This window comes from Watersipora subatra, chromosome 6 (genome assembly GCF_963576615.1).
Source record: "Watersipora subatra chromosome 6, tzWatSuba1.1, whole genome shotgun sequence".
Classification (NCBI taxonomy): domain Eukaryota; kingdom Metazoa; phylum Bryozoa; class Gymnolaemata; order Cheilostomatida; family Watersiporidae; genus Watersipora; species Watersipora subatra.
The window spans coordinates 14945347-15089525 of record NC_088713.1 but is presented as its reverse complement, the minus strand read 5'-3'; the positions used below and the strand labels follow the sequence as shown (position 1 = coordinate 15089525).

General features: G+C 34.3%; 3 protein-coding genes across 3 annotated transcripts; 2 read left to right on the top strand and 1 right to left on the bottom strand.

Moving 5' to 3' along the window:
* Positions 1 to 67386: 67386 nt before the first annotated feature.
* LOC137398066 (uncharacterized) lies at positions 67387 to 84672 on the top strand. The gene is made up of 8 exons (XM_068084169.1): positions 67387 to 67415; positions 69361 to 69501; positions 73275 to 73415; positions 76633 to 76773; positions 81577 to 81717; positions 82282 to 82377; positions 82956 to 83074; positions 84605 to 84672. The coding sequence occupies exons 1-8, from the start codon at positions 67387 to 67389 to the stop codon at positions 84670 to 84672; spliced, it is 876 nt and encodes a 291-aa protein (XP_067940270.1).
* Positions 84275 to 85420, bottom strand: LOC137398861 (uncharacterized). Its single transcript, XM_068085033.1, has 2 exons — positions 84591 to 85420; positions 84275 to 84464 (listed from the first exon to the last, which is right to left on the bottom strand). The coding sequence occupies exon 1, from the start codon at positions 85278 to 85280 to the stop codon at positions 84675 to 84677; it is 606 nt and encodes a 201-aa protein (XP_067941134.1). The 5' UTR covers positions 85281 to 85420; the 3' UTR covers positions 84275 to 84464; positions 84591 to 84674.
* An 8314-nt stretch (positions 85421 to 93734) lies between these two features.
* On the top strand, positions 93735 to 134686 carry LOC137398065 (leucine-rich repeat and death domain-containing protein 1-like). Its single transcript, XM_068084168.1, has 13 exons — positions 93735 to 93739; positions 96556 to 96696; positions 98386 to 98559; positions 101932 to 102072; positions 105598 to 105738; positions 108298 to 108438; positions 111085 to 111225; positions 116257 to 116397; positions 118546 to 118686; positions 122551 to 122691; positions 126263 to 126403; positions 132794 to 132934; positions 134536 to 134686. Exons 1-13 carry the CDS (start codon positions 93735 to 93737, stop codon positions 134684 to 134686), a joined length of 1740 nt encoding a protein of 579 aa, XP_067940269.1.
* Positions 134687 to 144179: the final 9493 nt, after the last annotated feature.

The following is a 144179-nucleotide window of genomic DNA, read 5'->3' as shown; positions in this document are numbered from 1 at the left end:
TAAACAAATCATGAAGTTTTTTTGCTACTCATCTTTTTATAAAACAGGCGTATCAAGAATGTAAGTTTAATTTTTCAGTTCTTCTTTAGTAATTTACACATATTATTTACTTTTATGTAATGACAGCGGTCTATCTAGTTTTTAATCAACTATGAAAAGTCGGTGTAAAATAGATTTGTTATTATATGAAAGTCTGGGGAAGATTGAGTCATTGAATGACTCACTGAATATTTAGGTTCATTAGTTGCTGCAGGAATCATCAGCACATGTATCCTTAGTTGTTGTCAAGCTCAAAATACTGTTCAAGAGTGGTTTAGTCTGAAAACAGCAGCTTAGTTGTTCTGCAGTCAAAACCACTTGGAACCAGTGTCTGGATTACAGCGTAGTATTTATCTTTTTTTTGGGATCAATGGTATTTATTGCTGCGTGTGTCTAAATTTACTATGAAGTGACTTTTACGTCAACATCTCATTTGTTTCAGCAACTTGCGAATCTAAATTTAAATTAAGATGTTTTAATGACATCTTAATGTATTTTTGATACATTTCTCTAAGTTTGCTATGAAATGACGTCAACATATCATGTTCAGCATTTGTATGTTTATATATGAAGACCTCAACAGAAGAATGATCAATGTCATTTTTCTTTAAATCCTAGAGTGATCTTCTTTTAAATAGTTCTGGCCACCAACTTTAGCCTCTGTGACAAACTTTCAACAAAAATTATTTAGGTTCAGATATATTCAAGCTTGAAATAAACTAGCTCTCTGTAAAAATGATCAATGTACAAGTGCTACAAAACAATAACGATCATTGTCTAGTTACGTGATTACTTACAGTCAATAGCGACGCTTGACTTTGGGAATTTCCAACATAAAAACGAACATTTTTGTGTATGATTTGTAAGTACTTCCCAAGTTAGAAAACAGTGAATTACTTATGATGATGACATGATAGCCTTTTTAGATTAATTTTTTTGTGATTAAACATATAATTGAAGTAGCAGCACTGACTTTGATGGTAATCAAAGTAATAGTTTTGTAAAAAAAGAAACATTGTGAAAGTTCATTTTAGCTTTATAGTGATCGTAACTTCACATAGCATTAGCAATGCACAACGTATAGAAACATTGGAGTTTTTGCATAGCTCTATTTTTAACATTTTGGAAAAATGATCTAAATAAAGGATGAAGTTGATAAAAATTGTATACATATGAAGCAAAATCGGCAATCTTTTAGCAAAATGGCTGGCAGTAGGCTGAGAGCTAAATTTTTAATTGGGTTAAAGGGTTAATAACTTGATTAAATGGACAGAGGAAAAGGGAATGAAAGGAAGTATCCCAACTGTACTAATAAGCCAAAATAAAAGTGTGTGCAAAAGCGTGCAGAGTAATGCAAAACAAAATATTGCAGTTTTTCTAGGACACTGTCAGAAAAGTTGTTGTTGCATTATTGTGACCTGTTCATTTTTGTTTGGTTGAAATGTAGATGCTAGAAACCTCACATTCTACCGCAGTACAGCTTTTTAAATCATAATATTATAACATTGTATCATTATCACCTAATAAAACATAATGCGTAGTGAGTTGTCAATGATTTCCAAAGTAAAACAATCAATTTATGTGTAGTTGTTTTAACTTAGGCCGTGTTATGCTACACTAAATTACGTCTACCACTTTTTGTTGGTGATATACACAGGTAACATCTTTAATTACTAAAATTTAAAAAGTTTCTTTTATATAAGTTGTGGTTCTTTCTAAAAGAGTTTGTAAACTTTAAAATGGTTATATCTCAAGTTTGAACAGTCGTGACATTGATAATTCTTCCTTTGAGGTCTTAATGCCTAAATTAATTGTTTGAATGACTTACAAGCCCCCAGTTGTTTTACATAATAATAGTCTCTAGACTTTGATATCCTTTGTGTAAGTGTATCATATGCAATGCCAATCATTGGCATAAATTTCCAAGATTTCTTTATTTCATAAATATTCCAATGGATATGCTTGCATAGTAGATGAAGTTTTGCCATTTATGCTACTGTAAGGCAGTTACTCAACCTATTAAACTCTGACGACCGATATTTGGGCATCGCATAGGATGCGTGAGAAACTCGAATGACCAAAACACCGGCATTCACACGAATCTTTTTATAACGAATATTTCGAAGTAACCAGTTAAACCAATCTAAGTGTTTTGTGCACAGGGCTTTTGACCCGCACATACACTGCCATTTTTACCATTTTCAATAATCCTAATCTACGTGTTTAATTATAATAACCTTTTTTTTAGAATGACATAAAAAAATGCTACAATTAATTTGTTGGAAGGTTATGGAAGATTGTGATTTAAACAAAGCATTATATGATACTTCCTATAGCTTTCCAGATTATTTTAAGTCATGAAACAATGATTAATGTTTGTTCCACGGATATAAAGGTATTGCAAAGGTTTTTACCAGCATTTAAAATTGTAGCTTGTTAAGAATGCTTTTGTGCGTTTTTTTCTCAAGCTATTGTCTAAGTATGGCCGGTTCCTGTCATGTTCCAACATTTAGGTTTATGAATCAGTATATCAAGCAAGTCTATGATTTTTACAATACAATGTCCTTAACTCTATCACTAATGTGCTAAATTTGTCATTCTGACCAAATTACTTCAAACAATTTTTCTAAAAATCAATATACCACTAGTATTCATGCAATATTTTGAGAACCCAATGTAGATGTTGTTTTATTGTAAAATGCATCCCATTCAGAAAGAATTTTTCCACAAAAGTTACATAAATTTGTTTAGTAAATCTCACTCTCACAAAATTCCTGATGTTTCCTTTGCATTGAGCAAACGCGATGCACTTCTTATTTCCATGACAAAAGCGATTTGGTTTTCCCGGTTTGAAAAATGATTATAAATAAATTTGCTTATCAAAATTATTTTTGATTAGTTGCGAGTGATTGGCAACAAGGTTGTTTTGTTGCAGACAAATTTCGATTGATCTAGCTAATGTGTAGGCTTTGTCATAAAAAGAAAAATTAAACCCTTTTGATTAGCCGATTCATCAGCTGTTGGTCTGTCCTTCTATCACCTCGATTGCCGACACATGGGCTCACTATAGTAAAAGAGTTAATCAAGCAGTGTTTTAAATGTAACTAACATATATTGTAGCAAATTTTATAAACATTGTTTTTGCTTGTGGTTGGTTGCTGATTTTGCAGTAATTGAATGCCATAATAAATAAGTAAGTTATAAATCTTGCTGGCTCCTACAAAGTTGGTGATAACAGTTATAATTATTATTTTTTCGTATTTGTTGTTCCTAAGATTTTTGTTCTGTCAACTGCAGGCGTATTTTACTGTATTTATGTGTTGTACTAATCATTGCTAGTGATGCTCATTTAGTTAGCTTCTGAGCTGTTTGCCATACAAAAGGTTTTTTACTTCATATATTATACTGTTAGCTTATGTATGTTCACAGTATGCTAATCGTGTTTTAACTTTGTGGTCAATAAAATATTTGTCAGTCATTAAGGATTTAAATTCTGTCTAATATAATCTAACAATTTCAAATACAAGTTAAAATCGATCAGGCGTGCAACATTCTAGTTATCTTAATAGCACGAATGATTCTTTAAAATTAATTATGCTTTGACAATGTTTGTGATATGTTGATACGCAAACGATAAAACAAGATGAACCTCCGCCAACTTTGCTTCTTATAAATTTTACTTCTTATACCTCTGTGTTTTGCCAGAAATTGCCTCTTTCCCCTAATGTTAAAACTAGAAGCTTGCAGCATGAGTGTTTTTGTGTTCAAAGCTGCTTTTAATTCTTCGAGGAACAAATTTATTCCTAAAATCAAAGTATGATAGTATCGGGGTGAATAGATGTAATATTTTTAACTTAATATTCTTATCTTCAAATTATATTTGAAATAAGTTACTTTGGCCATGATGCATAAGTGAAAAACTGTAAACATCGAAATAATGATGCGGTACAAAATATTAATGTAGTTGACTAATCTTCATTCTCACTTACTGAGCAAAAATATAATCAAAAAGCCATTATCACAATTATTCAGTCATCACCAAAATATTTAAATGGCAAAATACTGCCTATAATTGATAGCAAAAATATGACTGTAATATACTAAAATTTGAGAAAGTTCGCAAATTTTCAAAAAGCGCTAAATTCTATGAAAGAATTTGATTAAGAAAAGTGTACGTATGTTCGAAATATACCAAAAATATATTGAAAAAATGCTATAAAATTGTTCTCCCTTGTGGCTGATTTATGATTTTATGTAGATTGATTCTTGTAAAGGTACAGTAAGTTGTAAATTTCGTTGCATCATGCAACGCTGATGATAGTGATAGTAATTGTTCTTGCATTGTAATTATTGTTCGTAAAATGTTTGTTCTGATTACTGCAGAAGTATACTGTTATATTCATGTGTGGAGCTTGATTAAAATATACTATTCCAATTAATCTTTTTTTAGTTAGCTTTCGTGCTGTTTACTGTTCAAAACTTTGTTTCGCATCTCGGTCAGCCAACTTCTAAGCTTTGCGAATATCTGAGGTTCATTAGTTGACTTGCAAAAAAGATCGGCACTAGAAGTGTCATTTTTTTATGTATTTTTGAGTTTTGTTTGTTTTACACTATTCTGGTTAGTGTATGCTTCACTGCCATTAAAAAGTTTTTTATCTTTCGTTTGTCAGACAGCTCTTATGCTTGACTTTTGTGCTAGATTATTCTTCAATTTTCAAATACTCATTGCCATTTATATTTGATTCTGTTTGTTATTTGCCATGCTGGTAGTAACTGCTGGATTAGTGCACCACCATTTTTTCTGTAGTTTTAGTGGATCTCATGCATGACCAGATGCTCTATACCAAATATTTTAATAATATTTTATTCATCTTAAAGTTAAGCATCAGCTGATGCTATGAAAAATATCTCACACGTATTGCAGAACGAGAACAAAAACTTTTTCAGCTGTTTCCAAAACTATTGGGAGTATTTCTGGGTCGTATGATTTATCAAAATTGTTACAGTTGATGGCATTATTATTACTGATAAAATAAGAATGATAACTCTCAAACCATTACTGTACTTTCAAAGTTACCAAAAGTCTATAGAACAGTATTTAGTAAATATTTTGGGCTGCGTTGGGTGTAGCGTGACAGGTCATAGCCAACAATTAGTTGCAGCCAGGTAGTAGGTTGGACAGCAGTCGGTTGGGCCAGAGTTTTTATTGCCTAAATGCATGTAGGTAATTGTTGTATTTTTAAGTACAGAAGTTGATTGTGTAATTTAGTGTTACAAAGACTAAAGTGCAAAATGAGAAATAGAAGTACCTGAGTTTGATTCTGGTGTGAGACCACTTTATTTCTACACTTTTGCCGTAGTTTCAGACAAAAACCGCTTTCATAATATTATAGATTCTAAGAAGCACAATAGTTACTGCTAAACTTCACATAATATCCCACACTTTCATTAACTTCATGGATCTGACTTGAATCCAATCTAATTCAAATTAGTTTGCGATTTAAGTGATCTAACATACTAGAAATTTGATATTTGAGGAGACTGCTGACTAAGTTTTGGGCCTGATATACATGTACAAGGAAAGTTTTTAGGTATGATTACGCAAGACAATTTCTGATGTGGCAGCTAAGTGGCTGAAGATGCGTAAGGCTGTTGACAAGAAAACAGCATTGTTTTGTTCTTTTGGTCCAATCAAAAATAATTCAAAAAAGCTGGCCAAAACGAAAAGCAAATGTGAGTCATGTAGTGAGGCAAAAGCGTCTAAGCCAGAAGATAAGTAAAAAAAGGAAACTGGAAAACAATTTGAAATTAAGTTCACTATGAAATACCATTACAACTCAGTTTTGAATGTGTGTATAATAATCTCACCCTTTTCCTTGACTCACATAGTTGTAAACCGCTTCCACCTGTTTTAAAGGTGGAATCTGTAAGAACAGTAATAGTCATAATATAGCTACATTTTATTGTATATTGTAACCATTACATAGATATTTTTGCTATGTGTGCATATGTCTTAAATTATACCACTTGAAAACATGTTTCTTTTACCTTGACATTTTATTGTGATTTGTTTAGACAGTAAAACTAAATTATTTGTGTTCAGTTATTTTCTATAGGAAAAAAACTGATTTTAGTTACCGTCGTTTGACAGACAAAATCTCATCTAGAAAAAGAATTATGGTGGAATCTCAAGACATTCTTGTAGGGGGACCAGGGTATTGTTGAACTCCTGGTGGTTCTGGTTTTTCTGGCTACATGTCAATTTGTTTGGCTATTACACTTTATCTTTGTAATATTTTTTATAATTTTTCTTGAAAATTGTTTTTTGATCTGTATAGGTTATATTGTGATGGAGAAAGTTTAGGATTGGTGATGTTTCATCAGCCAAAATTAGTGCAAAATATTTTGAAGACACAAAACATTTGCAAACATAACGTCTATAAACATTGGTATTTGTTTCCATGATCCATGACAAATTATAGCAAGTAGTAATAGACCACATTTTGGTTATCTGCTTCTAACATTTTAATATAACATTGCTCATGGTTCAGTTTGTGACATTCATATACTACTATGGGGTGATCTCAGTGATTTAGCTATTATTTAATCATCTCACAGTAAGTGTTGAATTGTGGTTGCTGACTGTTCAATCATTAGCTTAGTGTATTATACCTAGAGTAATTTTATCATAGTTGCATAATGTGTTTACTCTTTGCCAGAATAATTATCTCACCTCATTGTTGTTCCAATAGAATAGTTAAGGGGTTGTAGAATCAATTAGGCTGATTACCATGTCTCTTTAGATCCTCATTCACTTTAGGGTTAGTATAAATCACTTCAAAGCCTTGTACTGCTGCGTTAGCTCTAATTGCATGCCACCATATACTGACAGACACTGACATACAAACTCAATGCTTTCAGTTTTGGGACAGAGCTCGTATTTTAATTCTCTGAAAACTTTATTATAATTTTCAATATAACCTAACTAATTGCAAAATATTATAATTCCATCTTGCGAAAAACTATTTTTTTAAAACAAGTCATTGCCAGTTAATATTGCCACTTAAGCTTAGCAAGTAACAAAGACTTTTGTAATCTATAAAAAGTTTTCTTTGCAAAAGAAATAAAAAGAAAAATGAGAACAATCTGCTACTGAGTATTGGTTAAGGCAAACGCTGATAGGTTTGTGATAGTGTGAACATGTTTACCCTTATTATTGTGGCATTGGAAGTATTGTGGCATCAGTGTCGAAATATGGCGAGATATTTGCTATTTCCATAATGATTGTCATGGAAAAATAGCAAATATTCACTTGTGCATTTAGAGGTCTTAAAGGTTTTTATACAATTGTATTGGTGAGGGAGATATGGTTATGTTAATTTTTGGTTCGACTTATGTTCTGAGTACTTTATTTTCTATGGGGTGTGGCAGCATAATTTTTCTGCCTTTTGTTTGTACTTCCTGTGGTTGTCAAATCCATGCAAGTAACTTCTTCTCAAGGGTTGCATACTTTGATGGGTGATGTCGCTGATAGAACTGTCTCATCAAGTGTTTGGGTGATCTACCATGTTGCACATTCGCTGGTAGTATTTGGTGCTACTTGCCTTTTTGCGTAGCTTTCAATGATGCTCCATTGTATTGAGAATGATCGCATTCTAAAATTTTAAACAAACAAAATATTCTTCATGTGCTTTCTCATGTGCCATATGCTGCTCAGTGCAATCCTTTTTGAAGTTCTCTCTTTTACTAAAAAGCAAATTGTTCTTTGTAATAATCACTTGTTATTATGTATAGCAGTATAACTTTATTGCAGTATACAGGAAGTAATCATATACTGAAATAGTGATAATCTACGAAACCATTGTTTACACAATAGTGAGCCTAACTGGATTTGAATAAGCAAATGGTATGCAGCATTGCATTTTATAATACAATAAGGTTGTTAAAGCTATGATATACTAATGCGGCACTAACACTCATAGAAAAGAATGTAGATCGAGCAATCTGCAATCAATGTATCTACTAATACCTTGATGATGTCATCGGTACTTGCTGCACATAGTCTCTGAATAATTCTCTATAAGACAACCCCGACATACTGTAATTAAGTGTGTACAAGCCTTTAGACATTGTCGACTTGAAAATCTGAGTGTACGACTGAGTGGCTGACGTTACATGAGTAGTTAAAAAGGCTTTTGCAAAGAAAATTTATTTTTGTTCCAAAAATTATCATTCATCTTTTAAATGAAGATGCTCAGTTTATTTTTATGTACTGTGTTTATGTCTGTGTAATTCATACTGTTCCAGTTGCTGTGCTTTTGATAGCTTTAAATTGATTGCAATAGTCCTGTTGGCCATGTCTTCTTAACCATTTTTTTCACGTACGGGCATGCATCCTTCTTCTGGTATGGCTAGCCAATTTTTTAGTTCGAGTGTTGGGCATGAAGCCATCAACGATTGGCAAGTATACTAAGTATACGTTAAATGCCAATTCCATCTTCGGTTAAGCCACTCAGACATTGCAGTGTAAAGTGGATTGTCAGAATACGATTTTGATCTGTTCAAGGTTTGGCATCATATGGCGAAAAATCATTTGTTTGAGTATAAAAACCATTGGGCCTACTAATTATATAATGCAAACATCTCCTGGTAAAAGATGTCAAAACTTAACATAAGTTAGGTAAATATTGAAAATACTTACGCAATAGTATGTTAACTTTAGTAACTATAGTTGCCTACAGTCACTTTATTATATTTACTGAGTTTATTGGTCATGATCTGCATTAAAATATCAGGCTACAATGTTTATGAGCAGTAGTACATACCATAGAAAGTTTTTACCGTCAAGACAGACATATACGTATAACAAAACTTTGAATTGATTTCAAATAAGTTTACTTTACTAAACACACAGTTAAAGCTAAGTTTTAGATTGTATTTTTAGGTGTTTTACTGAATCTCAACTCTTTGTCACAAAATTTTTAACAGGAGTTTCGGTCTGCGTTTTCACTATAATTTTAGTGCACCTATTTGAAACCTTTTCAAATTAATTAGGCAGAAAAACTCAAATGATAGGGTTTTCGTAATAAAGTGGTTGTTTTTAACGGGTTAAGGGACATTGCCCAACAACTAGACTTTCTGTATTAAAGGTTCGCAACTCCAACTTTGCCAACGGTTTTGAAAGAAAAATATTACTGTTTTACACACGAGAATCGCTGAACCGAAAAAAATCGGTCATTGCATCTTTATCAGGTTGTGTGAAAATATTGTCTGTGGACAGCATTTCAGTGTCTTTGCTATTTTGACGTACGTAATTAGCACAATGACCGCCAATTTTGAACTCAGGCAAAAATTTTGTTGAACTTGTATAATGAAAAAAAATTTGTAAGATGAGGTGAAAAAATTGTATATCAGGGTAACCATAGCCTAAGGGTGTACTGTATTGGATGAATGCCTATAAGCAGAAATGGAAGTTGTGAGTTCAAATTCAGTTTACAGCAGATTCCTCAAGCCTTAAACTTTATCGCTATAACTCGACAGATAGGAAGACAGACAAGCAAACATTGAAATTTAGATAAAGATTAGTAAAAAAATAGCTGGGCACTGGGCTGATGTCATACCTGACTGTTGTTATGTTAACTGACATAAACACTACTTATATTCAGGCTTCTTTGAGTGTATTGATGACTCTAAGTGCATTTCATTAACTCTTTCACTACTGCATAAATTCTGGCCAAATGAGTATTCTGCTCAAATTAATTCAAACAGATTTTTGAAAAATCGATATACTGTTTGTATTTAAGCAATATCTCGAGAATCAAAACAGATATCGTTTTACTGTGAAATGCATCTTATTCAACATTGAACTTTCTACAAGATAAGCATAAAATGGTTGAATGTTTCTTATTCAATGTTTTGCCTGGCTAAAAGCCTTTGCGTTCATCTTGCAGACAGTTTCTTTCAGGATTGCATATCTTGGAATAACCCATTCAGGACTGTTCCCGATCACTTCGGGAAGAGTTGTGCTCTCCAGGGCCCGTTCCCGAAGTTTTCGGGTTAAACTTTGATTTGCTCTATTGCTTAGCTGTTTAGGTACATCGGTTTTATTCATTCACCAAACGAAATTTAAGAGTCTGGGCATCATTTTGATACCAAATATGTGAATGGACAAGAAAGTTTTAACTAACAAATTATGTGATAGATATCAACTGTTTTGAAAATTTGTTGATCGCCATTTTGGAAAAGGTTTATCCGAACGATGGCAAAATTTTTAAGTGAATTAGATGTGGTAATCAGCTCAGGGGAAGAAAATAGCAACAAAGGTAATGTTCAAAAAGCAAATGAGAATTTTCTGATGGAAGAAGGTAAGTTTTATGTGGCTATTTATAGAATTTTACCGAAAAAAAAACGATAAAAAGCCGACATTTTTCTTGTGAATTTCTAACAAACTTTATTCTAACAGTGTAAGATATGGATTTTTTCATGATACACATGATTATAACATTTTCAATCCAATAAAATTTAGATCTTTTTGCACCATGAACTCATCACTCTATTACCCCATAATAAACAATAGTTTTATGATTTCCTTGTAGAACTACAAGATAATAAAAATTTCTTATTTCATTTATCTCCAATTGTTCAACCCTTAATTAGTCAAGCATATAGTTCTCAACCTCAACATCTACTATAAACTAGCCCCAACCACTAGGCTCTAATATTGGTTGATAGGGGACACTTACCACAGTAATCATCTTCATGACTTTCTGTGTTTATATCTACAGTATCAAAAATATTTGCAATTTGTATAACCAATTGTTAGCTGCAGTAGACTAATTATCTTCAATTTGTTATCAGGTATTTACCCTGAAAAGCTACTAAAGCACAATTTTTTTCTAGGCTGTACGAGAAGTTTGAAAGCAAATAGGTTGCTTACTACCGATCATATTTGCTACATGAAGGTGAAGACAGTCAAGGGCTTGTGAGTGATGATGCCGTTGATGATGAGCCTAGGGCTTCAACACCAATATCTGATGAATACTGCATCAACTAACTTATAATGGCAGCAAATATGCATGTGTAGTTGGCATCAAAGAACTCTCACCGTGCCATCATTTTTTTATGAACACACCCATATTATACATGTATATATTGTTTCGTTTTCATGCATATTCATTTTAACTGTATCTTTTACATTATATTTTACTGTATTTTTACACCTTTTTTTTGCTGGTGATTGATTGTCTGTTAGCTGGTAACTTGAGCATCTTTTTTATGCATAATATATTCATAATAACCTCTGCAATGCATTTCAATATAAATTAACAAATTGTTTGATTATATAATTGATAAAACTGTCAGTGACGTAGTGTTGGTTAGAAGCTAGTAACACCTGTTCTATTGCTCGGAAGTGAGAAATCTTTTTTTTTATTTGCTGCTGATAAAGTTTGCTATCAATCTAACATAGGTCCAACAATTTCATTACCAAAAAACTGCTTGTGAGCTGCTACGAAACATAAAAAACAAATTTGATCAAAAAAAAGTTCACAGAATTATTAAAAATTGTGGTTAGTAAAATTTGTAAACGTGCACAAAAATTTATATCAAATTGTAGCCTGGAATGTCTTTGTTAAGCTCAAAAAAACAAATCAAGAATATTTTGAAAAGAACTCTAGTTATATTCAACTTTGTGTACATGTAGCTCTATTTTAATTGTAAGGCTAGTGAAAAATTAATTAGGCTGGGGGAGCAGTCAACCAATAACTAATTAGTCCTGAATGGGATAAAGTCTAAACAATCTCTGAGCTTGGCGAATAATACTAAGTTTAACTTAGTAATTTGAATTGCAGACTGTTCTCTGAATAAGCGACATTTTTTATCTGCTTTCTTTCGCTCTTTATATAATGTTCTGTGCAACCATTTTTGCAGTGGTCTCTTGTTGGGGAGTTAGTTATGTTTTATACTCATCAAAATGTTTTCATAAATTTTGCCGTTTTGGTTTTTTGTATAGATTTTCTTGTGGTAGATGCCACGTTGCACTTTAAAGTTGTCTATCCTTATTTTTTATTGTGAATTGCCTTCTTTTGTTAGCTTCAGTTCTGTAGCTTTTGCATATCCCAGTTACTATTCCTTTTTCTTTTCCTGCCGTGCTATTTTGCTTTCTTGTAAAAATAGCCCTCTTTTTAAGGTATACTCCTTTTCGTATTTAATGCCTCTCTTCTCTCTGTAATGTTAGTTTAATTTCTAGCCAACTGTTGTGTGATATTAGAGGGCACTTTCATGATTGCCTCCTCTCTCATCCATTTTGATATAAAAGTTTCCCGAACAGTGTTCACCCTTTCTGTTCCTTATTTTTCTGCATATATAGCTTTCTTTCTTCATTAGAACTTTTTTTATTAATTATGATTAGCAGCTCGTTTGAAGATTTAAGAAAGCGTTTCTCCGCCTCTCTGTAGTCCTGTGGTCTTTCTCAGCTTTTGAAGTGTAGCTCGCCAAATTCTTTGTTGTTAAACGTCTCTGCATCGTAAACGGTGTTAGCTCATGGTTTTTAGCTTGTACATGTAGCTCCTTATTACTAACAGTATCATGAGTTAGTCTATATGATCAGTTATGGTGCTCGGCTGGCTTTTCCACTACATTCAAGGCTTTAGCACAGTTTTTTCTGTTTAAATGGCGGTGCTCGCATCGCTTGCTGTTTACTTTTCCATTTATTATGACTGGCTTCTCTTGTAGGCGCTTCTGCGCAAGGCACTACTGATACTGTCATTATGAAGGTCAAAGGATTTGGAGCGCTGCACTCATTTCAGTTTTTGCCTAAGCTATAAAACAACACTATTGCTGCTGACTATCATCTGCAACTTTGGTCTTCTGTATGTCTGGCAACTGGAAGTTCCATCTCACTTCAAATCATTTTTCCAATACATGCGCACTACCATGCGACTTTTCATTGCTTTAATTTTTTGCTGGCAGTAGCTGTTCCTCTTCTATCCATTTGCTGTAGTGAGTTTTCTGTAGCTGTACAGTGCACCTTGAGTTACATTTTCCCTGATAAACGGTTAATTTGCTATTTGATGTTAAACTTAATGTATTTCACCAGCAATACAACATTTGTTTTTGCTATATGACATAAACCAAAGTTTCATAAACCAAAGTTTCGAAAATTTAATTTCGGCAGTCATTGTGATGAATATGTCAAAATAACAAAAATGCTGTGAAGCTCTTTGCCCAAATGTCTCTCACAAAGAAAGAGATAGATGCCTCTCCCCTATTTTCTCTCTCCTCTTTTCGTCCTTTCACACCATTTCCTCCTCCCCTCCACTCCCTCCCCTCTTTCCCTCCTCTACCTCCCCCTCTTCTCCCTTCTCTCCTTTCTCCTTCCCCTCTTCCCCCTTCCCCCTCCTTCCTTCTTCCCCATCTTTCCCTCCTCCCCTTCCTCCCCCTCTTCTCCTTCCTCCACCCCCTCATTCCCCTTCCCACTCCTTCCTTCTTCTCCATTCCAATCTCCTCCTCCCTTCTCTCACATCCCTCCCTCTTCTCCTTTTTTCCACCTCCACCTCATCCCACCTCTTCCCCCATCCTACGACCTCCTCCCCTTCTTCTCGTCTTAGTAGACTAGTTACCAAATCTCAAGCCAAGTATTGACTCAGTACTAACTTCTGCCAGCCACTTATAGAGTTTCAGACATTTTTCCATTTTAAATGTTCATAAGTGTCACTCTCAGGTGAGTAACCAGGATTATTCTCATTTAATACTCAAACTAGTGGTCCGTGAAATAACTTATGTGTGTTTAAATTTATATCTTCTGCATGAAAATAGTGTAATACTACAGAGCATAGTATAATACCACATGACCTATTTGCGAGATAGAAAGCTTCACTTCTGTTGTCATACTGCTGTGCCACAGTTAGCTCAACTTTTGCCTTTGGCTTCATTGGCTTGGCACCATACTTACGACACCTTGGCAAACTAAGGAGCAGTGATGAGATAGTCAGCTTTCAGTAACTGGTTGGTATTTAATGCATCATCATTCATATCATTATTTGATCAGTTGTCAGAAATTTACTCGCGCTAAAGCAACCAATATATGTTGTAGCAACTGTTGCAGCTTGTCTTTGGTTGCTACGATTTTGTACAATCTGAAGGATAGTTCGACCTACACCAACATGAGTGTGTTCCTATCAAACATAACTACAAGGAATATCACTGAATTGCTAATGATATTCCTTGCAATTATGTTTGTCATTGCTCAAAAGTTGTACATACATTTACAGAAAACTGCTGTGTACAAGGGTGGATTTACACAGACCTTGGATAAGTTTTTATAGTTGTGTTTATATTATGTAGGGTGTAGCAAGCAGCAATAGTAAGATGTTTCACAATTACAAAGCTTTATATTTTAGAGTATTTGCTACATTTTGGCAGCAATGTGTGTAGGAATTACTAAATAAGGAAATGGTTAGACTGCTAGTTATAGATTTTATAGTGACATGGTTTTGAGAAACTTTTTCTCATCATTCCATGAAATATGTTTTTTTCTCAGCATAGTCACTCACCGTAACATTGGACAGTGTGTTAGCAATTTATTAAGGAGGGAGTTCTTGCTCAGCCAATGCTGTGAGAACTCTAAGTTTCAATATGTTTGGTGATGAAGTCCAGTTGTACCAAAAGCCAGCACAAGTTTATAATCATAGCTTACACATTTTTTTTCAAAATGTAAGCCAATTATGCATGTGGAGGTCTTGCAAAGCTCCTTTCTTTCAGCAAAATGTAGAAAAGTGGATGAATGCACAAGCGCTAAAACTACCGAATGTAACTGATCATATGTGTTACAATTCAAACGGTCCTATGATACAATAGACACAACTGCTAAAGATATAATTGTCTCTCCTGAGCTGAAGCAAATTTCCATTGGAGGATTATAATATTAAGCGTTAAACATATGCCAATAACGGACGCCCATTTGCCCACATTTGACATTTTTTTCAAAGCTGGCCTTCAGCCATGCTCCTTGAAGCTGCAAGTAATACAACTGGTGTGAGTGGTATGAGTGGTGTGAATGGTACTCGTGTGTGAGTGCGTGCATGTTGGTATTGATTTGGCCAGTGGTTGTTCAGTAGCTATGTTTGTTGTAGTGATAATTTATGCTTGCTGAATTATGCTTTTAATGGATTGGCTAGGCTTAACACAATAAATACTTCAAAAGGTGCCACATTTTGTGTTAGTTGACTAGTTTATGGTGGTATTCATTAGGAGAGAGTTCAGGTATCATGAGTTGCATGTCTTGTGCAGATGTATTGTGGGATTAAACTTTTGGAAGAAAATATTTTCTTTTTGGAAAAGGAAATCTTGTTATGATGGCTATTTCAAATTGCAAACAGCAGTTAGGTTTTTTTGTAAACTTCAGATGCTAGTTGCAATATGACAACTGTGGAAAATTTGAGGTGTGATACTCCGAATGGATCTGCTGTGACACTTTACTGATCAACTCCAAAATATTTTCTTGTTTTGAGTCAAAACACTATATTTGTGCTAATTTATTGATAATAGGTTGCACATATACACCACTGCTTGAATTGCGGTTTCTTTGTGCTATGCTTTGTTTGGCTTTAATTACCTCTATATACATGTACATATGTGTATATGGGAAAGCCACCCACTCGCGCTGCTAATGCCAGACCAATTGTTTTCTTCGCTGGGACAGTTCTATCTCCTATTTTCTAAGTGCAGCCCGGCCATTTCCTTTCAACTCGTTCGGGCTGAGCCAGCTCTTTGCCGGACGATTAGGCCAGATATAAACTAGGCTGGCAGGCATTCGGCTGAGCAGCGGACCAAGTAGGGTGCTAAACTGAAATTCTTCACACTATCATAAAAATTTAGGTGACATCAGTTCAACATAATGAAGACATTATGGATGCTGTTAAAGCTACCTATGTGAAGAGGGCTTTTGGCTTCTGGCTTCTTGTTTGTGACTCTTGCTTCATTGTTTTTGCTCCTTAGCTGGCTGGTTCTGGCTCGATGTCTTTCTGTTTTGATAAGAGGTGTGATTACCGCTTAGTACAGTGGTGGCTTTTGTAGTCTTTGAGATAAGACAGAGCATCGCGTGAGGCGAGCATAGAGCTTCAAAGAAAGTTTGGCTTTGTAGGACGAAAGTTTCATTCGAAAAATGTAAAATTAAGTTAAAGTTTTACTAGTGCTACCATCCTATACTGTTATAGATGAAGGCTCTTTATTAGTAGATTTAAGCAAAAAGGTATGCTCAAAGTGCATTTTTAGGCAATAAAAAGGTGTAGTAATTTGCCTTATCTGACTAGTTTGTTGCGGTAGCTGTTAGTTCGGAGTTTTTTTGTCAAATATGTGAGTCACATGTCTTGTGCAAAAATATTTAGGAATGAACCTCTAGTCTAATTTGGTAGCTGGGTCTTTTGCAAGAAGTTGAAGGTAATAGAAGGCTAGATAGATAAGACGATAACGGTTTAATGCTGTTTTGCCTTTTACATATTTATTTGCTAACCTTTTAGCGGGCAAGTTTATTTCTAGTTTCCTCTCCTGTTTGACAAATAATTTTAATTGAATGGTTATGTTTTGCACTTGCTATTTCACTCCTATCTTATAAAATGTCGGCTTGATCTTTATCAGTGATACATACAACAGTGTTTAGCTAGATAAACTATTATGTTGGCCAACATTTTTGGGACTTCATTGGCTGCATAGGAAATTATGGAGACTTATGCAAAATGTAGTTGAAATGGTTTTTTTGGCAAATGGCATTTATAGAAAAGGTTATTGCTGAAAAATACAACCATATTCTTTCTTAAAATATATCGTTTATTAGACTGTTTTACCTGGACATACTTACAAAAGTTGTGCAAACACATTCACATTTACAACTTCATTCAATGACAAAAAAGTTAATAGCTTAGTTATAAAACATGACGTACAACATCAGAATGAAACACGAACCAATTAACTATATACTTTTCTTCACTCAAGCGGGAGAAATTTGACCAAACTTGTCATTAGAAAAAAATTCTCGAAATATTAAGTTTTGCTCTATACATATCATGCAATATTGTGAGGTCAACTTACTGACTTCAGTTGTGGTAGAAACAATTTGTGTATACACTACGCGAAAGTATTTCTTTTGACATGAAGGGTAGCAATGAACTTTTTAAATTTGATTTGATGATGATGACATAGAGAAATGATTTTGAGAACAAAACACTAAATTTTCACTTAGATTTATAATTTTCCTCTTTTAAATGCTAATTTGTGAACAGAACTTCAAATTTTCATTGAAGTAATGCACTTGCTTTGTAGTTTAGTCTGGTGGCCACAGGGCATTTTTGTGTCGTTTTTTTGCCAAGGTGGCACGACAATGAGGTATAACGCATCTTATGTTTAATGGATAGAATAAAACATCTCCTAACCTTTTTACTATACCTACCGGAATTATTCTTGTCAAGCAGTGATTATTTGCCATTAAAAGATGGGTAGAAATACATAAATGAGATTTCCCTTGCGCCATGCGCAATTAGCCAAATCAGCCAATCAGCTAGGTAAACATAAATCTATGCATTTGTTTAATACGGGGCGTATTTGCTTTCACCGATAACATTTGTGCTCTTAGTCTGTTTCCGCTGTTCCGTGTTAGAAACTGCCGTATACGTCGGTTAGTAGTAGCGCAAATTTAGTATCTTCTATTTAAATGGATTACCACAGCTAGCTATTATCGGTTACATAATTCATTATAATCACGTTTTACATGCTAAGAAGCCAACAAAGTTTTACGAACGGAAAAAAGCGATAATCCAAAGTTTTTATGAGATGTAGAGCACCTTCTACAAACAGTCAGATCGCAGTGTTAGTCGTATGTAAATGCCACACTGAATGCTTGAGGAAAATTGCTAGTGAGTTGAAATAACAAAGAGCTTCTCAAGTTGCAAAGAATCTCAAACCCCTGAAAAAAAATAAGGTGAGATGATAGCAAACTCATTTACTTAATATTTATGAATAATTAATCAAAGATTAAATGCATTGCTTGATTGAAAATCTTGCGTTTCCTTCACTGTGTACTGTAGTCAGTTGGATCAATGAGTGATAGGTGTTGATTATAATGAATCAAACTCTCAAGTCAAACTTCTTAGTCCAGATTTTACATATTGGTTACAAACTATACAATAAACTACTCTCTGTCGTAGGTATTGTTGCTGTGTCTTTAGACACTCACTGTTTCATACACTCAACAGCTTAACTCAATTTGTTTAATTTTTAGGCTAAAATGGTAGCACTTCATAACATTATAAGCTACTTATATTATTGGACTTCATAAATAGAATACCTAGATTGGGTATTTTTTTAATAAACCAGTAATACCAGACTATTTGTAATATAGCATGCCTCTGCTGATTTTTATTAAGACTTAGCTCGCCTATTTACAAAATTGGAGACTGTATTGCTCTTTGAAACGTCAAACCAATATCAACACAAAGTGTAGTACCTTTATGCAAATGTATGATTGTTATTTGACTGATGGTTTGGTTAGTTTTAAGTTACTATATTGTGTCATGCAGAACTTATCAGTACTGTATTATTGTGTTATTACACTAAATTCTATTGTATTATAATAGCTGTATTATGTTGTATTGAACTGATTTGAATTGTGTTATAGGATTGATATGTTGCATTATGCTGTGTGATATTATATATATATTAATACATATTTTGTTGTATTTTAATCAATTGTATTATATTGTATTGTCATAGCGCTCACATATCAATTATTACCTTACAGAAGTATGCGATGTATGAGTTAACTACTTATTGTTGTGGTTAAAGCTAAAGGGGGTACATCTATTACTTTTATGTAGGGCTATGCACATTGCGTACTCATTCAAATCAGTATTGTAGCTCTTCCTATTTTCAAGTTTTAAATTTATTGCTACATGCTTTGATAGATCGTTTTTCGAGTAGGTTATGATCGATAAATATTGCACCATAAATGTATGTCAGCTCTTACATGTCTATATGATCATTTTGTATTTTGAACTCATTGTCTCTAATGGATGCGATTCTTTACATTGTAGTCGACCGCCAGGGACTTGATATGACAAACATTTCTCGCCATCACCTTAGCCACTGATCTGCCAGAAACCCTCTTCATACTCGCTACATTGATACCTGTACAACTACTGATTGACAGGCTATACTGTATACCTCATTGGGTACACTGGTTGTGACGCAGACTAACTAACAAATCTAATGTAAACTTAATCTTTAAAATGAAATTATTATTATTAAAATTATTTCTTTTTTATTTAACTGACATCAATATGCGAAATCTCTGGCTTAGCTTTAGATTTATGGTACTGGTAGCATGTTAAAACCATGCAGTATTTTGAAACCATGTATGGTTGAAATGTTGAATGTAACCAGTATGATGGAATGTGTGGTGCAGTATGTTCGACGACAACCAACTTTCTGGATGATTAATTAATATCATGTCTTTGTATGGGTATCTTAGTACTTATGATGACTAGTATGAAGACTATGAAGACTTATGAAGACTAGTATGATTATTAAATAGCACGTTTACCAAAGTACATAGTCTGTTTATCATGATACATCAAAAACTGTTAATTGATTCTAGAAAGCATATTGCAAAGTATTTAATAAAACTATTACATAATTATAATCTTAAAGCTCATCATCACCGTCTAATTGATTACTATCCTCAATCTCGTCAGTCATTTTATTACTGCACTCTACACAGCCGCATAGACTTGTACAAACTCTTTTTGCATGAGCAACTGGTCCATTGGACAAGCTGCCTAGGAATAGCTCTTTGCTCATCAGGAAAGCATTGCCCAGAAATCTCATCATCGTCTTTATTCCAGACATGATTTGTGGGATCTGGGGGCATCATTAATGGTTGAATTTTCCTCTCCTGTATTGCTGCTTAGTAATTGACCCTCATTAAATGCCGACGGAGAGAACCCTCTTGGTGGAAGGTTTTTTCATAAGATGTCCTTGATGAGCACAACCTGTATCCGGCGTCGGCTTCACTTGTAGAATCAGACTTGCCATAAAGATGCAGTGTTGAACGTGTTAGTGCGTTGAACAACCTTTTATCTATTAGAATGTGGTAGTTGATTATATTGAATTATGTAATCCATGACAGCTAGCTTTGGAAATCGGTATAATGTGATGGAACGTTAGGTTGCCATCCTTATGTATAAACTTTAGTGGGAGTTATATTCCCTTTTTGCTCTCTATGTAGCCACGCCCCTAAAGAAGGCTGGTCCTTGTACTTCATTTACATAATCTAATGTATTTAAGGCAGGGCCTCGGCTCTTATTAGTTGTTCAAATATATGCATTGCATTTGGAACCATACTTCTTCTGTTACCTTGAGCGATAGCAGAACCACACCAAGCATATAGCTAACTCCATAGACCTAGTCTATGGGCTGTGCTGGGGTGATAAATTCATAGAAGCATCGTCGACCCCGTCGACCTCCGGTCGACCTTGTCGACCTGGTACAAAACCCACTCTGGGAGCTATCCCTTGTGCAAGGTGGTTGATGTTGACCGGTGGTGTAAGTCGACCTAGTCACCCCCGCGTGTTGGTCACGGGCAACCCGCACACAGCCCCTGTGAAGGGTGAATGCAGACCGGTAGAATAAGCCGACCTAGTCGCCTCTACGTGTTGGTCGCAGGATCCAACACAATAATTAGTAAATTAAAGTTTTCGATCATTACTCCAAAGGCCGGCGGTCGCTCGATGAGACAGGAAACTGACTACAAACCTAATTAATATCGGGGTAATTTAATACCCCCGTACTACAACATGACGTAAATTTTGGTCTACGGCTCTGATTAGCTGGTCCGACTGACTGCGCACGGCGTAAGAAAAAATTTATTTTTGTATAACTACTCACCATTTAATGGCAAATTACTCTTAGCTTATCAACTAAAATAGCGGTAGGAAACTAAATTAATAATGTATAAATTAGAAACATGTTAAAAGTGTCAAGCTACCATAGACCCCATCTTCTGCCACCTGTTGACACGATAATGCCCTGTGGCCACCAGACTAGTTGATGATTCATTTCACCATTGAATGATGGAGTAAATTAGCTGAGTATTTTCTCACCTTAGCTCCTTTCCATTGTATGAGATTTCTTGCAGCTTGACAAACACTTGATTGATGTTTTGGCTCACTATTTGTATGAATCTACAATACGAGTTGTTGTGATGGCTTCAATTACCAAATATCCTTGCATATAGGCCGATTTTGCAAACTTTGAAAAAAGAAATACGAAATCAGGGAATTTATAGAAATTCACATGTAAGCCAATCCTATAAATCGTAACATGTCATGCGTACCTACCAATGCAACAATTTAGGTAAAAGAAGCGACATTTACAGGCTTAGTTTTAAAAGTTTCATATTGATGAGTAGTTTTATAGTTCGCCTATTGTGCCTCGATTTAATCAAAAAGAAACAATGGTCTGTTTGCTTTGAGCCAATAGAAAACATATTGGCTTATCCTACAGAGCTTAGTTTTGTTTTTAAAAGCTATTTTTTCTGCGCCATGATTAGACACTTTACATTTATTTAGATTTTACAAATAGTAGATCAATGAACATCTGATGAGTATCTATTGGGCATTAGTAGTAGTGACCATGAGTATTCATTTTTAAATCATTAAAACCTTGGTCGTCCTTGTCATGGTGTGCTATTTTCCCTCGGCGATTTGACCAACGGTGAGAAGTTTGGAAACTTTTAAATTAACATATCTAAATATGCTCATAATGTAATGGCAATTAGTAAAGCACAAGTAAAATGTTGAGCAACTCATAACTAATGCAAAAAAATTGAAAAAAAGTGTTTCTTAGTTCTACGGGCTCAAACTGTAATAACTTTTACAGATTTAGAAAAAACTAAAAATGTTAATAATAATATTGTACTCAACAAGCATACGTTCATCTTTGTTTTATGACACAAAACTATCTAAAAAATTATATTTAGTATCATATAATTCTTCATCGTCATCACAATTATTGTTGACATATCAACAATCATGTCACATCGAATTTGTTAGTGATATCGTCCTTCTTAAAATGTTGCTATGATAAAGGAAATACATAAAAATCTTTGAAAAGTGTTAAAAATGGAAGGAGAACGTCTGGTCTAACACCCTGTGCAAAAATTAATTTGATCAACTACTTGGAAAAAGAAGTTACAAACAGAGTCATGCGAATGGCCTGTTGTGGCAGTAAAAGTTTCTGACACACTGTAAGTGATGGCGTAATGCTGGATGTTAGGGTTCAAATGTCATCACAGTAATGTTATTGCCAAAGGCTACTAAACAGTCACAATAATATCGGTAACTCATGTTAGTCGAGACACACTCAACTTTTTGACCATGTTAGCAAACTTCAAAGTGGACAAAAAATGCTAACTCATTCTACAACATACATTTTACAAAATTTTATGTGAACTATTTTGTTCAAATGTTATGACAATATTTGCTCCAGTGTCAAGTATTAATCTTTATTAAACTCTTAATTAGCTCAGTAAAGAAAAATTACTGTTAGCAAACTAGATGGTGTTGGAGTCGACCATTATTAAAGAACAGTGTAAAACATTAGTTCTATGTAATGGATGAATCAAACATTTTTGTGGTAAAATCTTTCTAACGGCATGTGACATACACAAAATGCTAGCGATCATGCGTTTGACCAACCGTGACTGTGATTGCAGTCATAGTTAAGCTGGACAAAAAAGGCTAGATGCACCAGTTCTGTAGCATCCCCTATTAATGACTCTTCACATGTGACTTTTCTTCACGTATAGGCCATCACTACCATACAAAACAAACTGTTAGTAAAAAGCCACTACATGCATGCTAAGCGTTGTTCGAGTGGTACTTACTGAAAACGAAACAGCATAATGTCATTTTGTTTGCTTTTAATCAGAGTTATGCTTGTATAGGCCACACCCTTACATTTGGTAAACAAATTGCATTCAAGATACTGGTTATATGCTGAGAGGTTTGATAGTTTGCTATGGACCTCACAGGCACTTTATAAATAGTGCTCCATAACTCATGAAATCAAATTTTTTCATTTGTGAGGCCTTTAAGCCGGGAAACTCAGTAGAGATGAATTATGTAATGCCTGATAAAAACAGTGTTAGATGGGAGAATCAATTTAAGTGAAGACATGAAGTGTTCACTGTTACTACTAGTGTTAAAGACAGGTCCTTTCTGATTGATGCTAGAAACAGACTAAAGGTACAGCCACACATGCCAATTTTTTGTTGGTTCTAATGAGAATCACGAAATGAATGAAAGACATAATTTTTTGGCCAAAGTATACAGAATTATTAGAGCTGTGCATGTACACCAAAATGGTCAACAAAACCCTTTTAATTGACTAAGCAAACTATTAGCGAGCATGATTCTAGAAGATTTTGCAATTTATATAGTCTGAGGCGCTTAACGCGACACGCAAGAAAAGTGCTAACGCATTTTGCCATAGTAAATACAATGCAACTGACTTGATTGCGTTTAAGATAGCAACTATTTCTACAACAGAACTTTTGATGCAAAAAGAATGTTATTATTAAAAAAGAAACAATTTTTAGCCATAGTTTTTGAACAATAAAAAACCACCAATAGCGCAAGCTCAGCAGTTGCATCGTATGCACTATGTTGAACTGCACTAGTATTTTTGTTTTGTGCTATAATGTGTGTCTTGGACTATACCAATTGTGAAAGCTGCTAAAATCGTGTGCACTGATAATTTGTTTAGCCAAGGAAAAGCGTTTCACCGACGATTTCGGTGTGCATGAACAGCTCTGACAATACTGTGATATTTGGCCGAATAATTCTGTGTTTTTCACGCATTTCATGATTTAGGTTAGAATCTCTGACAATACTGTGATTTTTGGCCGACTAATTCTGTGTTTTTCAATCATTTCATGATTTAGGTTAGAATCAATGAAAAAATCAGCACCTAAAGAAGTTAACTGGTTTCGATGCAAGCAAATAACTTTATATTAAAATGTTCTAGATTTTTGGCTACAGATATGATTAGCTGATTCAGCAAATTGCTCATAAACATGAGTAAAATTACACACCAGAAAACAGTAGATGCTCCCACAATGAAAATAATTTGCTGTTGGAAAATTTACTTTATAGATAACTACGTTATACAAATTGTAAAATACAAGTAAATTGTGTAACCTGTCGTAAGATCTTACAAAACTCCCTTCTTTGGGCCTTTCCAGAAAAAAACTATTTGTAAAGGAATTTGTTTTTGTTCAAAGACTAAAAAGTAATTTTATTATTATTGGTTTGTATTGACAAGGTTTTACTTTTCTCAATTTTGACTCAGTTTATGGTTCATAATAACGATAATTTTACAATATGTCATAGGAACGCGCAATTCACTAGCAATTTTCATCAATTTTTTTCATTTTTTTAGACAGTTAGGTCTATTTTGCAGAAAAAAACATAATGTAAAATATTTGACATGTCTTAAAGTGAAACAAAAATATGGCTTAACTATACATAGTGGAGATGGTGTTTCTCTTACAGTCCTCCACGAGGGTTTGACGTTACGGTAAAATAGCTTTTGATGAAACTAAAACTTGTGACAGTAAACTCGGTATATCCGCACTCAGACACCTGCACAAATAGATCAATTTTAAGTGCTTTTAAATAATTGCATTGCTATTTATTTCCTGTGCCTTGCCAACTCACCTGACGATCTCTGAATATGAACTAGATAACCAGGGTACAATAGCGGCCTATGCGTATGCTGTTTGCTTTTTCCAGTGCAGCGAAAGATATCGATATTCTTAGGGTTACAGTAACTACGAGATTTTTGTTGTACTGAGCAAACTTGAGAGTTTGCACCAACTAAACCCTTTACGCTATATAGAGTTATTTATGTTGCACAAAGCAAAAACTTTACATAAATTTGTTATGTGCTATCTACGTAATTGGAGGTATATGTTATAGAGGTGCCTGATTACTGTTACAATTTTAGTTATCAAATAATATTTAGAGATTGTGCACAGCTCCATCCACAAAGCATAATAGTTAGTAATATTACATGAATAACAAAGTCAGCGAACTTACATATTCACCATGCTCCTTTGTGTGATTCTCAAAAAATATACGAGGAGCTCAGAACAGGAAAAAATTTGCTTAAAAGTGGCTACTCATAAAGATCTATTTGTGATGTCAACTATTGCATATCATATAACTGCAATAATATCACTGAGCACCTAAGTTACTTTGTTACCAACCTATCTATTATTATGCAACTTTTTTAAATGAAGTGTTTTATGTGTTTGGGGTGTATCTTGTATGCTTTAATCTTTAGTAGTTTTTTTAGAACATGGTTCTATGATTTAAGGTAAACTTGGATGTTGCTTATGTCACTCTTTCTATTATTTCATGTTGCTTTTACGCAAGGTCTATGTTTGTGCTGGTAGCAGGCTCATTTATACTCTGGGTAAAATGGTCCTGGTTAAATATAAATAATATTTCTGCAAGTTCATCTAGAGTAGTAGTAAAAAAATTTCTAATGATGAGCTGAGTTAATTTACCTAAAAATCTTGTGAATAGCCCACACTTGTTAGCCTGATTTTTTTGAATTTTAATGGTATGATATGCAAGTTATACATGCAGTTGTATAATGCTAGCTCTAAACCTCTCACTACATTCAACGTTAATGTACTGTCACACGGGAAGTCTAAGGTTACATACAATAAAACAATAAATATAATTAATACGTAATACAATTAATATAACTACAAAAAACTGCAAATCATTAAAAATTTAAATGAGATTTTAATAATATAAATTTACACAATTTAACTTAACTACGCAAATGTAATAAAGCTAAAATAGTTCATTCAACAAAAAAATTTGCTAAAACATGTCCAGTACTTGTACTGATTTAATGAGTTGGCTAACAATGGCTATTGTCAGGTGACATCTTCAGCAATGGATGTCATTAGTTGGTGGCTGTTCAGTAATATGAAAGCTGTGGTCACATTTCAGTTGATAGTTTCCAAAGCCAGTTTTTTAAAACCCATTTAAAAGCAGCGACAAATTTCACATTTCTCAATGACATACATTACACAATGTGCTTGCTTATTTGGAACAGTGCCCTTTCAGTATCCTATTAAACGCGATTTGATATGTCTAAAAGTTGCTAAAAACATTTTCAAACTACCTGAAGAAACACAATGATCAATTTTTTTAGTTCAGAAATTCTCAAATGAAAAAAGGTAATATTTTTCCTTTATACCAGTAGCAAAGTTAGAGTTGTGACTCATTTAAACATGAGGTCATTGATGAGGCATCTTCTCTTAAGCTGCTAACAAAAACCCACTTATTAAGAATTAACCAGAGCATTTTTGAAAACCACATCTTGTGGAGTTAGCATGAAAATAGTATTAATCAGGTTGGCTAAAGCGGCTAGTAAAAGCGGAGATATAAACTAACTGATACAGAAACTAGTTGATAAAAGTTCAGTAATAAAGAGTTGAAATTCTAAAACAGTTACAAATACATACTAAAACTTAGCTTTAAGTGTGTGAGTTTAGTAAGGTAAACTTACTTGAAGTGAATTCAAAGTTTATGTTACGCTTACATCTGTCTTGAAGGTAACCACTTTGTACGGTGCATTGTACTGCACATAAAACATTGTAACAATACATTTTAATGCAGATCGTAACCGATAAATACACTGAATATACTAAAGCTCCTGTGGGTAAGTGTGAATACTAAGGTTAACATATTATTTTGTTACTCATCTTTAATATGTACAGCACTTGTACAAAATTCAAATGAGTTTCACCAAGGGATTTACACATTATATAATTACTATAGTTTTTATAGCAACAGCATACAATTTTTTCTATATGATGCCAACCCTGAAGAGGATTAAAATCGTGTTTTGAGAGTGCCTTGTACTGGTTTATTGGGAAGTAATATGCTTAAGACAGATCATATTCCTCTAAATACAACCTTTAAAATTTGAGATGCAGTTTATAAAGAGTGGCAACATATAAATTATGACTTAAAGTTAATAATTATTGACACCATTAATGTACCTGATAAATGTGTTAAGCCTTTTCATAGATGAATAAATTGGCACACTTGAGCCAAGTTGTAGCTGATCCCATTTGTATGACCGTAATTTCAGTCTCATATCTGTCAAGTTCTTAATGCACAAACCACAAGCTTGTCACTGATTAACAGGCTATGACAACTCATGTCTATACAGCTCAACAAGTCATCTATTAAATATTTAATTTGATATATAAATTCACATTTGAGAACATCTGTAATTATGAGAATTGTGTGTGTGCTTTTTATTGGAGCTTTAGACTAATGTAGCTACATTATTATTTATAATCTTTTGTTTTCATCATAGCTGCCTCCTTACTATAGTTAAACAAAACCTAATAGACACTATTTCAAAATGTTGACAGAGTTCATTTGGTTCTAACTAGTTATTATAGTTATAATGAACTAAATTTAGCCGCACCACACAAAGCACCGTAGCATGGGACTCAATCTTGATTATGTGGTCTGTTACTGTACTCAATACAAATATATGTTGCATCATATTAAAATAACTTTTTAAAACATGCGTAAAAACCACCAAGGCTAAACTATGAACTTAATCAACTTTACTAAATACAATATTCCCTGCTCCCCAAAACCCTCAAAGTTTCATTATGCATATCCCAATTCACCAGCTGCGATAATACAGTGCTCATCATTCCGGAATGTTCTTCATCATTATTCAAGTTAAACTTACCAGCTGGTTGCAGCTCACCACTTTTGCCTACTTTCTTGGAAGTACTAAAAATAGAGCTTGGTTATCCCTTAGCCCACACATTCACAATCCATCAGCTTACTGTGCCATAAATTTTAAGTTTATGTGCTTAACTTATTGTGCCATAACTTGTGCCATAACACCTGCTGCATGTAGTTTAAACTGAGCCTTATACGCATGTCGCTTTACCAATGCTTTACTAATATTACGTTTCATTCGCCCCTACCTAGACAAATCAACCATGATCAATTTGTACTACAGTTTTTTCTATTCTCTTTTAATTTATGGAATCGAGTTTTGGGGCCACGGCAACAAAACTGATTTAAACAAACTTTTAATCATGCAAAAAAAGGCAATCAGAATAATACTCAATTTTAAACCAAATCAAACAGTTTCCAAATATTTTAAAATTTTAAAAATAATGCCAATTGAAATTTTATTCCAGTATCGCCTGCTAATGTTTTTAACAAATTCTTTCCCCATGGAAGAATTGCAAGATTTTATGATAGATCATTGTCAAGATACCCGTTTAAAAAGTAAAAATCAATTAAAGTTGAAAAAGTGTTTGTCTTCTAAGGGACAGAGATCGATATTTTTTAGTGCAATGAAATTATATAATAAATTTTTGAGTGATTGTGCGGGCTCTGCTCCGGGTCAGCTGAAGGCGAAGTTGGTAGAGCGCCTATGGGCGTCCTGGGACTGTCCTTCCTGACTCTGGTGCTCCGGAGTGTGCGCTTATCGCTGATTCTGTTTCTTTTCCTACTGCTTGCTGGGGCTGCCTTGACTCTAGCCTCTGGCTATCTGGCATGTCCTATTGCTACTCTGTGTATTTTTTTACTCATATTGTCATGTTATTATTACGCAATAAAAATCAAATCAAAATCAAATCAAAAAATGCTTTAGTTGTTTTTTAGAAACATAAAGAACAATTAGCAGCCCACCTCTGCTGCACAGTTAACAAGAGTTTTCTGGTTCTAGCAATCGTTTTCGCTTATCAAATTTTGGTAAAATAGTGCAATGTTTATCAACCATTTCTTTGGAAATATTTGCTCAGATTACAAAGAATTTATCATGAGCAGTTGGAGAAAGCCCTTCAGAGATGATCACTTTGCTTGTGGCAATTTATACAAATTTTAATTCCTGCCAAACCAATTAATACCGTAAATGTGATATGTTAGCTTTTTAGCTAAAGTTTAACATAACCTTTCACCTTATTCTAAATAGTTCTCCAAACAGAGTAACATAAAAGTATTTCTTTTATGATTTGTTTAGGTAATCATAAATTTAGAAACTCTATTAATATTGTGAACCTAAAAACAACTTTTCAATTTTTATCCCTCCTTTAGAGTTAGAGCTTTGTATATTGTTGTTCTCTTATCAAATTGGCGTGCCTAAAGGCCTGCATACACACCAGTGTTGGGCCGGTATTTGGTTATCTGCTCTTACCGATACCGAGAGATTCTCGGTATCCGAGGAAACCAATCATTTTCGGTGACAGCTAGTTATCCGCAGCCGGTTTGATATGATTGGTATTTATCCGTAAAAGCCTATTGGTAAATGGTTATATGGATATCCGGATAGGTTTTTAAAACGCCTCTTTGACGAACATGCTAATCTCAGCACGCATTTGAGAACAAATTCAACGAAAATTTCCACGCTTACTGTATCTACTATTATATTATGTTACATTGATAATGCCACCAGCCTCAAAGGTTTGGGAGTTCTTCTCCAAAGATGGAAGGATGTAGAAAGACTCTAACGGACTGGACTCTAATTGGACTGCGTATAATTATGTGATTACATTACCTGATTACAATATGTTATAGTAAGATTTCTGAAAACTGTTCCAGTATATTTAACAAAAAGAGCCCCTTGCCATTATCTATCTGTTCTCTATTATACATAACATTTGTATCAATAACTAAATTTTTCAATAGAATAAACAATAAAAACATCAATCGTGAAGCTTATATTTCCGTATTTCTTCTCTTTTTTGGCTTGCTAAAACGAGAAGTCTGCTTGCCGTAACAATATACTGCTGACTAAAGAATGTTTTTTGCACAAGCTACTTTTTGCACAACAATAAAAGTTGTTCGAGACAGTTATGGTTTAAAGTTTAAACCATTAAAATTTAAACTATTTAAGGCTTAAACACACACTGAAGACCATATACCAAATGATAATACCAAACTTTCTTAGTTGCCAAAGGATACCGAAGATGGTAAATATCGAGGATACCGATACCGGGAAATCAATGAAAAAGCGCAAGGATATCCGATCCGGCACTAAATTAGATACCGGCCCAACACTAACACACACAGTGCACTTATGTTTTTATGCTAGCACGATTAGTAGTTTCTCAGACCCATAAATAACAATTAGCAGCCCAACTCTGCTCATAGTTAACAAGGGGTTTCTGGTTTCAGCAATCATTTTCACTTATTAAGCTAGTTTTCCACAGCAAGCTTTTAAGTTACAGTTAGTAACTATATTTACTAAGATTAACATACTACTTTGTTACTAAGTTTTAATATGTGCAGTATTTGTATGAAAGTTAGATTATTTTTACCAGAATATGTTTTCATTATATAATTACTATGAGTTGTATGCGATTTTACCGATTTAATAACCTTTGTAAGATTTTTCACTACAAAATGCCAATCTAGGAATGGATTAAACACATATTCTATGGGTGCCCTGTAATCAAGTTTGTTTTATTTAGAAACTAGCTGCATGACCTGTGTTTGGGGACAGATTTACGCAAAGCAATAGTTTTATTGAGAGTTGTCTTTCATACTGTAAAACAACTCCAAATATGCAATCTATTGAAATTTTTGTGCTGATCTGACTGCATACACATATGCAGTTGTACATGTCAATAATGTTGGAGACCAATGGAAATATGCGATGTGTTTTACAGCTAGTTTACAATGCATCAGTCTCGAACCACTCAAATCGGAATTGTCCTAATTTTGTACAAATAACTGATAATGAAATTGACATTGCTAGGCAAACTGACGTTCTTCAAACTGGCAGTATTGGAAAGTTTTACATATTTTAAGAAATTCTAGAAAATATTTTCCTATTGCACTGCTTAGCTATCACCAGCATTTATTGAATTGAGACTTCTACATGCTTAAAACACTAATCATGACTCACCAGTTCTTTGTCTATAGCCTGTGTTTTGACATGGTATATACAAACTGTGCAGCAGTAATGTGGTCATGTTGATAAAATTTATTATCAATAAAATCTACTATAGAAACTACATATATGGCCTCTCACCTTTTCAATGTAAGGCATTACATCTGGAGCATTTTTGGACATTCGTTCCATAGAAAAATTCGGCCCTATACTATGTTGCTGGACTGTAGTCAAGTGCAAAGTTCTCTGTCCATACACAGTGCCTTGTAGCAACTGCTGTAGTTAGTGCATCTCGCTGTTGTCGCGGTTTCATCTGCTCAGAAAATTCAGCTCACCGAGCAGCTGTTGTAGCTAGTGCATCATGTTCTTGTCGCCGCTGCATCTGCTTGGAGGTTTCTGCACGTCTGGCCGATGTAGCGGCTGCTCTGAGCCGTTTGAGTTGCTGCTGGGTCGGTTCAGTAGTTTCTGCACTTCTAGTGGCTGCAGCATCTATTCTGGCCTGCTCTCAATGTACCTGTGTTTGTTCAGCAATTTCTGCTCTTTTAGCAGCTGTTATTCTGTTTCGCTGTAGGCGTAGCTGTGTTTACTTTGCAGTTTTTGCACTTCTAGCAGATGCAGAAGCAGTTCCGCTTCGTTGTGGGCGTAGCTGCGTTTGCTCTGCAGTTTCTGCACGTCTAGCTGCTGCTTTGCGAATTCGGTCCCTTTCTCTACGGGAATCAATCTGTTCTTGTGTTTGAGCAATAGGCTTTTTAGAAGGCATTGCACTGATTCAAGCATTTCTAAAATTGAATGAGCTTATGTGCTTTTTTTGTAATATACACTGCTCGCTTTCTTCTCACCGTCGCCTATCGCAACGCTCAAAGTGCCCGTTCAAGTTCTGTAGTAGCTTTAGATCTGTAGTACTTGTAGCTGGAAAAAAAAGTAAAAGTAACTCAGCTGCGGAAGGAAATGAACATGTTTACTATCACAAACAGTGGCAAATCCAACGTTTTTAACCCTTTCACCGAAGTAGACTCATTTATGCCTTTTCTATGGTCGACCGCCGTAGACGCTATATTTGCGACTTTCCCAGCAATTGCTAACAACTGAATTTTATTATTCGTTGATAACATAACCAACGATCTTTAAGACTTTTTTAGTAGTGAAAGTGTTGTCCAAAGAATTCTTTATAAAATTAGCCTAAAATTTAACTTTAAATCTTCGTTTGAGAATTTCCAACTTAAAAACGGAGATTTTTTGTGCGAGTTCATTAAATGCGTCCGAGTTGAAAAACAAATAACTACTTATGTTGATGAAATTATAGCCATATCAAATTTTTGTGATTACACAGATAATTAAAATGCACAAAGTATAGACACAACAAATTTTTTGTATAACAGTGCTTGTTAACATGTTGCCAAAATGAAGTATATAACTAAAACAACGTTCTAGATCGAGATTGAAATTGAAAAAATAACGTATACATATTAAGCATTATCGGCAAAATGGCTGGCAGTAGGCCGATAACTAAATTTGTACCCGGACGCGAGTGAAAGGGTTATGTAGTGGAAGTGTGGCAGTTCATATACAATACAACACTGATTAGGAAATACTTACCTTTTTTATGTAGAAACTTAGTAGGAGAGAACTGCGTTTTCCAGTGACCGCAAGAAACCATTGTTCGCGTGACCTTCTCGGTACACGTTGGCAGTAAAAATTATTCGCATGTAAATTACTACTCATTAATTTATTTTATTTAATGATTAGTACATTTGTATAGCTGTATAGGCAGCCAAACTCAAGATGGTGCTTTATAACACGACAGCAAAATTACTGTTTCAAACGCGCCAGTGCCGTTGGGCGCTGTAAAGAGGCACGCGCTAACCGAAGGTGACGTGATTTTGTGTAAAACCGATGAATAGGTAGGTTATGTATAGATGCATGTATTAACCGTCGATTCCCGTTAACGCGCCCTAGGTACCTAGTAGCGGGTAATAGTCCAAAAAGTACGGTACTTTGTAAGGTGGACAATCAATTACACACACACACACACACCAACACACAACGATTGCCGTTTATCTAGTAGATAATGGCTTTTTGTTTTTAATATTCTCTATAGCAATTTGAATACTGTAACTATGCTAAGTTTGATAAACTATGTATTTTAAGATCACTCCATCTAGCCAACAAAAATCTTACATCAAGCTTACTTTGATGAGCCAAGTCTATCTGTAGAGGTAAGTGTAGTCATATGCACAATAAGTAAAAAATTGGTTTGACATACTTTTAGACTGTGAATAAAACTCATGAACAGTGATATTGAATGAACTCTTTTCACAAGGTCATCCAGGCAAGGTAGTTGTTTTTTTGTTATTTTCTCAAGTCGATATTCATATACACGTATAACCTACACTGTTTATGTGCTAACCAATTCCTTGCGCTAATTTGTTAAGGAATGTGACTAGCAAATATTCAAAGTTACACTTGATCGATTAGAGGTGCTATCAGTGTATGTCACATAAATACAGTGGTTACCTAGCATACAAAACTGATCATGCATAACTTTTTATCTAGGCTTGTCATGGTCATCTAGACTCATGATAGTAAAAATGGTTTCTTTAAATTTAAGTGGGCTAATATCTTCTTTATTGTACCTAATAATTGTTCTACGTCATCCCATGGCTGAAGAGATTAATTTACTCAAGCCAAGTTGAGGCTAATCCTGCCTGTAAGGCTATAGGGACAGCTTGGACCTTTCTCGTTATTATTTATTTTGACTAGGACTTATGTACTGAAATTAAAGCTTGCTTTCTATCTCTAAAATTAGCTTAGGCATTTTCGTGGCAGACTCAAATACAGCATCTGGCTTCTCGGACCACAGTTTTGTTTAGCAAGAATGATGTTCTTGTCGATCAGATGACTGAGAAACGTGACCTCTCTTTGTTAAACGAACACTTATTCTTGTTAAATATGATTCAAGATTCATCTGGCCATTGATGCACGATTACCACTCTTTTGAAGTTGGAACCCAAACAATCTGTTTCTCAAAATATTAGCAATCATACAAGGTATGCGCAATACCTCTGAAAATATATTTTGCACTTCCTTCTCCAAAAACTTTGGTGCAGAACTTACTCCTAAGGAAATACATTTGCATATCTATTTTTCACTAGGTGTATAAAACTTGCTATCATTTAAGTCTGTGCCCTTAATTCCATTTGACGATATAGTTGATGCTCGCTATATGATTTCAATATTTTTTAGTGTTGGCATATTGAATCAAAAATTTTGAAGAGAAAAGTATAGAAACCCATAGCGAGTATTTAATTGAAATGCCTCTGGTGAAACACGTCCAATTTCAATATACATGAGGTACATATTGAAAATAGGTAACAAAACAGAATGTCAACTTTAGTAACTATAGTTGCCAAAAGTAACTTCAGGGTATTTAGAGGCTATGATCTACCATAGCAGGTAACAGAACAATATGCTATGTGCAGCATGTACCATAAGAAGTTCTTACCTTTGAGACAGATGTATAACATAGCGTTTAGCTCACAAAACACATCCTTAAAGCTGAGTTTCAGTGTGGAATTTACTAAACTAAACTTCAACTTTGTCATTGTCTTAATGTCTACTATCTCTATGTTACTAGTTTCTTTTTCACTCTACTTTGCAACGAAGGATGTTGGACTGAGAGAACCGGTATCGTGTCTCTTTCAAGCATTGTGAGAAAGATTTGGAAAAATAGCATGCTGCCGTCTTTGTTTTTTGTACAAATTCAGCACACCAAGTGTTACTTTTTGGTTTCAAGATAAATTTTTATTGATATCGTCTGGTTAAATAATGTCTTATGGTGGGAACGATGAAATTTCCTATGGTGAGAACCAATAAACCTGGTATTCTACATCACAAGGCGTAAAATTCATCCAATAGAGACATCGCAACCCGAGGGCGTACTGTATCTTCTATTGACATCTAACATAATGTAGTTGGTATAATTGTGAAAACCCATACGAGTTTAAAAACTTTTAAAAATAAATACAGGAGTATTATACCCATCAAGCACACGTTCATCATCATTTCATGACTCAAAATAGTCTTGAAAGTTATAGCAAGTATCACAAAGTTCTTCATGCGCCTCATAATTATCCTTGGCCTTCAAAAAACAAGTCATATTGATTTGTTTGTGATGTTCTTCTAATAAAATATTTTGTTATACCTAAGTAATTAGATAAAGATAATTGAAAACAGTTAAAATGGAGGTAAAAATTTCTGGTTAAAAGCTCTGTGCAAAAATTATTTTAATTGCCTTACACTGTTACTAATTTTACTACGGACAAAACTTGTTTTTTAATGCCAAAGTTTCATGGTCTTTTCTTTAAAACTTTAAAAGGAATACCATCGGTGTGGTTAATAACGGTAATTAGCTAATACGCTTTTATTCAAAATAGTTCCTTGTATAAATTGTTAGGACACTATGGTGTATAAAGAGTGCCTTTATTTAGCACTCTGCCTGAAGTGTTTGGCATTCTACTCTGCCTGAAGAAGAATGCAAAATAGAGGCGAAATTAGGATCGCTTAGCCTGTAAAAGGGGTAAATTAATCTTTACAAAACTCTTATAGTTTATTAAAAAAGTGCAGAGCAAATCTCTATTAAATTCTGCCTCTAACAAATCACCACTACAAGTGAAAGGCTTAAAAATACAGCGGTATGGTGTTCAAATAAATTTTCAAAATTGTGTGCAATAGCCAAATTTTTTGTAGTCTAGATTGTAACATCAATGTATAACATATGTGTATAACATATGTGTATAACATATGTGTATAACATATGTGTATAACATAGTGTATAACATTCTGTCAGGCCTTATTATAGACCGAGAATAGATTATGTGAATCATTTTCAGCATAAAGTTTTTGATGAGGTTTTGTTAAGAGGGGTTTGTTTGTATTGAGCGCTTGTGTTTTCAATTATTGATGGCAATAACAGTAAACTTGTGGAACTGGAGCCAGGAAAGGAGTGCTAATAAGTATACTCAAATACAAATCTCAACAACAGATAAACTATTTCTACGTACTCTATACTATCGCATCAGAGTTAGGTTATAACGAGTAGTTGCTGCAATTTACTCTATAAATTTACATTGAAACTGTTCTTTATTGCAGAAATCCAAATTTGTTAATGTGCAAACACACTGGGTTTCAGTAGTATGATATTGTGCACTGGTCGATTTGATGCGTAGCAATAATGGCAGACTTGCTCAATCAGAGATTTATCTCACACAACGTGTATTTCGATTGGTTGTTTTACCCCATTATTAACTTTTTGGCCGCTATTTTTCTCGGGTCGATGGTCACCAATTTTCAAAAGAAAAATGTTACTAGCTTTTTACGATTAATACATCATCAAATGAGCAATAAACAGTTCATAGATTTAATAAGGGCAAACCTAGTCCTGTACTATAAAGCACACACAAATAAATAAACTATCCTGTTTAAGGACAACAATGTAGCCACTTTGCATGCATTCAAAAAGTTTTAATGCTAGAAGCCACAACTTTTTTATGTATTTTTTCAGTGTGAAATTTGTGAAAGTGATAGTGGCTGAGCAAAACCATGAGATGTTTACATCACTGCGTTATAATGTTATTGTTAACTGTGGAGAAGTTTGTTATACATAATGTTATGGGCTATTTACCAGCTTGCGTGCATTAAAGGTTGCTGGTGAACTGCCTAAGTGTATTTGGGCACACACCAGAGAATACAGCCATATCTTTGCCCTTCCTATGAAGTCTGCAATAAAATCAGTTCCTTGTTATGGCAATTCAGTGTCATACTTTATTAGCAGAGTTCTAGGTTGTAGGCCAATGGCGAAATAGCTTTTTGACTTCCTACTCCTTCCAGCTTTTAACATAATATGCTTATAGTGATTGCAGGAAGATCCCACCCTTCACATGCAAATCAGAACTGTTCATCACCTCATTGTGAACCAATGCAGGTTTGATAGTAAACAGATTATTGCTAGCTACGCTGTAAAATAATAATGTTCATGGAACACAATAAAATATTTACACATTTGCATGTTATAGTACCAACCCTGAAATAGTGTAAACTTCCGTGACATTTGAGTATTTTCAATCCGTAGCCAGAGCTAAATAATCCAACCATGAAGATTTTTTTACAATCGAAGCGTCTGTAAACTAAAACCTTTTACTATAAATAGTTTGCATTCTGCAGTTCAATGAGACGAAAAAAAGGTATGTCAAATTATTTTTGCTGCGAACTTCACATGTAGCCATTGTTTGCATTTGTGATGTTTACCAAAGATGAATTGCTCGAATTGTTTGCATGTCATTTATTTAGCATGAATTATTTGTAAAATTTGTTGTAGCTATGGCAAGCAAAGTACCTGACTGAGACTCATCTGATGATTCAGAGAACATCGAGGAGAATTTGTTCGGTATGACCTGTTCTATAGCATTATTGGTTTTGCTTTAAAACATCTGCGTATCTAACTATATCAACAAAAAACTGTGAAACTGAGTTGGTGTCTAGACCAATCTGAGGCAAAAACAATCCCAAAAAAACTAAAAAAAAGTAGCCTGTAACCATACAAAATTTATAATTCACACTTTGGTTTCTTTCTGTTTTTAGGGTTTGATAAGTTGGTGAGTTAATAAATTTTAATGTCAACCCTCATTTAAGACTCAGTATAAAATCCAAATTTAAAAGAAAACCATAATAAGACAATTTTTAAAACTAAAATTTGGCATATCTAAAAGTTCGTTTATTATTTAATTATTTAAATTATGAACACTTTTTTACTTTTTAATGTTTTATTTTTATCTATAGAGTTGACACGCTCTATAGATAAAAGCAAGAATGAGAAACGTGAACCTCCACAGGAGCCTCGGCCTGATGGCAAGTAGCAATGTTTAGCCACTGTGGCTAGTTTGCATAGGTTTAACGATTAGATTATCTAGCTGACGTATACATTAGGCTATAACATTATTAGGTGGTTACCTCTACCATGCTTACTGTGAAACCTCTATTTGAACTCTACCTTGATTTGAATGCCCATTGTAATAGAACAGCACTCTTGGATAAGGGTTGAATGATACAATGTCACGCCTGCAATTGAACCCAACCCTATTTGACAGCCACTTAAAAAAATATTGTTAGATTTTTTGCGAATCAAGAAATGGAAATTATCATTAGAAAACTATCCACACCAAATTGTGTAATATTGGTAATAGTTGTACGAATGGTAATACTGACTCAGCTGCAACAATAACAATTGTTTGTGGTTGCTGTAGCGGTTGCGATGTTTTTTTTTGTGGTGGTGGTGCACCTGAAAAGATGGATCATTACAATCAATAGAGCTACATCTGATTTGAAGTCATTCAGGTTTACATCTGATTTAGCGTCTTAAGGTTCAACTATCTTGTGGTTTACAATCTGACTTGGAGACGCTAAATTGTTTTGATGAACAATTACAATACGTATCAGAAACACTGCGCAATGTAACTAAGTTGTTATAGATTATCGAAGTCCGTCTTTCAAATCAAAAACTTTGTAATTTTCTTGAAAATCATGAAAGCGATACATTTGAAATAGTTAGTAACTGTATTTGGCTAATGCCTCACTTACAATACTTCAATGTAAACAAAAAATGGTTTGGCAAAGTGTTGAGGCCGAAAGCATTCATGTCAATTTATCAATGTTTATCAACCATTTCTTTGTAAGTATTTGCTCAGATTACAAATAACTTATCATGAGCAGTTGGAGAGAGCCCTTCAGAGATGATCACCTTGCTTGTGGCAATTGATACAAATTTTAATTCCTGCCAAACCAATTAATACCGTAAATGTGATATGTTAGCTTTTTAGCTAAAGTTTAACATAACCTTTCACCTTATTCTAAATAGTTCTCCAAACAGAGAAACATAAAAGTATTTCTTTTATGATTTGTTTAGGTAATCGTAAATTTCGAAACTCTATCAATATTGTAAACCTAAAAACAACTTTTCAATTTTTATCACTCCTTTAGAGTTAGAGCTTTGTATATTGTTGTTCTCTTATCAAATTGGTGTGCCTAAAGGCCTGCATACACACTAGTGTTGGGCCGGTATTTGATTATCTGCTCTTACCGATACCGAGAGATTCTCGGTATCCGAGGAAACCAATCATTTTCGGTGACAGCTAGTTATTCGCAGCCGGTTTGATATGATTGGTATTTATCCATAAAAGCCTATTGGTAAATGGTTATCCAGATGGATTTTTAAAACGCCTCTTGGATGAACATGCTAATCTCAGCACACATTGGCGAACAAATTCAACGAAAATTTCCACGCTTACCGTATCTACTATTATATTATGTTACATTGATAATGCCACCAGCCTCAAAGGTTTGGGAGTTCTCCACAGATCGGAAGATGTATAAAGACTCCAAAGGGACTGGACTCTAATTGGACTGGGTATAATTATGTGATTACATTACCTGATTACAATATGTGATAGTAAGATTTCTGTAAACTGTTTCAGTATATTTAACAAAGAGAGCCCCTTGCCATTATTTATCTGTTCTTTATTATACATAACGTTTGTATCAATAACTATATTTTTTAATAGACTAAAAAATAAAAACATCTATCATGAAAATTATATTTCCATCTTTCTTTTCTTTTTTAGCTTTTTAAAACAAGGAGTCTCTTTGCCGTAACAATATATTGCTGACTAAAGAATGTTTTTTGCACAGGCTACTTTTTGCACAACGACAAAGTTGTTCGAGACAGTTATGGTTTAAAGTTTAAACCATTGAACTTTAAACTATTCAAAGCTTAAACACACACTGAAGACCATATACCGAATGATAATACCGAACTTTCTTAGTTGGCAAAGGATACTGAAGATGGTAAATATCGAGGATACCGATACCGGGAAATCAATGAAAAAGCGCAAGGATATTCGATCCGGCACTAAATTAGATACCGGCCCAACACTAACACACACACAGTACACCCATGTTTTTATGCTAGCACGATTAGTAGTTTCTCATACCCATAAATAACCATTAGCAGCCCAACTCTGCTCATAGTTAACAAGGGGTTTCTGGTTTCAGCAATCATTTTCACTTATTAAGTTAGTTGTCCACAGCAAGCTTTTAAGTTACAGTTAGTAACTATATTTACTAAGATTAACATACTACTTTGTTACTAAGTTTTAATATGTGCAGTATTTATATGAAAGTTAGATTATTTTTACCAGAATATGTTTTCATTATATAATTACTATGGTTTGTATGCGATTTTACCGATTTAATAACCTTTGTAAGATTTTTCACAACATAATGCCAACCTAGGAATGGATTAAACACATATTCTATGGGTGCCCTGTAATCAAGTTTGTTTTATTTAGAAACTAGCTGCATTACCTGTGTTCGGGAACAGATTTACGCAAAGCAATAGTTTTATTGAGAGTTGTCTTTCATACTGTAAAACAACTCCAAATATGCAATCTATTGAAATTTTTGTGCTGATCTGATTGCATACACATATGCAGTTGTACATGTCAATAATGTTGGAGACCAATGGAAATATGCGATGTGTTTTACAGCTAGTCTACAATGCATCAGTCTCGAACCACTCAAATCGGAATTGTCCTAACTTTGTACAAATAACTGATAATGAAATTGACATTGCTAGGCAAACTGACATTCTTCAAACTGGCTGTATTGAAAAGTTTTACATATTTTAAGAAATTCTAGAAAATATTTTCCTATTGCACTGCTTAGCTATCACCAGCATTTATTGAATTGAGACTTCTACATGCTTGAAACACTAATCATGACTCACCAGTTCTTCGTCTATAGCCTGTGTTTTGACATGGTATATACAAACTGTGCAGCAGTAATGTGGTCGTGTTGATGAAATTTATTATCAATAAAATCTACTATATAAACTACACATATGGCCTCTCGCCTTTTCAACGTAAGGCATTACATCTGGAGCATTTTTGGACATTCGTTCCATAGAAAAATTCGGCCCTATACTACGTTGCAGGACTGTAGTCAAGTGCAAAGTTCTCTGTCCATACACAGTGCCCGGTAGCAGCTGCTGTAGTTAGTGCATCTCGCTGTTGTCGCCGTTTCATCTGCTCAGAAAATTCAGCTCACCGAGCAGCTGTTGTAGCTAGTGCATCATGTTCTTGTCGCCGCTGCATCTGCTCGGAGGTTTCTGCACGTCTGGGCGATGTAGTGGCTGCTCTGAGCCGTTTGAGTCGCTGCCGGGTCGGTTCAGTAGTCTCTGCACTTCTAGCGGCTGCAGCATCTATTCTGGCCTGCTCTCGATGTACCTGTGTTTGTTCAGCGATTTCTGCTCTTTTAGCAGCTGTTATTCTGTTTCGTTGTAGTCGTAGCTGTGTTTGCGCTGCAATTTCTGCACTTCTAGCAGATGCAGTAGCAGTTCCGCTTCGTTGCGGGCGTAGCTGCATTTGCTCTGCAGTTTCTGCTCGTCTAGCTGCTGCTTTGCGAATTCGGTCCCTTTCTCTACGGGAATCAATCTGTTCTTGCGTTTGAGCAGTAGGCTTTTTGGAAGGCATTGCACTGCTTCAAGCATTTCTAAAATTGAATGAGATTGTGTGCTTTTTTTGTAATATACACTGCTCGCTTTCTTCTCACCGTCGCCTTTCGCAACGCTAGAAGTGCCCGTGCAAGTTCTGTAGTAGCTTTAGATCTGTAGTACTTGTAGCTGGAAAGAAAAGTAAAAGTAACTCAGCTGTGGAAGGAAATGCACATGTTTACTATCACAAACAGTGGCAAATCCAACTTTTTTAACCCTTTCACTGAAGTAGGCTCATTTATGCGTTTTTTATGGTCGACCGCCATAGACGCAATATTTGCAACTTTCCCAGCAATTGCTAACAACTGAATTTTATTATTCGTTGATAACATAACCAACGATCTTTAAGACTTTTTTAGTAGTGAAAGTGTTGTCCAAAGAATTCTTTATAAAATTAGCCTAAAATTTAACTTTAAATCTTCGTTTGAGAATTTCCAACCTAAAAACGGAGATTTTTTGTGCGAGTTCATTAAATGCGTCCGAGTTGAAAAACAAATAACTACTTATGTTGATGATACTATAGCCATTTCAGATTTTTGTGATTACACAGATAATTAAAATGCACAAGTATAGATACAATGAATTTTTTGCATAGCAGTGCTTGTTAACATGTTGGCAAAATCTACTATATAACCAAAACAAACGTTATAGATGGAGTTTCAAATTGAAAAAATATCATGAAGCAATATCGGCAAAATAGCTGGCAGTAGGCCAATAGCTAAATTTGTACGTGGACGCAAGTGAAAAAGTTATGCAGTGGAACTGTGACAAGTCATAGGCAATACAACATTGAATAAGACGTAGGCCTACTGACCTTTTCGATGTAGAAATTTAGTAGGTAAAACGCAGTAGCAGTACCCGTGCAAGTTCTGTTGTAGCTGTGGTACTCGTAGCTGGGAAAATAAGTAAATACCTTATTATTATTGAAATTATAGCCATATCAAATTTTTGTGATTGCACAGATAATTAAAATGCACAAAGTACAGACACAACAATTTTTTGTATAACAGTGCTTGTTAACATGTTGGCAAAATGAAGTATATAACCAAAACAAACGTTCTAGATCAAGATTGAAATTGAAAAAATAATGTATACATATTAAGCAATATCGGCAAAATGGCTGGCAGTAGGCCGATAGCTAAATTTGTACCCGGACGCGAGTGAAAGGGTTGTGTAGTGGAAGTGTGGCAGTTCATATACAATACAACATTGATTATGAAATACTTACCTTTTTTATGTAGAAATTTAGTAGGAGAGAACTGCGTTTTCCAGTGACCGCAAGAAGCCAACGTTCGTGCGACCTTCTCGGTACGCTATGGCAGTAAAAATTATTTGCATGTAAATTACTACTCATTAATTAATTTTATTTAATGATTTAAATTAAATAAAATAAAGAGGCACGCGCTAACCGAAGGTGACGTGCTTTGGTGTAAAACCGATGAATAGGTAGGTTATGTATAGATGCATGTATTAATCATCGATTCTCGTTAATGCGCCCTAGATACCTAGTAGCGGGTAATTGTCCGAAAAGTACGGTACTATGTAAGGCGTACAATCAATTACACACACTCACACCAACACACAAGGATTGCCGTTTATATAGTAGATAATGGCTTTTTGTTTTTAATATTCTCTATAGCAATTTAAATACTGTAACTATGCTAAGTTTGATAAACTATGTATTTTGAGATCACTCCATCTAGCCAACAAAAATCTTACATCAAGCTTACTTTGATGAGCCAAGTCTATCTGTAGAGGTAAGTGTAGTCATATGCACAATAAGTACAAAATTGGTTTGATATACTTTTAGACTGTAAATAAAACTCATGAACAGTGATATTGAATGAACTCTTTTCACAAGTTCATCCAGGCGAGGTAGTTGTTTTTTTGTTATTTTCTCAAGTCGATATTCATATACACATATACCCTACACTGTTTATGTGCTAACCAATTCCTTGCGCTAATTTGTTAAGGAATGTGACTAGCAAATATTCAAAGTTACACTTGATTGATTAGAGGTGCTATCAGTGCATGTCACATAAATGCAGAGGTTACCTAGGATACAAAATTGATCATGCATAACTTTTTATCTAGGCTTGTCATGGTCATCTAGACTCATGATAGTAAAAGGTCATCTAGACTCATGATAATAAAAATGGTTTCTTTAAATTTAAGTGGGCTAATATCTTCTTTATTGTACCTAATAATTGTTCTACGTCATCCCATCGCTAAAGAGATTAATTTACTCAAGCCAAGTTGAGGCCAATCCTGCCTGTAAGGCTATAGGGACAGTTTGGACCTGTCTCATTATTATTTATTTTGACTAGGACTTATGTACTGAAATTAAAGCTTGCTTTCTAATCTCTAAAATTAGCTTAGGCATTTTTGTGGCAGACTCAAATACAGCATCTGGCTTCTCGAACCACAGTTTTGTTTAGCAAGAATGATGTTCTTGTCGATCAGATGACTGAGAAACGTGACCTCTTTTTGCTAAACAAACACTTATTCTTGTTTAATATGATTCAAGATTCATCTGGCCATTGATGCACGATTACCACTCTTTTGAAGTTGGAACCCAAACGATCTGTTTCTCAAAATATTAGCAATCCTACAAAGTATGCGCAATACCTTTGACAATATATTTTGCACTTTCTTCTCCAAAAACTTTGGTGCAGAACTTACTCCTAAGGAAATACATTTGCAGATCTATTTTCACCAGGTGTATAAAACTTGCTATCATTTATGTCTGTGCCCTTAATTCCATTTGACGATATAGTTGATGCTCGCTATATGATTTCAATATTTTTTAGTGTTGGCATATTGAATCAAAAATGCTGAAGAGAAAAGTATAGAAACCCATAGCGAGTATTTAATTGAAATGCCTCTGGTGAAACACGTCCAATTTCAATATACATGAGGTACATATTGAAAATAGGTAACAAAACACAATGTCAACTTTAGTAACTATAGTTACCAAAAGTAACTTCAGGGTATTTAGAAGCTATGATCTACCATAGCAAGTAACAGAACAATATGCTATGTGCAGCATGTACCGTAAGAAGTTCTTACCTTTGAGACAGATGTATAACATAGTGTTTAGCTCACAAAACACACCCTTAAAGCTGAGTTTCAGTGTGGAATTTACTAAACTAGACTTCAACTTTGTCATGGTCTTAAAGTCTACCATCTCTATGTTACTAGTTTCCTTTTCACTCTACTTTGCAACGAAGGATGCTGAACTGAGAGAACCGGTTTCGTGTCTCTTTCAAGCATTGTGAGAAAGATTTTGAAAAATAGTATGCTGCCGTCTTTGTTGTTTGTACAAATTCAGCACACCAAGTGTTACTTTTTGATTTCAAGATAAATTTTTATTGATATCGTCTGGTTAAATAATGTCTTATGGTGGGAACGAAGAAATTTCCTATGGTGAGAACCAATAAACCTGGTATTCTATATCGCAAGGCGTAAAATTCATCCAATAGAGACATCGCAACCCGAGGGCGTACTGTACCTTCTATTGACATCTAACATAATGTAGTTGGTATAATTGTGAAAACCTGTACGAGTTTGAAAACTCTTAAAATAAATACAAGAGTATTATACCCATCAAGCACACGTTCATCATCATTTCATGACTCAAAATAGTCTGAAAAGTTATAGCAAGTATCACAAAGTTCTTCATGCGCCTCATAATTATTCTTGGCCTTCAAGAAACAAGTCATATTGATTTGTTTACGATGTTCTTCTAATAAAATATTTTGTTATACCTAAGTAATTAGATAAAGATAATTGAAAACAGTTAAAATGGAGGTGAAAATTTCTGGTTTAAAGCTCTGTGCAAAAATTATTTTCATTGCCTTACACTGTTACTAATTTTACTACGGACAAAACTTGTTTTCTAATGCCAAAGTTTCATGGTCTTTTCTTTAAAACTTTAAACAGGATACCATCAGCATGGTTAACAACGGTAATTAGCTAATACGCTTTTACTCAAAATAGTTCCTTGTATAAACTGTTAGGACACTATGGTGTATAAAGAGTGCCTTTATTTGGCACTCTCCTCCGCCTGAAAAAGAATGCCAAATAGAGGCAAAGTTAAGATCTTTTAGCCTGTAAAAGGGGTAAATTAGTCTTTACAAAACTATTCTAGTTCATTAAAAAATGCAGAGCAAACCTCTATTGAATGTTGCCTCTAACGAATCACCACTACAGTGAAAGGCTTTAAAATAGAGCGCTATGTTGTTCAAATAAATTTTCAAAATGGTGTGCAATAGCACAATTTTGCATAGTCTAGATTGTAACATCAGTGTATAACATTTGTGTATAACATAGTGTATAACAATGTGTCAGGCCTTTTTATAGACCGAAAATAAATTATGTGAATCATTTTCAGCATAAAGTTTTTGATGAGGTTTTGTTAAGAGGGGTTTGTTTGTATTGAGCGCTTGTGTTCTCAATTATTGATGGCAATAACAGTAAACTTGTGGAACAGGAGCCAGGAAAGGAGTGCTAATAAGTATACTCAAATACGAATCTCAACAACAGATAAACTATTTCTATGTACTCTATACTATCGCATCAGAGTTAGGTTATAACGAGTAGTTGCTGCAATTCACTCTATAAATCTACCTCGAAACAGTTCTTTATTGCAGAAATCCAAATTTGTTAAGGTGCAAACACACTGGGTTTCAGTAGTATGATATTGTGCACTGGTCGAGTTGATGCGTAGCAATAATACCAGACTTGCTCAATCAGAGATTTATCCCACACAATGTGTATTTCGATTGGTTGTTTTAACCCATTATTAACTTTTTGGCAGCTAATTTTCTCGGGTCGATGGTCACCAATTTTCAAAAGAAAAATGTTACTAGCTTTTTACGATTAATACATTATCAAATAAGCAATAAACAGTTCATAGAATTAATAAGGGCAAACCTAGTCCTGTACTATAAAGCACACGTGAATAAATAAACTATCCTGTTTAAGGACAAAATTGTAGCCACTTTGCATGCATTCAAAAAGTTTTAATGCAAGAAGCCAAAACTTTTTTATGTATTTTTTCAGTGTGAAATTTGTGAAAGTGATAGTGGCTGAGCAAAACCATGAGATGTTTACATAACTGCATTATAATTTTATTGTTAACTGTGGAGAAGTTTTTTATGCATAATGTTACCGGCTATTTACAAGCTTGCTTGCATTAAAGGTCGCTGGTGAACTGCCTAAGTGTGTTTGGGCACACACCAGAGAATACAGCCATATCTTCGCCCTTCTTATGAGACCTGCAATAAAACCAATTCCTTGTTATTGCTATTCAGTGTCATACTTTATTAGCAGAGTTCTAGGTTGTAGGCCAATGGCGAAATAGCTTTTTGACTTCCTACTCCTTCCAGCTTTTAACATAATATGCTTATAGTGATTGTAGGAAGATCCCACCATTCACATGCAAATCTGAACTGTTCATCACCTCATTGTGAACCAACGCAGGTGTGATAGTAAACAGATTATTGCTACGTTGTGAAATAATAATGTTCATGGAACACAATGAAATATTTACACATTTGCATGTTATAGTACTAACCCTGAAATAATGTAAACTTCCGTGACATTTGAGCATTTTCAATTCGTAGCCAGAGCTAAATAATCCAACAATGAAGATTTTTTTACAATCGAAGTGTCTGTAAACTAAAACCTTTTACTATAAATAGTTTGCATTCTGCAGTTCAATGAAATGAAAAAAAAGTGTGCCAAATTATTTTTGCTGCGAATTTCACATGTAGCCATTGTTTGCATTTGTGATGTTTACCGAAGATAGATTGCTTGAATTGTTTGCATGTCATTTATTTAGCATGAATTATTTGTAAACTTTGTTGTAGCTATGGCAAGCAAAGTACCTGACTCAGACTCATCTGATGATTCTGAGAACACCAAAGAGAATTTGTTCGGTATGACCTGTTCTATAGCATTATTGGTTTTGCTTTAAAACATCTGTGTATCTAACTATATCAACAAAAAACTGTGAAACTGAGTTTGTGTCTAGACCAATCTGAGGCAAAAACTATCCCAATAAAAAAGGAGCCTGTATCCATACAAAATTTATAATTCACACTTTGGTTTTTCCTGTTTTTAGGGTTTGATAAGTTGGTGAGTTAATAAATTTTAATGTCCACCCTCATTTAAGACTCGGTATAAAATCTAAATTTAAAAGAAAACCATAATAAGACAATTTTTAAAACTAAAATTTGGCATATCTAAAGGTTAGTTTATTATTTACTTATTAAAATTATGAACTTTTTTTTACTTTTTAATGTTTTACTTTTATCTATAGAGTTGACACGCTCTATAGATAAAAGCAAGAATGTGAAACGTGAACCTCCACAGGAGCCTCGGCCTGATGGCAAGTAGCAATGTTTAGCCACTGTGGTTAGTTTGCATAGGTGTAACAATTAGATTATCTAGCTGACGTATACATTAGGCTATAAAATTATTAGGTGGTTATTTCTACCCTGCTTACTGTGAAACCTCTATTTGAACTCTACCTTGATTTGAATGCCCATTGCAATAGAACAGCACTCTTGGATAAGGGTTGAATGATACCGATAATGATAAGGGCTGAATGTCACGCCTGCAATTGAACCCAACCTCTATTTGACAGCCACTTAAAAAATATTGTTAGATTTTTTGCGAATCAAGAAAAGGAAATTGTCATTAGAAAACTATCCACACCAAATTGTGTAATATTGGTAATAGTTGTACGAATGGTAATACTGACTCAGCTGCATCAAAAACAATTTTTGTGTGGTTGCTGTAGTGGTCACAAAATTTTTTGTGGTGGTGGTGTACCTGAAAATGTGGATCATCACAATCAATAGAGCTACTTCTGATTTGAAGTCACTCAGGTCTACATCTGATTTATTTTCTTAAGGTTCAACTATCATATGGTTTACAATCTTACCTGGAAACGCTAAATTGATTAGATGAACAATTAGAATACATTTCAGAAACACTGCGCAATTTAATTAAGTTTGTTATAGATTATCGAAGTCCGTCTTTCAACTCAAAAACTTTGTAATTTTTTTGAAAGCCATGAAAGCGACACATTTGGAATAGTTAGTAACTGTATCTGGCTAATGTCTCACTTACAATACTTCAATGTAAACGAAAAATGTTTTGGAAAAGCGCTGAGACCGAAGGCATTCATGTCAATTTAGTCGAAAGCAAGTGCAAAATGTAGGCAACATTAGCATTGCTTTGCCTGAAAACTAATAAAACTATCTTTCAAAGATTCTGATGAGCCAGCCAAAAATACAGTGCTACTCACTATTTGGAAATGATTTCTAACAAAAATCAACTATAGAGTGAGGGTTGAAACCCCAGCTCCATGGAACTAATATAATTATTTTAATTTAGAGTTATCAGTAAAGCTTTTTCGATGATTAGAGTAGCCATCTGATTTTGTAGGAGATCATTGAGCAGCTACATATGGCTAGCCAACATAATCTACATTGTAGATAGTCATTTTAAACTAAGTTTTAGCAGTGAAACACTTAATTTACGACTCAAACATTAGCCAATAATCAAAAGGTTGGTATTCAGCACAGCTGTAGTGCTTTTGTTAAGCCGGTAAGAGTGAAGTCATCAATATATCACAGGGTGTAACAGTTATATAGTTTAGTTTATCAATATATTGTGCTTTGGAATACTGTGAATCATCAGAATAACCAAATTAGACTGTACACTGCCTATCGGGAGCAGCTTCAGTACGCTCATTTAATTGTTCCTTCTTTTGCGTGACACAGCTTACAGTTGCAATTCTAAATATACTCCTTCGTACACAACTCTACAAAAATATTGATATCAATTCCATGATTTAAATTGAATGTAATCAACTTTAGGACTAAATATATTTACATGAGTTACAACATTTGAGACAAGCAGAACAAACTATCTGAACCAAATTCCCTGTAGTCATTCATGCATCAATGCGGGTGACAATGTGATCTTTGACTTGCCATCATTACCGATATTATTACTAAGACAAATGAATTGACTTAGATCATGGAGAATGACATGCTTCAATAAAAGACAACAACGTTCTAGTTTTTTGCTCTGATTGAGATCATAATAATTGAATTAAAATTTGTGAACAAGCGGTGCAAGCCGTGAAGGAACGGCTGGTACGCTCGCTTATGATCAAAAAGCCAGTAGTTGGAATTCCACCGATATTATTGGTGGCTTTAGGAAGGACATGTACATCAATGAATCAACTTTTGCGCGAATGTCATTTTAGCACCAACTATGACCAACATTCTCATGACTTGTGCTTTGCCATCTCACGAGCACTTGGTGCATTTCAATCTATACCAAGGTGAAAGCTTGTATGGGCGACGACCTCTACCATGAAAACTCTGATGAAAATGTGGAGGCTAGTTTAAAAATGTGCTTTTCATTGGCAATGGATATAAAACAAGCAATGTACATACATTGTTAGCATTTTTTTAGTGTGCCATAACATCATTGGATAAAAATGAGTCTCTCATTAATACGCTATGTTAAATTTATGATATTACATTCATCTATCAGAAATTTATCAGAATAGTTTCACCATAGTTGAGAGGTATGTTCTAATAAGGCTATTGGGTTATTGACCCATTTCTATAGTTGGAAGCAAATAAGGAAGACAAAATTTATTTGTAAGTTGATAGTTTGGTTTTTATGTGAGTTATAATCCAAAATTTTCTATTGTTAGATCTATAGACGGTGATTGTATGATGACCCTTTTTCAGTTTCACCAATTTCTTCAATATTATACAGTGCTCACATAATATTCAAGAATTTTTTTTAAACAAAATTGCTTTAATTTTTTAGTCGCAAAGCTGTACTTTTAGAAACATGAAAAATGATTTAGAATGACTTGATTACATTGTTGACAATAATCAAATGTAGGAATAGCTGTGTTTTTTTATAACATCATGCAAATTTGTTAATACATACATTTGTTAATTTGATAATTGATGCACTGTTTAACTATCAACACAATAAGTTATAACTTTGTAAGATTTTCTTGTGTGTTTTGAAATTTGAGATAGAATTTTGCGAAGTAGGAAACTGTTCCTCTTGAAAATTAACTTAAACCCTCTAAAACCATTAGAATTAAATATTATTAAGCAATTTTATCAAACGTGTGACCAGGAATTTGACAGTAAGATTGTAAGGTAGAAATAATTTTTGAATCAAAGCCATCAGTAATTTATGTTTCCGCATTATAGTAAAATAATTCACCAAGTTTAAAATTTCTTCTAGTTACTCAAATGCATATTTGATGATGAATACAAATCTATCTGTTCACTGAAGTAATCCTAGTTTTTCAAATCCTCATTTCTACACGGTACAATTTATAAAACAACAAGTGACGATAGCGAAGTTTGTGGTTTTTATTAAAATTACTACTTGGTTTTTCTTAAAATTCAAGTCTTCATGGAAAACATTATGATAAGTTAGCATTTTCATGCATATAAAATTGCGCAGAATAACGAGAACAGTTAAACACTAGCACATGGATTAGTTATATGCACAATTCTAACCAACCTGGTTTCATAAAGGCTATAGTAAAGTCTATAGTAAAGTAGGCTCCAGTCTATGCTATAATCAGCTGTCAATCAATGTAAGCATTATTATATTGCTATTAAATAATTAAGAATTATATAAAACTGTACTATTTATTATTTCTTGCTTAGGTGTAGTTATTAAACTAGCTATACTATTTCTTAGCTTTTCGGTTTTAGATTTTACAAACCTAGCAAACGCAGAAGCATCAATTATGTCCCTCAGTAAAACTGATCATTTTGTAAAATGTTTGCAATTCGATAATAAAATGCATAATTTAATATAAACTTAATTTTTAGTTAGCAGCAATTAAACAAATAATTGTATAATAGGAGATCAAAACAGTTTAATCGAAACTCTACTTAGATAGGAATCAATTATGCAAAAAATCAACATTCGCATGAAAAATTCAAACAATAATTACCATATCACATCTGTAATACTTTGGCGTGAAGAAAATAAATGCTTTTACTTGTGTGCGTAGAATTATATTTTTTCTTCATTTTGTTTTATATAAGAGTTCAGTCTTCTCTAAGTTTAATCAAAAACATACCATCAGTGTTTAACTGCTGTCATTTAGTTTGCTGAATCATGTAAACACAATTTTTTTGTCAGCATGTCAAGCTCTAACACCTTCACAGATCGGCGCAACTCGTGGAGAAGACAACCCTTTGGTAAACAATTCAGTAAGACTTCACGACAGCTTAATTAAAGGTAAAATAGCCCTTTGTCACTAAAGGGTAGCTTGTTTTTTATTTCAAGGTCATCATCCCATTTTGATTATTTTGTGATTCATACTTTCATGAATGCAAATGTAATACAGAAGATCCTCGAGATATGATTACCCTGTTATACAATTTTTTTGCCTTGCGAAGTGAATCAAGAGGATTTTTGCACCTCACCATAAACATCTTATTTCACCATAAAAATTCAACTAAATTTTCTTCCGGTTTCAATTTTGGCAGTCGGTGTGCTTATTATATACATGTACGTCAAAATAACAAAGACGCCACAATAATGTTTGCTGAATCTTTTTGCTATCCTAAAAAATACATGATGACCAATTTCTCTCAGCTCAGCATTCCTCGAGGAAAATTTTGCGAAAAGCTCATAAAAGAGCTTATAATAATTTTTAGCTTTATAATCATATCTACTACAAACTTATTTATCATGCATACATGCATACAACTACAGATAATAATATCAAATTTGTTAGCTATAGAATCAGATATTTATAAAATTGTTAGATGAAGTGGGAAAACATAATTTCCTTGACAGCCAAGTTTGGAGATAATAATAGATACAAGGAGAGCGCTGGTATTGTTAATATTGTCTATGAATATGGCCATAATCATTTAAAAAATGCAAACGCCATTATTAATTAGTCATTCTTGTGCACATTCATCGAAGAAAAACTACAACTTTATCTGAATCCTTTTTACAACCATTAGCTAGCTAGCAATTGTATGCATTGTACAAGCATTTAAATTGCACCAGCAAGCAGCATAATCTTCAATAAGTGATCAAGTAGGCAATCTTCTGCATTGCACCCATTGGATTTGCTTTCTTCAAGCACTTTTTGAACCAGCAGTTAAACTGTGTCTTTTTGGCGTTTTGCTTGTTAGGACCCAAAAGTGGTAAAAGTTATCTTTTAAAACCAGTAGCAAAATTGCAGTGTCAATCCCTTCCAACAGAAGGTTTAAACAACTTTATTTTGCCTGCTAATAAAAATCCATTTCATTACGTAATAAACTTATTTTAAGGGTACAGTAGCATAATTAGCATTGATACATTTTTGGCGTCTTCTCTTCTCTACTTGCTACATGTACCAGCTCAAACCACGTCACTTCAAAAGGTACAGCATATTGAAGACGTTTTTGATTTCAATTGCCATTAAATCAAATGGGTGAGAGGCCACTTTTGAGAACCGCATCGCTTGGCCTTTACTGTAAAACATTTGTCAAATTAAATTGACAAATGTTTTAATAAAGTTGGCTAAAAGCTATAGTGAAAACGAAACCATACACTGATAGGTGATACATTTTTGTGATAAAAAGTAGAAGACAGGTAAAATATTTGTATAGTATATGCTGAAAGTTAGCTTTAATTGTATGTGTTTATTAAGCTAAATGGATATAAGGTGATTACAAAGTTTATGTTATACATTCATTTGTCATAAAGGTAAGAACTTCCTATTCTATGTACTGAACATAGCACAATCATTGTGAAGCTACATTTTAAAGCAGCTCAGAACCAATAAGTACACTATATACACTAAAGTTACTGCAGGTAACTATTAAGTTACTAAGGTCAACATACTATTTTGTTACTAATATTTGATATGCGCTATACTTATATAAATTTTTGATGATTTTTACCAGAGAATGTTTGCAATATATAATTAGTATTGTTTCTATAACCATGAGTACACTATTTTTGCCTTACGATGCAATCGTAGTCCGAGGGTGCCCTGTTTTGTGAAAGGGCACTTGTTTATATTTATATTGAAGATGGCACTGCCTGATTTCTTCTATACAACTGTGCACTTGCACAAATCAATTGATTAATTTTTAACATAAAATGGTCTCCAAATCATGGAGTACACCAATATCATTTTATATGTATTCGATGTAAATGTCTAACTGAGTCCAGTACCAACTCCCTTCTCTACAATTGGAGTTTGCATTTGTATCATAAAAATAGCAGATGCTGGCTGACTTGGCTGAATGGCAAAAATTAGAGACGCAAAATATGAGTCATAGAACTTTCTTTCTTTAATTAATCATTTGAACTTCAGCCATTCATGTCAAGGTGGGTCAGTATACTTTAGCAATTTTTCCAATAATCACAAATTTTTAAACCACATGTATCATTGAATAGATCTAAATATTGTCATAATACAACGATATTTGATAAAACACTGGCAAAAAGGTCCTGCAACAGACAGCAAAAACACAAAAAGGAAATCAAGTGCTCAGCGGTTCTTCGAACTAAAACCATAAAAATTCATATGATTTTAAAAACATGTAAATTTTTTTACAGTAGCAATATATCTATGGGGCATACGTTCATCATTGTTCATGAATTGAAATAATCTGGAAAATTGCAATTAATGCCATATAATTTTCCATCTGCATTGCGATCATTCATGACCTACCAACAAAGGAGTCGTTTCAACTTTTTGTGTGTAATATTGTTCCTATAAAAATTGCTATCATAACAAAGGAAGTAGATTGAAATATTTAAAAATGATTAACAATATAACTGAAATTTCTGGTTTAATGCACTGTGAAAGAATTCAGTTTATTGTTATTTATATTAAACAGAGCCATATAAATGCAATGATTCTGGCTGATAAGGTTTCTGACACACCTTACCCAAAAACTGGTTGTTAGGTTTCAAAGAGTTAAAAAAAAGAAGTCAAATTAAACAGATATGACTAACTAAAATCCTAAACAGTAGTTATACATATTTGTTAGATCAAACAAGTGTTAGGTGCATAAATATATAAACTAGTCAGACACTATTGCAATATTACTGTATTAAATACATACTTTACAATTACATTATAGCCATAGTGTTTAGTACTGGCGACTTTAAAAAAATTTAGTTGAATAGTTACTCGGGTCACGGCTTGAAGTTATATACATAGTAATATGATAATATCGGTTGCAATCATTTACTGCTAAATTTTACAATTATTTTAAGTAATCTCATGTTCATTAGTTAGCTTTGATGACACCATATCTTCACAGAGCTCTATTCCAGATCTTTAACACTAAAATAGAATATACATGTACTATTTGAAATACTCAATGTAGTTACTAATCATCACTCTGCATTTTGCAGAATATGATTCAACTAATCTTGTGAGCAATATACAAGAGGAAGAAAATGTTTCCGGACCTTATATTAACAACACATTGGATGAACTTTGTTTGACTGAAGGTGAGAAGTAGGTAATTGTATTTATTTGTAGGACCCCTTTTGCAAGGACACTAAATAGCTCCACTTTTTCGTGTTTCTACTGCCAATATAAACTTTTCTCACTATCATCTATTTGTTGTTTATTGGCTAAGCAGCTCATTAATCACTGTGATAAGAGATACAGTGGCGAGTATTGTCACAGTATTAGTCTCAGTACTCTCCCAAACAAAACAGCGTAGAGAATATAGTTATGTCAGTCATACAGAACCGAAGGAGATTAAAATTCCATTAAAGTAGGCCTACTGATCAATCCTACTGACTGTGATTAGTCAAAGAAAAAAAAAGAGATTTTGGTTCAGGCTAAAGTTTACCTTTTTTCTTCGCAGATACCATCATACAAACAAGCAAAAAAAATCTCTTTGAAGATCAACTTTGTTTTCAACTCCAAGAGGTCCCTTTACAGTGCTTTGAAGATCTTAAACGGTATGTTTTGCTCAGTGATATTGTTTTAATAGTTTTATCTTGTTATTAATCTGATTTTATTAGAAAAGAATGTTTAAGAGGTATTAAAACAAAAATGTCTTATTCTTAAAGTTTCTTTCATAAAATTTTAATCAAGCGTGTCTTTTAGTTGAACATTAAAAAGTATGGAACTATTGCTAAAATTAGACTACTATGAAAACAGAAATTTCATGAATGTTTAAAGCAATTGCAATGTATAAAAATGCATACAATAAATGAAGATGGATTGAAGCTTTGTTTACACTACTTTTACAAGAAGTAGGAAGACGTTATTACTTCTAAGTGTCATTTATTGCCTAGGGGTTAAAACTCATCATCGAAATTATTTTTATGATAAATTGAAAAAATGTAAAATTTATGTTTTAGAATAAAGGTCCGACATGGTATTCAACATATGTTTGTTTCTTCCGCCCCTGGTCAAATCGTCTATGTCTGTGGAGAAAATATCGAAAGAGTCTGTTGTGAGATTCAAAATGTCTTTTCAGAATACGGACTTGAAACCACGATAAAAAACCTTGTATTTTCTCAAGGAATTCCATACATCTCATGGCTAGCTCACCTTCACAAGATTTTTGCAGACTCTTCAAGTGGTGTTGTTCAAAAAGAAGCTGAATGTGAGCTAATCACAACAGCTCAAGAGAAACTATCTGATGGAAGCCAGCTTGATATAAAGAATACCATTGTTCCATCACACTTTTTGCACAGCGACAAAGATAAAAGCAATCAGCCACTAGCTTCAATAAACCTTGTTGAACCTGCCTCTCAGCAATTCATCGGCAACCTTTTTGAAGAGGAAACTCAACCTTGCAATTTTCAGGCTACTCCAATCGCCAAGTACAGAATCACCGCAGAAATCCAAAGTGATGAACAAGGCCACTCGCGTATGAATTACATTGCAGCTCAGAAGTTTGAGTCAAAACCTATTGTGAAGTCACTGCCTATTCCGAATCAATCATTCATCAATTTCCTCGCTCGTAGGCAATCTGTAGTGATGATTGGAGGTCATGTGGGACGAATCGTTCCTTCGCCCGATGTTATAGGAAATGATTGCTGGGTTTTGGGCCCTCACTTGGCCTTTGTGGTTCTTTCTACCGGAGCCAACCAAACACCAAGGTCTGTAAATGGAGCTGAAATGATATTAGCTTAAAACCAATATCAAGTTAATCATGTAAGTGTCAGACTTGTTAATTTTCACTTTAACATTTGGTACTAAATTTACAGATACTAAAACGTTCCAACTAATGAAACTAAAACAGGGAAAAACTGAAATCGTTTCTGAAATTAGTTCTGAAAGTTGGTAACTAACTGTGAGATTACGCTTACCTTGTAGAAACCACTGGCATGTGATACAATTCTTAGCAATCTAATAATCTTGAATAAAACTCTATCCATTGTACTCTTAATTTTGCAATTAGCTTAGATTCTTTTCAGACATTTTAGTGGCTAAACTTTAGTTTTCGTACTAAATAACCTACTCGCACAATTTTGCGAGTAGTTTGACAGTTTCAAAAAGTTTGGTTTTTTATATTCATAGTTTCCAAACTTTAGAAGTCAGTTGTCTGTGAACGGATCTGTAAAAAATGGAAACGCTGTTGTGTAACAAGGGTATAACATATTTTGTAAAAGTTAATTTGGTCAGTACTAACTTGCTGTAGAAATTATTCAACTACAGAAGATAGTCTTAATATAACAGAGCATCATATAATCAAACAGCCAATTATATAGCATCATATTTGGATTTACTAGCTGCTATCATTGAATACAATGATGGTCATCAATAACTGACAGTCGAAAATGCATCCGTCAATAACTGAAAGATACTATCTTCAATAGGTCTTAAAATACAACTTGTCAAAAACTGATAAGATGCATTTTCATATCTAAAAAGAAACGTAGTTTAATAGAAAAAATGTAAGTATACTGCGGAGCTCTCATACCAATATAATCTTCACGTGGCTTTCCTCAATGTATACTTTTCTAAAAAGATAATTTTCCTCAAGTTGCTGTTGCAAAACAACTGATATTAGAAAATTGAGTATACATAATAAGTTTTACTCAGGGAGAACCAAATTGTTACCTGTCACTCAGCAATAGATAATGCGACAATAGATCTAAGAGATTTTAAAGGCTGTTTCATATTTAATGCAATGATCTTTGCCAAAAACTTTAGTGTTTTACGACATCCATACCTGAGACCTTTTCAGATAAACATACACTTGCTTTCAAATGGGAAAAGAATTGTTTTTAAAGATATATAGTTATCAGCATGATAATCACGGTAATTATGTCTAGGTATTAATTCCAAAAATATTGTTTATATATTTTGGAACTTCTGGTGCTGAAAATACAAGTGACCAAAAAATAATAACAGCTTCAAAAGCTTATTACTAGAAACTTTTGTTTGGTGCACACATGAAGCACTACTTAACTTTTTACTACATCTTCCACTGCACCTCTGCATGACTCCACTTCTCTGCATCACTCATACATGTGCATGCACTCTCTATGGAACTTTGCTCACACTCGCACTTGGGTTTGCAATCATTTTGATACCTGCACTTCCATCTTGCATTCATCCAACGTTGCCAAATGGATATTAATGTGCTAATTAGTGTATCAAATTTCAATTATATTTTAAGGTTTGAAGAGGGTGACTGCGGAAAGATTTTGCACATTCAAAACAAAGAGGGCTGTTGGATGCCAATTGCTATGTTGGTAGGGAAATACACAGTAGAAATACCAGAGTATGGATCAAACATTTATATTGCAATCATTTTGAGTGAAGCGCTGAATGAGATAGAGAGAGACTTTGGAAATATCATCTCTGATATCCAGCTTCATCCAACATCTTCGCTCTATGCTGGTATGGGGAAAATTCTTATCAAGTTTCTGAAACGTTCAATGGGTCAAATAATGCTATAAATGTTAATTACTGCATTGTGTAGTAAATACCGTCATGTGTGTCAAGTGTTGCTTTGCATATTACAATGTTCTTTGTGGGTATGTTGTTTGTTAAGTACTACCTACCCTCCAATACTGGGTTAGCTATGTAAAGTGCTAAATGTCTGCGTCAATTTTTCTTCCTATCAAATAGCAGCTGACTGATATAATGACCATTACATTATAAACTAAAATTTGGGTAACAGTAATTAATAAGCCGGCTTGCTCATTAATAAAACCTGTCCCGGAAACAGGAACATCAATGAAATGATTGATCAAACTACTGTCGACTTACTATATAAGATAAAGGGCTGAAAGTCTCATGTGAGAAACTCGCATTTGGTTCACCTAATTACATGAATGAAAACTATTTGTTTGTAAAATAAATACTTTCCAAAAATTATGCAGAGCCAAAACAAGATAAGTTTTTAAACTGATATGATCCAAAGACTGTTTTAACGTTTCTGTGACATTTGTGGAATAGTTTTGTTAAACTTGCTGAATCTTTTAGTTTTGGGTATTTTATAAGATTTTAAGTTAGCTTATGGTTATAGGCAATCATTTTTCATTACAATCCATGACTATAATTATCCTCACTTTTACAATTAAGCAAAAGTTACTTGTTGCACAGCATCACTGTACGTATATATGATTTATTCGGTTTGGCATAAATACTTATTTCTGTATAGGTAAAGGGACTAAGCAGAATTTTGAGGAAATACTGTGCATATCAAGTGAAGCTGAGTTCAGAGACGTCAAGGAAAGGTAACAACTTACTGTGAAATATTTATTTTAACGCAATGGCCTTCTATCTTTCAACCATTCTCTCTTAATGACGTCTTGTTAAAGATTATGTTCAAATCCAAAGTGGTGTTGTACTTTTCAAGTGGCTCGTCAGCATTTTAGTAAGCTAAATTTTTCTCTTTTTTTATTCAAAGTAAATTCCGCCTATATTTTGCAAGCACCTTCAAATGTAGCAACAATAACCCGTACGGGTGCAATGAATCTGCAAAAAATACCTCGAAAGTGTTGTAAATTTTGAAGTGGAGAAGTATCTCTATCAGTTGTTATTTTTACTTTGCATTTAACCTACATAGATGTTACAGTATATCCCACATTTCAGGCTATGGGAGGTTTAGATTCTTTATTCATTTCCAAATATAAAAACATATTTTCGTTTTGTAACTGTGTATAAAAATGTGACATTGAATTTCATTGTACTCATTGATGTAGTTGCTACAGTTCGCAGCAAAAACTAGCTGTTGGGGTTCAATAGAAAATAAGTGTCGGGTGTTGATGCATTGAAAGCCGAATTCAGATAATAGCAGTGATACTACAAATAATATCTTTTAAAGCTGTGAAATTATAAGTTGTATAATAATAATCCATTAATTGCTACAACTATTAATAGAGTGCAGCCTCGGGATACAATTTCAATTCATTCCACGGTTGGAATCATGTTGTGAAAGATTGTATGAAGAGGTATAGAAATCATAGTAATTATTATTCAAAGATCCGCGGGTAAAAATCACCAAAGATTTATACAAGTACTGTACATATTTAAAATTAGTAGCAGAATAGTATGTTTACCTCAGTAACCATAGTTACATACATCAACTTTTGTATACTTTGTGTATTTATCTGTTATTATCTGCATTAAAATTTAATGTTGCAATTTTAAATGTGCAGTAAATACTGTGTGGCGTTTTTACCTTTAACACAAGAATGTGTATAATATAAACTCTGATAATATAATATGTGCACATATAGATTTTCTTTAACTCGTTCTCAACCAACTAACTTTCATGTGATCTATATTAAATACCAGTCATTTCTCAGAAAAATGTTATAATTTAAGTTACCACTACAATATACTGACTTGAGATAAGTTATGTAATCAATTTTCAAAATAGCCAGTCAAGCTTCCTTTGTCAAATGGTAAAAAATTCCGGTAGAGACCTTTTATTACTTATATGTATACATTTGTCGTAGAGAAGGTAGTGATAAAAAATTTTTGATTTTCGAAGACCTGAACTCGCTGAAGCAAAGTTAAAAATTCCCAAAAAAAATGCTAAAAATATAAGTTGTTTGGCTACAATTATTGTTTTGTCACATAAAATACATAGGTTATAAATAATATTTTTGTCAATAAAGTTAGTCATGAACGTACTGTAAAAGGCATGAAACTCTTATTTCAAAAATTGCTCGTGAGTACCAGCCTCTAAATCAAAACATAGCAAACATACCTGCCGATATATCTCAAATACACTGATATGAACATGTTTCAAATAATAAAACTTTTTTTCAATTACTCCGTTCTTGACTTTTCAGACTTTATAGACAGTTCTAAGAATCAATATGATCCTATCCAAAATGAACGAAAACGTTAGGGTGACTACGGCTGACTGCCTAAAATTTCATTTTTCTTCAAACATAACAATTCAAATTGGCAAAATTAAAAGTTAATAAAAACTTTAAAACGTTAAAAATAATGTCTTAATTTGATTTATGCAGTCTTTCACTGTCTTACTACTTTTTAATGTGCGTAGTTACTTCTCGAGTTTAATGAAATTGATCGCAAACGATAAAATTTTAGTTCTTCTTGATGATTTTTGGTTTAGGTAGACGTTGGTATGGGTTTAGGATTTTGGCTATAACTTTTACCAGAGATACCATTGAAGCACATTTGTAAGTGTTTCTGATTGGCCAGAACTTTTTCTTCAAAACTAATTAAACCATTTTTTCTATAACTTAAACATAACTGTACATGGAATGGGTAATTTTCTAAGGCATGATAACGAGCATTGGTATTCTAGCTACAATATAAACTTGCAAGTTAACACACGATGGCTACAAATTGGTTAATACTTTCAAGTCTGGTTGCTTTAGTACAATCCTCTCTTAGTGGCTGGCCGCCTTTGAGGTTTTCCAGTTATATAATACGTTTATCGCAATGCTAGTAAACCTGTGTATGATCATACCATTGTGGAGCTGAAAACATGAGCTCTCAAACTTTACTAAATAAGAGTTTATTCCGCTGAATCTAATCTATGTAACCTCAAGATTAAGAATGCCTTTTCAAACCAAAAATAATATTTTTCGTAAACAGAGTACAAGAAATTGCTTATTGAAGTAAATACTTTGATTGTCTTTTATTTACTTTTATTTATATCTGACATCACATATTATTATTTTTTGTTGGGCCTTTGATAAGGAATAAAACAGTCAACAAATAATAGTCTATTTTAGAATCGCTCTCGCTCATTTCTGGTTCTTGGTCAACATCATCATTCATAGGCATATCACTATCTGAATTGGATCCACCACCAACTCTTCTCTCTAATTCATTATTGTAATCTAAGACAATTATAATGGTTCTTTAGCTATTCTTCATAAATGTATGAATAGCCCACTGCTTGCTTCTGACATCAGTCGGTTGGGCCCTCAATCCCCCTACACTCCAGCTCTTCATTCCCACTACACCCCACCCTTGCTATCCCCCACACCCTACTCTTCCTTTTTCCAACAGAGAGGAGGAGTGGGAAATATTTGCATGTAGAACATAATCTACCCTACTTTACAACCAAATACTATTTACAAGCAGCTTTAGAACTAGTCTAGTAATCTACTACTATTAGCCAGTAGTCACTTACATATACAATAATAGTTTGGCCAAAGTAACTAATCATAAAATATGTGAGTGAGACCAATGATTGGACTAACCATAAAAGTTAAAATCATCAGGAGTCTATCAATGAGTGAGTCTAAATCATCCATTCATCAAGTCTTTTCTTGACAAACGAAATAAAGTGAAACTGCACTGACATATTTTACTCACTCATGGTGCGATTTTTATTTACTGTGACTAATTCTGAGGGTAATTCTAATTTTACTCCCTTCCTCGTCATTCAATTCACCTATATATACTTCACTATCACTGTCATTTACCAACTCATCAACATTTGCAGCTATTTCTTTGATGTAGATGAATTCCTAGCGATTTTTTAAACTTTTAAGAAAACTTAACAAAGCTACTATTCTGACATAGTCCGAGGTTTTTTCAAATATTTCCATTTCTTTTTATCATAATAGCAAGATAGTAGCAAGATTTTTTTTTGTACACAGTGTAAAACTCAGTGCTAACAGGATATCAGCAATACTAGCAGATCCGAGGTCAATAACTAGTCCCATGAACCAACTTGACCGAGGTCGAATTATTTCGATGCCAGCCACTTGGAGAGGGCAACTCCAATCAAAATAATTCAAAGTCAGTTTTGAATTTGTTAAATAAATTTTTCTTACTGAGCAAACATTTAAAGGACAAATTCACTACTTATTTTGAATTATATCTCTGAATTGCTATTTTTTATCACCAAAATTTTATCACTTTAAAATTTCAGGCTCCATGTTCATCATAAAATTTAGCAGACCAAAATAATCAAAACAATCCGAGCGATGCAATTCTTGAGGAGGTTATGTTCAATAGCTCAATATGCTCGTGTGAGCACTGACCTTTTGTTTAAAGGAATTGTAGCTTGAACTTAGCTGCTGATTTTAAACGAGAAATATTAATTTTGGAAAAGTTTATTACACACAAGAAATGCTGAACTGAGAACAATCAGTCATTGTGTCCTTTTTCAAGCATTTCAAAAATTTATCTGACTAACAACGTTTTGGCATTTTTGTTATTTTGATGTATGTAATAAGCACAAAAACGCCAAATTCGAACTTGAGAAAAAATTTATTAAAATCAGATGATGAAAAAGGATTCGATTTCCGAGGTTAAAAAATCATCATGTTCCAGATCGTAATCTGAATAATTGTGCACTGTATTCAAGAACAGGTCATATGAACAAACCAAATTTTTAATATTTGGATAAACAAGAGTTAACACCTTTGAAACATAAATATTTGCATCATTTGCTCAGCAGATTCCAATCTGATTGTTGATTTTGTACAAAATCATTGTATCTTCTTACTGCTCAATACTTTTCAGTGCCCGCTGACCTCAACTGTTTTTCTGCAATGCTGAACTAATCGATATTAAGGTTCAAACAATTTTTTAGCAAAGCGAAATTTTCACGGGTCGATTTTAAAGCAAATTTGTGCAGAAATAATGATTAACTTTTAGCACAAGTTGCAGTCAAAATAGTGGTAAAGTTTCCATTGTCATTTTAAACCATCTTTTTATACATCAAAGTATCAAGACCACATTAAGCAAGAAATTATTGTTAATCTTGGGTAGTGATTATTATTTTCATGGTTTTTTTGTCAAGTTCTAAAGAAAAGCTGTAAGCTTTGGAGTTAATGATGGACTTTGATGCAAACAGAAACCACAAAAGAATCAATTGTTATTGATGTAACTGAGTCATTACTAGTGCTTTGCGTTCATTTTTAATGACCACTTTTTATTGTGAGTTTGTAATTATTAAAGAAAGCCAAAGTGCTGGTCAAGAAAGATGGTGCTTAATTAAAAGGTGGCACTCTACTTTTGAACACTTTTTCCTATAGCGCCGGTCAAATTAATGGGTCATTCAAATAAATCTGGAGTTTCAATAGAGGTTCTCCGGTATGAAATATGTTCTTTGAGAATTTCGTTACAAAATAAGACTTTAAGACTATGTGGGAGAGAGGGGTTTCTATGTTAAGCTAATTCATTGTTAATTCCAGGCTAAATCGCGAAAAGCTAGTGTAACTGTAAAAGTTTGCTGCTGTTAACATGTCTGTTGTACCCTTGTGAATTTATACCCTGTGTGTGAGAAACCTAGAAAAGTTTTTACAAATAAAAAGCAGCTTGTTGTAATTTTTTTTTGTTTTTTCCTTCTGAAAACTCAGATGTGCATTATTATAATCATGATATTACATGATTCCATGGCCCTGCCCCTAATATGCACAGGCGATTACAGTGTTGACATTAAAGATCACCATTTATCCGAGTGTCTAATTCGCTGAACAGATCTTGTTCCTTTGCCCTTAGCTTATCAATGCATCACATTCTTTCATTTTTAAAAATCATCACGTCCTAATGAGTCAGAATCTTTATTGGTCAACTAAATATCAGTCTCATAGCTGAGTTCAAGTAATTTTTATGATGTGTGGTTGTTCCTATTAGAATACACAGCATCACCACCTTATTGAAAACCTTTGGATCTCATTAGTAAGTTTCCACATCCTTTATGAACATTAGGATAATAGTAAAGTGAGAATACGTTCGTCGCAATACTCGGCATGAACGTAAAATTTTGCAACAATAACTTACGCAAAATTTTCACTGCTATTTTCGAAAATATTCACTGCTTAGAAATTTTGGTTTAATCCTGCTTGTGTAGAGTTATTACAACTGAGTCACTATGGTTTGTTTCAGATTTGTGTTACTTACCAATCTGAAAGAGTTGAAAGTCAAGGATACCAAATTGGATAACAGTGATGTTAAAGCTTTGGAGAAACTTACATCACTAGAGATGCTCACACTACAAAAATGTAGTTTTCAAAGAATCAGGTCAAGTTGTGTAAAGGAAAAGATAAGCAGTCAATTGTTTGATAGAAAATTATTTCAAAAAGTTTAATGAAAAGATTGGTTTCACATGTGCCTTTAATTAAGGGTTATTTTTCCTCCAAATCATGTTTTTAGTTTTTACTTCAGAACATTTGCAACTAGTTTTTAGTATTTCAAACTCTTCTTAAAGCGCATAAATTACATAATTTTTTATTGTATATTTCAATACATCAGAGTCTTTGCTTTCGAATGAGCTATTGTTTGCCATGGTGAGACAGACATTGGTTGGTATTTATAGGATTTCCCCAGAGCTCTACTGGAAAAAAGTTTACTGGCATAGTCTCGGAAATTATGACGTCACAATTCTCATATTCGTTGTTGTGTGCTCTTACCGCTTATTTATCAGCTACAATAATGACTATATCGACGATAATGACGCTGGTGGCAGGCGAAGGTAGGACAACTCCAGAGAATGAATGAAGATGACAAAGGAATCAGTGTCATTAGTTCTCCATTTACATGTTATTTCTATGATAAGTACCTCAGACTCCAAGAATCATACTATATTTTCCCGATGATATTATGCACTAGCTCTTTATTTTAACGTGATGGTGAGGGCGACAACTGAGACTAATTAATTTCAAGCATTGCGGGATCTCGCAAAAATACGATTGACATTTAGTCCTAGGGCCACGCAACCGCAGGTCATAATTTAATCAATGGGATTTCATAACCTTTATTAACGACATTACATTTATTGAAGCATAATTAGTTAACCCAAAACATGTGTTTGTATTGGTCGGGCGTTAGCACGATCGCGGGAATTGTTGATTATCTGGACTCTTAGTTTATTATTGTCGCTCTCCGGATTTAACAGGACCGATTGTCACAGAAAAACGCAGCCTTAATGGCAGCGAAAGAGATCGACAACCTAAGGCTAAATGAGAATTATGACGTCACATTTTGAGTACCTGAACCAAGTGCTTTTTTTTGCAGGACGTACTTTTGACACCCCGTTTTTCATAGTAATATTATTATTTGTGTATTGAATATAGGCTCATTCAAAAGCCAAGACTCTGATGTTTTGAAATATTTAACAAAAAAATTATGTAATTTATGTGCTTTAACAGTTTTATTTTAGAATACTGCTACTTTTAGCTAATGTAGAAGTTGTCCAACCTCCAAAAATAATTTCATCAATAATGTTTGGGAATTATATAGGAGGGATAAACCCATTAACCTCTTCCTATAAGCTTTTCAGCATTGGAAAAATATAAAATAGATGAATTGTCCTAACATAAAGAAATAACAAAATTTATCACTCTAAAAATTCATGTTAATATAAATTGAAACTAAAACAATGCTTCAAGTGTCTAATCCAGCTACTGGAAAGGGTCGTTTATTTATTTTTGTAATGAAAAGGCTAAGAAAAATACATGTACCGTCTCATTCTTAAATTGAACGCCACTACTATCTACTTATTTGAACCCATAATTGAAAGTGATCAAAGGAAAAGTGTTCACAAATGCTTAGTTGAAAAGTATTACTAAAAAGGAAATAATAACATTATGGTGATTATATTATTATGTTAAACAGTTTCAATAATATTAACCATGTTTATCATTAACAAAAAACTAATTTGTGTTTGTTGTGGTGGTTGCGATAGTTTTCTTGACTGTGTACCTGGGAAGATCAGTTATTACAATTGCCAAACCTAGATCTTAATTCGAAGTTGGTCTAAATTAAATCCATTATATTAAGTTTTTTCTATGACGAGGATGAGAATCTACATAATAATTTTAAAATAGTCTGATAAACAATGAGAATAATCTTCAAGATTATTGTACAACATACGTGTAACAGCAGTGATTGTTATGGCGTATTAAACCCGATTTAATAAATTCTGAGCTTTACATTTATTCTTCAAAATTTTAAAAACGACACTTACGATATAATTAATAACTGTATCTGACTATTTCTGGTCTAAAATATTTTATGGTATAATACAATTCTTACGGTCAATCAATGGATAGAAATTGTCATATTAGGGTTAAAGTGTAGACACCTTCATCTGTCCTGTCTCAGCTAAACCTAAAAATCTTTTAAAAATATTGCACTGTTTTTATTTTATTTTACACTCTTATTAATAGACTCATGTAGTATTCTTGTTATACCTGTGTTAGATATTAGCATAGATTTGTAGTAAATATATTTTCATTGTTCAATGCAATTTGATACATTGACATGAATGAGAAACATTTTAGAAAAATCTCTGAGGTCAGTGGCATTAATTTCACAGTGCAAAAAGGAAAAAGCAAAATATAGGCAACATTAGCATTAAAACATTATCAAGTAAAACGACTATCTACATTTTCCCATGTTCTGATGAGCTAATCAAAATATACTGCCCACTCTCGACTTGATCATCGCCTCGAACAAAAATTCCCTCTTGAGAAAGGTTGTAAAAGACCAAAAGAACGTGATTAAATAAATATTTTATGGTAATTTAAAACACTAACTCATGTGTTTCATCTATCTAACACTGTTTCACAAAAATAGTCATGAAAAGCATGAACATAACCAACCTTGGCACAATAATTAACATTCAATTTGACTCAGCGGATGCTGGATTTATTTTTAATAGTTTTATGTATTGCACAAACACACCCGTGCCTGCAAGCACACACACATGCACACATGCAGATGCACACGCAGATGCACAGGCAGACGCGTGCACAGGCTCACGTGCATAAGCACGCGGAGAAGCACTTACACAGAAATACAAACGGAACCCCACACTGAAGAGCTGGCGGAGACGTACGAGGAGATGCACGCAAAGACATACGCGGAGACACCCACGAAGACACATGCATAGAAACTCACAAGCTTGAACGCGCAAGCACACACACCAGCACAAGCACAGTCACATACACGCATACATACAAACACAAATGTATACTTATGCATGTACACATACCCATACACATACACATACTCTTACCCATAACCATACCCATACACGTACGCATACACATACTCATACACATACACGTACACACATACACATACACATTCTCATACACTTACATATAAATCCACATACACACACACGCACATACACATATACACATATACGCACATACACCCATACACACATACACACATACACAAATGCACAAATACACCGATATACACACAAACACACACAAACACACACATACACCCATACGCTCATACGCTCATACACAAATACGCACATACACACATACACACACTTACACACATACACACAAACACACACACCCACGTGCAGACACACACACTTGCAGACACACCCACAGATAAACAAACACACATACACGCACACTTACACACACACTTACACAAATACAGACATACACACTACATACAAACATACCCATAGACCCACATACCCACATATACTCACATAAACACATGTATACACCCACATGGGCAGACACACGGGCAGACACATGGGCAGACACACACCCTCACGAACAGACAGACAGACACATAGGCAGACACACACATACTATTTCGTTACTAGATTTTTAAATTAAATGTATTAATATAAAATTTTGATAATTTTTGGCAAATAGTGTTCCCAATACATACTTATTATAGGTTTCTTTATCCGTCAACAAGAGATTTTTGGCTCATGATCTCCACACTGGAATTAAAATGTTATGGTGAAAATCCACTGTTCTATGATTTTTAAAGACAAACATCATACTGTATCGCCGCTCCTAATTATGTTAAAACTAGTGTTCCTAGATTAAAATGCTTGTCAACAAAACTTTATTAGTAACAAAAGCTGTTTGTTTTACTTATAAAATATTTTGGATTCCACCCCATTTATAATATTATATAGAGAAAGGAATGATGAAAATAAAACATACTTCCAAACCTAATACCTTTGTCAGTCCATTAGCAGAAAAAACTTGACAAACATAAGTTAACTTAATAACTTTAACTTAATAAAAATCTCACCCATATTCATACATCAATATTTGGAGGTGTAGCTGCAAATAAATTGTACCAAATTCATTTATGACCGACTCACATGTCTTCAATTTTCTATAGTGATTTTCCTAACAGTTACATGTTATGAGAAGAATAATAAAAAGTCTTTACATGGATTACTCTGCCCTGATTGAATAAAGTTAGTAATATTATAGTTACAAATGTCCTTTTGTTACAGATTTGATTCACTGACCAATCTGAAAGAACTGTATATCAGTTCAGATAAACTGGATTCTGATTTACTTTTTGGTATGGATAAGCTGATGTCATTAGAAAAGCTGACTTTGCATTCTTGTGGCCTGACAAAACTTCCATTCAGGTCAGTATCTATATGAACTCTGTAGAATGACTTGCTAGGGTTCATGCTGACCGAAGTTTGCTTACTTACCGGAAAAGTTTTTTCTTATGAGAAACTTGTACAAAATTTGTTGAAGATTTTTTTTGAAGTCTTTCAATTGTTGTAAATTTATAGTATGTCATTATATAACATCTTATATATCTAAAACATAAAAACCCTAAAATGGGCCATTTGGTTTTTGATGTATGTACAATTTTGCCAAATATCATCGACATGCAAATTTATGCTGCAAAATGACTACATTATAGCCATAAGAATCTAACAAACACATACAAAAACACAGCATGATGTGACATATTATGGTTACTGAGTTGAAAGTATATATTACACAACTTGAAAGTATATATTACACAGCTTTGGCATTTTGCATACTTCATAGCTCTCAGTTTGTTTTTTCTCCATCATATTGTGGTCAGTCATAACTACAAAATTACAGACTGACTCTTTGCATTCTTCTGCGTCTTAACTTTTACCCAAATACAATGACTTATGATTGGCAATAACATTAAAATTTTAAAAATGAATGATGTTTTTCTTGAATGCCTATTTGAAATAGCATATGCTAGTAGCAGCAGTCGCATATGATGCCTGTTAGCCTACATAGTTATTGTAGTATTTCATACTTATACAACTTTAACTAAAAAAATTTATTGCTCAGTTGATGTGCAGATATCATCACCATAAGTGTCTGGAAGGTAAGAACTCACTACGGTGCATTCTGCATGTAGTACATTATAGTGTTGCAAATAATTGCAAATCATAAACAGTAATGAAACTAGATACACTACGGTTACTGTAGCAAACCATAGTTACTAACGTCAACATAATAGAATGAAGAATGTGAATATTCTTTAGGACTAATGCATGACATGTGATTGCAGCTATTGGTAACAAAGCCATTTTTTAACTTGAAAACTTGATGTAATTTTTTTAATTATAGCAAATTCATCAAAATAATTAATACAGTGCGGCCTCAGGATACGAATACTCCGATATACAATTTTTTCACCTTGTGAGGTAGAACACAATGATTTTTTTACCTCGCCATTTGAATCTTATTTCACCATACGACTTCAGCAAAAGTTTCAGCAAAGAGTTCAAATTTGGCACTTCATGTACATATTACGTACATAAAAATAGCAAAGACCCTAAAATGCTATTCAGTGAAAACTTTTTCGCAATGCTTGAAAGTGACACAGTGAGCAGTGTTTTTCATCTCAACAATTATCACACGTAAAACCATAGTCTATTCCTTTTAAAACCATTACCAAAATTAGAGTAGCAAATTATCTTTTCAAACAAATACATGGTCAGACAATCTACCTTGAGCTGCTAAAGAAAATCCAATTTATTACGAAAACAGCATCTGTCAGAACTTTTGCCAAAATGTTAAAAAGGTTTTAATAAGATTGAGTAAAATCATATTAAAAATAAAGCCAAAACTACTAGGTGATACAATTTTAGTAATTCAAAATTGAAGTTCAGTAAATTTGTTAACAATGTAAAATAAAACTTAGTTTTAAGTGTCTGATTAGTAAGTTAAACTTATTTGAAGGAAACTAAAAGTTTATGTTATACGTACATCACTCTTGAAGGTAAAAACTCTCTACGGTACATACTGCCCATAGCACACTGCAACCTTACAGTTTCATGCAGATCATTACCGATAAATACACTAAGTATACTAAAGTTACTGTAGGTAACTATAGTTTCTCAGGTAAACATACTATTTTATCACTTACTTTTAATATGTGCAGTACTTGTATAAAATTTTCATGATTTTCAGCAGGAGATGATCGCATTATGTAAATTTGATGGCTTCTATACCCTGCCATCCAATTTTTTTACCATGTGATACCAACCTTGAAATGGACAAAAATCATCCTGAGAGTGTACTATACACCATATATGTTTATGACAAATAATATAAACATGTATCTTATGATGCTTTACTCAAAGTGGTTCCTTGTTTAACTTGATATGATACTTTGACTTAAAATGAAAAACAGTTGAACAGAAGTGCGGAGATCAAGAATAAAGTCAAGATTAGCATAGCTTATTCAAAGCAGGCTTAATTAGTTTTTTCAACAATTTGATGAGGTAGTCTAAATATATAACATCACCCTCTATTTGAACGTCATCTCTAATAAAGCTTCACTCTGGAAGAGGGGTTGAAAAATACTGAATCTACATTAGATGTTCAAATAGTGGTTTTACAGTAATTTGAAGCAAAAATACATCCGTTCAATCTACGAGCATTATTTTACTAAGATAGTGATAGAGAGCATGAACATAGCTAAACATAGCCAAATAGTAAACATTAAATTTAACTCAGCTTGTGCATGTTTCCTTAGTTTTATATATCACATATCTTATACATAATTCAAAAATTTACTTGTGCGATTTGACAAACAGGGCATCACTAGGCAGGTGAGAGAAAATAAATCAGCTCACCCAAAATTACGCCACTAACAACTTATAATTTTTGATGTTATATGTAGAACACAAGTAAGTTAACTCTTTCGCTACCACAAGCCATATAATACAGCCAGCAAAAAGGTTGTGTCAGAAAAGTGGCAAAGTGGGATTCTAGTAAGCTTCACAGATTAAAATTATTTGTGTATGTTTAGCCAATATAAATTATGCCTACAGCCCACCCTGACTTTTTTATTTCCTTTGTTTAGGTCATTTTATTGCAATATCTTATGAGTAATGACTATGTCAGATGCATTAAAGCTGAAAATGCTTCAACAATGTTAAATCTATAAACTTTGGATACTTTTTATTGACTATAAGGACTGCTGAAGAGTGATTATTTTGTTTTTATCCGTAATAATTTTGACAAATCATTTGTCCCGGACATGCTCATGATTGTAATGAAAATGACTAAAAATGAGTTTTCTAAGCTCAATTTTTTTATAGTTGGGGTGTCTTCATGGTATCAGCTTTGTAAGTTGTTAAATTATACTTTTGTCAAATGTTAGGTTTTAAAAAATATGTAGTTATGTTCTGCTAAAAAAAATTTGGTAGCAAAAAAGTTAGAACAATTGTTAGAAACCTTTATTTCTGACCAGCTTGACATAAATAGTGAGCAATATAAGAAGTGAAGCAATGGAAAATAATTGACTTCAGGCTGAAAACAATGTTTGTTATTTGACTTGTGCAGTTTATTAAAACTTTGAGGTTTCGTCAGTTGAGCTGAAAAAAACTGAAAAATTACTGTTTAATCTTTTCCAAATCTTTTTCATAAATATCAAAGCTTTTTTACAGTTGTGAAACTGTAAAGAAATACTGCTTGAAAGGCCACCCACTTTCATACTGACTTTGTATTGAACAATGGAAAATCAAGAAAACATAATTATTAAGTTTTGATTATACGTTGTTTTTGTAAAAATGAGTTTTACTTCATTACTTTGTCACAATTTTTGCACTCTACCAAATAATTAACGGTACTGTCTCTATTGCTATTTGGCAACATAACTCATTTTTCTTTAATCTTTTGTTGTTCAAAAATTCAGTTTTCTTCATTCTGGGTGTAAATTAATCAATATGATGTGATCCTTGGTTTTCATTCATTAAAAGCTATATATATGCCTGGTTTAGTGGTCGACCTGTAGAACCAAAGAACAGAATACAGTGTATTCTCAAAAGATTATTCGCTTCGACATGCAACACAAAATTACCTTGAAAGCAGAAGTTGAAGTTATTAGATAATATTGAATCGTTTGTTACAGCCTTGCTTCATTGCCCAATTTGAAAGAGCTGAACCTATCTTACAGTAGAATAGACTCTGCTGGTCCTGTTGTCATCGAAAATCTAGATTTCCTGGAAAAACTTGACATGCGCAATTGCAACCTCTCCAAATCGCCACTCAGGTAGGTGTGAAATAGAATCACTAAAACATTTGCAAGACTTTGTCGTGTTTATCAACATTACTGTCTGGGTTTCCGTTTTGAACCTTTTGGCATGGTCCTGAATGGTTAAATTCAAGACCTCTAAATATTAAGTTAGATTGCTGGATGAATAATTAGCCTGTACTGCACTGAAACTGACTTTATTGTAGTAAGAGACAAGTCCCTGCACAACAAACCAATGTCTGCCCATGCGGTTTCACTTTGTAATAGACATTATTAAAATCAGTTTATCTGTTTGTAAATACGCGTTACAGCAACTCATTGTTGAGGTAATTAAGTGCAATAGCCTCCATACTACGGTTTTAGGGTCAAAAATTTGTTTTAGTGGTCATATGCAAGCCGTTCATGTGGCTAAAAACTTCTCTTTGTTTAGGCAAAAATAAAATATGCATTTAGTAAGCATGTGCAAACAGTTTATTTAGCTGAAAGTTTCTCGTTGTTCACACAAAAAGTATGTATTCTCAATGGCTAAGCAAAAAAGTTTTGCTCAGCCAAAAATTGTTTGAATCTTAATATCAACTATTTCAGCAGTGCAAACAAAGTTGAGATAAAAAGAAATCTATTGCATTCAAACAAAAGCGATAGTCAGAATGCAATTAACTGAGCAATCAGCACAACAGTTTTCATCTTTATTTCTTCATTTGTTATAAGTATTGTTCATTTATGTAATTTTTTTTTTAATTTATAGTTAGATTACACGGTAGGTTATTACCATTGTTTATAAATTGCACTTTTAAATTAACTTATATATAAATCATTTTCTATTGCACCACAAAAACTGTTTATGGCTCCAATCTCTAGCAAGCGAGAGTTTGGAGCTCGATAACCTTTTTGTGCAATTTTATTAAATATAGTTATACATTTAAAGTGAAAACATGCCTACAAATTGAGAATGATGAGCCATTTTTCCGGTTCACTTGTTTTTTGCTAAAACAATCATTCCAGATGTGTCCCTGGCCTTTGCAAACCTGGCACTGGAGGGGTTAGGGTCAGGACAATCTGTTTGCAACTGCTGGGTCCACTTCGTCATTTGCTGCACCAGAGATGCAAGCCAGTTGATAATCTGGTTTTGCAATATTGCAACCTGTTTGGCAAGCCTGTTTTATGCGTTGGACAATCACGTATCAGCATCCCCCAGACAGTATCTAGAAGAAATCTGTATCAGGCTGAACTGCGTCGGTCATTGTAGGGGCGGGTATGGGCAGTAACTATGTAATACAACTAATATTTAGACGATGATAAAAAGATGTCTGCTCTTGACCAGTTTGACAAAAATACACTTTCTACAATTAATAATGTGGTGTTAATATTTTGAACAGAACATCAAAACATAGTAACTAAGTCGCAGCCAGTCAATCATTGAAAATAATAATCAATAGAAAAACAATAAAACCAAAATTGTTTATTACTGCTGAGTTTACTTTGAAATAAAGTTATTAAACCTCTCTTTTTCAAGACTTTTTCCTCTTGCATAAATTATGCTTGCACTTCAATTTTGTGTTAATATGTTGAGCAGTAAAATAAATTAAAATTTATTTGTGCTATTTCATTGATTAATTATTGGTCAACATATCTTTAGTTACTGTATAACATGTAACTATGGTTTTTCAATTTGTTTTTCTATACAACCTAAAGTGTGTATCATTTAAATTTTGACCTATAAAATAACTTACAGAATACATTTTTTTTCTTTAGAAGTATTCGGATCAGATTGCAAAAAATCAAAATTGTGTTAAAGTTTTATTGTTTATAACCATATGTTACAGATTTTTGAGACTGTCCACCCTTAGGTGTGCCATTGTCAGAAAGAAAACTCCGATAGTTGTATTGTCTTTAAAATTTGAGTTCAATTAAAAATGTCAACATGCATAGTTGCAAACTATCTAAATAATGACTCAAGCAGGTGTAAAACTTAATTCAAAATAACTTTTTTTGTATTTTATTGTTGTATTTGTGACTTTCTCTTCGTATGAATCTCGCGATAAAAATTTGAATTCAACCAAAAAAATTGACATGCATGGTTATGACTTATTCAAATGATCAGTCAGGTAGATGTAAAATTTTGGTCAAAGTCCCTTTTTGTAAGATTTGGTTATATTCGTATTCAAATTTGTTTGTATGAATGTTTTCTTTTTACTCCTTTAGGCTCAGCTGATATGAAAACTTATGCACGCAAGCAATGTTTCACCAACGTAATGAGGGAGAGCATAAACACAACTTAACCTAGCAGAATAATTAACATTAACCTGAACATAAATTTAAAATGATTCATCAGTCTTGTGTATTACCTATTTTATAATTTGACCATGTACTTGTTCAATTTGAGATGCAGGGCAGGTGATAGAAAACATATACACAACCAACCAAAAATCACGACACTCACAATTCTTAAAAGTTTGATGTGATATATTTAATTTTAGCTGAAACAACTTTGGTAAATGGTTCATCTTGGACATGATCACGGTTGCCGCAAAACTGACCAAAAAACTGTCTGAGCTCGACATGCAACACAGTCGTGGCATTTTCATAGCATCAGCTTTATATGACAAATGATACATTCCCTTTTTCATTATTTGATTTTAACATATATGTAATTGGGTCCCACTAAAAGAATGAATCTGCTATCAAAAGAGTTAAGGCAATCATTAGAGACCTCTACTCCTGTCCAGCCGGTTCTAACCCATGATGAATTTCATTGTGAATATGTTACCTGAGCAGTTTTTTTTTAAATGTTGAAGCTTTGTCATTGTACATTAAAGAAGCTGTAAAAAATGAGCCATTGGAAATCAACAAAGCACAACTATTATGTATTGATTACTTGTAGCATTTGTGAAATTAAATTTCTCGTCAGCTTTTTGTAAAAGTTTTGGCCTTCTGCCAACTCTGCATTTACACTGCCGCATTTCTATGGTAATTTGGCAGCGATACTCATTTTCTTTGATATCTACTACTTCGATCATTCATTTTTAATAATTCTAGATTTAAAATTCTAAATAGGACATGGTTATTGGTACACCATAGGTGATTACTCAATATACACATGGTTAGACTGTTGACCTGCCAAACCAAATAACAGAATATGTTGTATTCTTGAGAGAGTATTTGTTCAAATGTGGAACCACTTACTTGGATAACAGAGTTTGAAGTCATTGGATAATTTTAGAACTTTCCATTACAGACTTGCTTCCCTGACCAGCTTGAAAGAGCTGAACCTCTCTCACAATAAATTTGATCCTGTTACTCCTGTTGTCATGAAAAAATTGGGTTCACTGGAGAAACTCAACATGGAGTTTTGCACGTTTGCTAAATCCCAAGTCAGGTAAGACTGAAATAGTATGCCAAAGAAAAGTTATACAACACTTTGCCTTAGTGATAAAATCTATTGTATTAATTTCTTCTTTTGATTTCTGGTTTTGAATGTTTAAATTCAAAACTTGTGTATAGGAAAACAGTTTTTTTTATAAAACCGTAGCCTGTACTGCAATGAAACTGACTCTATTGTAGTAAGAGTCTTGTTCCGGCATTACAAACCTATGTGAGGCCGTGTGATTTTGCTTTGTGATGCACATTTTTAAAATCACTAGTTCATTGGTTTGTAAATATGTGTTACAACAACTTATTATTGGCATTAGTTAGTTACAGTAAACCATCTACTATTTTCTCAAAGATAAAATCTGTCCCACGAGCAAACGAGCGGAGCGAAGTGTGGGAGTTTTTATGATAAATGCATGTGCACACAACTTACGAAAATTATTCATCAACAATGAGACGAACCCTTGGCTAGAAATTTCATCAACAAATTTAGGCATCGTTTTGTAAAGTCGTTAAAGTATAATAACGTTACAAAACACATTTAAATCTACAGTATTTGAATATGTTACCAAGTCTTTGTAAACCGTTGGTATTATCTTTAAACTTACCCATCTGATCGGATTATACCCAAATAGACAGATTAATTTGGACGAAAATTGCTACAAAACGCTTGAAAAGCTCGGTTTTATAAAAATTAAGACCGAAAATTGAAACGCCAATAAAGCCGTGCGACAGAAAGTAGAACTATTTAGCAGTGCGCATTTCACGAGAAAACCGTGCTCATTTCATCAGTCTATGGCATTTTTTACTTGTAATCGAATTTATTCGAAGGTTTCTGTAATAAACGTAGACCATTTGAGGCGTAGACCGATTTACAGGTACAAAATTGTGGTACACAGTTTATCAGCTTGTGTTTTTTGTCCAATCACCGAAGGTTTCATTATTTGAAACATTAGCCAAAATTCTTTACAACTTATGTACAAGCTAGGGCCGAACTACAACGCCTCTTCATGACGAGAACATTTTTTATTTTGCTACAGTTTTATACACGTGAATGCTCCTACTCGCTTTCTGTTAAAGATCGCTTATCAAAACCATTCTACATTCAACGCAACCAACTTTCAAACTGTGTATAGTACACAGTAGCTTGCCATTTTACTTCTAATTTTGCATTTCAGAGTTATAATAAACATATTTCTTTATTGTTGTTGAATTACATACATTACAGTAAATTAGGCCTACAGCTTTATAACACTTTTATAACAGCTTTTACCATGCTGCAGTTTGCAGAAATCTTCCAGACGCGTGAACGCTCATAGGTTTTCTATTATTGATGTGTTACTATATTAACAATATTGGTTATTTTAATAATATCAGTGCATTTTACTTATAATATTGACCAACATTGCATTTCTCCTATTGCAAGGGAGAGATATGAACGTTTAATATTTTCCTTTCCTTGTTGTTGTTTGTCATGACCAAACACTTTTTAAATAAATTTTCTAAAAACCTGTATAAATACCACAACTTCTCGATATTGCTACCTATGACGTTTTGAAATGTAAACAGAATTGTGTATTGGTTTTCTATTATTACTACATTGATAAAATTGATTATTCTAAGAATATCAGTGCATTTTACTTCTAATATTGGCCAATATTCCATTTCTCCTATTGCAGGGGGAAAATATAAACATATTTTCCATTCATTATTGCTGTTTGTTGTATATAATAACACCCACACCTAGTACATTACAGCTACCATTGCAGTTATCCTATTGCACTGCAGAGCCATTTGATTGCTAATATTGCATTTCTCAACCATCAGTACCCTTTCTTTTTTTGCCAATATCTCTGGCCATCTCTTTGGTCGTGGGCTGTATGACAGTGGAATTTCTAGTTATTATATAGCTTACAAATTGCATTTACAAAGTAAAATGGATGTAACTATTTTTCATTGCACAAGAAAAGACAGCTTTCACTCCAAACTCTAGCAAACCTATCAATGTGTGAAATCGGCTTCTACACAATATTATCAAATATATTTATAAAGTGAAAATATGCCTACAAATTTACAATAATGAACAGTTTTTCCTGGTTTGGTTGTTTCTTGCAAAGACAGTTTTTTGGATGTGGCACTGGCCTTCACAAACCTGATCTTTAAAGGGTTAGTGTCATGTCATAATTTTCGCAACTGCTGAACCTGCTTTATCAGCTGTGCAGCAGGAATGCTCGCCAGTTGAGAAGACGATTTTGCAAAATTGCCAATTTTTTGGCAAAACCTTTCTCTACGGCTCAAACACAAATCTGCTGGCATTCCTAAACCGTATTTTGAGAAAATATGTGTCAGCCTAAATTGCGCCGGTCAGTGCGGGCTGCGGTATGGGCAGTAACTATCTAATGTACCTTATATTTAGATTGTTCTAAAAACATCTACTCATTACCAGTTTGACAAAAAGTCGTTTTTCATAATCAATAATGCTAGTGGATATAATCAACAGAACAGCAAGACATAGTAACTATCAGCATCTCTTTTTCATGACGTTTTTGTCTTGCACAACCTACGCTTTCACTTCCATGTCTTGTTATTAAATTGAAGATTAAATATAATGTTTTGATTATTCTAGTTACTTTGTAGATTAATTATTAGTCATTGTATTTTCACATTATTGTCTAACATGCAACTATGGGCTTCAAATTGGTTTGACCGTACAATTTAAAATGTGTATTATTGGAATTTTGACCCATAAAAGTGACTTACATAATATATTTGCTCCTTTAAAAACATTTGGATGTGCATGCTACATTCAAATTTATTTAAAATTATAATTTTTTATAACCATATATGTAAGAATTATGACACTGAACCTCCTCAAGCAGGCCATTGTGGTAAAAAGGACTCGAAGTACTTGTCATTAATTATATGGGTTCAATGAAAAAACTTGACATGCGTAGTTGCAAACTATTTAAATGACCAACCATGCAGGTGAAAACATATACATATAAAATATAAATAAATATATACATATATACATATACCATGCAGGTAACCAGATGTAATGTTTCATTCACATATATTTTTTGGTATTTTATTTTCAGTCAGATTTCTTAGAGAAAAAGTGGTGAAAGTAATGAGACAAGGTACAAGATAATGAGCTTACTTGGTGGTTTTATTGATTTAAAGCTCAACTGAGGTAATAGAAAATAGTTCACTCTGGATTTTAATTAAAAATTTGATAGCTAGCAAAGGCCCAAAAACTTTTGCATTAACACCGCTTCTATGATTTCATTCCTATCTAATGACTGAGAGCAAATAGAAGTCGGGTTAAGTCTGAAAATACTTCGATTATCAAATTTTAGTTAAATGTAAAAGCAAAAGTTAGGTGGTTATATGAAAGCAATAAATCTATTAACCTCTTTTTGATAAGCTTTTCAGCATTGCAAAAACTAAAATTAGATGAAGTGTACTACATGTAATATAAGTAAATAGCAAACTAAACTCTTATAAATTTTCTTGGTAATTCATAATAAAATAAAAACAATGCTTCACGTGTCTAGATCTACAGCTGAAAAAGTAATTTTATTCCTTTTTGTAATGCAATCGAGTTACTAGCCCGTTGATGGAGAATATTTCACTCTGAATTTTAATTACCTCATAACCTGTGTTTAAATGCGATATTTATCTGATGAACGCCTTTATCTGAATGCCACCTATAATATGACGCCACAGAGAAGGGTAACAAAATACAGTGCCATCCTTAAGTGAAGACATTGCCATTTGACTTCCTTGATCTTTGTGAACCCACAATAAAACTTAGTCCATGAATTAGAGTCTAAAAATCGGTAATGTTTTACTAGTGTTACATCTCTAAACTTCAGGTAATTTCTGATGATTAAAAAGACCGCTGAAGAGCAATTATTCAGTTTTTAGCTGTAATAATTTTGAGGGATCTTTCGTCTCGAACAAGTTCATTGTTGCAGAAAAATTGACCTAAAAACTGCCTTAGCTCATTTGTGTCATAGTTGTGATGTGTACACGGCAACTTTGTAGTACGACAAAGTATTCAAATTTATTCAAGAATTAGATTTTTAAAAATATGGAATTTTGTCCGGCTTAGATTTAATTTGATAGCAAAAAACTGAGGTAATCATTATAAACTTTTATTCCTGACCAGCTTGACCTAAAAAGTAAGCAATGCATGGCGTAAAACTATTGAAAATATTTGACTCCATGTTGAAAGTAAGTTTCAATATGCAATTTATGCAGTTTATTAAAATTTTGATGTTTTGTTAGTTGAGCTCAAAAATTTCTAAAATTTTTTTAAAGTTTTTTTATAGCTATCAAAGCTGTCTTATGGCTGTGAAGCCAAAAAAAATATTGCTTGAAAAGGCAACCACTCCTGTGTTAATTTTCTATTGAACAATAAAAAATCAACAAAATATAATTATTAAGTTTTGATGATATGTAGTCTTTGTAAAATTAAATTTATCTCATATTTCTGTCACAGTTGCTGCCCCTGCCAAATCTGGATTTACGGTACTACCTCTATTGTAATTTGGCAACATAACTAATTTTCCTTTGCTGTCTAATTATTCAGTTTTTTGTTTGTTCTAGGTATACAATTGTCAACATGATGTGATTATTGGTTGCTATTGAGTGATAACTCCATATAAGCCTAGTTGAATGATTGACCTGTAGAACAAAAAACATAGCTCGTTGTATTGTCATGGAAATATTTGCTCCAACATGCAACAACTAACCTTTAATGGAAAGGTTGAATTCATTGGATAACTTTAACCTTTGGTTACAGACTTGCTTCACTGCCCAGCTTGAAAGAGCTGAACCTCTCTCACAGTACAATGGATTCTGCTCGTCTTGTTTTCCTCAAAAATCTGCATTCCGTAGAGAAACTTGACATGCGCTACTGCAGCTTCTTTAAATCGCCACTCAGGTAGGTTTAAAATAGTATAGCAAAATACTTTTGCAAGATTTTGCTGCGTTTCTGAACATTACTGTGTTAGTTTCTGCTTTAACTTTTTTTAATAATCCTGAATTTTCAAATTCAAAAGCTGTTAATAGGATGTTAGATTGCTCAAAAAACACTTAGTCTGTACTGCACCGTAACCAACCACATTGCGCTACGAGACTTGTCCCAGCGTAACAACATTTTCGGCTTTCTGCAAACTCTACATTTACGCTAGTTGGTGTCTATTGTAAATTGGAAATACAGCTCATTTTCTTTGATATTTGTTTATTTGTCTACTTTGTTAATTCATTTCATTCATTCTAGGTTTAAAATGCTCAGTATAACAAGATTATGGATTTACACTGAAAGGTTAGCCTGTTCACGTGTAACACCAAATAACACAATATGTGGTATGCTTGTGGAATTAGTTGCTTCAACGTAAAACAAGTATTTTTGAAAGCAAAGTTTGAAGTCATTGGATAATTTTTGAACTTTATATTACAGACTTGTCTCACTGGGCAGCTTGTAAGAGCTGAATCTCTCCTACAGTAAAATAGATTCTGCTAGTCCTGTGGTCATTGAAAGTATAGATTCGCTGGAGAAAATTAACATGGAGTCTTGCGAGTACGATAAACTCCAACTCAGGTAAGACTAAAATAGTATTCTTAAGAACTCACACAAGACTTTCCTCGTTTATGAAAATTATTGTATGAGTTTCTTTATTTAACCTTCTTGCATGGATCTGAGTTTTTAAATTCAAGACGGGTAAATAAACAACCAGGATGCTTTTTAAATATTTAGCCTGTGTACCACACTGCAACCGACTCTATCATAGTAAGAAACTTGTTCCGACCTAGCAAACCTATGTGAGGCCGAGTGGGTTCACTTTGTGATGAACATTTTTAAAATCATTTTAACAGTTTGTAAATTTGTGTTACATCAACCAATTATTGCCATCAATAACCTTTTGTTTTTAATATATATTTTGGTCACAGGACAGGTTATTATTGTTATATAGCTTACAAATTGCACTTATAAATTAATTTACATATAACTAATTTTCTATTGCACAAAAAAAGCCAGTTTTGGCCCTAACCTTTAGCAAAGATATTAATGGTGGCAATGGGCTTTTATGTAATCTTATTCAATATAGTTATAACAAAAATTGGCCTACAAATTTCAAATGCTGAACCATTTTCCCAGTTTGGCTGTTTTTTGCTAAGACAGCTTTTTTTGGATGTGCCGCTGCCCTTCAAAAACCTGACTCTAAAAAGCTTCAAGGCCATGTGGTTGTTTTTGCAACCACTGAACCTGCTTCAACAGCTGTACAGCAGGGATGTTGGTCAGTTAAAAAGATCATTTTGCAATATTGCCACTCTTTTGGCAAGATCTTTGTATACGGACCAAACAAAAGTTTACAGGCTTTCTCTCGGCTACATCTGGGAAAAATCTGTGTCAGCCTAAAGAGCATTGGTCAGGGCAGTGGTTGGTTTGGGTAGTAACTATCTAATGTAACTTGTATTTAGGTTCATGTAAAAACGTCTAAGCACAACCAGTTTGACTAAAAGTAATTTTCCATAGTAAATAAAGTTGTAATAAGTTTTCACTTCAGATTTGTCTCCACCACACCAATAGAATTGTGTTGCTCAATTGTCGGGCGCCCAGTTTGTTAAATTTTAGACATGGTGTGCTGAAGAGCAAATCTGGGTTCTAAGTGCAATTGTCTAGACTTAAAATACCAGCAAACTGAGTCCAATTCATGCAGAATAGTCTGCGAGGCGACGCTGAGTCCTGTGCTATTTTCTCATTAGAATGAACCACTCATTTTAGACCAGTAGGCTAATTTATCTTGTGACAAGTTCTATCAAATGGAGTTGCATTTACCACACTGATTTTGAATTGATTACCATGTCAAATAAAGAAACGAGATGAGGTTGGTTGTATTTACCCCACTATCAAATGTTATCTATTAGAGTAAAGAACAAGATGTATAAGATATACTACAAATGTTGCAAAGCATAGTACAAAATAAAAGAGAAAATTCCCACCACTTTGAAAAATATAACTCTGCCCATAGGCTGTATCATAACAAAGAGTCACTTGCCTGAACTGCGAGTAGCTTTGGCAAAGAGTTCGTGAATGCACAAGAGTGAATATAGCTATGAGTACAAGTGTATCAGCAAAGGTGCTTCCGAGGTTACTGAATGTAGAAAAGATGACAAACTTCTCTCTTTTATAATCAAGGTGAATATTCTGTATATATAGGTGCTTAAAATAACATGTAACTCCATTGGTTAACTTCAGACTGACGTAAAATAGTTTCATAACAAAAATATGATGTTGCAACAAAATTTGTTTCATAACAAAATATTATGTTGCGACAAAATCCGTTTGTCATGCGCCAGACACGGATTTAGGCATTTCCAGCGGAGAAGTGCGGTTTTCTTGCTACGTGGGTTCAGCAGAGGTACTCCGTTCACTTTAGTCCTGTGTTCTGAGGTAAATCGGAGTTCACGTATAGCGTTGACTAAAAGTCTCCGGAGTCTGTGGGAGCTTGGGCAATGTTTTTAATAATACCTCTGTCAGCTCTTTTTTCCACCATCTCGTGTAGGTCTACCTGATGACAAGTTAATTGGAGCTTTGCTGGTCCTTCTGTAGGACTCCTCTATAAATCTTATTGATGAGGGATTAATTGGCGTGTACGGCTTGTTGCTCACTATTTCATAAGCAATCTACAAGAGTATTCAGTGCTTAACGGCAAATATCTTTGGCCATACACTGTAAATGAACGGTTAGCAAATGCTTAGCAAAGACCAACAGCATTACAGAAACTTGCACATAAGTGAGGTTGCTTATACCTTCCCTTTTTCAGAAGGTGTCGTCCTCGACACCGGGAATGTGCCATTTCCTGTCAAGGTCTGGGCTGCCTGGTGTGGATAGCGCTAAAGGGGTGGACCGCAGGTCCGGTCCACTACCTGGAAGGTGTTCATATCAATACCAAAATAGTCGCCGATGCCTAAGTCCAGGTACCCCATGAGTTGTTCCCAGAGCCTCTTTGGATGTGGGAGGTCTGGGTGTCGAGGCAGGTAGTGCGGAAGCCTTGGATTGTGGCGCTCAACTTGTTCTTTGAGCGTCCGCTGCCACATCAGCATAAGCTCTCGCCTCATCACTGGCCGGTCCGCGAGAGAGGATCTAGCTGGCTGGTGGAGGTGTTCTGCTGCAGTCGGATCCTTTCCAATCCGTGAGCGCAGCGCCTTCGTCTCTGCCTCTTTCTCCTCCAGTGATGCCTGGAGTCGGCGCACCACCTCCTCCTGCTCCGCCAGTTGGCCCTTCAAGTATTGGACTTCGTCCCTCATTGCTTCATACCGGACCTTCCTCTCCACTCTCCTTCGCTTCCTCTCTACAGCTCTCTCCGATAGCGCTTCCCACTCCTGGCTTCGTTTTCCCAGCCGCTTGAAGATGTTTGTTGCCTGCGCCATCCTTAAACATAAACAGACATGCACTGCACATAAACAAATGGCTTTTTCACCATCTATAGAACCAAGCATTTTAACCCACCGCGCATGAACATTCTATAAATTTACAAGTTATTTATGAACTTACTACAAATTTTCAAGTTACTAACAAAGTCAACTATTCTATATTTTATCATACAAGTTCCTGCTTAATTGTCCACTGGACATCTGTCGCGACTCCGAAGGTTGTATCGGGGCTGTTCCGCTGGCTCGGGCTCAGCTCCCTGATCAAGGTCTAAGCTCATATCAGGTTGGGGGTCATCTTTCTGCTGACGCAATGAGGCAGCATCTGGCTCTGGGCTAGGCTCATCAGCTTTCGGCTCCCAGCGGTGCTCCGGCATCTGTCTAGGCACCATTCGCCGCAGATGATTCAGGTGTACCCACATTGTCTTTCCAGGATTAGGAGGTACCGGCCCAATCAGTCCACTGGCTCCCAGAACAATGTTCAGCTGATAGGGTCCCTTGTACTTCGGCTGCAGCTTTGGGGAAAGGCCGCACTTTGGGTCAGGCCTCAGAAGGTACACGTTTTCTCCAACTTCTAGCTTGGATGGGTTTACGCTCCGGTCATGGTACTTCTTTTGTCTCAGGGTGGATGTCCAATTGGCTTCTCGTGCAGCATCATATGCTTCTCTCAATCGCTTTTGCACGTCTTGAACATACTCATCCGTTGATTCAAATATCTGGGAATCATCCGGAGCCAGGAGATGTGTTGGAAGGCGCGCCTGCCTTCCATGCTGCAGTTCAAAAGGGCTGTAGCCTGTGGAAGAATGCACACTTGTGCGGTAAGCCAACATAACAAGGTCCAGGTAAGCGCACCAATCTGATTGGTTAGTCCTCACATATTGTCGTAACATCTCTGCCATCGTGCGATTCCATCTTTCTACAAGGCCTTGCGATTGCGGTCTGTAGGCACAGGAAAGTTGCTGTTTCATTCCAAGCAGGCGGGACACTTCTTCAAAGAGTTTGGAGGTAAACTGTCTTCCTCGATCTGATTGCAGCACTAGCGGAACTCCATGTCTTGTCACCACTAAGTTCACAAACGCTCGAGCAACAACAGGAGCTGTTGCTGTTCGAAGGGCCACGCACTCAGGCCACTTTGTAAATTTGTCCATTATGCAGAAGATCCATTGGTTCCCACGGGCTGACTTTGGCAGCGGCCCCACAAGGTCCATGCATACCACCTGCCATGGCGCGGTTGCTGATGAGAGCTGCATTTCTCCTAGTATAGGATGTGTCGGCAGTTTTCTGGTAGCACAACCTTGGCACGAGGCGACCCAATTCATCACATCTGCTCTCATCTTCTCCCAGTGGAAACGTTGTGCAATCTTCTCATAGGTTCGATTTGTCCCTAAGTGGGATCCCCATGTGCAATCATGCATTTCCTCTAGGATTCGTCCTTTAAGGTGAGACGGCACGATGTATCTTGCACCGTTGGCACTCCGATCAACAATAATTCCCAAAACTCCATTCTTTAAGATGGTGTATTCATCTGCCAGCCTCTTTGTTGTGGCATCAACATCGGAGAGGGTCCCATGCAGAAATTCTAAGATTCTGGCCAAGGCGGGGTCTTTCTTTTGTTCTTTTAGGAAGTAGTTTGGCCCATTCCCAAGGCTGACCTCATAGATGGCTGACACGGACACAGGCTCTTTGGAATCATGTATCAGGGTGGAGGATGAGGCTACTGGGATCCTACTCAAGAAGTCAGCGGGTCCCTGTTTTCGCCCTTCACGGTAAAAGATCTTGACCGTGAACTCTGCCATCTGTTGTATCCATCGCATCATCCTTGGGCTGTCACACTGTTTGATGCCCCAACTCAAACTCTTTTGATCACTGTAGACAATTACTTCGTGGCCATAAATGTAGTGCTTCCAATGCTTCAGACTCAGGATGACAGCGTATAACTCTTTCTCAACTACTTCATAGCGAGTTTCAGCTCCGGTGAAATGTCTGCTGAAATAGGCAATGGGTCGGTCTCGTCCTTCACTTTCTTGACTCAACACAGCTCCACACCCGGTATTGCTGGCATCACAGGAAATCACGAAGGGTCGGTCAAACTTTGGGTAGGTTAGTAGAGGGCTCTTGGTAACCATCTGTTTCAGGGTTTCAAATGCTTTTTCGCATTCTTCGGTCCATCGGAACTTTGTTTCTTTCTTAGTGAGGTTGGTCAGTGGTCTGGCGATAGTGGAGAAGTTTGGGCAGAAGCGTCTGTAGTAGTTGACAAAGCCCAAGAACGAACGTGTTCCTGTAGCAGTGGTGGGTGGCTGAAAGTCTAGCAGTTTCTTCACATTAGCGGGGTCGGGAATGACTCCTTCCGTGGTGACCAGGTATCCAAGGAAAGGCAATTCTTGACGAGCAAAGGTGCATTTCTTTAGTTTCAACCTCAACTTGTGGTGCTCTAGCCGCTGGAACACTTCTTCTAGGTGCCGCTTATGCTCTTGCCATGTTTTAGATGCAATGAGAATATCGTCCATGTATATCATGCTACTGTGGAAAAGAAGACCGCTCAGTACGTATTGCATCAGACGGCTGAAGGTAGCTGGTGCGTTCTTAAGGCCAAAGCACATGTACTTGTACTCGAACAGACCTTTAGATGTGATGAAGGCTGTGTACTTCTGAGACTCTTTCTCCATTGGAACTTGATGAAAGCCCGCAAAAAGGTCAAGGGTGGTGAGATATTGTGCTCCGGACAGAAACTCCATGCTCTCATCAACCCGAGGTAGTGGGTAGCTGTCTGAGATGGTGACTGAATTCAGTTTTCTGAAGTCCACGCAAGGTCTTATGCTGCCATCCGGTTTCTTCACAATGACCAGTGGAGACGCATAAGGAGAGTTTGAGGGGGTGATGATCTTTGCCTTCAACAGCTCATCTAGCTTGTCATTGAGTGGCTGGCGCAGGCTGTTTGGAACTCGATACGCTTTCATCTTGATTGGTTTGGTGTTGGTCAGTTGGATGCTGTGCTCAACCACATTGGTACCTGGCAGTTCTGATTCGTCTTTGGCAAAGAGGTGACTGTATTTTTCTAGAAGAGTCAAAAGTTCACCACGCTCTTCATAGGTCAAAGCGCTTTCTTGTAGATTCAATCCTCTTAGCCAGTCCTCTCTACCATTCGGATTGTAGTCTACTTGGTCAATGGTCTGGATCTGTTTGGCTGCCTCCACATATCCTAGCTTCTGGTGTTGGTAGATGGTTAAGGGATGACAGGCAGGGTTGACAACTCTTACTGGCATCGCATCTCCAGCCTTGACCAAGGAACGAGGGCTCATGAAGAGGTGGTACTTCTCAGGGTCTTGTTCAAACACCAAAGGTTGGCCAGGCTTGATGGGAATATTGCTTTTCGTCATCACCACAGCAATGGCTCGGGGAGGGATCACAACTTTCTCTGTTGCTGAGACGCGCAGGGGTGGGGTCTTTGAGTGTTCTAGGGGTATGTGTTGACCTCCAATCTTGAGTTTTCGTGCGGCAGGATCCAATAGGATTGGTCCCCACTTTTGGATGCTGTCCCATCCTAGAATGCCATCTTGGTTGCAGCCTGGAAAGACACGGAAGAGTTGTCGGACTTCTAACTTTCCAATCTTCAATGTCAGTTCTGCTTCGCCAATCAGGTTAAGCCTTTCTCCAGTGACTGACACAGCCTGTTGACAGGTGAGTGGGTAGATTGGAACTCTCAGGCGTCGTATCAATGCTTCAGAAATGATTGAGATCGCTGATCCAGAATCAAATAGGAATCTTCCGACTTGACCGTTGACAGCTGCCAAGATCACTAGGCATGGATCTTTCTGTTTTCCATTGCGTAGTTGTCGAATTGGAGTCTCCGGAGTTGCTTGCAAGGTTCGTCTGGCCACTTCACTAATCGACTCTGTGTCATCGATCTCTTGATTGGTTAGGGAGGCTCTCTCAATGGTGGTACGGTCTATCTCATTGGAGGGTTGTCTTCTTTTGGCTCTCCAGCGGTTTGTTACTGTGTATCCAAACCTCTCAAATTGTTTGCGGCTGAGTCTGAATACTCCATAGACAGTGATGGCTGAGCAAACCAGGAATACCCACAGGTGGAATGGATTCTTGAGAAGGACGATGAAAGAGGTCATTCCCCTGGACACTATTCCAGCAGCAAGTTTGTCAGCGGTAGACTCCAAGTCTTTGAAGTCCCCTACACTTGGTGAGGCTCCGAGGAAGGCTAAAACTTCAGCATGCGCTGAGGCAGTATGTAAGAAGGCATTTAACTGCTCAGTAGGCTGAAGTTCCCGCCAGGTGTACATCATAATTGGTTTGAAGATCATAGGCTTCATCAGGTCAGCGTCATCAGCGATTGAAGGGTAGCTGAAGGCATGAAGTATGGGGGCTTGGCCCGTCTCGGTTAGCCGTCCGGTTGGTCTGTTGTAAATGTAAACTTCCTTGGAGATTCTGACTGGAATGGATGATGTCAATGAGCAGTCGGCTGGAGTGCCATGATGTGAGATGATCAGAGTTGAGGGGTCTAAGTATCCATGGGATGACCGGTTGTTATATTCGAACTTAATGGGTATCTCTTCAGTGCAGTCCTTTGGCTGAGCCAGAAGGTGGTAGTTGTCTGTAGGTATGGGCACACAACTCCAAACTTCCAGCAGGTTGTATCCAGCACGGCTGTACAGCAAGGACTGGTTCAGCAAGGCTCGAATGGTCTCAGTAGGTTTGGTGAGGGCAAGGGTTCTCATCACTGTTGTGGCAGACTGCATACTTTCACAGGTCAACTTCAGAACATGCTGATAGGCAAACCGCTGTTCTTCTCTTACTCTAAAGTACAAGGCTTGGAGTTCAGCAGCAAGCTCATCTGAGGTGACAACTCCGACATCTGTGGCTCCTCGCTTTCCTCTGGAGATGTCGCCTCGAACAGGGGCGCTCTCTAGGATTTCCATGGTGAAGGGGACAGATTGGTCAGATATCTGCACGGTCTTGCCACAATCCGTCTCTGTGACATTGCTTTCAAATGTCAGTGCCAATTGACCGTCATTCGAGATCCAGCTCTTGTGAAGATATTGACCAGGCATCTTCTTATAGAAAAGGTACTTGCATTTGGCCTCCATGTTAGCCTCCCAAATTAATGCGCTGGTTTCCAACTGGCATCCGTTTGCAAAGTAACTAGGGCAGCTAGTCACATCTGCGCCGGTGCATTGGAATCCTGCAGAGTTGTGTCTCTTGTAGACTTGGACAGGGGTGGCAAAATAGTTAGTGGCGGTATACTCGTGCCAACGGCAGCATTGTGGAACGCCCCCTTTTGGTGTGCTATATATGAGCTGGTTGCTGGTAGCAAGGGCTCCCTTTGGTTGCAGTTCCAAATCACCCACACTGGTTTTTCGGGTCTGCACCATATTTCTACACTCTTCTACGGTCACCCTCATCTCTTCAGTAGAGGTCTCTTTGAGGTGTTCATCACCGAAAAAGTATGTCAGCAATCGGATTGTCTGCTTGAGGCCTCTGCAGTGCCATCCGGATACATCATATTGGAGAACATTATGACGGTACAAGCTGAAACTGGCAGGTCGAGGCTGCGAGTCATGATCTGCAGTAGGTAGCTGGCAATTGATAGGAGCAGGAAGGCTGAAGAGTTGCCCAGGAGATGCTGTCGGACATACCATTGGCTGTAGTTCAGCGTTGACACCGACTTGCTCCATGGGGCTGAGGATAGAGAACGTAGCCATCGCAGAAAATTTTAAAAGTGGGCTGGCAGAGGTGGGGGCGAGGCAGCAGGCTACAGTCATCATGGTGAGATACAAGTACGCATTCGTTGGTGAAGGCGCTCGTCCTCCGCCTCCTCCTTCGATGCGTGTGGCTTCGGCAGTTTCAACTTGTCGCACATTGGTTTGGCGTCCTTGGTGGCGTGGGTTTGGATTGGGGTGGTACCGCTTGCGAGATTGAGGTTGGCGCTGTCGCTGTCGGTTACAGGTACTAGCCATGTGGCCATATATTTTACAGTTGAAGCAAAGCGGCTCTCCATCTTGGTTATACGCTGGTTGTCTGTCATTCTTCCAGCTTCGGTTTGGTCTGGGTCCTCTCTCTTTCCATCTTTGCGGCTGCTGATATCTTGGGTGGACTGCCGCAGAGGGTCTCGGCTGGCTATATTCTGGTAGGTGGTGCTGTGGGTTTGGCCAATTCTTCTCTCTTTGAAAATTAGGAGCCTTTGGTTCAGGATAGGCTCTCTCCATCTGCAAGTTATTCACTTGTGCCGTGAGCTTTTCCATCTTCTCCAACAGTGCCTCCTGCTGTGAGCTGGTGGCTACTGCATGCACAGGAGCTGTTCCTTCTCTTTGCAAGAACTCTCTCTGCGCTTGTGCTTTTACTGCTAACTTCAATGCTTCCTTTGAATTTTCTGGGTCCTTTGGAATTATCGTCTCCTGGAGGTATCTGGGCAAGCCTCCTATAAATTTCATCATTAGCTGGTCATCTGCCATTGGTCGCTGCTCATCTGGGCAAATTTCTCCTGCAAGGCGCTGCAGGTCATCGAAGTAATGCACCACACTTTCACCTGGCATTAAAGTGCGTAGGTGGAATGCGCCAGTGCCATACTTCTTGCCATCGGTGAGCGGTTGAAAGTAGTCATTTAAGGCTTTAGTGAGGTCATTGTAGTTCTCCTTCAGATCAGCATTCTCTCTCACTTTCTCTTTGTAGATTTTAAGCGCATGCCCTCTTAGACTATTGGTCAACCACAGCGCTGCTTTGGCGTCATTGAAGCCAAAACGGTCACAGGCCATTTTGTAGTCGCTGAGGAAACTCCGGAAGCTGCCATCGGTAGCTGGGTCTCCATGGTACTTGGGAAAGCTTCCATCCAAATGTGCTGCAAGATCGGCCATCTGTCTTTTTTGGTGCTCACGCAGTTCCTGTTGCAGGGCAAGCACTTCCTCTGCTAGTCGACGACGATCTCTCTCTTCAGCTCGCACTTCTCGATCGGATGGAGCTTCCTCCTCCAGAGTGCTCATGCAATAAAATGGGGTGAATTTTGTAGTACTGCCCTAGTCACGGCCCACACAAACTGCTTTTTCACAGTTTAATGGAAATAGGTAAAATGGTTACCTGGTTTTGCAAGTTTTAGGGTTGAAGGTTAAATTTAAAGTGGGATCGCTGTAGCTCTTTTCCAAGCTAAAAATTTTTTTTTTTTTTCTTCTGAGAGTCTTCTACGCGTGCTCCTTTCCAAGCTCTTTCCCAAGCTCTTTTCTAAGCTCTTTTCCAAGCTCAGTACTAAAACATAACAATAGGTGTAGGCATCTCGATAAGTAAAGCTGCTATCTCATATCTAGTAACAATTTGTGTCTCCCCGACTCACTGAGGCTAGCCCAACCGCACAACCCAAGCAAAACCTGTACTAACACAGCCCTAGGCTGGTGGTGTAGATAGCAAGCAGAGCTTTAATTCACTGCAGTAAAAATGTTCTCTAATTCTAAAAATTAGAATTTTTTCTCATTAGCTGAAGTTATTCTCTCTCAAGCAGTGTAAGTCGCCCAACTGCTGAATTGTTAGTCTCAATAATCCTATAATCTCTTAGGAATTTCAATCTCATCTCTGCATTTTAGCATTCTCCTCAACCAGCATAAGTCTCGCAGCTGGGATAGGTAAAATCTCTGGTTCTCTAAAACAGAACTTTTTTTCTCATTAGCTAAAGTTATCTTTTCTCAAGCAGTGTAGTCCCACAACTGCGATTAATCTCAGTATTCCTATAATCTCCTAGGAATTTTAATCTCCTCTCTGTATTTTCTCTCGTGTACGCGTACATAATTTCTCATAGGCCTGTAATCTCAAAACTCAGTTTTTTCTCAATAAAATCTCATCTTCAGCTCTGCACTAATTCAATATTCCTCTGCTTGCTTCTATAACCACGCTAGAGTTGGTGATGCGCAAAATTGCTTGCTCACAATAATGCACACCACAGCCTGCCACAGCTTAGTTTCAAGCTTAGCATGCAATTTCTCAAAGTGTTGGAATTTTCCCTCAAAAGAATGTAAACAAACATTCTACTCACGCTCTAGTAATTCTTTATGACACTGGAGTCGCGCCCCTCTAGCTAGAATAATTAATTGATAATTATCGGCTACGCTTACTGCTAACAGCTTACTCTACAAGGTTAAAGCTTCAGTGTTGCCAAACAAACATATTTGCATGCCTCGGTCATTGACCACCAAATCTGTAATAAGTTTTCACTTCAGATTTGTCTCCACCACACCAATAGAATTGTGTTGCTCAATTGTCGGGCGCCCAGTTTGTTAAATTTTAGACATGGTGTGCTGAAGAGCAAATCTGGGTTCTAAGTGCAATTGTCTAGACTTAAAATACCAGCAAACTGAGTCCAATTCATGCAGAATAGTCTGCGAGGCGACGCTGAGTCCTGTGCTATTTTCTCATTAGAATGAACCACTCATTTTAGACCAGTAGGCTAATTTATCTTGTGACAAGTTCTATCAAATGGAGTTGCATTTACCACACTGATTTTGAATTGATTACCATGTCAAATAAAGAAACGAGATGAGGTTGGTTGTATTTACCCCACTATCAAATGTTATCTATTAGAGTAAAGAACAAGATGTATAAGATATACTACAAATGTTGCAAAGCATAGTACAAAATAAAAGAGAAAATTCCCACCACTTTGAAAAATATAACTCTGCCCATAGGCTGTATCATAACAAAGAGTCACTTGCCTGAACTGCGAGTAGCTTTGGCAAAGAGTTCGTGAATGCACAAGAGTGAATATAGCTATGAGTACAAGTGTATCAGCAAAGGTGCTTCCGAGGTTACTGAATGTAGAAAAGATGACAAACTTCTCTCTTTTATAATCAAGGTGAATATTCTGTATATATAGGTGCTTAAAATAACATGTAACTCCATTGGTTAACTTCAGACTGACGTAAAATAGTTTCATAACAAAAATATGATGTTGCAACAAAATTTGTTTCATAACAAAATATTATGTTGCGACAAAATCCGTTTGTCATGCGCCAGACACGGATTTAGGCATTTCCAGCGGAGAAGTGCGGTTTTCTTGCTACGTGGGTTCAGCAGAGGTACTCCGTTCACTTTAGTCCTGTGTTCTGAGGTAAATCGGAGTTCACGTATAGCGTTGACTAAAAGTCTCCGGAGTCTGTGGGAGCTTGGGCAATGTTTTTAATAATACCTCTGTCAGCTCTTTTTTCCACCATCTCGTGTAGGTCTACCTGATGACAAGTTAATTGGAGCTTTGCTGGTCCTTCTGTAGGACTCCTCTATAAATCTTATTGATGAGGGATTAATTGGCGTGTACGGCTTGTTGCTCACTATTTCATAAGCAATCTACAAGAGTATTCAGTGCTTAACGGCAAATATCTTTGGCCATACACTGTAAATGAACGGTTAGCAAATGCTTAGCAAAGACCAACAGCATTACAGAAACTTGCACATAAGTGAGGTTGCTTATAAAGTGATGTTTATATTATCAACAGAACAGCAAAACATAATAACTAAGCCCCAACTAGTCATTCATTAAAAATAATAACATGACTAACAGAAAAGCAATAAAACCAAATTGTAAAATTATTGCTGAATTTTCACAGATAATTTACTCAAACAGATTGTTTCACAACATATCCTGGTCAGAAGTTTTTCCATTTGTGCATCTTAAGCTCGCTCCTCAATGATTTGTTTTTAATTTTAAAATTGAAATATAATTCAAACTAACTTTGTTACTTTATTGATTAATTATTAGTCATTGTGTTTTTATGTTACTGTATAATGTGTAACTATGGGCTTCCCATTGGTTTGACCATACAGTGCCAAGTATGTTTGATTACAGAATACTTAAAGAATACAAATGTTATTTTAGTAATATTTAGATCAGCATGGAAAAGTCTACTTTGTGTTAACATTTTTTTGTTTATAACCATATGTTACAGATTTATGACACTGTCTACCCTTAAGTGTTCCGTTGCAGGAGAGAGAACACCAATAGTTGTATTGTCATTAAAAATTTTAGTTCGATCAAAAATGTTGACATGCATATTTGCTAATTATCTGAATTATTACTCAAGCAGATACAAAACTTCATTCAAAATGACTTTTTGTATTATTTGCTTGCATTTGTGACCTTCTCCGTATCATTTTTTCAGGAAAAAAATAAAAAATTTAGGTGTAAAAATAAAGAACTTGGCATCGTAGTTACATTTTATTCATATGATCAAACAGAGAGATTTAAAATTTTATTCAAAATCTTTTGTTGTAATTTTTAAGTATATTCTAAGTTTCTTTGTATAAGTTTTTTCTTTAGACTGCTTTGATCAGCTGATATGAAAATTTATGCACACCCAACTGATTTTTCACCAGCGTAATGAGGGAAAGAATAAACACAGCAAAACCTAGCCCAATAGTTAACGTTAAACTTAACATTAAGTTAAAATGGTTTATCAGTTTCATGTATAACATATCTTATAATTAGACAATGTACTTGTTCAATTTGACGAGCAGAACTTTGCTAGGCGAGTGATAGAAACATAAACACAACCCACCCAAAATCACGACACTTACATTTCCTAAAATTTTGATGTGAAATATTTATTTTTAGCTGAAACAACTTTTATGAATGGTTAATCTCAGTCATGCTTTTGGTTGTAGCAAAAATGACTAAAAAACTGTCTGAGTTGGACCTGTAGCACAGTCGTGGCATTTTTATGGCATTGGATTTATATGACAACTTATACATACCCTCTATAAACATTTCATTTTAACATATATGTAATTAGGTTTCTTTAAAATAAAGAATTTGCAATCAAAAGAGTTAAGGCAATCGTTATAAACCTCTACTCCTGTCCAGCTGGCTCTAACCCATGCTGAACGTCACTGGTAATATGCCACATGTGCAGTTTTAAAAATGTTGAAGTTTTGTCATGGTACATGAAAGAAACTGTGAAAAGTAGTGATATAAAATCAACAAAACACAATTATCAAGTTTTGATTATTTGCAGTCATTGTGAAATTAGATTTTACCTCATTTTTAGACAACGTTTTGACCTTTTGCCAACTGTGCATTTACACTGCCATGTCTCTATTGTAATCTGGCAATAAAACTCATTTTCTTCAATATTTACTGCCTCGCTCATTCGTTTTTCTTATTTCTAGATTTAAAATGCTGAATATAACATGATTATTATTTTACACTGAGTGCTTACTCAATATACGCATGGTTAGACTGTTGACTTGTAAAACCAAATAAAAGAATATTTAGTATTCTCGTGAAATAAATTATTTTAACGTGGAACCAGTAACTTGGATTGCAGAGTTTTAAGTCATTAGATAATTTTAGGACCTTCCATTACAGATTTGCTTCACTGGCCAGCTTGAAAGAACTGACTCTCTCTCACAATAAATTCGATCCCGTTAGCCCTGCTGTCATGAGAAATATTGGTTCACTAGAAAAACTCAACATGGAGTTTTGCAAATTTGCTAACTCTAAAGTAAGGTAAGACTGAAATAGTATCCCAAAGAAAACTTATACAAGACTTTGCCTTGTTGATGAAAATCATTGTATGGGTTTCTTCTTTTGATCACATTGTACTGTTTCGAATGTTTAAATTTAATTCGCGCAAATAGAAAACTGTTTTTTTAGAATTAATCAGCCTGTCCTGCAGTGTAACCAAATCTATCGTAGCAAGAAACATCTCCGACATTGCAAACCTATGTGAGGCTGTGTGGTTTTGCTTTGTGATGCACCTCTCTAAAATCACTTTTTTGGTTGGTAATTCTATGTTACAACTCATTATTGGCGTTAGTAGTACAATAAACTCTGTACTAATTTTTCTGCAATAAAAACAGTTCTTAGTACGCACATGCAAAATGTTTGTGTGGCCGAAAGTTTCTCTTCATCTTCGCGAAAATTTTATATAGTTACATTAAACTCTCTACTACTTTTTTCTGTGATAAAAACAGTGCTTAGTACGCATGTGCAAAATGTTTATGTAGCCGAAAGTTTCTCTTCATCTACACAACAAGTTTATATTCTTTAAAACTATGCGTAAAAGTTTTGCTTGACTCAAAAATTGTTTGAATGGTAATATCAGCTAGTTCAGCAGTACAAAAATACATGGTGTCAGAATATATGGATTGCATTCAAACAAAATCTCAAAATACTTTACTCAGAATATTTCACAAGAAAGCTTTTGATTTTTCTGCTAATCCGCTATTCAACCTAAATAGAATTTCAACTATTAAAAAGTTATACAAATACAAAGTACTGATAAAAGCACAAAACCTATTTTATGAAAAAAGCCAAAACAGGACAATAACACATTTAACTACTCGTCAAACACACATATACTTAAAAATACCATTGTTTAAATCAAAAGCTGGTCAATGTTGTTTGAATTATCAAGAGTCATTGCTATGGAATCTACTACCGGTTACACTGCATAAAATTGTAAATGCTAATTCTTTCAAAAATGAACTGAAATGCTACATCAGACAACCAGACTAGACTAAACTAACTAGACAGACTTCTGCTGACTCTACTTTCAGGTTCCGCGTCTTGATTAGCCTTGCTATTGCGCACAAAGACCTCATCATCACTTTTCCTGGAGTGACTTTTTTCTATTTATCCTGTCCTTTTAAACTGTAAGAAACACTCTTCATATTATTTTTTTGTGATAGTACTATTATAGATAGAAATAAACAAAAAAACAAGCAAACAAAACAAACAAAAGCATCAACCAAAATGCAACTGACCAAGCGATTGATGAATTATTGTGATACACAAATAGTTCATCTATTTCCATATGTTTATCATTATTGTTTTTATGTTATTTGTTTATTAATAAATATTTTGGCTCACAGGCTATGTTATCACTATATAGCTAACAAATTGCACTCATGAGTTAAATTGTATATAACATATTTTCTATTGCACAAAAAAGTCGGCTTTGACTTCAAATTCTAGCAAACCTACCAATGGATGAAATGGGCTTTTACGCAATAGTATTGAAAATCAGTTATTAAGTGAAAAAGGGCCTACAAATTTAGAAAAATGAACCATTTTCTCAGTTTGGTTGTTTCTTGCAAAGTCAGGATTTTTCTGATTGTGGCACTAGCCTTCACAAACCAGACACTGAAAGAGGGCTATGTAGTTTTTTTGCAACTGGTTAACTTGCTTCATCAGCTGTGCAGCAGGGATGCTAGCCATTGGAAAAGATGATTTTGCATTATTGCCAATACTTTGGCAGAATCTTTATCTACGGCTTGAAAAAGACTTGCTGGTGTTCTCCAAACCATATCTTGAGAAGATTTGTGTCAAACTAAACCGCATCGGCCAGGGACGGGGTCGGTATGGGCAGTAACTGTCTAATGTAACATAGATTTAGACTCTTGTACAAACATCTACTCGGGACCAATTTGACAAAAAACATGTTTCGTAAAAAATAAGGTGATGTTGATTTCATTAACAAAACAGCAAAACATATTAACTAAATTGCAAAAAGTCATTTATTAAAATTAATTTTATGAAAAATAGAAAAACAAAAACAGAAAAAGCTAACATACTGCTTAGTTTATTATGAAGAAAGTATACCAAGTTTTACAACATCTCTGTGTGAGGTCTTTTCATTCTGCATAACCTATGTTTCCGCTTCAAAGTCCTGTTATTAAATTGAATTTTTAAATGAACGCTAATTCTCTCAGTCACTTCTTTAATTTTTTATTAGTCATTGTATTTCTAGGTACATTGTTGTATGCAACTATGAGCTTCAAATTGGTTTGGCCATTCAACTTAAACTGTGCATCATTGGAATTTTGACCCATAAAACTGACTTACATTTTTCTTTTAGAAACATGTGAATCCGCATGATACAATCAACTTTGTACTAAAATAAATATGTTTATAACAATTTGTAGCAGATTTACGACACTTTCCCCCTTATGCGCCATTGTGGTAAAAGACCTTCACTAGTTGTGTTGTGATTAAATATTTGGGTTCACTGAAAAAATTTGACCTGCGTAGTTACAAGTTATTCAAATGATCAATCAGGCAAGTACATAAGCATACAAATCAAAACAGGGGATCAGATGGAAAATCTCTTTTAAAAAAATATTTCTGAGTGTGTTATTTTCAGTCATATTTCTTAGAGTATAAGTGGTGTTTATAAGATAATAAGCACACTTGGTGATTTTAATGATACTTGTATATTATTTCAAAGCTTTACTGAGGTCATAGAAAATAGTTCACTCTGGATCTTGATTAAATTTTTGATAGGTAGCGAAGGTATATGTAGGCTGCAAAAACAGTATTAATGCTGCTTTTATGATTTCATCCCTATCTAGTGCCTGTAGCAAATAGTAGTCGGATTAGCCCTGAAAATTATTTCGTTGTTAAATTTTGGTAACATTTCATAGCAAAATTTGGGTGGTTATATAAGATCAAATAACCTATTAATCTTTTTTTGATAAGCTTTTTCAGCACTGGAAAAACTGAAATTAGATGAACTGTACTAATATAAGTTAATAGCAAACAAATTTTTTTTTTAATTTCCTGATAATTTACAATAAAATCAAAAAAATTCTCTAAATGTCTATATCTACTACTGAAAAAGTACTTCATTCATTTTTGTAATGCATTCAGTTACTTGCCTGTTCATGGAGAATATTTAACTCTGAATTTTAATTGCTGTATAACCTCTATTTAAATGTGATCTTTATCTGATGATGACCTTTATTTGAATGCCATCTCTAAAAGTATGCCACAAAGAAGGGTAACAAAATACAGTGCTATCATTGAATTAAATGACACAGCTAATTGACTTCGCTAATTTTTATGAACCTACAAAAGAAAATGGTCAATGGAAAAGAGTCCACAAGCCAGTAATAGAAATTGCAAATGGCGCTATAGTGAATACATTGTTATTTTCGACAATTGCAGTAATAATAATAACTGTAATCAATAAAAATTAATTATTGGGCGCTTTTTGTGCGGCTGCCATAGATTTTGTGACTGCTTTTCTGAGAATATTCAATGTCACGATAGTCAAAACTAGACCCTGGTTAGAAGTCGCCAAGGCCTAAATCTGATCCATTGTCTCAATTTGTCCTTTTTGCGAATTAAATTATGATTAATAAACTTTAAAACATCTGATGAACAATGATAAAACTCTTTAAAATCAATGTACAACATTTAATGGCAGCCATTGCTATGAGGTAAAGAACTTTTAACTTGAAAAATTGAGGTATTCTCTTTGAATCTTTGAAAGTGACACTATTGAGACATTTAATAAGTGTATCTTAACATGTTCTACTCAAAACAGTTACTTGTTTAACTCAGTCCAATACTTTGATTTAAATACCAAAAACTGTAGAGCACAAATGCTGAGGTTGATGGTATTATTGTTTCTTTGCATGAAAGGAAATACAAAATATAGGCGACAATAGCATTGATTTTACAAATGAGCCAAAATTTATTTTCTCAAAGTTCTGGTGAGTTAGTCAATATACAAATACAGCCCTAGCCACTATTTGATTGTCAGCTCTAATCCAACTTCACTCTAAAGAAGGGGGTAAAAAAACCAGTTTTTGAATTTTCAAATTACTGTTTTAAGGAAATTTGAAGAGGTAATACATGTGTTTAACCCAACAAGCAACATTTCACTAAGGTAGTGATAAACAGTATAAACACAGCTACACCTAACCCAATAGTAAACATTAAATTTAACTCAAATTATGGATGTTTCATTAGTTTTATGTATTACATACCTAATAACTCGCCAATGAACTTGTCTAGTTTTTGAACTTGTCCAGATTTTCACAAGGCAGGTGATAGAAAAAATAAACTCAGCTCACCCAAAATTACACTATTTATAAAAATTACACTTTTTTAAAAATCACTATTTATAATGTTTGATGTTTGAATAGAAAACAAGTAAGTTAGCTCTTTTGCTACCAAAAGCCATGCTAAGCCATATATAAAAGCAATGTATGCTTCATCCAATTACGATAATCAGTGTACATTTTGCCAATATAAAGTATGTCTACAGCCTATCCAAGAATTTGTATTTTATTTGTTCAGGTCATTTTACTGCAGTCTTATGAGCAACAACCAGTCATGTCAGATGCATTACAGCTGCAAATGTTCAAATGTTTCACTAATGTTACATCAAAGAACTTTGGGTAATTTCTAACAATTAAAACGACAATTGAGGAGTGACTGTTTGGTTCTTAGCTGTAATCATGCCTTTTATCTCGGACAAGCTCATGGTTGCAGTAAAAGTAACCTAAACACTGTCTTAGCTCAACTTGTGTCATAGTTGTGACCTCCACATAGCTTCAGTTTTGTTATACGGCAAATTATTCATACTTTTTTCAAATATTAGATTTACAAAAATATGCAATCAAGTCCCTCTATAAGATTTAATTTTATGGTGAAAAATGAAGTTAATCGTTAAAAACTTTTAGTCCTGACCAGCTTGACCTAACTAGTGAGGAATATAAGAAATAAAGCTGTTAAACATATTTGACTCCATATTAAAGGTAAGTTTTGTAATGCGATTTGTGCAGTTTATTAAAACTTTTAAGCTTTGTTAGTTGAGCTGAAAAAAGTGACCTGTAGAGCCAAAAAACAGAAAACATTGTATTCTCATAGAAATATTTGCTTCAACATGAAAAAAAGAACTTGGAATGCAGAGTTTGAATTCATTGGGTAGTTTTTAACATTTTGTTACAGACTTATTTCACTGCCCAGAATGAAAGAGCTGAACCTATCTTACAGTAATATGAATTCTGTTCGTCCTATTCTCCTCAAAAATCTGGATTCTTTAGAAAAACTTGGCATGCACCATTGCAACCTCTCCAAATCACCACTCAGGTAAGTTTGAACTAGTATTGCAAAATACTTTTGCAAGGATTTGTCACATTTATGATCATTACTGTCTGAGTTTCTGTTTTAATCTCTTTCACAATCCTGAATGTTCAAAATCAATAACTACTAATAAGAAGTTAGATTCTTGGACAAATACTTTGCCATTGATGCACCGTAACCATATACATTGTGGTAAGAGATTTTTCTCATCGTAACTAACCCATATCAACCCATGTGGTTTCATGTTGTCCTAGGAGATATTAAATTTAGTTTACCAGTTTGTAAATGTGTGTTACAGAAACTATTTTTGACCCAAATAGTCACAATAGACTCCATTTTGCGGTTCCAAGGTAAAATCTATTCTTAACACACATGTGCAAGCTGTACATGCAGCTAATATAATTTGTTATCCACATGAAAAGTAAAATATGCACTTAGCACGCAGGTGTAAGCTGTGCATTTGGCTGAAAGTTTCACTTTATTTATGCAAAAAGTTTGTATTCTCAATGGCTACACATACAAGTTTTGTGCAGCTAAAAAAATTGTTTGGATCCTAATACAAACTATTTCAGTGGTGCATAAATGAGTTGCTGCCAGAAGGCAAGGATTGCATTTAAAAAAGCAACAGTCAGATTGCAACTAGCCAATCGATCGGCAAAATATTTTTGTTTAAAATTGTACTTATTTTTCTTCATTGGTTCAAGTGTTGTTTTTATGTGATACATTTCTAAATATATATTTGATCTATGTGTTAGCTTATTCTTACATAATTTATAAATTTTATTTATAAATTAACTTATATATAAATAATTTTGTATTGAACCAAAAAATACACTTATGACTTCAAACCCTGCCAAAAAAAACAATGAGTTCAATGACCTTTTTTGCAATAATTTTGAGCATAGTTTTAAAGTGAAAATATGTTTGTAATTTTAGAATGATGAACAGCTTTATCAGTGTAGACGTTTTTTGCTAAAACAGTCTTTTTAAGGGTAAAGGGGATGTCATTCTTTTTTCCAACTGCTGAACCTGTTTCATCAGCTGTTGCACCAGTGAGGCGAAGCCGTCGACGATGTGTTTTTGCAACATTGCCATTTTTTGTGGCGAGCCTTTTATTTACTGAGTGAGCAGCAAATTGCTGGCATTCTCCAGACCGTATGTTGAAAAAGTCTGAGTCAGCCTAAACTGCATCAGCCGGTGTAGGTGTCAGTATAGGCAGTAACTATCTAATGTAACTTATATTTAGATTCTTGTGAAAACATCTACTAATTACTATTTGGCAAAAATTCATTTTGCATGATAAAAAGTTTGTATTTATTTTATTAACAGACCAGCAAAACATAGTAACTAAGTCGTAACCGAGCATTCATTAAGAGCAATAATCTGGCCAATAGAAATTAATAAAACAATAATAACTGTGTTTCTTCAATGCAAATGATTTGTCGGAAATTTTGCGATAGTGGTAGTCACTAAACATTTTGTTACTTATCATTTTAGAGTATTTTGTTCTGAATAAGATGCATTTGACAGTGAAATTATATATCCATTCTTGAAAGGATTACATATATACATATGATTCTTGAGATATTGCATAGAATCTAGTGGTATATCGAATTTTCCAAAATTCGTTTGAAATAATATGGTAAAAATAGCGAATTTAGCTCAGTAACGAAAAAGTTAATATGCAATATGTGAAAATTTTTTAAATGTTAAAGCTTTGTAATTGAACAGCAAAGCGGCTGTAAAAATAAACCATAGAAATATAGCAGACCATAATTATTAAATTCTGATTATACGCAGTAATGGTAAAATTAAATGTTACCTCATGTTTTTGTCACAGATTTAGTCTTCTGCAAACTCTACACTTACAGTGGCTTATTTCTATAGTAATTTGGCAATAAAATGCATTTTATTTGATATTTATTACTTTTTTATTGATTCCAGTTATTCTAGATCCAAAATGCTCAATATGACAAGATCGTTGATTTGCCCTGGGTGGTTAGACTGTTGACCTGTGGAACCAAATAACAGAATATGTTGTATGTCTGTAAAATCAGTTGCTTGAACGTAGAACAAGTATAGTGGTGTGCAAAATTATGGCAACCCCTTTGTAAATTGTTATCCGATAGCATCTCCAGCCTCATACTTCATCTCAAACTAGTCTAATTCTTTACATCTATATATCATTCTAAGCTAAGACCTTTCCATTTAATTTGGTGAAAGTGTTTGTTTCATCGTTTACAAAAAGCTAAAGAGCTTACTTTACTTCTAATCTCTAAACTCACTGTAAACTGGTCACTGGCTTAACCACCCCAAACAGGGTCTTTGAAGTAATCTAATCTGCTAAGAATGTTGAAGACATGTAAGAAATTTATCAACAATGCAAAACAATCTCAAAACTCTCAAATTTATCTCATAATAACCAGTGGGCTGTAACAGTCGCCTCACAATGACCAGCGATTTCCTTTTTAAAATTACATCACAACATTAGGTTGACCGATAAGAAGAGAGCTGTAATCATTCAAGTTCACCAGCAGGGGAAACCAAACAAGCGGATTGCTAAGGAGTTTCAATGTTTCATGAAAGGTGTTGTTGACAAATTCAACAGATGTAATTCAACAGGCATGACAGATGATAATAAAGGCATAGGAAGAAAACGCAAAATCTCTACCAGAGACGACTGCAGTTCGGTGCGACTTTCATTTTCTGAATGAAAGAAAACCGTCACTGACAGGCGAAAAGAATGAAAAAAGTCTAGTGGAGTATAAGCCTCGTCTTCATTAGTGAAGAAAAGACTAACTGAAAATGAATGGAGAGGATGTGAAGCAAAACAATTTCACTGCTGTCAGGAAAAGCAGAGGGAGAAACTTGCCAGTACCCAAAAAGTTGAGTTTCTAAACTGGCCAATAAACTGAACAATCTTCCAACCTCAGTCCAAAAGAAATTTGTATAGCAACAAGTGGGAATAGATTTTAGCAAGCATAAACCTTTTAGCAAAAGAGAACTGATTGAGAATATTATTAAGGCCTGGCATTACAAAGTGACACCTAAACAAACTTTAAAGCTTGTTGACAGCATGCCAAGGGGGTGTCACGCTGTAAACAAAAATAAAAGCTGCCAGCAAAATACTAGACCTCAATTTTAAACTATTCAGCTCTTTTTCGGGCCACCATCACTTGTACAAAAAGTTTAGTTTGTAAGTTTCCCTCAATTAAGCAATGTTTGATGCTAAACCGATTCGAACACTTTCGCTATAGCGAAAAAATCTCCACCTCTAGAAATATGTATTTTTCAGTTACACAAAAAGCAGTTGGAGTGTGACAGAATTCAAATGCATCTTTGAGTTGCTCACAAATTCTTTAACAAACTGATGTATAACATTGCTTACTTTTCTTTATTTCAAGCACAAAACTTTGCAATGCAAAGTGGTGCTTGTCATATTGTGCAGGGGGTTGCCATAATTTTGCACTGCACTGTAACTTTGAAAGCATAGTTTGATTCATTGAATACTTTTATGAACTTGTGTTACAGAATTGAATCAATGGCCAACTTGAAAGAGCTGAACTTCTCCTACAGTAAGATGGATTCTGCAAGTCCTGTTGTTATTGAAAGCATGAATTCGCTGGAGGAAATTAACATGACGTTTTGCAAGTTCGATAAATTCCATCTCAGGTAAAACTGAATTAGTATTCTAGAGAAAACTTATGCAAGACTTTGCCTTGTTTATGAACATTATTATTTATGAACATCAATCTTGTTTATTGTATGAGTTTCTTCTTTCGACCTTCTTGTACCATTTAACTACCGTAAAACCTCCATATTCAAATACCATCTTTATTCGAGCATCCCTTTTATGGGAACGCCAAATCTAATGGAACATCAAAAAAAGGTAAAATATACGGTGCCATATTTTAATGGGATGACACTACTATTTGACATTTTTGATCTTTATGAAGAACCCTAAAAAGTGGTCAATGGAAAAGTATTCACAAATCGGTGCTAAAATGACAAATAGTTCTACAGTAATTCCATTGTCTTTTTCATCGTTACTTATCATAATGTTATTCAAAAAAAATTAATTGTCCAGCACCATCTCTGTAGCTGCCATACATTTTGTGACCGCATTTCTGAGAATATTTGTTGTAGCAATCATCACAACTAGACCCTTTTTCGAAATCGGTACAATTTAAAACCGATCCATTGTTTTCAGTTTGGTTTATAATGTAGATTAGAACCTGACTAAAAAACTTTAAAGCGTTTCATGAAAAATGAGAAAACTCTTCAATAACAGAGTATGTCATGTAAAAACAGTCATTGGTCTTGTGCAAGAAAGGCCATTTTCTAACTGTGTAACTGTGTACTTTTTTTGAAACTCGGAGAGCGGCACCACTAAGACAGTTAATAACTGTACCTCACTATGTTTTACTCAAAGCAGTTTCTTGTGAAACTCAGTCTGAAACTTAAATTTGGATAACAAAGCTGAGAAAAAAGGCTGAGGTTGACGGCATTAAAGTCTCTTTGCATACAGGAAAGTACACAATATAGGCAAGAATAGCACCGCTTTGCCAAAAAGGCTAAATTTATTTTCTCAAATTTCTGACGAACTAGTCGATATATGCAGCACCACCAGCTATTTGAATGTCAATTTTTATAAATCTTCACTCTTGGGAGAGGGGGAATTTGCAGAACCTATTTGAACCCACTCGAATTACTGTTTTATGGTAATTTGAAGTGGCAATTCAACCAACAGTATTTTACTTTGATAGCGATAGAGAGTATAAATGCAGGTAGCCTTGGCCAATAGTAAACATTAAATTCAACTCAGTTGATGAATGTTTCATTAGTTTTATATATCACATTTTATATAATTTCAACAGTGAACTTGTTCAATTCGACAAGCAAACTTTCACTAGACAGGTGATAGAACACATAAACTCAACTTTTCCAAATTTATGCCACTCAAAGTTTATAAGTAAAATAATTCTAAATTATATTTATTATATAAAAAAAATATATGTTAGCTTTTTTGCGACCACAAACCATATAATATGCCTTGAAAAAGTGTTTTTTCTTCAAAATCGACAGTGTGCGACTTTAGTACGCTTCATACAATTACAATTATTTGTTTGATTTTAGCCCATGTGAAATATTTCTACAGCAAATCTTTATATTTAAATTTTTACAATTCATTTTTTCATAATTCCTTGCTTGCATTGACCAGCCATGTCAGATGCATCCACAGCTGCAAATGTGTCATTCTTGCAAGATCTGTGAACTTTGGGTAATGTCTATCGATTGTTGAGACCACTTAAAAGCAATTAATTTGCTTTTAGCTGTAATAATTTTTTTGGATCATTTGTCTCAAACACGCTCATGGTTGTAGCAAAAGTGACAAAAAACAGTATATGCCTAATCTGTGTTAAAGATGTGGTGTCTACAGAGCATCAGCTCTGTGATATAAAATATTTTACATACCTGTTACAATTATTAGATTTTATTTAACATGCAATTTATTGCCCTTAAAATAAGTAATCTGATAACGAAAAAGTTAGGGATATAGTTAGAAACCTTTATTCCTTAATAGTTTACCATAGCAAGTATGCGACTTATTAAGTAAAGCTATAAGACATTTTTGACTCTATGCTGAAACTAATTTTTAGTATGCACCTTGCGCAGTTTACAAAAACTTTCAAAATTTGGTAGTTAAGCTGGATAAGCTAAAAAATTACTAAAGTTTTTCAGATCTTTTTCATAGCTATTAAAGCGTGTTTTATGACTGTGAAGCGGTCGAAAAATATTGGTTGAAAAGTCCACAACTTTTGTTTGGATTTTCTATTGAGCACTGCAAAGTTGACAAAATAGAATTATCAGGATGTGATAATATATGTATAATATTTGTAAAACTAATTTTCACCTCATCTTTTTGTCAGAGTTTCTGCCCCCTGCTAAATCTGTGTTTACGGTAGCTTGTCTCTATTGTAATTTGGCAACAAATCTAATTTTGCTGTTCAATTATTAGGTTTTTTCATTTTGGATATGCAATGATCAATATGATGTGATTCTTGATTTCAATTGAGTGATTATTCCATTTATGCCTAGTTGAAAGGTTGACCTGTTGAAACAAACAACAGAATATATTGTATTCTCGTAAAAATACTTGATTCAACATTGAACGATAACTTTGAATTCAGTAGTTGAGGTCATTGGATAGTTTTAAATCTTTTGTTACAGACTTGCTTCACTGCCCAGTTTGAAAGATCTGAACTTCTCTCACAGTAAAATGGGTTTTGCTAGTCCTGTTGTTTTGGAAAGTCTGGATTCCCTAGAGAAGCTTAACTTGGAGTCTTGCAAGTTTGATCATTCCCAACTCAGGTAAGACTGAAACATTATCCCAAAGAAAACTTATGCAAGACTTTGCTTTGTTTATGAACATTACTCTATGAGTTTCTTCTTTCAAGCTCCTTGTACGTTTCTGAATGTTTAAATTTGATACCTTTAAATAGGAAATTAGGTTGCTGGATAAATATTTAGCCTGTGCAGCACTTTAACCGACTCTATCATAGTAAAAGACTTGCTCCGACATAACAAGCATTTGTGAGACCGTGTGGTTTTACATTGTGATGCACCTTTTTAAAAGCAGTTTATCGGTTTTTAAATTTGTGTTACAACTACCTTTTTGCATTAGTAGTTACAATAAACTCTTTACAATAAACTTTAAGTCTTTATATCTTTAACTTTAAGTCTAACTATAACTTAACTTTAAGTCTCTATATAACTTTAGTTACAATAAACTTTAAGTCATGTGCAAAATGTGCACATGACTTAAAGTTTCTATTTACCTTTGTGAGAAGTATATATTCTCAATAGCCACATCTAAAAGTTTTGCCTGACCAAAAAATTGTTTGATTGCTAATATAAACTCATTAAGAACTGCAACGAATAGTTGATGTTAGAAGATATGGATTATGGATTATGTTAAAACAAAAGCAACAATCAGAATGTCACTGGCCCAGCAATTGATAAAATATTTTGATTAAAAAATTGGTAAATTTTTTTGCTGGTGTTATGAATATTGTATTTCATGTTCTTTGTTTTTGTTATTTATTTTTGACACAGAATATGTTATTATTAGTATTATTGTATAGCTTATAAACTACACTACTCAAATTTACCTACATATAACTCAATTACTATTGCAAAAAATAGGGTTCTGGCTATAAACTCTAGCAAACCTATCACAGATGGCAATGTCATTCTTCACAATAAAATGGAATATAGTTGTTATAAAGCAAACAATTCTCTACAATTCTGAAATGCTGAACATTTTCACAGTTAATTTATTTCTTGTTAAGCCAGCTTTTTTAGATGTGTCACTGACTTTCACTTACCTGGTTCTAAAGAGCTTAAAGGCAATGTGGTTGTTTTTGCAATCGATGAACCTGTTTCAACCGCTGCGCAGCAGGGTTGAAACGATAGAAAAAGTCAGTTAAAAAGATAATTTTGAAATATTGTTCCTCTTTTGGCAAGATATTTTTATATGAACCAAACAAAGATCTGCCAGCTTTCTCTTGACTGCATCTCATGAAAATCTGTGTCAGCCTAAACCACCTTGGTCAGTACAGGTGTCGGTTTGGGCAGTAACTATCTAATGCAACTTGTGTTTAGGTTCATGTAAAAACAACTACTCATGACCAGTTTGACAAAAAGTAATTTTCCAAAATGAATAAGGTGATGTTAATTTTATCAAAAGGACAGCCAAACATAAGAACTAAGTTCCAATTAGTCATTTATTAAAAATAACAGCGTGACCAAATTATACAAACAATAAAACAAAAATGCAAAATCACTGCCGAGTTTACTTTTAGAAAAAAGATTCCTTCAAGACATCTCTCTGTCAGGACTTTTCACATTGCATAGTCTATGCTTGCACATTAATCTCGCATGAATAACTTAGAAATTAAAATATAATTTAAATTAACTTTGTTACTTTATTGATTAATCATTAGTCTTTGCGTTTTATGTTACTGTATAATGTTCAACTGCGGGCTTCCAATTGGTTTGTCCATTCAACGTAAAGAATATATGATTACAGAATACTTACCAAATACATTTGCTCTTTTAGAAATATTTGAATATGTGTGCTAAAATCGACTTTAAATTAAAATATAATTGTTCATAACCATCTGTGGCCAAATTACGACACTTTCCACTCCTTCAGCGTGCAATTGTGTTAAAAACGAGTTTGCTAGTCGTGTAATCATTAAATATGTGGGTTCAATTAAAAACCTTGGCATGCATAGTTACAATTTATTTAAAAGATTAATCAGGTGGACAAATATAAATATAAATTAAACCAGGTACTCAGATGTAAGATTTCATTCAAATACATTTCTGGCTATTTCATTTTCAGTCAGCTTCCTTAAAAAAAGGTGGTGTATATAAGAGAATAAACTTACTTGGGGATTTCAACGATACTTAAAAATTATTTCAAAGCTCAACAAAATTTATAGATAATAGTTCACTTTGTTTTTTAATTAAAATGTTGTTGGCTAGCAAAGGTCTAAAAACTTTTGCATTGAAGCCGCTTTTATGATTTCATCCAATTCTAGGGAATGCAGGCAAATAAAATTGACAAAACAGAGTTATGGGTTTGTGATAATACATAGCCTTGGTAAAATTAAGTTTCACTCCATTTTTTATTACAGTTTCCGTCTCCCTACTAAATTTGCATTTATGTATTGTGGCTCTATAGTAATTTGACAACGAAACTCATTTTTCCTTAGTTTTTGCTTTTCAATCATTCATCTTTTTTAAATTCTGGATAGACAATTTTCAATATGATGCAATTATATCTATTCCAATTGAATGATTACTCTATATACGCCTGGTTGAATAGATGGCCTGTAGAAAACTAAAAAAATACTTTGTATTCTCAAAGAAGTGTTAGTTTCAACATAGAACAGACAACTATGAAATCAGAAGTTAAAGTCAATGGATAATTTGGACCTCCTGTTACAGACTTGCTTCACTGCCCAGCTTGAAAGAGCTGAACCTCTCTCGCAGTAAAATGGCTTTTGCTAGTCCTGTTGTCGTTGAAAACCTGGATTCCCTGAAGAAACTTAACATGGAGTCTTGCAAGTTTGATCACTCCCAACTCAGGTAGGACTGAATAAAATTATGCAAGACCTTGCCTTGTTTATGAACATTACTGTATAAGTTTCTTCGTTCAACCTCCTAATACGGTTATGAATAATTAAATTCAAGACCTGTAAATAGGATCTTGGGTTGCTGGATAAATAATTAACCTGCACTAAACTTTACCAATTCTATCATGGTAAGAGACTTGTTTCAGCATAACAAACTTATGTGAGGCCATGTGGTTTCAGCTTATGATGCACCTTTTGAAAAATCGGTTTATCAGCTTGTAAATTTGTGTTACAACAACTAACAATTGGAATTAGTAGATACGATTAACTCTCCACTGATTGTTCAGGGCTAAAATTTGGGGTTAGCAAGAAGCAGAAAGTTGTGGCATGTGGCAGAAAGTTTCTCTTCTTCTCCTCCAAAAGTATATACTCTTATTGGCTGGGCATGAAAGCTTTGTTCGACTAAAATGTTGTTTGAATGATAGTACCAATTAGTTCAGCCGTGCAAAAAATAGTTGTTGAGAGAAGATATAGATTGTGTTTAACCAAAAACAACAATCAAAATGCAACTGGCTAAGTAATTGATAGAATATTTTGATTTAAGATCATTAGCGGTTTTTTCATATGTTAAGAATGATGTTTTTTTATCTTCATTTTTTTCAATATATATTTGATTCACAGGTAAGGTAATTTTTTTGTATAGCTTATAATATGCACTCGTAAACTAACTTACATATAACTTCATTTTTATTGCATAAACAAAGCAGTTTTTGCTCCAATCTCTAACCAACATATCGACGGTGGAAATGGGAGTCTATGCAATAATGTTGAATATAGATATAAAGCAAAAATGTGTCTACAAGTTTAAAATGCTGAACCGCTTTCCAAGAGATTTTTTTGGCAACCCAGTTTTTGTTGGATGTGCCACTGGCCTTCACATACCTGACACTAGAGGGCTTAATGACCATCTCATTGTTTTTGCAACTGCTGAACCTGCTTCATCAGCTGTGCAGTAGAGACACTCACCAGTTGAAAACATGATTTTGAAATATTGCCATTTTTTCGGCAAATTCTGTTTCTACTTACCAGATTAACATTTGCTGGCGTTTTCCAGACCGTACCTTGTAAAAGTCTGTGTCAGCCTAAACCATGTCAGTTAATGCAGGAATTGGTATAGACAGTAACTATCTATTGTGACTTGTATTTAGATTTTGGTAGCAACATCTACTCACAACCGGTTTGACACAAAGTCATTTTAAATAAATAATATAAATAAATATGGAGTCGTTGATATTACTAATAAAATAGCAAAACATAGTAACTAAGTCGCAACTAGTCATTCATTAAAAATGATAAAATGACCACTAGAAAAGCAACAAAAGAAAAATTTCAAGTTGCTGCTGAGTTTACATTAAAAGAAAATAGAATGTTTCACAACATTTCATTGTCTGGACTTTTTCCTTTTGCACAATCTATGCTTGCACATCAATTTTTTGTTAATAAATTGAAAAATAAAAACGTAGTTCATACTATTTTCAATAGCTCATTGAATAGTTAATAGTCATTGTATTTTTAAATTACTGCGTAATGTGAAACTATGGGCTTCCAATTGGTTTGAACTTACAACGTATAGTGTGTATGATTACATAATATTTACGAAATACAATTATTATTTTAGAAATATTTGGTTCAGCATGCTATCATCAAATTAATACTAAAATATAACAGTTTATAACTATTTGTAGCAGAATAAGTACACTGTCCACCTTTTAAGCGTGCCATTGGGGTAATGAGGACTCCGCTAGTTGTGTTGTCATTAAATATTTAGGTTCAATTAAAAGCCTTGACATGCATAGTTACAACTTATTTAAATGATCAATCAAGTAAACTCAAATGCATATAAATTAATACAGGTATTCAGATGTAAAATATCATTCGAACACATTTCTGGGTATTATATTTTCAGTCGGTTTCTTTAAGTGGTGAATACAAGTTTATATAGTGAATAAGTGGTGAGTATAAGAAAATAAGCTTACTTGGTGATCTTAATGATACTTGTAACTTATTACAAAGCTCAACCGAGGTCATATATGATAGTTCACTTCGGTTTTTAAATAAATTTTAGTGGCTAGCAAAGATCCAAAAATGTTTTGCATTAAAGCCGCTTGTATGATTTCGTCACTATCTAGTGACTGTCAGCGCACAGAAGTCGGAATTGCTTTAAAATATTTTCATTATTAAACTTTCGTTAGATTTCATCACAAAACTTAGGAGGTTATATAGGAATCATAAAACCATTAACTTTTGTTATAAGGTTTCCATCATTAAGAAAAATGAAACTAGATGGGTTGTACTAATATAAGTAAATAACCAACTATATTCTTTTAAAAATTTATGATATGTTGCAAGGAAATAAAATCAATGCTTTAACAGTCTAAATCAACCGCTGAAAAATATCTGTATAATAATGTAATGCAATTGAGTTACTGACTAGGTGATGGATGATATTCACGTTAAATTGTAACTACCGTAACGCCTCTATATTTAATGCCATCTTTATTTGAGCACGCCGATTTTCAGCCTTGATTTTACCTACTGTAAAACCTTTATATGTGAATGCCGTCGTTCTACGAACTACAACTATAATGAAACACCAGGAAGAAAGGTAATATATACAGTGCAATCATTTAATTGAATGACATCACTATTTGACTTTCCTGATCTTTATGATCCACAATAGGAGATGATCAATGGAAAAGAGTTCATCAAATCGGTACTAAAAATGACAATAATATTAGCGTTGTAGTGATTACATTGTTATATTCATTAATTGGAATAATATTATTTATGTTTATCATTACCAATTAGTTGTTTGGTGCCTGCTGTGAGGCTGCCATACATTTTGTGACCGTGTATCTGAGAATATTCATTGTGGCAATCGTCCCAACAAAACTCTGGAATGAAGTCGCCAAGGTATAAATCCGATCCATCGCCTTCAGTTTTGTCAATGATGTAGATTAAAAACTGACTGAAAAACATTGAAGCGTCCGATGAACAATGAGGAAACTCTTCAAGACCAGAGTATGACATGCGATAGCAGCCATTTTTATTGTGTAACCGAAGCCACTTTCTAACTTCGAAGATTTACATATTTTCTTAGAAACTTTGAAACTGACACCATCAAGACAACTAATAATTGTATCTTACCTTTTTACTCCAAGCAGTTCCTTGCTCAGCTCAGTTTGGTAGTTCAACTTAGATAAAAAACAGTTAATCGAAAATTTGTAGGTTGACAGAATTAATGTCTCTCCGTATAAAGGCAAGTACAAAATATAAGATCAATAGCATCGCTTTGCCAAAAAAGATACATTAATTTTCCTAAAACTATGACGAAATAGTCGATATATGTAGCACCACTCACTATTTGAATGTCACCTCTAATAAAACTTCACTCTAAGGATAGGTGAAAAATACAGAATCTATATGTACTCATTTGAATTACTGTTTTACACTAATTTGAAACGGAAATACATCTGTTCAATCCAACTAGCAATATTTTACTCGGATAGCGATAGAGAGTATGAACACAGCTAACCTAGCCCAATAGTAAGCATTAATTTTAACTCAGATGCTGGATGTTTTATTAGTTTTATTCATCACATAGGATATTATTGGACAATTTGTACTTGTTCAATTTGACAAGCAAAGTTTCACCAAGCAGGTCATAGGAAACATAAACTCAGCTCTTCCAAACTTATGTCACTCACTATTTATGGGTATAATAATAATAATTTTTATGTCAAGTATAAAAAACTAGTACGTTAGCTCTTTCGCTAGTACGAACCATATAATACGGCTTGGCAAAGTGTTTGTGCGTCAAAAGTGGCAAAGTGCGGCTTTAGTAGGCTTCATAAAATTACAATGATCTGTGTAGTTTTAGTCAATACGAACATATTTATTGCACATCCTTATGTTTTTATTTTAGTTGTTTAGGTAATTTTATCACAATATCTTATTAGCTATGACCAGTCATGTCAGATGCATCAACAGCTGCAAATGTTTCATTCTTGTTAGATCTGTGAAATTTGGGGAACTTCTATTGATTATTATGACTACTATAGAGTAATTATTTTGATTTTAGCAAAAATAATTTTCTTTAATACTTCCTCTCAAACATGCTCACAATTATAGCAAAAGAAAACAAAAAATCCGTCTACGCTCGATCGGTGTCATATTTGTGGCGTATACACGGCATCAGTTTTGTGATATGACAACTTATACTTACCTTTTTCAAATATTAGATTTTAAATCATATGAAATTTTTTCCTTTAAAATAATTAATGTGATAGCGAAAGAGTAAGTAAAATTGTTAGAAACTTTTTTCCCTGACCAGCTTGACATAGAAATTGAGCAACATATGAAGTAAAGCTATAGGACATATTTGATTCCATGCTGAAATTAATCTCCATTATGCGCTTAGCGCAGTATACAAAAACTGAAGTTTTGGTAGTTCAGCTGAAAAACTTAAAAATAACGAAAGTTTTTTTTAGATATTTTTCATACCTATCAAAGCTTTTTACCGGCTGTGAAGCTGTGGAAAAACATTGGTTAAACAGCCCCTCACTTCCATATTGGTTTTTTATTAAACAATAGAAAATCGACCAAACAGAATTGTCAGGTTGTGATAATACGGAGTTTTTGTAAAATTGAGTTTCACCTCTTCTTTTTATCATAGTTTTGAATACTTGCCGAATCTGCATTTACAGTGCAGTGTCTCTATTGTAGTTTGGTAACGAAACTCATTTTCCTTTGATTTTTGCTGTTCATTTGTTCAGTTTATTCATTCCACATATACAATGTTCATTATGATGTAATTATTGGTTTCCATGGAGTGATTACTCTATATATGCCTGGGTAAATGCTTGCACTGTAGAAAACAAGAACAGCTACATTGTATTCTTGAAGAAATGTTAGCTTCAACATCAAACAGATAACTCTGAATCAGACGTTGAAGTCATTGGATAATTTCAACCATTTGTTACAGACTTGCCTCACTGCCCAGCTTGAAAGAGCTGTACCTCTCTCGCAGTAAAATGGCTTTTGCTAGTCCTGTTGTCGTTGAAAATATGGATTCCTTGAAGAAAATTAACATGGAGTCTTGCAAGTTTGATCACTCTCAACTCAGGTAAGACTAAAATAGTCCAAAAAAACTTAGGCGATACTTTGCTTTGTTTATGAACCTTACTGTATGAGATTCTTCTCTCAACTTCTTGGTACAGTTCTGAATGTTTAAACTCATGACCTTCCCAGAAGAAAAAAGGTTTCTGGTTAAATAATTAGCCTGTACAGAGTTTTAACTGACTCTTTCATAGTAAGAGACTTGCTCCTGCAAAACAAACTTCTTTGAGGACATTTGTGATGTACTTTTTTAAAAAACAGTTTATCAGTTTGTAAATTTGTGTTGCAACAACTATCTTACTAATGAAATTAGTAGTTACGATAAACTCTCCACTAATGGTTCTTGGCTAAAATCTGTTCTTAGAACGCATGTGCAAAATTGGTATGTTGCTGAAAGTTTCTCTACATCTATTCAAAAAGTACATATCTTCAATGGCTACGCAAGAAAGCTTTCTTCGACCAAAAAGATTATTTGAATGCTAATGTCAATTAGTTTAGCAGTGCAAAAAATAATGTCAGAAGATATAGACTTCATTCAAACAAAAGCAGCAACCAGAATGCAATTGGCCAAGTGATTGATATAAAATTTTGATTCAAAAAAAGATAATTTTTTTTTCATGTGTCATGAATATTGTTTTTCATATTATTTGTTTTTTTAATATATTTTTGGGTAACAGGTTAGGTTATTCTTTAGTTATAGCTCATAAGTTCTACTCCTAAATAAACTTATATATATATAGCTCATTTCCTATTGCACAAATAAATCAGTTTTGGCTTCATACTGTAGCGAATATATCAATGGCGACAATGATATTTTACATAATGGTATTGAATAAAGGTATAAACCAATAATTGGTCTACAAGTTTAGAATGATGAACCATTTTTCCAGTTTGTTTGTTTGTTGCTAAGACAGTTTATTTAGAATTACCACTGGCTTTCACAAACCTGACACTAGAAGATTTAAGGCCATGTCGGTGTTTTTGCAACCATTAAACCTGCTTCATCTGCTTTGAATCGGGAACGCTAGCAAGTTGACAAGAAGATTTTGCAATAATGCCACTCTTTTCGCAAATAGTTTTTTCACGGACCAAACAAAGACTTGCTGGCATTTTCCAGACCGTAACCGGATGAAGTGTGTGTCAGCCTAAACCGCGTCGGTCAGCACTGGGGTCAGCTTTAGTAGTAACTATGTAATCTAACTTATATTTAGACTAGCTATTACACTACCTCGCGATGCTCAAGTAATAAACAAATCTATGCACAGAAAATTGATTGGTATTTAACATATAACGTTCTTTGCCATTCTAACTTTAAAATCCATATCATGAGAAAATTGTTTTGTGTAGTTTAAATACTTTAAGAGAAAAAAAACCACTGTAAAGGTTTTCCAACTTTGTCAAGCAACTGCATTTTTCAATCTTCATATCACAAGGAAAATGTTTTGTGCAGGTCAAATAAATTAAAATAATAAGAATACTCTAAAAGGGTTTAGATGTAAATGCGCAATAATTAGCAATTAATAGCAAAATTAAGTCTGTTTTGCCACGATTACCAAAAAGAAAATTCGGTAATTACATGTATACAATTAATACAAACTGATAAAAGCTAAATAAAAATCCTGTATATGTTGAATTAATAATAAAAACTCTTGCATAGAAGTGTGTGTGTATAAAAAGGTTACTGTTCTACCAGAAGCTATTTATCAAAACTTTGAATACAATGATACTGGTACCTCTCGATACCCGTACAAATGTAACCATGATATTTCGTACTGTCTTTGTCTGACCAAATGGAAAGAGAATGTCGAGGCTCTTCTTATAGAGATAATATAATCGTAATGTAATTGCCGTTGTGAGACAAATTAATTTTAACCACAGATATAGTAAGTGAACCTTATCACAAATATTACTTAGTAAAGGCGTTGTAACATGTGGGCGCAAGGCTAACATAACTAGTGTGTGCATATGGTATACGATAACGTCATTGATCAATATGCCATTGCAGTTCATTAGTAGAGCTACTGGATAAAAAACTTGTGGATGCATTCATCGTTAGTTCAAATTCATTGAAAATCGAAATTTTAATTTTAAGATTTTGATACATTGAGTTAAAGTAGAAGTTAAAATCATAAGATAATTTTGAACATTTTTACAGACTTGCTTCACTGCCAAGCTTAAAAGAGCTGAACCTCTCTCACAGCATTTTGGATTCTGCTGGTGCTGTTGTCTTCAAAAATCTGGGTTCACTGGTGAAACTTGACATGGGCTATTGCCACCTCTCCAAATCGCCACTCAGGTAAGTGTAAAAGAGTTTCCCAAAGAAACATTGGCAAGAATTATTGTGTTTATGAACATTAATTACTGTGTGACTATGATATGTGATATGGATTAAGTTCAAACAAAATCAACCAAAAAATGGTTGGTTCCAAAATAGTTAATTTCTGTTCCTTAATGCGTTATAAGTATTGTTTCATGCCATTTCTATTTCATTATATAGTTTGATTACCTGTTAGGTTATTATTATTTTATAGCTTATGAAATGCGCTCATAAATTAACTCACAGAAAACCTCTAATTGAACGCCATGACGTCATTTTTTTCAATCCTTTATTTATAGCGTTAAAATTTTAGGGGTTATTTAGGTGCTATGAGCCCATTAACACTTGTTATAGGCCTTTTCAGGATAGGAAGAACTAAAATTAGATAGATGGTACTAATAAAAGTTAATAAGAAACTACATGTTATCTAAAAGCTCATATATAGTTAATATGAGATGGAATCAAAACAATGCCCTACCCATCTAGATCTACCATTGAAAAAAAATGTTTGTTCCTGTAATGAAATGGAGTTACTTGCCGGTTGATTAAGAATATTCCTCTCCGGATGTTGAAATACCATAAAACCTTTATTTAAATGCCATATTTATCTGAACGCCGCCTTTATTTTACTGCCACCTCTAATAGAAAGCTACTGAGAAAGGCAAAAATTACGGTTTCATTCTTAAATCAAATGACACTGATCTTCTTGATCTTCATGAACAATAATAAAGAGTGGTCATTTGAAAAAGATTCCCAAAGAGTACTAAAAATGACAACTAGTGGTAAAATGATTACAATGTCATTTTCAATAGAAATGATGGTATTATAATTTAATGTTTACCAGTCCCAATTATTTCTTTTGTGGCCGATGTGGTGGCTACTACAGTTTTTATGACCGCATACCTGATTATACTCATTATCACCATAGTCAAAACTTGAACCTTGTTTGATCTCACCAATGTCTAAGTTCTATCTATTTTTGAAAATTTGTTCATTATGTAGAATCAGACTAAAAAACTTTAAAGCGTTTGATGTTCAGAGTATGACATTTAATAGCAGTCTTTAGTACTGTGTGCAGAAGGCCATTTTCCAACTTGAAAGCGTTACGCCTTTTCTTTGAAACTTTGAAAGCGACCCAATCAAGACAATTGTCAACAGTATCTTACCAGTTTTACTCAAAGCAAGTCCTTGTTAAACTCAGTGTAATACTTCAACTTGGTTAAAAATATTGAATAAAAACACAGTAGTAGAGGACATTAATGTCTCTCCGCATGAATGAAACTACAAAATATAGGCAAAAATATCATTGCTTTGCTCAAAGAGGCTAGAAATTTTCCTCAAACTCCGATGAGCCAGTCAATATATACAGCGTGACCCCCTATTTGAAAGTCATCTCTAATAAAACTTCACTTTAGGGAAAGGTTAAAAATACAGAACCTAGGTGTTCAAGTTACTGTTTTACGGTAATTTCAAACAGTAATACTTACGTTTATTCGACAAGCAATATTTCATTAAGTTAACGATAGAGACTATAAACACAGCTAAATTTGGCCTAATAGCTCACATTAATTTTAACTCAGACGATGGATGTTACATTATTTTTATGTATTGTGGAGGATTTTACCGTGCCACTTTCACGGGTATCCACAAGCCGAGTAAGTCACGAACACCGACTTGTTATCTGAGCATTCAACATATATTTATCTGATAAACACAACTGCATTAGTCTAACAATAGTGCAGTTTGCATACATAAATAATAAACAGTATTTGGATACATTGTCTATTGTGTGCAGGGAACTGCGCTGCTCTGCCTGCTTTTCCTACGAGTTCTTCCTTTTATGTTCTTCTCCTCCCGTTGGCTCCACTCACTTGCGGTTTCTATTCCGGCCATAACGTTTACTGCTACGTGACCTGCGTCACCTCTGTCCTTTATTGCCAGCCGAGCCTCCGAGTGAAAGAGGGAGGCTTGGGTGGCCTGCCAATCAATCTTACGCTGGCACCGGCTCTGTTCTCGATGCTCTACCCTCACACTCTCCCCCAATACTGGCAACGGGGCCATCCGACTGACACCTCAAGAGGAGAACATCTGTGCCCAGAGCCGGCGCTGTCGAGCCACTTATTCCCACTGTGAGATAGGGTCCTGCAGGAACAGGGCATCCTGGTCTCGAAGTCGGGCACCCCAAAGAAGCCTTCGAGCTAGGAGGCCCATCTGATGCCACCAGTGACCATCCTGTACTAACTGGTCGCAGTGGGCCGCCTGAAGCGGCCTGAGCTCTTCTTCCTCAAATTGCTCTGCAGATAGGCTCTAGAGTTGGTGTGACCTAGTGGGTAAGGTAGGAACAGGCTGAGAGGTCTCATTTTCCTTATAGTGACGGGGAAGTCGTCGGCCTGTAGTTCCAACCATCTCTTCTCTAGCTGCGGCCCGCTTTCCCGCGGCTTCTCCCGTCGTGGCCCCTCCAGGGGTGGTCGATTTCTGCCTTAATGGCCGAGGCCCTGGCTGGCCTCTCGGTTAGTGTGAGGGTGGGCCAACACTCTCGCATGGGCATGTCAGCCGGCCATCCCCGAAGGCGCAATAAGGACCACCACCATGGTCTGTCCACCAGGTAGATGATACTCTCGCATTCACCGCCTCCACAGTTCCTCCTGTGCGACATTAACTGGTCGCGTGACACATGCTGATGTAGACAGGGGCACACGTAAACAGCGAAATGCTGCATGACATGCTGACAGATCATTCGTTTGCTTGTCTTGACCTGGCAGAGGTCGCAGGTCCAAGTGTCGAGATGGCTCCTCGTATCCTCTCCCAAGTGGTCCCGTCCACGAAGCGCTCGGTCCTTATGATCGGCTTTCTGCTGGGCTTGGGAAATTTTAGGGACTGATTGGACTCGGTCTCTAAAATGTAAAAGACCCAAGCCGTCTCAGCGGTCTCAGCCATCTTGGCCACCTCAGTCTCGGCCTCCCAATTCAGGCTCTCGTGTATTTCGAGTACTTTCTTGGCAGTCGATGCTGTCAAGTCGGCCGGAGCCGAGTTGCCGGTGTCCTCTCTGCTGTTGGAGATAGAATTTTAGTCAACTATTCCTGCTGGTCGACACTGGCCGATGACCGACAGAGCGTCCACCAGGTCTGCTGACTCCACCATAATTTCTGAGCTCATTCCGCAACACAGTTGCAGCAATTTAATGGCATCAATTTCATGATATGACAATTTGTACACACTCTTTTCCAGCGTTAGATTTTACAAAATGAGTAATCCTGTGCTGTAAAAGAATTAATTTGGTAGCGAAAAAGTTTGGGAAATCATTAGAAGCCTCTACTTTTGAGCAAATTCTTACACTCTATGCTAAAAATCACTGTTAATATTCAACACGTGCAATTTTTAACGGGCTGAAGTTTTTCAGTGCAGATGAAAAAAGCTGCAAAAAATGAACGACAGAAAACCAACGAAACATAATTATTCAGCTCCAATTATACATAGTTTTTTGTGAAATTAAGTCTCACCTCATGTTTTTGTCGCAAGTTCTGACTCCTGCTAAATTTTTATTAACACAATTATGTTTATGATGTAATTTGTAATGGAAACTCATTTTTCTTTGGTTTTTCTGCTTCGTTTATTCAGTTTTGTCAACCCTGATTTGAAAACAATCAATATGATGTGATTATTGGTTTTCAATGAATGATTATTTATGGTGCGCATGGTTAGACTGTTGAACGGTAGACCCAAATAAGAGAAAGGTAATCTTGCAGAAATATCCTTCTTTTAGAAACTTTTGCTTCAATGTGCGACAAGAAGTCTGAAGGCTAGACTTGAAACCGTCGTAATAATTTTTAACTTTTTTTACAGCCTTGCTTCACTTCCCAGCTTGAAAGAGCTGAACCTCTCATGCAGTAAAATAGATTCTGCTGGTCTTGTTGTCATCAACAATCTGGATTCACTGATGAAATTTGACATGAGCTCCTGCAACCTTTCCAAATCGCCGCTCAGGTACATGTAGGTGTAAAACAATATCACAATAAAACTTTTTGCAAAAAATTGTCCTGTTTAAAAACATTGCTGACTGAGTTTCTGAGTTTAAGATCGTTGCACGATACTGAAAGTTTAAATTCAAGAACTGTAAATAGGAAATTAAGCTGCAGTATAAATAATTAGCCTGTCCTGAACTGTAACTCACTATATCATAGTAAAAAACTTGTCACAGCATTACAAACCTATCTCAGCCTGTGCCGATTCGCTCTGTGATAGATATTTTTAAAAATAATTTTATTGGTGTGTAAAGTAAAAAAAACAAACAAATTACCAACATCAGTAATTAAAATAGATTATATACTAGTGTTTTAAGGTAAAAAATTGGCCATCAGCACGCATCTGCAAGCTGTAAATGTTGCTAAAAGTTACTCTTTATTTACACGAAAATTATGTATTCCCAATGACAATGCATCAAAGTTTTGCTAGCCTAAAAAACTGTTTGGATACTAAAATCAACTAGTTCAGCAGCACCAAATATACATGTAAATTGAAATCAGAAGATATCAATTGAGTTCAAATAAAATCAACAATTGTAAAGCATATATCTAAGCAATTGGCAAAATATTTTTGATCAAAAAAAGTTAATCGCGGTCTCTTCCTGTGTTATAAGTATTGTTTTTATGCTATATTTTTTTCATTATATATTTAGACAACATGTTAAGTTATTATTATTTTATAAGTTACAAAATGCACTTATAATTTGTCTTGCCTCAAAACCTCCAATTGAACGCCATGGCGTTCTCTTGTTCATCTCTTTCTCCATGGTGTTAAAAGTTTGAGAGTTATATAGGAGCGAAGAATCCATTAACTACTTTTTATAGGCTTTTTAAGCATAGGAAAAACTGAAATTAGATGGCTTGTTTTAATAAAAGTAAATAAGAAACCATAATATTCTAAAAGTGCACGTTAATATAAGATGGAATCAAAACAATGTTCTACCTGTCTAGATCTACAACTGAAGAAAGTTGTTTGTTTATGTAATAATATGGAGTAACTTGCAGATTGATGGAGAATATTTCACACCAGATTTTTAATTACCGTAAAACCTCTATTTGAATGCCATCTTTATCTGAATGCTGCCTTTATCTTAATACTACCTCTAATACAACACCACGAAAAAGGGTGGAATCAGCTGTTCCATCCTTGAATCGAATGACACTACTATTTGACTTCTCTGATCTTTATGAACCACAATAGAAAGTGGTCAATAAAAAAGAGTCCAGAGGTTAGTAATAGATATGACAAATTGTGTTATATTGGTTACATTGTTATTTTCAATAATAAAAATAGTACTATAAATGTTTATCGATACCGATTAATTATTTTCTGTTGGATTTGGTTGCTATTATAGCTTTCATGGCCGGTTATTTAAGAAATTTTATTGTCACAAAATTCAAAACTTGACCCTGGTTCAAAGTCGCTAAAGTCTAAATCTGATCAATTTTCTTCAGTTCGGTTCATATTGTATATTTCAATGAAAATAAAAAACTGTAAAGCGTCAGATGAACAATGCATGTTATGTGATGACAGCCATTAGTGTAGTGTAAGAAAGGCAGCTTTCTAACTTGAAAGCATTAAGTCTTTTCTTTGTAACTTTTAAAGCAACAACATCATCATAATTAGTAACTGTATCCTGCAGTGTTTTACTCAAAGCAGTTCTTTGTATAACTCAATCTGATACTTTGACTTGAATGGAAATAAAAGAGAGAAAACACTGAGATAGACAGCGTTAATGTTGATCCGCAGGAAAGAAAGTACAAAATATACGCAAAAATAGAATTGCTTTGCCTAAAAAGGGTAATTTTTTTCTCGAATTTTTGACGAGCTATTTGATATATACATGTAAAGTGCAACCCACTATTTAAATGTCACCTCTAATAAAACTACTTTTGGGAAGGGTTGAAAAATATAGAACATATATTATAGGTGTTAAAGTTATGGTGTATGGTAATTTGAACCAGTAATACATGCATTTATCCAACAAGCAACATGTCATTAAGTTAGTGATAGCAACTATATACACAGCTAAACCTAGCCCAACAGCTAACCTTAAATTTAACTCAGGTGATGTATGTTTCATTGGTTTTATGTATCACATATCTCCGAATTCGACAATGTACTTGTTCAATTTGACAAGCAGAGTTTTAGTAGGCAGGTAATAAAAAACATAAATTCAGCTCTCCCAAAAATTAATCACTCAAAGTTTAATAAGTTTCATGCTTTATATGGAAAATGAATAAGTTAGCTTTTTTGCTACAACAAGCCATATAGCATGGGTTGGCAAAGCATTTGTGGCAAAAAGCGGCAAAGTTTGATTCTAGTAGGCTTCCTACAATTAAAATAATCTGTTAACGTTTAGCCAATACAAAAATGTCTTCAGCCAACTTTGATTTATTTATTTAGTTTATGTCATTTTATGACAATATCTTATTAGCAATGACTAATCATGCCACATGCATTAAAAGCTGAGAATGTTTCACTATTGCTAGATCGGTGAAATTTGAGTAATTTCTATTGATTATTTGGACCACTAAAGAGTGATTATTTTGTTTTTAGCTGTAATAATTTTGATAAATCCTTTGTTTCGGACTCGCTCACGGTTGTAGCAAAAGTACCAAATAACTGTCAAAGCTCAATCTGTGTCATAGTTGTGACATCTCTATGGCATTAGCTGGCTTTGTGATATGGCAAACTATACATTGTTTTTTAAATATAAGATTTAAAAAAGTATGCAAATTATGTCCTGCAAAAAAAATTATTTGATTTTGAAAAAGTTGGGGTAATTGTTAAAAACCTGTATTTCAAATCAATTTGACATAAAAAAGTGAGCAACACATAAAACATAATTTGAAAATTGAATTGAATTTAAATTGAATTGAAATATCAACTCGACATTGAAAGTCAGCAACATAGTAAGTAAAGCTATAGGACATACTTGACACCCTGCTGAAATTAACTTTCAATATGGGACTTATAAAATTCATTAAAACGTTGTAGTTTTTTTATGTGGGTTGAGGGGAAAAAACAGAAAAATTACTAAAGTTTTCCAGATATTTTTCATAGCTATAAAAACCTTTTCATGGCTATGAAACTGTGAAAAGCCAACCCCTTTTGCATTGATTCTTTATTTAACCATAAAATTTAACAAAATACAATTAATAAGTTTCGATAATACGTAGTCTTTGTGAAGTTAATTTTTACCTCTTCTTCTTGACAGTTTGTTCCCCCTGCCGAACATGCATTCAGGGTACAGTATCTTTAATGTAATTTAGAAACAACACTCATTTTTCGCGAATCTTTGTTGTTCAACTATTATGTTTTTCAACTCTGGGTGTACAATGCTCAACATAATGTGATTGTTGGTTTCCATTGAGTGACTACACCATATACGCCTGGTTGAATGGTTGACTTGTAGAACCAAAGAACAGAGCACAGTGTATTTTCATAAAGGTTTTTGCTTCAACCTGGAACAAATAACTCTGAATGCACAAGTTGAAATCATTGGATAATCTTGAACCTCTTGTTACAGACTTGCTTCACTGCCCAGCCTGACAGAGCTGAACCTATCTGACACTAAAATGGATTTTGCTAGTCCTGTTGTCATCGACAATCTGGATTCTCTAGAGAAACTTGACATGCGCAATTTCGACTTTTTCAAATCGTCACTCAGGTAGGTGTGAAATAATATCACACAAAAACTTTTACAATACTTTTGTGTGTTTATGAACATTACTGTCTGAGTTACTGCTTTTAACCTCTTTGTACGGTTCTGAATGTTTAAATTCAATAATTGTAAATAGGAATTTAGGTTGCTTTATAGATAAGTTACCTGGTACCACACTGTAACTGAGTTTATCATAGGAAAAGATTCGTTATAGCATAACAAATCTGTGCTGCGACTTGTTTATTCTCATTTCAATGCGATTGTGTGTGGTTTCACTCTGTGATAGAAATTTTTTTAAATCAGTTTATCGGTTTGGAAGTTCGTGTTACACCAACTAATTATTGGCATTAGTAGTTACAATAAACTCCTCAATAATTTTTTAGGCTATAATATGTGCCTAGCGTAAATGTGGCCAAAGGTTTCTCTTTATCTACGCAAAGATTATATATTCTCAATGACTACACATACAAGTTTTGCTCAACTAAAAAATTTATTTGAATGCTAACATCAACTAGTTTTGCAGTGCAAAAAAATTTTGGTGCAGAAAATATGGATTTTTTCAAACAAAACCAACAATCAGAGTGCACCTGGCCAAGTAAACGATGGAATATGTTGATTCAAAAATCATTAATCTTTTGTTCATGTGTTATGAGTATTGTTTTTATGTTATTTCTTATTAAATAAATTTCTTGTTTGAGTCAAAGGTTGAGCTATTTTTATTGTACAACTTATAAATTGAAATTATAAATTAATTTACATAAAAACCTTTTTAATTCACAAAAAAACAGTTTTGGCTACAAACTGTAGCAAACATATCAATAGGTGCAATGAGCTTTTACGCAATAATATTAAATATAGTTATAAAGTACAATTACGCCTACCAATTTGGAATGATGAACCATTTTTGCAGTTTGGTTGATTTCCCCAGTAACAATTTTCTTGATGTACCACTGGCTTTTAATAACTTGACACAAAATTTTATAAGGCCATGACATTCTTTTTGCAACCACTGAACGGCTCCATCAGCACTGCAGCAGGAATGCTAGCTAGTTTATGATATGATTTTGCATTATTGCCACATATTTAGCATACTACTTTTTTTGGACCGGACAGAGATTTGCTGGCGTTCTCCAGACCGCATCTGGAAAATTCTGTGTCAGCCCGAATTGCGTCGGTCAGTGGAGGGTTTGTATGGACAGTAAATATATATTATAATTTGTTTTGAACGATAGTACAAAGCCATCTGCTCTCGACAAGTTTGCAAAAAATGTTTTGCCCAAAATGAATAAGTTAGTGCTAATAGTACTAGCATAGCAGCAAAATGTAGTAGGTGAATTGTTACAAGTTATTCATTGAAAAATAGTGATAGCAAAAGCAATAAAAAACAGTAAAACAAAAATGCTGAAGTATTGCTTGTTTTACTTTAACAAAATTAGATTAGGTTTCACAACATCTGCCTGGCAAGACTTTTTTCTCTTGCATAGCTAACCTTTGCACTTCAGGGTAATGCCTATAAATTTGCAGTTAAAATATATATTAATTTACTTTTGTCACTTTAATAATTAACATTTTGTCTTTGAACGACCATCTAACATTTGTGATTTTTTATGTGAGTTTTATATAAACCGATTTCATGAGCTTCAAACTTCACAATTTTAGATCTTTTTTTATGAAACTAGGCTGTTGAATTATTTGCAAAAAATACTGCCATTAGGTTGAAAAAGTCATCACTTGCATCGGTCTCATGTGATTTAAGCTAAATCTAGAGGTATTTTGAAGTTATATATTTGATATAATTTAGGCTCTGTGTAACAGATGCTTGTCATATACTAGTTTTATCTGTGTTTAACAACCAACCTATATTTGTAGTAAATAGAACTGGAACAAAATTAGTTTACTAAGCGATAGTTCTCGGCCTAAAGAAAAACATTTCTGGCAACTTTTTTCCGTCAATTTTTGGAGATTAAGTGGTCTATTATAGATAGTAAGCTTTACTGGTGATTTTTAAAAACATTGGTATATCACTTCAAAGCTCTACGGAGGTAATAGAAAATAGGTTACTGTGATTTTTAATCAAGTTTCTGACTGCGGGTTAAAGTTCAAAAACTTTGGCATTGAACCCGCTTTTCCGATTTCATTCATATTATGTATCACATATCTTATAATTTGATAATTTACTTGTTTAATTTGACAAGCAAAGTTTCACTAGGCAGGTAATAGACAACATAAACTCAGCTCATCCAAAAACTATGCCAATTACAATCTATGAGGCTTGATGTTATATACGTAAAAAAAACATGTAAGTCAGCTCTTCCAACGATTCGACAAAGTTTAAGGGTCTGACATGTACACATGTGTAACATGGTGTGACCATCTTGGCATATTGGTTGGTCTTACACATAAAATGCTACACATGTGCATGTGTAAGAGCAATCAAGTGAGTTGGTCTAAAAACTTGGGGTCTATATACAAATGTACACTTAAATAAAAGTTGTTGGTTGTTAATTCATTAAAATCAGCTTATAAAGCCAATTCTTCATCAATGTGTCATTCACAATAATTCTGCTGTTTTTGAGAAAAAATATTAATTTTTCTTGATGAACTGACTACTGTGGTGGATTTACAGCTACCCTTGGCCAGAAATAATCTTTTAAACATATTTTTGCATCGTATCTCCGGAGAGTTTTGATTTGTTATGAATAATAAAATGTTCAGGTCTATTTTGGGAATATTATTTGATTCTGTTTTTTACTTGTTTTCTTGTGGACTGTATCATTTTAAAAATTGCTGTTTGTGTGGTATGTAGAACATTCGGGTTCATTCTAAATAGTCATCAGAAGTTTTTTTTATGTTGCAAAACAATTCTCAATTTACTAGGTAAACTTTGCATATGCCACGGTCACTAGTCCGCGTTTAATAGCCGTGAACTACTTACTGCTATGTGATCAAAAAAGTTAAAGGTAGCCAAGGCTTTGCAGAAATTGTTTTGAATTTTAAAACAAGCATGTCTATGTTGGTTACGTGAACTGAGCTAAATTTGTACATGGATAACCGTGAAAGGGCCAAACGCAGATAAAACAAGAATATTACATGAGTCTAACGAATACAGTCTGACATGACGGAACTGAAAATCTGGTTCATCATTCTTAATTTGCAGGAATATTTTAACTTAATAATTATACCTAATAATATTGCTCGCATAGATATGTTCGCAAAGGTTTTGAGCCAAAACCGATTTTTTTGTGCAATTGAACATGACTTATATATATATGGGTTAATTTATGAGTGCAATATACAAGATATATAATAATGATAACCTGTGACCAAAAAACCACATTGTGACCTGTGACACATTAAAAACAAACAACGTATAAACAGTACGTAAACACATGAAATAAAAACAAAACTATTTTTGAGCCAAAATATTATGTCAATCGCTTAGCCATTTGCTTTCTGACTGTCACTTTGGTTTAAATGCAACCCATATCCTCTGACCTTAGCTATTCCTGGAACCACTGAACTAGTTCATATTAACATTTAAACGGTTTTTTATAGCCAAGCAAAACTTTTATACATTGTCATTGATATTAATTTCTTTTCACACCAATAAAAAGAAACTTTCAACCACATACACAGCTTGCAACTCTGTGCTGAGCACCAATTTTAACTTTGAAATTGTAGTACAGAATTTATTGCAACTACTGATGCCAATAATTAGTTGTCGTAATACAAATTTACAAACCGATTACCTGATTTTAAAAGGTTGCATCACAAAGTGAAACCAAACAGAATAAAATTGGTTTTCTATTCCAGGAAAAGTCTGTTACTGCTATATAGTTAGTTACAGTGCAGCATAAGATAATATTTATCCAGCAATCTAATTTCCCAGTTAAGTCTTAAATACGAACATTCAGGGTTGTGGAAGGAGTTTCAAACACAAACTTGTACAGTAATGCTCATGAGATTTACCTACTTAGTTACCTTTTGAAATACCATAAGTAAAGCTTCTAAATGGCTTACAACAACAAAAAAGAAAGTATATAATGAAATAGTTTAGTATATAATAAATAATATATATATACATATATATATATTTTGTTTTACCTTGCACTAAAACTTTATTTTTTTCCTAATAGTAAAATATGAATGAAGACTTGTGAGAATATTTAGATCCGCTGAACTTAGTTTGAAAACAACACAACATAATATTTTATTATTTCCTATTTTGTTGAATTACAATGACATAATATAACGACAATTAGTGGATATGCTTATACCAATATTGACTCATAGAAGTCAATCAACTGAGCAACTTTTCTTCGCATGGCTAAAATGTAAAATAATATTTTTTTAGAAGCTACATTTCTGTTACACTTCTGTATTATGAACTAAACTGCACAATATTTTTACCAGATATTATACAATTTTTCAAAACATTAGACTTATTATTAAGTTAGTGAAAACGGTTTTAATCATTGTCTGAGCTGCAATTTAGCGGTAATTACAAACAAGTAATTTCCTTGAACTTGATAATGTCTCATCTATTCAGGAAAAACAAACACCTGTGCATAATGTGTGCTTATGATTTTTTAACTAAAATTGGTACAAATAAGTTTTTTCAGTTTTTCTTGCAATTGGTCTCGTCTTTATTTGCACTGTACACCATGGAGAAAAAAAAGTTGCATTTCAGTTTACGTTACAGAATTCGTAATGTAAACTGAAATAAAGATTCTGTAATAAGTACTGACATACATGTATCTATTACATAATCTGCAATAAATATGTAAGTATTAGGAACCATGAACAGTTGCACATGTCTCCATAATCTTAATTTTTTCTGATAGTTTTTTTGATAGGCTAATTTTTTATTTTTAATTATCAATAAATCATCAAAAAATCCTTCACATTTTTTTGGACTTTCCAACTTCCTAACTCCAAACCCTCAACTTCCTTTACGTCTAATAATTAAAAAGTTCTAATCCTAATCCTGTTATTGTTTGCATGAAGTGTTGGTCATGGTATTGACATATATGGTACATGAATTATGTTGATATCTTGTGACAGGGACATTCATTTATTTAGCAGCGCATTTTTCACATATTACAAAAAAAGATTCAGGAGGAAGCCGGATGCATCATAAAAATGTCTGAGTGTGTAAATTGTAGTAAATAGTTTTTGATGTACATTACTCTGATTTTATTGTATAGCAATATTGTGGAAACTTAGGGCTGTTTCTTAATTACTTCAATCATGCGGTTTAGCTTTGCGATGGCAGCTGTATTAATAAATAGCTTGTGACTGTGAAATACATTTTTAATCAGATGTCTTGCCGGTTCTTTGATCTATAAAATTTAGCATTTAAAAACATGTTTGGAGCCTGAACCATAAGTTTTTATTTGTTTGAAACAAATTGTTTATTTTTCAGTAAAACCTGCTCTTTGATGTTTCAAATTACAAGCATTATATATTAATATTAAAAATGAACTAATTAGCTCGTATAAAATTAACCGAAACAGATGCAGACATTCCTACCATTTAGCACAAAACATAAGGGACTTTTCACATAATAATTTTTCTTTAAAGTAAGTAGCAATATTGTTGCAACTAATGAAAAAATTCACAATTTAGTCATGGATTGAGTTTCTATAATAATTTACAATATTTACTAATTTTTGATGCATAATTGAGATAATTAAGCAGTTTTGTATCAGCTTTCAGTAGCAGTTTCTATATGTTTTTTTTATGAATCAACAGACTCCATATCCTGTTGAGAAACATTATTAAGATGCTTCTTCTAGTTGGTAAAATCAAGTAATTGTGTTATTCTTTGCTTAACCTCAGCTCATAATTCGTTTTAATTAGAATGTAAAAATTGCAGTAGACGTTATTTTTGTATTTTAACTGACGCTTAAATTACCTCATTTTAGAAAGGTTTAAAATGAATATAAACTAATCAAACAGCTCGCAGCTGCTGACATTCAGTAGGAGAAAAACATAACAACATGATATTTCATGTTTTAAACAAGATAAGCATGACTTACTGACAATTTTACAAATTTCTAAAAGGCGGTATATTCAGCAGATTCACTTTTATTATTTGTGAACCAAAAATGTACAGTAAATGGTAGATATAACCATATTTGGTAAATATTTCATATTATGTTGCGGATTAGATTCAGTGACCAATAGATCTGAGTTGAACGTCAGTTGCAATAAACTATATTATTTTCCATTTCATACACTGACAAATTGATGTTGCCTTAAATTATAAACAAGCATACATTAGAATACTGCCTTTTTATTTAATAAGGCCAGCAATACTGCGTTTTTTTATGACTGTTTGTTACGGATTTGATTATTACAGATATTACGGTTCCCGATGCCTGTTTGTTTCAGCTTTGATGTACTGACCAATCTAAAAGAACTGGATATCAGTTCGAATAAACTAGATTCTGATCCGCTTGTTGGTATGGAAAAGTTGGTGTTGCTAGAGAAGCTCAACCTGTGTTCTTGTGACTTGAATAATCTTCCGTTTAGGTCAGTATCTATATACAATCAATCGAACCAACTGGCAAGGTTCCGCTTTAATTTTTTGATACAAAGTTTAATGGAAATAGAATGCACATAGTAGACAACAGAAGCTAACTCTTTGTGTGCTATTTTTTTGTTACCCTAACGATAGTAGTAAAAATACAGGTCATTATATTGTTGTCTCTAATTATAATTTCTGATTCTCTGGTATCATAATTAATGTTTATAGTAAATAAAGGTGAGTTTTTAGTGTTGATAATTGGTATTCCTGGGCAATTAAGCAAAAAACTAAATGAGTAACCATTTGAAACATTATTCTTAAAATCAGTAGCCAATTAAATTTACCAATAACTTAACGCTTATTATTAACTTTTTAACAAGTAACAGCTCTCTAAAACTCAACATTTTTTATTTTAAATAATTAAATAAATTTTACATAACTTGATTATAATCAGGAATGCTTTGAAAGTCAACATAAACAATTAGTAAATGTTCAATGCTTTTCTAAACTTTGTTACACAAATATATTTATTGCTCACAAGTTATTTATCTTCTTCAAACAAGCTTTTTAAACAAACTAGTTAATTTGAAAACATTTAAACTTTTTGTGTCAGCACATGTCAGCGCGTGCCTTTAATGTGCATCCAGGTAAACAAGCTTAAATAATTAAAGTTAACTATTTCAATAACAATTATTTTGAAGTTTTTAATAATAATTTTGCAACTCAGTTTTTTACCTTCATTTAAATGTGATTAATCAAGCAGCTCAAATTTACTGATAATCCTTTATTAAAAGTTTTACTGATGTTATATGATATAATAATGGCATGCTTCTGTCATGTAGTGACGATGCTTGGTAGTGTTCTCTAGTAGAGAAACACACCGCCAGGACTAGGTTTTTATAAGCTACCTTGGGTGGTCCCAAAACTTATCAAGGGCTTCTTCTGAAACTGTCAGATTAACCTGAAGAGATACATTTTTGCAACACGTCCAGTCTGACAGAGCCAGGTAGCCATTTCACTTGTCCAATCTGCGAAGGACAAAGGCGGATCTTTAACATGCCCACGTTGTCAGTGGGACCTCCAAGTTAAGGTCTAGATCCAAAAGACTCAGCAATTTTAGGGTTGAATGCTTGCTGAGAGCTTTTTGACCGATTGGCATTAAGCAAGGCTCGAACCACCAACCCCATGGTTGAAAGTAAAAGATGATACCACTAAGCCACCCTGACACCATAAATAAGATTGACAGCAAGATTATTCATAGATGCCTAACAACAACCTTAGCAAAAGAGTGTTATCGAGGTTAAAGACTTGTTTTCTTCGATCTAAACATTTATTTTAGGCTACGTAGCTATTTTATCAGTCACTGATTTTTAAAGTAGATTTTTAGAATAAAGGAATGACATATAATTCTTTTTTTAAATGCTTTGCTAATGAATACAGATAAAACATGATATAAAAATTAAATTCAATACGGCCAGCAACCAAATTGTGTCACTGATTAGCATCACTTCTATCATACTGTTCTTAGATGTACAGTCTCGCATAAATTGTTATTTAGGCTTTTTTATTTATGGTAAAATTAAGTTGCTGTAGCTTTCTGTTGCAGACTCTCATCATTGGCCAAGCTGAGAGATTTAAACCTATCGCAGAATCCTTTAGATCCTGACACTTTTGATGAAATAGTCAAGCTTGAGTCAATAGAGTATCTTGACTTGTCTCGCTGCCAGCTGACTAAACTACCAAGCAAGTCAGTTTAAAAACCTTTTTCCTTGATATGGATATCTAGTGAAAAGCTTTCGGTTGCCCATTTATTGAAATCCACTTTTACGGCCAAATCTTTATCAGTTTTCCAACCACAGTGATTCTTGTTTTTTATGAAAAAAACTATTTTTCATTGATGAACTAACAACTGTAGTAGAAATTGGGCTGCTGTTGACCAGAAATAGTTTTTCAAACAAATTTTTGCTTGGTAGTTTCAGATGATTTTGTATTTTAATGAATGCCAATCACTTTAGAAATTTAAGTTTAAATCTAAGGTGGTCAAAGCTTTGTTGATGTAAAGTTCTTTTGATTTTGAAACAAGAATGTCTATGCTGGTAGAATGAGCTGCATTTTACTTTGCTAAGCCTAAATTTAACCGTCAAAGTTTTTGATTGCCAAAAATAATTGTGTTCTTAAGTTATTCAATTCTGTTTATGAAGCCGAATCTTTATCAAGTTGTTGTCTACAACAATATGTCTGTTACTCAAAAAACTCATTTTAATGAGAAACTGCTTTGTTGAATGGGTGACTGTTTGGGGCAAGAAGCAGGTATGAACTTTTAAAAACTAATATCTGTGCCGTGTTTTTAGGGAGCTTTGTTTTAAATACAAATAACTTGATTGGAATAGTAAAATTTTAGCATAAAATAATACAATAATATTTTCCCTGGTGTAATTAACACTTGTGGTTATTCACAGTATATCAAAAAAGTGCCTTCTGTAACAGTAGGTAAATAGTGTTTTTAGACTGTATCATATTGCCTTGTCTATTCAAGTACCAGTATATAAAATACATTTGAATAAAAAAATAAAATTATTAATGCTTTTAGTTGTTAACAAACAGGTTTTAAAATAGACTTTTTTTACACAGTCAATGTTTTAAAAACCTTTTTTTAACCTGTATTTAAATCCTAATTTTATTTAAACACCACACCTAATGGAAAGCAACTATGGAAGAAGGGTGAAAAATACAGCACCACCATTCAGTCAAACAACACCACTAATCTGCCACCACTTTGACATTCATTATGTTTGGTTTATATGAATATTTACCATCAATATTTACAAATTTTTGCCTTGTAATTTCAGATAATTTTGTATTTTAATGAATGCCAATCACTTTATAAATTTAAGTTTAAATACAAGGTGGTCAAAGCTTTGTTGATGTAATGTTTTACTGATTTTGAAACTAGAATGTCTATGCTGGTAGAATAAGCTGCATTTTACTTTGCTAAACCTACATGTAACCATCAAAGTTTTTATTGCCAAAAATAATTGGGTTCCTAAGTAATTCAATTATGTTTATGAAGCCAAACTTTTATCAAGTTGTCGTCTACAACAATAATTCTTTTACTCAAACAACTCATTTTAATGAGGAACTGTTTTGTTGAATGGGTGGCTGTTTGGGGCAAGAAGCAGGTATGAACTTTTAAAAAACTAACATCTGTGCCGTATTTCTAAGGAGCTTGTTTTAAATACAAATAATTTCATTGGAATAGTAAAATTTTAGCATAAAATAATACAATAATACTTTGCCTGGTGTAATTAACACTTGTGGTTATTCACAGTCTATCAAAAATCAAAAAGGTGCTTTGTGTAACAGTAGGTAAATTGTGTTGTTAGACTGCATCATATTGCAATGCCTATTCAAGTACCAGTATATAGGCTACATGTAAAATACATTTAGATAAAAAAATAAAACTATTAATGCTTTTAGTTTTTAACAAACAGGTTTTGAAGTAAACTGTATTTTAAACAGTCAATGTTTTAAAAAACCTTTATTTAACCTGTATTTAAATCCTACTTTTATTCAAACACCACATCTATTGGAAAGCAACTATGGGATAAGGGTGAAAAATACAGCGCCACAATTCAGTCAAACAACACCACTAATCTGCCACTAACTCATTATGTTTGGTTTATATGAACTCCTAATAGAAAGTGATCAGTAGAAAATTGCCCAACAATTGGTACTAAAAATAGATACTAAAAGTAGAGTGGTTGCATCAAGGACAGTTAATTATTTTGTTGTTGCTGTAGTGTTGCAATGGTTTGGGTGGCGGTGTATCTGAAACTACCGATTGTCACAAACATCTGAGCTGCACTCTGATTTGGTCACAAAAATCTAAATCGTACCAGTTGTCTTCAGATTTGTCTATGATGTGATTTGAAACCGGATATAAAAAAATCATATTTTGTGGTGAATGATGATAATACTCCTCGGGACCACCGAATGATAGAATTTCAGCTATTGCTATAGCGTGTCGAAGTCTGTTTTAATCTTCGAAAGCTTTATGACTTTTCTTAAAATGTTGAAAGGTACACCATGGAAACAATTAATAAATGTATCCATGTTTTAATCAAAGTACTGTGCATCCTCAAGATACAGATTTGATCAGTTTTAGGGTTAGCGTATTATGGTGAAAAAATGTGGGTATTGTATAAAAACTATAGTACTTGTAATTATACAATAAAAACATCATATATTTAAAATCTTTAAAAAATTATATAAGTGCTGTACATATTCAAAATTAGCAAAAAAATAGTTTGTTAACTTTAGCAGTTATAATTACCCATAGTAACTTTATTATACGTAGTATATTTATTGGTTATGACCTGCATTAAAATGCAACGTTGCAAGGTGCAGTGTAGTGTGTACCGTAGAGAGTTCATACCTTCAAGACAGAGGTACGGTATACAAATAACATAAAAGTTGAGCTCACTATAAATAAATATAAGTTTAACGTACTAAACACTTAAATATAAGTTTTAGTAGGTGTTTTGATTTTTTTTATAGAGTTTCCACTTTTTCATTAAATTTTTTTAACCCAATTAGGCTAAAGAGCCAAACAATGCTTTATATGTATTGAAAGGAATTTTTGTCAGCAAGTTAAAATTAGTTGGCTGACCATCGAATCTTTCTGTTTGAAGGATCATAATTCCAATTTTGCCACTTGTCGTAAAGGGAAAATATTACCGCCTAAGACACGAGAATTGCTGAACTGAGAACAATCGGTCATCGCGTCTTTTCCGAGTGTTGTGAAAATATTTTCGGCAAGCTGCATTGCGGTGTCTTTCCTATATTGTCATAAGTTATAAGCAAAACGACAGCCAAATATGAACTCAGGAAAAAATTTGTTGAATCATATGGTGAAATAAGAATCGTATGGTGAGGTAAAAAAATCATTCATGTTCTACTTCATGAGGTCAAAAAATCATATATCAGGGTAATCATATCTTAAAGGTGCACTGTAGTTGCTTTTCCAACTTAGTCTAATATTTCCGCACATACGAAAAACTATTTATCGCAAATGCTGAAGTCAAGTGCATTGAGGTCGCTCCAACAAATGGCTAGAACAAAATATAGGTAAAACAAGCTTCTCTTCACCCATAAAATAGCTAAATTTACCCTTTAAAAAATCTGACAAGCTAGTCAAAAATAAAGCAGCTGCTATATTTTGAGCGTCACCATTAATACAACGCCACAAAAAGGGAAGGTTGTAAAATATAGCGATATGGTTCAAATAAATGTTTCACGGTATACACACTATTGATAGTCTGAGAATTCAAATCTAACACCACAGAATATTCTATGAAAATCTTCATTAAAGTTTTCTTATAATATTTTTGTCACAATTTCTCACAGGCTTCATGTAAGCCGGGAATAATTAAAAATGGTAGACTGAGAATGTAGTGCTTTGAAATCCAATACTTTTATTCCAAAAAAGTGATGTCTTTGAATACTCTAAATGTTATAACATGCATGAATAAGTGGACCTTTTGTTACAACAATTTATTCGCAAATTAAATCTAAACAGCTAAAGCAAAAATTGTTAAAAGGCAGTCTGACAGTAAACAGACAGCATTAAAATTCAGCATAAATAACATATTTTACTCAAACACTTCATTTAACAAACCACTTTGACACACTTAGTATTTGTTTTTTTTAACCGAGTATCAAAAAGGATCAGCAAAAAATTGTCGACAAACTGGTACTATCAATAGTTTAGTTGCATCAAGAACGGTTAATTTTTTGTTCTTAACTTAAATGTAACTCTGAAGTTTTTCTTTTATTAGCTGTAGCCTTCAGCTTATAAAAAAATGTGCCTTTAGCTTGCATAAAAAGTGGATCATTTTAAATGATTTAAAAAGTGATGTTTGATCAAATTATGCAAAAGAGAATTTTAAAAGGCTTAGCTGCAGGCCATTTACACTAATCAGCCAAAGTTAAAATTACTAAAAAATAACAAACAACTTTCATAGGATCAAAAAGTTTTAATTGACCAATGCAATTAACTCAAAGTAATTTAACTCAAAGCAATTCTTTTGAAATCCAGTTTTAATTAACAAACCAGCTCTTTGAACTTGCTAAAATGGATAGTCTAAGTAAACTAGTGAAGTTATGAATACCATAACTAAAGTAAATGGGAATGAAACATTTGTTTGTAGTTTTGAAAAGCTGGAGAAATTGAAAAATCTTCGTTTGAGAGAAAACGACTTGGAAGAGTATTCCTCAGTTCTCAGGAGTTTGCCAAAACATACCTACATTGACATCAGTGATTTGGATTTTTCAAAGCAGTGCATAACCAGAGGTATTACTCAGCTTTCTTACCAACCAGCTCTAGCTACTCTATCAAACAAAGTTATTGCATATTGTAAATGCACTACATCATTACTGTGCAGTATGTAGTAAGTTGGAAGTTCATTACATTTTTCTCATGTATGGTAGGCATGCACTGATTATGGAAGCTTGCTCCTAAAGCAACGTTTTACCGTTATCTACCGCACACTTAATTCCATTGTACCTGAAACCCAATGATTCATGTATATGGTGAACTTGCAATGGTCAACCATAGAAGCTACAGGTTTACTGCAGCTGCACATCTGTTGACAACGTGGACTAACAAACACTGCTGGCTTTTCAAACCTCTTTACTGTAATTTCGCTGTGGCTGCACATTGCTCCAAGTTTTCACCCCGATAGATGTTGTTTGAAAATTAAACAAAAACTTTATTACGTACACAGCTTCAGTTTTTACTACATATTATATTTACCATCAACTAATCTAATCTCAAATGTCTGGTCTAAACAGATTGAGTGTGTTCAAAATGTTCCATATCCGAGGAATTGGCTGCCTTCCTGGTCTGTTTGAGACATTTTGGTGACTGGAAAATGTTAAACACCTTCACTACCTTTACTCCCTTAAGTCTCCCATACTGCTGGACACCTTTTATAACGGAATTGCCTTAGCACCTGTACAAAAACATGGATAAACACATCACGGATATAGCAAATCATCTCTAAAACATGTCACAATAGCTTTAGGCTGTTAGTTCATCACTTTACTAAAAAGCGTACTAGTTAGCTTTTATTTTTTTCAGAGTTCGTAGTGTGATACCATAGTTTTTTAGAGTTTTTAGATATTGAATGACAAGATTGAGAACCCAAATATTTTTCTCATGTGACAGTAATTCCAACTAGGGCTCCGAAACTTATGATTACTATATGTTATCTTACTCAATGTTATCTTGAGAATAGAGGTAAGCAGTTCAGTCAAACCACAGGAATAATAGTACTTCTCTGTTGGATCTGGTTTTATAAAACAACAAATAATATTAACCAAAACATCAATGCAGTCTTTCAAATAAATTGAATTTTTGCATTGCCTGTCAAATAAATAAACTTTGTTAACGCTTCATAACAAAACATTAAGCTTTTGCAGCAAAGTACTGAGGGTAGGATGAAATAAAATATCTTTGGCATTATTTTTGCCATTAAAAATTTTGTAAAACATTAATTATGTGTGTGGTAGGTTCATCTTAGAGCTAATTCTAACCATACATGTAGTTGAGACCTGGATATCAGTCTTTGTTTGAGATCTGCAGATAGTCATGGATTCCACTTCTAATAGTTCTACTGCGATACCTAACAAGTGGAATCAGTTTTCTGCACTAGAATTTTATTTCAAATATTTTGAAACCCCAATCAACTCAACTGCCCATAAATTCTAATGAAAGTATGAGAGGGATTTATCTGCCACTGCCAGAGCCAAGTTTTTCAACATTATGTTGTTGTCTACTAATATTTAACTTTGAGCAGCATCTAGATCTTGAAATTGTGTTGGTGTTGGGTGGAACTTAAATCAATCCTTGATTTTATGATGAGTTTTCATGAAAATTGTTGTGATTCCATGTACAGAGTAATGCGAAATGATCACGAGCAACACTCCCACTGCACCGATACTGCTTACTATGCAATGAAAAGTTATTAGTGCACTGCATGTACATTACATAATTGTGCAGTGGGAACAAATTGCAATGCAGATAGAATGCATATGATTTTAAGTGACATTTTATTTTTAAACAGCATCCTCATTTGTATGTGGTTGTATGATTACACTTTTGATTTATGGAGTTTTAAATAAAAGTTCAATGTAGTTTGTTGTAGTCTTCAGTAGCTTGAGTTTGTTTGAGTCCGTAGCTGCTGATGATGAGGTGTCTTTTGGTCTGGTAGATTCAATTACAAATAGAGAAGTAGTTGATAAAGTCTGGTGGTTTGGTACAAAATCAGATGAAGCGTTTCACAGATATAAATAGATGTTACGTGCTTTCTGCTGTCTCTGTTTCAGTAATACAGCTATATAGATGTAGATATCCAGGCTAAAACTTAATTGCAAATAAAATATGTTTTACATCCTGACATCAGTGAGTACTTATAAGGGTACCACTCTGATTTTTTATTTTAAAGGCCCAAACTTAAACAATTAATGAATGTCTAATAGAACACCTTAAATGAAACAAGTTTTACATACAAGTTTTCAAATTTCTAGTCTGTGTAGGTTGTATGTAGCCTAAGATACTATAGACTAGTTGAGCGATTGAAGGAGAGGTAGCATCTTTGTTAGCCATCCTTCCACATTCAGTTGTTAAGTCAACTCAGCAATTCACCAGCTTACAATAGAAACATGTTCAAAAATGTTTAACAATGTCATAATTTTGTCATCAACTTAATTATTTATCCTTTGTTACCATTTGACACTTTTTGATTCATTTCCATCAGAATTTTTCACTGACCATTTTCAAACTAATCTGACAACAAGCCCAAGCAATGGTGTTCACAAAAGCAGCTGTTCACATACTTGGCTATTTAAAGGCGATGGAAAACCATGAGTACGTGTGTTTGTGTGTGCGTGTGTGCATGCATGTGTGCATGCATGTGTGCGTGTGTGCATGTGTGCGTATGTGTGTGTGTGTTTGAGTAGGTTTGTGTGGATCTGCGCCCATGTGCGTCTGTATGCTGTGTGTGCGTGCATGTGCACATGTGTGTGAGCGTGCGTGCGTGTGTGTGTGTGTGGGTTTGTGTTGATCTGCGCCCATGTGCGTCTGTATGCTGTGTTTGTGCGTGCATGTGCACATGTGTGTGTGTGTGTGTGTGTGTGTGTGTGTGCGTGCGTGCGTGTGTGTGTGTGTGTGTGTGTGTGTGTGTGTGCGTGTATGGTGTGTAGGGAGCATAGGGGTGTGTGTGTTCTGAAACAAGTACCAAATTATCTCAAATTGCAAATGCTTCTGTTGTATGCCAAGTTGGGTTGCGACCAAACAAGTTCGATTTCCATCACTCCCTTTTTGACCATGAACTGCTGTACCTAATTTTTATGTAATAACTGATAAAAAAGCAATGCAGTTTCTTTGCAAATATTTTTTATTCTAACCAAACTTTGCAAAGATAAGTGACATACCACTTCCTTAATTTTTGTGACTGCGAACTTAGCCTTGGCTGGCTATGGCTACTTTAATTTTTCTGTTAAAAACTCATATAATAAAATATACAGGGTATCTGCAGTAAAGGCCCGATGTGCCTTGAAAAACCTATCACCAAGCCAGTTCTCGAGATATGTTAGCCCGATTTGCTTTATTTTCCTCAGCAATTAGTAAAGGATTTTTACATGATTTATCACACTTCTACATGGGCTGCCTTAATTACACAAAGCACACCTAGGCAATAATCCAGTTATTTCTATGTTCGCTGTAGGACATCCTCATAAATAGTGAAGAGGGCATTTGAAATCCTTGTTTTAAAGTCAGTAAGGTCATGAACCTTTGTTTTATAATCAATATCCTACACATAACTCCACAGAAAGAGTCGGACGGTGAGCTTTTTGGCGAACGTGGTGGCCCATCTCTTCCAATCCATCAGTCAAAAAACTCTTCTTTGAGAAACTGACAAACATGCAGTCCCCAATGTGGTGATGCGCCATCAAGCTGAAACATGATATCTGGTTACAGGTCAACTAGTTGTGGTGCCACATATTCAATTAAAAGATCTAGGTATACATTGGCAGTTATTGTTGCTTCATAAAAAGGACCACTTATTTGACTGCACATGATACCACACAACAAATTTAATTTCAAACAGTCTTTGAAGCTCTCTACTCTCATGGGACTTCTTTGAGTAATAGACTCCCATATTGTGTCTGTTTAATTTACATAAAACGTGAAAATTTGCCTCATCACTAAAGCAGAATTGTTTGATGAATCTTTCATCCTCAGATATTCGTCCTAGCATGTTAACTGCAAACTCTGTGCATTTAGGCTTGTCGTTTAGCTGAAGTTCCTGTAACGGTTGCACTTTGTAAGCCTACTGTCTTAAGTTTTTATGTAGGACCTTGTGAACTGTTGAATGTAGCATTTCCAAATTGCTGGCAACAGATCGGATAGACTTCGTAAGAGAACGATGAAAGGCATGCCTAACACAAATGATGTTGCCATTTGATATTCTTGGTTAGCCACTTCTCTGTTTACTCAACACCAGCCCGATCCCCATAGTTTTTGTGCCATTTAAAAATTGAAGAGCGTGATGGTTGCTCTCTCATAATCAAATCCATAGTTTTGCTGAGACTGTACATCTGACTTTGTCCCAATGAAACAGGATACGCATTGAGTGTTCTGTTGACGAGTATTCATCGTCAGCTATCCACCGTGCCCTCTTTCACTGGAAAGACTGTCATTTCTGGGGGAAAAAGGGGAAAAAGAATTGTCCTTTAGCAATTCAGTAAAAAAATCTGTATGGATCCTTGATAGAAATAAAACAAATCCGGTTAACATATCTCAAAAACTGTCGTAGTAATAAGTTTTTTTCCAGTTGTATCAGGACTTTACGGACACCCTGTACTTGTACATAATGTTTTATTTGGACTTTTGATAGTATGTAAATATTTTATTAAATTAAAAAACACAGTCTTTTTTACGTTAATTTGCTGTAATAATACTATTAATAGTGCCTTTATTTATGATAAACAGATTATAATTATTTACATGAGTCAGCATTAGAAAAATATTTTTCCAATTAAAACAAAATAGTTTTGAAAAATTTTGAAATGTTGATTAGGATTAAAAACTAGAGTATAGCTGACTGTAATCAACAAAATTGGATTAATTCAAAGGAGATCTAACTAATGACTTTGTACACTTTTTGATTTCAGATGAATTTCTTT

What these genes read in the sequence shown, in the direction of transcription:
- LOC137398066 (XM_068084169.1), top strand. Translation starts at nt 67,387, where the DNA reads ATGAGAAACATTTTAGAAAAATCTCTGAG. An exon ending in CTGACAAAACTTCCATTCAG is followed by an intron (nt 69,502 to 73,274) that starts GTCAGTATCTAT and finishes CGTTTGTTACAG; the next exon opens with CCTTGCTTCATTGCCCAATT. An exon ending in CTCTCCAAATCGCCACTCAG is followed by an intron (nt 73,416 to 76,632) that starts GTAGGTGTGAAA and finishes TTTCCATTACAG; the next exon opens with ACTTGCTTCCCTGACCAGCT.
- LOC137398861 (XM_068085033.1), bottom strand. Translation starts at nt 85,280, where the DNA reads ATGCTTGGTTCTATAGATGGTGAAAAAGCCATTTGTTTATGTGCAGTG.
- LOC137398065 (XM_068084168.1), top strand. An exon ending in TTTGCTAACTCTAAAGTAAG is followed by an intron (nt 96,697 to 98,385) that starts GTAAGACTGAAA and finishes TTGCTTCATCAG; the next exon opens with CTGTGCAGCAGGGATGCTAG. An exon ending in TTGAATAATCTTCCGTTTAG is followed by an intron (nt 132,935 to 134,535) that starts GTCAGTATCTAT and finishes TTTCTGTTGCAG; the next exon opens with ACTCTCATCATTGGCCAAGC.